At 44.0% G+C, this 127,602-nt stretch overlaps 1 protein-coding gene across 1 annotated transcript; it reads right to left on the reverse strand.

Moving 5' to 3' along the window:
- Positions 1-40,419: 40,419 nt before the first annotated feature.
- On the reverse strand, positions 40,420-120,867 carry LOC141257118 (pantetheinase-like). The gene is made up of 7 exons (XM_073671262.1): positions 120,558-120,867; positions 92,517-92,647; positions 86,050-86,242; positions 84,698-84,989; positions 81,780-82,150; positions 73,290-73,460; positions 40,420-40,698 (listed from the first exon to the last, which is right to left on the reverse strand). Exons 1-7 carry the CDS (start codon positions 120,759-120,761, stop codon positions 40,591-40,593), a joined length of 1,470 nt encoding a protein of 489 aa, XP_073527363.1. The 5' UTR covers positions 120,762-120,867; the 3' UTR covers positions 40,420-40,590.
- Between the last annotated feature and the right edge of the window lie 6,735 nt (positions 120,868-127,602).

Raw genomic sequence — 127,602 nt, forward strand, 5'->3', positions numbered from 1 at the left:
CTCCAATAAAAAATATGTTGCCCTCCTCATTAAATTTCCCTCACAATTTTCCTCCCCTATATGGTTGTTTTATGTATATTGTTTGTATTATGTTTGTTTTTCCCTATAAAATTAAAAAATTTCAATAAAAATATTAAAACACAAACACTGATGTAAACTACTGACCAAATTCTGAACGTGTGAATGTGGCCAAAGGATAACTGATAATTTATTGATTGGTGGGGGTTAGTGATGAGCGAGCACTAAAATGCTTGGGTCGAGCAAATTAGAATACTCGGGTACTCGACCCGAGCAATGAGCCCAATGTAAGTCTATGGGAAACTTGAGCATTTTTCAGGCGGCTCCCCCCGGCGGTCTGCAGAGGGCCTAAAAATTGCCCAAATCGATGGGAACAGTGCTCAAATAACATGGAAACAGCATGGGGAAGACCCCTGGAAGCATTTCTGACTCCAGGGTCACTGCTGTCATCAACGATGTCAGAGTATTATGCAACTTTTACGGACTCACAATAAAACATACATAAACAAAACCAAAATGGATTTTCCTGGGAAATATATTAAGGAATATTCTTTCCAGGGTAATGACTTGTATATAAGGCAAAATAAATAACTAAAACCAAAAATACTCCTCCACACCTTGGGCTATGTTCACACGTAGTGTTTTTGATGCGTTTTTGCCCTTTTGCATTGCTTTCAACCGTGACAAATGATTCACTGGGAAATGTAATTTTAACATTTTACAACCTTATCTGGCCATGTGGTGTGTGACACATCATCAGACACATTCATACAGTGCTGAAAACACATGGAAACAGCATGGGGAAGACCAAGCATTTCTGACTCCCTGGTCACTGCCTAAAAGTGTGCCCATCATAAGTGATCCTTGGTGCATGCGAAGATGCCTTCTGCCATGCAGTCATTGCAGACTTGCAACAATCACCGTCCACGTTCTTGTCCCAGTACAGTGTTCAGTTATCCCTACCCCATTCCTTGGAATGCAAGCGCAAGTATGCAGCCAGCCACCCACCCACACACAGGCTGCAATACTATACTGCCAAATTTTTGACAGCTGCTTGCACTTGAAATGTGGCCTTTTAGGCTCGTGGAGGCAGAAGCTTTTCATAACCTCATGCCGGAGGCAGCCGGGTGTCCATACTCGGTCCCCAGCCGCCACTGTTTCTCCCGTTGTCTTCTCCGCCTTCCACAAGTACGGGTCCCACAACATTACCCGTGCCCTCCCCAGTGCACTTACTGGGAAGGACCACCTAACCACAAATACGTGGACAGGTGAATGTGGCCAGGGACGGTACGAAGCCAGTCCCCAGCTTTTTTTGCTGAGTTGTATTTCACTACAGCCATATTCTTTAGCTTGGTGAAAGGACTTGGGAAACCATATCTACTCAGCTGTCATTTCTCCCAGGAAGTCCTCTAAAGCGGCTTTCACTTGAAATGTGGCCTTTTAGGCTCGTGGAGGCGGAAGCTTTTCATAACCTCATGCCGGAGGCGGCCGGGTGTCCATACTTGATCCCCAGCCACCACTATTTCTCCTGGTATCGTCTCCGCCTTCCACAAGCACGGGTCCCACAACATTACCCGTGCCCTCCCCAGTGCATCTACTGGGAAGGACCGCCTAACCACAAACACGTGGACAGGTGAATGTGGCCCGGGACGGTACAGAGCCAGTCCACAGCTTTTTTTGATGAGAGTTGTATTTAGCTCGGTGAAAGGACTGGCATAGAGGGAAACCGTATCTACTCTGGGTGTCATTTCTCCGTCACCAGGTTCCGCCCATTGTCACACCCGACCATGCCTGGCTGTATGTTCAGCTGTGAGAGCCACAGATCAGGCTGCTGTGCTACAGCTTTCAACAACTCTGCAGCGCTGGGCGGTTTGTCAATTAAGCAATAAGCATGTTATCTTCAGCACAGCCTGTTGCCGCTTGGCCAAGGCAGTGCTGCAGTGCTGTTAGCTTGTGACTGATGTGGTCATTTCGGAGATGGAGGAGGAGGTGCAGGAGCTAAACAATGTGATTACATTGAAGTTAAATTGGTGACGCTGTTTTTTATACTAAAGAAAGATCCTATTGGTTTGTTTTTTTTACGTTATTATTTAAGACAAATGCATTCAGCGGGAAATGTCATTTTAACATTTTACAACGTTATCTGGCAATGTGGTGTGTGACACATCATCAGACACATCTTGTTTTATTTATGATGGAGGGACTCTGAAAGTCATAAAGCCTATTTTAATATGACCATCAGATGGCCCTTACTATTCTTAAAAGTCCAGCGGTCGGCTCTCGCTATTGTTAGAGAGCCATCAGCTGGCTATGCTTTGTTGTTCCCATTATTAACAAATGGGTCTCCTATACTGTTATTGCATATCCAGTGAATGCAAGGGCTGCCAAAAATTTGGACGCAACCCAATACCCCTTTGAAGAGACATAGAGGAGGGTCTCAGTAAAAAAATGCTCCTATTATAAAGGAGCGGGTCTCCTATAGTGGTAATGCCCATGCTGTGACTGCAAGGGCTGCCAAAATTTGGGAAAAACCCCACTAAGAATTTAAAGACACATAGAGTAGGGCCACAGTAATGACAAATTCCCATTAGAAAGGAGAGAGTCTGCTATACAGTTAAAGGGTATGCAGTGAATCCAATGGCTGACAAATTTTAGGAAAAACCCCACTAAGAATTTAAAGACACATAGAGCAGGGCCACAGTAATGACAAATTCTCATTAGAAAGGAGAGAGTCTGCTATACAGTTATAGGGTATGCAGTGAGTCCAATGGCTGACCAATTTTAGGAAAAACCCCACTAAGAATTTAAAGACACATAGAGCAGGGCCACAGTAACGACAAATTCCCATAAGAAAGGAGAGAGTCTGCTATACAGTTATAGGGTATGCAGTGAGTCCAAAGGCTGACAAATTTTAGGAAAAACCCCACTAAGAATTTAAAGACACACAGAGCAGGGCCACAGTAACAAGTACGACATGTTCCCATTAGAAAGGAGAGGGTCTGCTATACAGCTATAGGGTATGCAGTGAGTCCAACGGCTGACCAATTTTAGGAAAAACCACACTAAGAATTTAAAGACACATAGAGCAGGGCCACAGTAATGACAAATTCCGATTAGAAAGTAGAGAGTCTCCCATAGTGTTGGCCTATGCAGTGAATGCAAGGGCTGCCTAAAATTTTTAGGCACTTCAATGCCTCTTAGAAGAGACGTGGAAGAGGGCCTCATAAAAAATGTTCCCATGAGAAAGGAGAGGGCCTCCTATACTTGTAATGCCCATGCACTAAGTGTATGGGCTGACAAACATTTACCCCTGGGGGGTATACATGAACATACTGTATAAAAAAATTTTTTTACGGGTATCATAAACACCCATCTATAAAAAATTATGTGGGTGTTGCATCACGGACCATGGTCACCCTGGTGATATGGTGGTGGAGGATGAGGAGATGGAGGAGGAAAAGAGCAAATTTCCAAAATGAGGAAGCGTACACCTCCCAAGAAAAGACACTGGATTTGAGATTATGTTACGCAGCTATCATTCGGTGGTGTTGAGAAGTCTGGCCCAATCCAGCCCTTGTTCATTTTTATAAGAGTCAGCCTGTCAGCATTTTCAGTTGACAGGCGGATGCGCTTATCAGTTATAATTCCACCAGCGGCACTAAAAACCCGCCCTGATAAAACGCTGGCGGCAGGGCAGGCCAGAACCTCCAAGGCATAGGGAGCCAGTTCATTCCACGTATCCAGCTTGGATACCCAATAATTATAAGTCACAGAGGAATCACGGAGGACGTTGGTACGGTCGGCAAGGTACTCCATCAGCATGTTCCAAAACTTTGCACTCCTTGTGAGAGTACCCCGCGCCTCAGGGCCTGTGCGATGGGAGGGTCTGAGAAAACTCTCCCAGAAGTTTGACAGTGTTCCCCTGCCTCTGCTGGACTGGAGTTGTGTCTCTCTCGCCTGTACTCCTTGGTCATCCAACGAAGTATGCCCTCTGCCGCCAGCGTTTTCAGATGGGAATTTTTTTAATAGTTCCGCAACAAGGGCCTTCTGTTACAGCCCCATTTTTGTAGACCTGTCCGCCTCAGGAATAACAGATATAAAGTTCTCCTTGTAGAGTGGGTCTAGAAGTGTCACCAACCAGTAATGACTGTCACCGAAAATTTTGAGAATTCGAGGGTCATGGGAAAGGCAGCGTAACATAAACTCAGCCATGTTTGCCAGACTACTAATAGGCAAGACTTTCGTGTTCTCACCAAGAGGATGACTGACCATGCTCTCCTCCTCCTCTCTGTTCTCTGGCCATCCACGCTGAACAGACGGTACCGTCTATAGTGCATGAAACTAACTCCTGTCCTTCCTCCTCCTCCTCTTCCTCATTGTCACCAAATCCACATTGGGATGAGATGAGGCTTGGCTGTGTGTGATCACCCTGTGTGGTTCCTTGCTCCATCTCATTGTGCTATGCCTGCAATGCATCCTCTTTGATTGTAAGCAGAGAGCATTTCAGAAGACAGAGAAGCGGGATGGTGACGCTAATTATGGCGTCATCGCCGCTCACCATCTTGGTGGAGTCCTCAAAGTTTTGCAGGATGGTACATATGTCTAACATCCATGTCCACTCCTGAGGTCTTATGTGTGGAGTGGTACTCAACGACTGCCCTCCTCTGCTCACAAATCCTTCCCAACATCTGCAGTGTAGAGTTCCAACGTGTGGGGACATCACACACCAGTCTGTGAGCCGGAAGCTGCAAACGCTGTTGAAACACGGCAAGGGCGGCGGAAGCTGTTGCTGACTTTCTAAAATGGGCACACAGGCGGCATACTTTAATAAGCAGATCCGGCAGCTCCAGGTAGGATTTTGAGAAACCGCTGAACCACGAGTTTAAGCACATGGGCCAGGCATGGTATGTGTGTGAGCTCGCCTCGCCTCAGATCCGCCACCAGGTTCCGGCCATTGTCACACATGACCATGCCTGGCTGTAGGTTCAGCGGTGTGAGCCACAAATCTGCCTGCTCTTTCAGAGCTGTCCATAACTCTTCAGCATTGTTCGGTTTGTCACCTAAGCATATTAGCTTCAGCACAGCCTGTTGCCACTTGGCTGAGGCAGTGTTGCAGTGCTTCCAGCTTGTGACTGATGTGGTCATTTCGGAGATGGAGGCTTAAGAGGAGGAGGAGGCTGAGGAGGATGAGGTGCAGGAGCTGTAGACCGTGGGAGCAACCCTGATTGACCTAGGGCCCGCAATTCTTGGCATCGGGAAGATGTGTTCCGTCCCAAGGTCCGACTGGGTCCCAGCTTCCACTATGTTAACCCAGTGTGCAGTCAGCGAGATGTACCGTCCCTGCCCACAAGCACTTTTCCACGTGTCCGTGGTTAGGTGCACTTTCCCGGTAACTGCATTGTTGAGGGCACGGCTAATGTTTTGGGACACGTGCCTGTGTAATGTAGGGATGGCACACCGGGAGAAATAGTGGCGGCATTGGACCGAGTACCGAGGGACGGCCGCCATCAGGTTGCGGAATGCTTCTGTCTCCACGAGCCTAAAAGGCAACATTTCGAGCGCAAGCAGTCGTGAAATGTGAGTATTTAGTAGTGTAGCCTGTGGGGCGTTGGTTGCATATTTGCGCTTGCGTTCCAAGGACTGGGGTATGGACAACTGAACGCTGCGCTGGGACAAGGATATGGACGTGCATCCTGATGCTGCTACTTGAGAGTGCACAACGACAGGTGCAGGGCAGGAGGCATTCTCGCATGCACCATGGACAGGGGATTGGTTTGCATGCACAACAGCGGAAGAAGCAATGTTGCCACCTGCAGACGCTATTCCTGGACCCTGGGGTTCGGCCCACAAAGTCGGGTGCTTTGCTGTCATGTGCCTGATCATGCTGGTGATGGTCAGGCTGGTCATTTTGTCACCCCTGCTGATGCTGGCCTGGCAGATAACCCCAAAAAGGCCATTTGCACTATCGGCAGAGTCCAGACTCGGGAAGACCTAACAGTTGTACTGGCAACTTCCTTTGCGTTGGTGTTACGGGGAACGGTTGCCTGCCTTCTGTCTGCGGCCACCACACTGCTTCTTCCTGCCTGTTGGGGTGCTCTGCTTTCCCCCCCGTGTGTGCTGCTGTCCTCGATCTGCATGTCCTCCTGCCAGGTTGGGTCAGTTAATATATCTTCCACCACCTCGTCTTCCACTTCCTCACCCTGGTCCTCCTCCTGACTTTCTGGCAATTGTGTCTCATCATCGTCCACCTCTTGTGACACTTTCCCACCGTCGCCTTCGTGTGACCGTGGCTGCTCAAATATTTGGGCATTGCTACACGCGATCTCCTCTTGCCCTGCTTCAAGTGGACAGGTGAGAGGCCCTAATCTATAAATGGAAAAGTGAACAGCTCTTCTGAGTATCCAAGTGTGGGATTAGTTGTCTCTGGGCACTCGACATGGTGGGAGGAAAGAGGATGAGGGTGAGGAATATGCGGTCCAGACTCATGGCTACTGAGACTTGATCATGTGGAAGACAGGGTGGTGGTGGTGGCTAAGTGACTGGAAGCATTATCCGCTCTCCAACTAACAACCTTTTGACACTGCTCTGGGTTCAATAGTGGTGTGCTGCGGTCCCCTAGACAGGAAGGTCGGGCGAGAAGATGTGGGTGTTTGTTGTGGCACAATTTTAGCTTGAGGGGTGAGGGGTGACGGGTGCCATGCATACCAGGACAGGGATGATGGGTGCCATGCATACCAGTATAGGGATGATAGTGAAGCGGTGCAGGCGCGCATGTGCGAGATCTGAGAGGCAGAGAAGGAGGTAATACAAGGGCGGGCCAGACGAGTGAAAGAGGTGTGTTTTTCTGTGCACAGCATCGCTCTTTCTCTTTTTTCCATACCCTGGGCGTCCTGGATTCCTGAAGCTTGCTTCACTTACACCTTCCCGGTGAGGCACCCCCTCACAGCAGTCCTCAGGAGCGAGATCAGAGAGGCAGAGAAGGAGGTACCGGTAGTAGTATACAAGGGCGGGCCAGAGGGATGCGCTACCGCTCTGATAGTCTTGGAGACAAGGAGAGCTGGGCAGGCAGGGAGAGCTGATCAATCCAAGCAGGATTTGTATACAACAACCAGCCAATCGCAGGTAAGGTTCATCACTTTAAAATTACCATATTGAAATAAATTTTTTTTTTTAATTTTTACCGTATGTGCGTTAGAAGAGGGGTAGTCTTATAGGCGAGTATATCCCAAACTCTATATTTTAACTGGAAAAATTGTGGGTCATCTTATACACCCAGTCGTCTTACACTCCGGAAAATACGGTGGTTCTACTGTGGACCACCAAAGTTAATTCTTCCTGTGGGCCACAGATACCCCAATCCAACCCTGTGGAAAATTATCTTCACAGAGCAAAATGTATAACATCTAGCCATGCGTACATTCAATTCTTAATTTTAGTTCACCTACTCAACCTGCCTTGTTAGAACTTTAATGGACCCTGGTCTGTTTACTGACTAATCTTCGGTCTTCAGATTTTGTACATTGTCTGCTTTCCTGATTCTGATCCAACTACCTCACCACTCCTGCCAGCTTGTACTACCAGCCAGCAGCCTACTCCAAGGCCACAACCCAGGGACCCTTGTGTAAGTCTTAATCCCTATAAATGGGTTTAAGGGTGAAGGCCTTGGATCTATCAAATGGAGTGGATAGTGCTAAGCCAGTGTGTGATTTCCATTTTAGAGCTGCCAGGTGACCACTGACAGAGCCCCATTACAGGGGAACAAAGTCTAGTAAAATCACTCCTTGCTGCCTGCCGCTGAACCGGCCCATCCAAACTGTAATGTTAAAATGTCAATCAAACCTGAGCGGAACACAAAAAAGCAGGGCATGACTGTTTATACAAGTCATTTTTTTTTGTTTTACTAATACTGAAAGTTTTAAGTGATAAGTAAAGGAATGTAGCATTTCAGTATTTACCAGTGTATGTAACTGATATAAATAATGCTTAAAACTGATAATGTTATCTAAAGACATACAGCGTTTAGTTGGCATCCAACTCAACAAATGAATTTCATGTTTTAATTAATGTATTACTGCCCTTAAAACAACATTATTATCCAAGTAGAGAAGTCAGCTCTGTTTGTTGCTTTCTTGATCTGAACAATATTAGCAGATGGCCTCTGCTTATCTTGGCAAGAAATTACAATTACAAAATAAAAAGCACAAGTGGGACTGAATACTTCTTTCTTTCCTTGGTTATTGTCCAATATGGCCATATGGAACTCCTTCATGATTGCTCAAAGGTAAACATGTTAACAGCAATATTTCACATCATATATCATCCAAAAAATAAATACATCAGTGGTATGACTAAAATATGATTTATGTTACCTAGATAATGATAGGATCTTTTTTCTCTCCTCAGTCATGAGGTGGTTTGGGTTTTTTGATGTTTTCTTTTTCTTTATCGTTCCTAATTCTTAAAACTATCTTTTTGTACTACCAAAAATGCCAAATGCTTTTTTTTCTGAAATAAAAAAATAATAATCCCTACCAAGTTGTGCAGAAAAATAGATTAGTTTTAAAATTGAACATGCCGATTCCAAATATGAACTCCGAATTTGCCGAACACGTCTAGATGTTAAGTTATACATGCCTAGCCTATTCACTTAAAGTATTAATGCATTATATATTGGAAATATTTTAAAAGATGTGCCCGGACCCATTCTGACGCGCTCAGACAGGTCTATCGGCTGAAGTCAGCAGTAAGTATATAAGGCAAACTGGACAGAGTTCAATTAAGTGATCTGTTATAGTGCTATCAATTTTGAACCTTAAGCTGGATAGACGCAAATGTATTAACAATCCGAACAATTTCTGCTACATATGTGGCAAATACATTACTTATGATCAGCGCAAGAATCTGACAAAGCGAGTGCATATTGCTTACAAGTATTACTTTGACTGTCAAATTGGAGATCAAGATAAAAGCTGGGTACCTTATATTTGTTGCACTGTGTGTTACTCTGGGCTAACTAAATGGTTGAATGGTAAAAGGAAAGGAATGGCTTTTGCAGTGTCCATGGTTTGGTGTGAGCTTAAAAATCATGACACGGTTATTTTTGTATGATAAAAAATTGCCGGTTATTCAAAGAGAAACCAGTCATTTACTCGATACCTGACTGTGAGTCTGCTCTTAAACCAGTACCACATGATGTAGAGAATCCAGTGCCTGTCCCTTCCACAGCAGTTATGGGAATTGAAATTGATGGTTCTGATCCTGATGAGGAAGAAGATGTTGATTGGCATGATGTTTTTCCTGATCCAGTACAACTGGAGGGTCAGCCGCTTTTGCTGAGCCAATCAGATTTTGATGATCTGTTAAGAGATCGGTCATTATCTAAAAATAAGTCAGAACTGCTAGCTTCTAGACTTCGGGAATGGAGTTTGCTACAACTAGATGCCACAACTGGTCTTATGATGGAGTTAGATGGTACACATGGTCCCAATGAATTGAGGCTATTCATAAACTCTAGCAAAACGAGTTTGAAAGCTGTCCGGTTGCACAATGGTAATGAAAAACCAACTTTTCGATTGGCTCATGCAGTTGGAATGAAAGAAGCCCATGCTTCTAAGGAGTTAATTTTGAAAATGGTCAAATACTCCAAACATAAGTGGAAAATTTGTGCTGACCTGAAAACGGTAGCACTGCTGCTTGGCCTATGTAACGGGCAGGGTGGTGGAACCACTCTGCTGTGGCCCAAGGAGAGCCAGGAGGGGCATTACTAGGGACCTCACAAAGTCCAACCTCAGATGTACGGCGGCTTGATTACTCCATGATCCGAGGAGAGACAAGGGAAGTGGGGCCAGGTGCTACTCCAGGACTGACCTCAGGTGGATTGGAGCTGACCCCCAAGGGATAGGAGGCATGCATGGCCAATAACGGTATATAAGCTGACACTGCTGGTATAGTGACAGGTACGCCAGACACACGAGCAGGCAGGTACAGGTGGGCACGACTGGAGAATAGGCAGGTTGATGCAAGTGGACTGGCAGACTGGCTCGGCTGATAGACAGGCAAACAGGCACGGCTGATAGACAGGCAGGTATACAAGCACTGTGACCTGAGAACTAACAAGAGTGTTATGAACAAACTTACAACATTGTACAGGCACCTCCATTTTGGAGGAGGTGCCTTAAATACTAAGTGTCCTCCAGCAATTGGCTGGGGACACTTTAGGGCGGAGCACACGGCTCCTTTAAGAGATGGGGAGCGCACGCATTCCCTAAGCACAGTGCCCTTGGATCTGCGAACTGTGAACATATCCTGGGCAGCATCCAAGCAGGAAGAGGGAGAAGGAGAGGGACACTTCGACCAGGGGGCCGCAGCCATGAGAGAGCCGGCGTCTCTGCCGGGTGAGAGAGACAGAAGGCAGAGACGCTGGTGTTACAGCCTACTTTTAGGGTACATGAAGCATATTTGTTTCTTGTGCCTATAGAACAGGCATGATGACAGCAATTATTACAAAATGAGACAGTGGCCTCTCAGAGTCGAGCACATAGTTGGTACGTACAATGTACAACACAAATCACTGGTCTATCCCCTTCAAGTTTATCTTCCATCACTTCACATTAAACTTGGTTTACTAAAAAATTTAGTAGTTGCAATGATCGTGATGGAAATGGTTTCCAGTATTTGATGGAGAAGTTTAGCACACTGAAAACTGAGGCTAAAATAGGGGCTGGAATTTCTATTGGCCCTGAAATCAACAAACTAATGCATGATGACACATTCGGGACAAAACGCAACCCTCTTTTTTCTTGTAGCCTGGGATGCATTTGTGCTAGTAGTAGAAAACTTTCTTGAGAACAGACAAGCTTAAAACTTTGCTGAACTAGCAGACAACATGCTTAAAGCATATGAACAACTTGGCTGCCGAATGTCATGGAGAATGCATTTCTTACATTTCCATCTTGACTTTTTTCCACCCAATTTGGGACACGTAAGTAAAGAACATAGAGAGAGGTTCCATAAAGATATTTCTACAATGAAGAACAGATATCAAGGCCGCGGTAATCCCAACATGATGGGGGACTACTTCTGTTTTTTTTCAACAGGCACATATGATCTCTCTCAAGCGCAAAAGCAGGTGCCTGAAGCACTTTTAACAGTACTGGACCTTAAGTTAGACATTTCAAATGGAATATGAGATGTTTTGAAATTTTGTTTTTCAATTACATTTTTAAATACTGTTTACTATGAAAACTTTGAAGAAGATCTGGTAATTTTTAGAGTAAAACTTGTTCTGTACAAAATTATTCAATGCTTTCCAAGTGCTTAATTTATTTTAGCAAACTTATGCATAACAAAATTCCTGACATGTTACAACAATTCTGACTTTAGCTTTGGGAATATGCAGACTCGATTTAGTATAGGATACACGTTTTTTGCCAAGTAGAGGACGAAAAAAGTTTTTTGGTTGTGCAGTGCAATAGTCAACCTTTCCTTGCTTTTTAACTTTTTTTTTCATACCTGCAATTTTAAGAGTGCTAATTTTTTTTTGTTCAGATATCCAAATAATTTTTGCCTCTTTTTTTTTAAGATAGGTGGGGTATAATTTTTAAGTAATTTTTATATTTTTTTTCACACAACATCAGGGGAAAATATATAGAAAAAAAGGCAAGATGTCTGTTTTTCACTTTCTTTTATTTTTCTTTATAGCGAAAAAAACCACTAAAATATATTTTAAAATATTTTTCACTTTCCTTAACAATTATTTTTATATCCGACATTTTTTTCCAACTGGGGTGGACTATTTTTTTTCCAGTTTTCTTTTTTTTGTTATTTTCTCATTTTTTCACATTTTATGCTTACCATAGGTTATAAAGAACCTTAGAGGAGTTGATTTTAACATTTTCATTATTTTTTATATATATGTTATTTTTCTGTAACTTTGGCAGGTGTATGTTATGCTGCATTGCAGAACTGATCTGAGTCTGCTAGGAATCCTGTTCCCTTCCGGCATCCGGTTATATGATCCCTGGGTACGGAAGTGGAAGTGCTTTCCATACTTCCTAATCTGTATACATAGTGCTCTTTCAGCACTGTGTATATGCAAATTGTCTCTTCAGAGATGAAGAGGACTAGAACTCTAGTGCCACCTACTGGAAATAGAAATCCTTAAAGTAAGTATCGACTCTTTAAGGAGCCTTGCCACATGACTTAGGATTAAAGCCAAACCAAAATCACAATTTTCAGACACGGTGTTTCGGGGTATTGCCCCTTGTGCAAAGTATGAGAACTGATTTGGCTAGGTGAGAGGCTTGAGACTGGGATATAAGGGATAAAGTTTTTCCTTGTGGAGAGTGACAAGCCAGGCCTGGCATGTCAGAGTAAGGAGACTTATATACTCCATGCATGCTCCTCTGGGAAATTCACCTAGCCAATTCAGATCTCAGAAAAAAAGAGCATATACCATACAGCAAGTAAAACGCTAAATAGTAATAGTACATGTAAATAACATAGGGTACTTAGTTAACACTATTTGGATCAAGAAAACATAAAAGCCATCCCACCAACATCAAGGTGTACCCATCAGGACGGTCCTAACCTGTCTCTAGCATTAAAACTTTACCATATGTCAAACAGTCAAAATAGGGTTAAATAAGTACCGTATGTTATTTACATGTACTGTCACCATTTACTTGCTGTAGGGTATATGCTCATTTTTCTTTTGCTTTGTTTTGTTTTGTTTTCTAGGGTTTTGTCTTATTTATAACAGTGTATTTATTCATGTATTCATTTTCTTAATTTCCCAGGGAACCCCTTTAAAAAAATAGGCATGGATCACAGCAGAGAGGAAAACATCATAACACAGGAAGGAAACATTGCATGAAATCAATAATGCATGCTATTACTAACAAACTGTGGTAATTCAACTGTCAACTTAGTATGAAAATAAAATGTAGTAATAAAGTAAGATGTTCAATTTGTAATGTAAAATTTTATTTAAAAAATTAATAGCACAAGCATTTTAGGAAACTCTAGTGGACAAAATTGCTACTTTTTATCTCCACAATGTATGTTAGATAGGCTGGTACTAACAGTAATCAGTTTTCCAGTATCTAACAATAGATGTAAATGTCAGTATTCATTAACAGGAGTTGGGCAGTTTTCCACCTATGTCAATACACATAACAAACAATCCCACACAGAGTAAACAGTATCACACATTGGCCTTTCACATGTTCCAGCTGAACTATGTTGTGAAATGGTAAAGCTAATGAAATACAATGCAGGGAACTAAACTTGGCTAGTAATGGAGCATGCTTTATGTGCATTTATATCAGGGGGGTCCAACTCATAGCCCCCAAGCTGCATGCAGCCCAAGACAGATTTCCAGGCATACTGGGCAACCGGTCCAGTTTTTCCAGCAGCTGCACACAGGAGATTTGGTTAAGGCTGTGTGCCCACGTAGCGTTTTTCAAGCGTTTATGCTGCGGAATTTCTGCAGCGGAAACGCTTGTAAAACGCTAGGTAATCCGCACCCCATGGTCCCCAAGGGGATTCCGCATGTACTATGCACATGCTGCGGATTTTTCCGCAGCGTTTATGCTGCGTACAAAAATCCGCAGCATGTCATTTAATTTTGCGGAAGTGCAGCGGAACTCCCGCCATTGACTTGCATTGAGACGCACAGAAACCGCGACTGTACATATTTACAAGCGGCTTCTATGCGTCTCTATGTGCGGATGGTACCCAGTTCTGGAGGAGAGGAGACTCTCCTCCAGACCTGGGTACCATTGTACCTGTAAAAAAAGAATAAAATAACAAATAAAGTTTATACTCACCTGTCCGGCGTCTTCTCTCTGAATGCCAGCAGCGCTGAAGGACCTTCGGTGACGTCACAGTCATGTGACCGCAGGCCCTTCACCTCTCTGTCTCGCGATATGCCGGCAGCCGGGAACCAGCCAGGAAGCAGCGCTGCAGCCACGCCGGGGCCTCGGGGGTGAGTATAGCTTTATTGGTTTTAATTTTTACGGTTCACACTGTATAAATCCATGCTGTTTGCATGGATTTATACAGTGTGACCTAGTTGTCAAGCACTTTCCAAGTGATGCTATCGCCTGGAAAGTGCTTGTCAATCTGCATGCGGAAACGCATGTGAACCCGCATGTGGATCCGCATGTATTCTGCAGGAAAAACGCATGCACAATCTGCATGCGTTTTTTTCTGCCAGGGAGATGCAGAAATGCTGCAGAAATTTTCTGCTTCATTTCTGCATCGTGGGCACATAGCCTTAGTCCGACAGTGGCTAGCACCAGCATCAAGCTATTCTCGCAGTGACCTCTGTGACCTTGTCGAGGCTGGAAGACTTGGCCTAAAGTGAACAGACAAGGATATATGGGTCACAATGGTGGATTAAGAGGCAGTTCTGAGGACCACACTGCATGCAGCGGAGGGGCCGCACATTTGAGCAGTCATATGATTATAAGTTTGTGCTTATTTAAATTTTTGGCGGCTGTCTACGGTTTAGCAAAATAGCATTCAGCCAGCTGCCATTTTGCAGAATACGCACATAACAAATGTACAAACATCTTTATTCTCAAAAATGTGAATTTTTTGTATATTCTACTGGAATTCAGTTCCACTTAATAAATTTGCTTATCTTAACTTTCAAACCTTTAAGAATGACCATCGTTTTAATTTTTATTAAATACATCATTAGTACACATGAAAATAAGCAACTTTGTTTATAATCAGGGAAATCTGCATCTTTCTCATCCTGGACTGATCATTTATTCATGGGTAAAATTAGTAACATGTTGATTTAATCAAGACAGATTTTCACATTACTAAGATGTCATGTAGTGACAAGCGACTATGGGCACCTACCCGATCTCTCGAACTAGGGGTGCCCTAGGCTATCCCTGTCCCCTGTATTACCCAGGGTGGTAGAGATGCCATGGTCTCTTACCTTGCTATGCTCCTATCTTACCTTTATCTGTTCCCTCCCTCACCCAGGGAGGTGTGAGGCTGAAGTGTATAGGCAAACACTAACCAGACAGACATGGATAAAAGAAAACAACAATCATACAAATACACTCACAAAACAACAGAGTGGGAAAAAGGGAAAGAATAGGAAGGAAGAAACCAAATGGGAGAGCATAAGGATTAACATGCAAACCAACTCTATGCAGCAATCTCTTGAAAAACTCTCCAACCGCCTACTCCAAACACTGAACTCTCTCCTTCAGCTCCAAACCAGGTAGTGGTAACTATCACTGGTAAGGTCAGAAGCAAGGAGGAGGGTTCTTATACCTGCTGGGAGTAACAAACTCAGAACAGCTAATACAACTCAAGAACTCCAGGAGTCCAATTGTAGCACCAAAAAAAGCCAGAACTGCTAATATGATGGTGAAGCCATTCTAAGTACCACAGGTATTATGTGTCACCAGATGCTGCAATTGTCTGACCCCACTCTGTCACGGTATCCCCATGACAGTATGCCCCCCTTCTTAAGAGGGGACTCCGGACCCTCAGGACCCAGTTTATCAGGATGAGAAGTGTGAAAGGCCCTAACCAATCTGGTCACATGAACATCGGATGCTGGTACCCACATTCTTTCCTCTGGACCGTAATCCTTCCAATGCACTAAATATTGAAGAGACCAGCGAACCAAGCGAGAATCAACAATTTTATCTATCTGTAATTCCAGACTTCCATTAACCATGACAGGGGAAGGTGGTGGTAGGGACGGTATGGAAGAGGCCACATATTTAATATTCTTTGAGGGTAGCCACATAAAATCACCCACACACAGTTCCGGACTGAGCAAGCGTTTCCGATTAGTCATACTCTTGTATCTCGACCCCATTCTCCTTAGGTTATTAGGAACACCTTGCCATACCGATGTAATAGATGAGGAAAAACGTTCCTCCTCAGGTACCCCTGAACAATGATTACTATTGAAAGCGCAAAACTGAGGATGAAACCCATATGCCCCGAAAAACGGGGACTTGCCAGTAGTGTTGAGCCACCCCCGTAGTGTTCGAGTTCGGTTCGGTTCGTCGAACACCCGTGTGTTCGCCGAACTGTTCGTCGAACTGTTCGTCGAACACCTTCGAACACCGTTAAAACCAATGGCAGGCAAATAAAAACACATAGAAACACATAGAAAACACCTTCAAAGGTGTCCAAAAGCTGACAAACTGCTCAGAAGACATAACTAACACATGGAAAAGTGACAAGTACATATAGTCATGCGAAAATAAAAGAGGTGGAGGAGTAAAAGGAGGGGGAGACACAGATATAGGCATGTCATGCCCTTCTAAAATCCAAAAAGTGAGAAGCCGACACGGCCAGTCCGCTCCTGCCCGTGCCACCTCCGTGTCGCCGGGTTTGTGCCAGAGCCGCGGTGAACCCTGACGGCCAGCCCCCCTCTCCCAATACTGGTGCCTGTCCGCTGGTGGGTCGAGCGAGCCCCCCTGTGGTGGAGGCAGCTCTAAGCTTTTTAATTTAAATTGTCTCTCTAATTTGAATGAATACACTTTAAATCCATTTACAAGGATCTATTGGAGGGCAAGTCTCATGCCAGCAGCCGCGGTAATTCCAGCTCCAGTAGCGTCCACTAAAGCTGCTGCAGTTAAAAAGCTTTTATAAGGATCGAGCTCGGCTGTCCACCGCAAGGCATCCTACTGCCAGTCCCAGCCCCTATGCCTTGGGGTGCCTCCTGATGCTCTTCACTAAGTATCCCATGGTCCCGAAGCATTTCCTTTGAAAAAATTAAGTGTCTAAACTACAGGTGGTGCAGCTTGCTTAACAGCTGGGATAATCCGCTGACTAGCAGACACTGCTACTAGGCACAAAGTATTTCCTGGGCTAGATGCAGTTAAACATTTGTAATTAGATACTCTCGTTGGATGCTGAGAAAGCATTCCATAGAGTCTCCTGGCACGCCATATATGATTTTCTTAAAAAGCTTGGGGTAGGGGTCTAGGGGACCCTTTTATAGCCAAAATCACGGCCCTGTATCGCAATACGTCACCTAGGCTGAAGATAAATGGAACTGTAGCACCCTGAGGGCTCGGTTGCTACAGACGTATTGCACCTCACCCAGAGGTGTGATATCTCACTCTCAGGTAAGGATGGAGTGTGGATCAGGACCCGACACCTGCATGCATTACACCACATTGCCGTGGGGCAGGGCGACCAATATGCCCCTGAGATGGGCACGACAGTCCCTGTCCCTGGCTGGAGTGGGGGGAGGGAACACTGAGGAAGGGGAACCCTGTAGTGCAGGAGCAGGGAGGAAGCAGTTCCTGGGTGCATTGAGAAGGGAGTATAAAAGGTGGGCACCATCTTAGTTCAGTGCAGAGAAGTCTGAGCAGAAGTGGCAGGGAGCAGGGGCTCTGCATGAGCTCTGCTCCGGAGGCGGGCCTAGTAACAGAGGCCCAGGCCTGGAAGAGGGAGAAGGAAGGAAGAGGAGCGGAGAAGGCTCCAGGAACGAGGAATGAAGGGATCCCAGGGGTGCGGACGGGCGAGTCGCCACCGCACGCCCGAATCCACCTGCGTGGAGGGGTCAGGCCAAAGGGGGAGACCGGTCCCCGAACTAGTGGAGGCAGGAAACGACCCTCAGCTAGAAACCGGAGGCTCTGACATTTTATGTGGCGCAGCCCCTCGCTACACCCGCTAGGAAGGCACCACATAGGTTCAGGGAAACTGGCGCCAAGTTTACCAAGAGGAGGCCCGAGGCAGCCGGACAGAAGTGTTGGTAAGAAAGGCCAGACAAAGGACACACAAAGGGGGTCCTGTGAAGTGCTCCAAAGTTATCTGGGAGTTGTCTGAGCCCCTCACCTGGTGAGCACAGTATGACGTGGGCAGCCGTTACCTGCAGACGTGGTCTGGATAATAAGAACTGTGAGTAAAGGCCCTGAACTGCATCACTGACTCCGTGTCGTTACTGCTGCTGCCCTGCACCATCACCCCCATCCTCCGCATACACTGCCCTGAGGCTATACTCCTCCCGTGGGGAGTTATGCTACGCTCTGCTGCACCCACAACACCAGCCTCAGCGGTCTGCCCTGTAGCGGCGGTTCACTCTGACCGCAATCCACGGGTGGCGTAGTCGGACATTTAAACATCAAAACCACATAAATAATTCCGCCACTGGTTTGACCGCCCTGAGCCACGGAACCGGGTCGCCGCCACGAAGACTACAACCACCAGCATCCACCAAAAAGGGTCCGGCTCCGGGTGTCCCAAGGCCCAGGGGGTGCGTCAGAACATTTTCATCACCTTTCACAATCACCAATGGGACAAGGCAGTGATGTCCTCTGTCCCCTCTCTTATACATCCTAGTGACGGAGCACCTGCTCTCATCAATTCGCCATAACCCCAATATTAGGTGGATTGAGGTGGGAGGCACCGAGTACAAGTGCTCTCTATTTGCTGATGATGTCCTAGTATATATCACTCAATCACATATATCCATCCATGCTGTTATGGCTGAAATAGATCACTTTGTTACATGGTAAAATTTTAAAATCAATGCAGCGAAGTCTGAGGCCCTCGATGTCTCCCTCCCCAAATCCATATAGGATTCCATCCAGTCCAACTTTCCCTTTGCCTGGCCCTCACAGGGTATCAAATACTTAGGAATTCCTATTCATAGAGACCTCTCCCATCTATGTTATCTTAATTTTGGGCCCTTTATTGAACAACTCCATACAGACCACGGTTGGCAAGTTAGAACTGTAAGATTCACTACGTGAACCACTGGTGTTTTGTGGAAAAGCACATGTACACTGCGTTCCAAATTATTATGCAAAAAGTGTTTAGGAGTGATAAGGGAAGAATTTGTTTGTTTGTCAGTTAAACTCATTGATGGTGATGTGTGTCAGGGCTCTTTATATCACTGTAAGCAACTGCAGACACCTGTGCTAATTAGTTTGGCAGGTGTGTCCAATGAAAGGCAAGACTACTTAAGAAGGTTCTCTCACATTATTAAGCAGCCTACATTTTCTGCCAAAATGGGAAAGAAAAAGGATGTGTCGGCTGCTGAGAAGCAACAAATTGTGGAGTGTTTAGGTCAAGGCATGACTACAATCAACATTGTGCGATGATCAGGATGAAGTGTCTTGGCAATCAAGAAGTATGTAGCTGATTCAAAGTACACACGTGTGCGTGCTGATAAGGGCAAATTGAGGACTCTTTCCTACAGGCAATTACGTCAGGTTGAAAGAGCAGCGGCAAAAAAGCCTTGTCATAGCAGCAGACAAGTTTTTGAAGCTGCTTGTGCCTCCAACGTCCCCCGAACAACAAGATGCAGGGTCCTTCAGAGGTTTGCAGCTGTGCATGCGCCATCCTGTCGACCTCCTCTATCCACTTCACACAAGCAGAAACGGCTCCAGTGGGCCAAACATTACATGAAGACTGATTTCAAAACTGTTTTGTTCACGGATGAGTGCCGTGCAGCGCTCGATGGTCCAGATGGATGGAGTGGAGGATGGCTGGTTGATGGACACCCCACGCAAACATGGCTACAGCGCCAACAAGCAGGAGGTGGAGTAATGTTTTGGGCTGGAATCATGGGGAGAGAGATTGTCGGCCCCTTTAGGATCCCTGAAGGCGCTAAAGATGAACTCCATAATGTATGTGGATTTTCTCAAACAGCACTTCCTGCCATGGTTCAAGAAGAAGAACCGTGTATTTCACAGCAAGATCATTTTTCTGCATGATAATGCACCATCTCATGCTGCACATAAAACATCTGCATCTCTGGCTGATATGGGCATAAAAGGGGACAAACTTATGGTGTGACCCCCATGCTCCCCTGACCTCTACCCCATTCAGAACCTTTGGAGCATCATTAAAAGGAGTGTCTATGATGGCGGGAGGCAGTTCACATCTAAGCAACAGCTCTGGGAGGGTATTCTGTCCTCATGCAAAACAATTGAAGCAGAAACCATCCAAAACCTGACAAATTCAATGGACGAGAGAGTTCAGAAGCTCCTTTCGAACAAGGGGTCCTATGTGAAAATGTAACATTACCTAGAATAAAGTTTTGAGTTGAAAACTGTTTGATTTCAGTTTCTAACAACCTGCTAATGCTTATAATTTCAAAAATGACCATTTTTTGGTCTTTATTAAAATGAAAAGGTTGATCGAAAAGTTTGGGGGATCTAAGAGTGTGGCAACCCAGTAGTCATGATTACTTCGAATTCTGACAATATGAGGGTCATGCTGCAGGTAGTGCAGCAAGAAGGCACTTATGTGCCTTGCGCATCTCGGAGCCCCAAAATTATTTTCCGGGCTAGATGCAGCTAAAAATTATTTTTAATTTTAAATCTGGTGAAGCTTTAGTATAGATGACAAAGCCCAAATTATTTTCCAGTCAAGATACAGATAAACATGATTAGTAATTTGAAAGCTTAAAATGGTTGGTAGGGTGATTTTAACCAATCATCAAGCTTTTACTCTCCCCAGGATGACACAGGGGTAGAAAAGTCATTTCGGATCCATGATTTGTTCATCTTTATGAACGTGAGTCTGTCTACATTATCAGTGGAGAGCCGCGTGCGCTTATCTGTCAGCACACCACCAGCAGCGCTGAACACACGTTCAGACAGAACGCTGGCTGCGGGGCATGACAAGATCTCCAAGGCGTAAGTGGCTAGCTCCGGCCATTTATCCAGATTGGAAGCCCAAAAAGAGCAAGGGTCCAGTGACACAGTCGTGGCTTCAATGTTTACTTGGAGATACTCCTGTACCATCGTCTCTAGGCGTTGACTATGTGTCAGACTTCTTGTCTCCTGTGGCCTTGCAAAGGATGGGCTAAAAAAGTGGTGAAATGATTCCGCAAAATTGATGTTACCAGCAGATACTGTGGTTCTGTTACGGTTTGAGTGCTGAACACTTGACGGTCCCACGGTTGGCAAGTTGGAACTGTGAGATTCACTACGTGCACCACTGGTATTTTGTGGAAAAGCACATGTAAGATTCTGCAACAGTCTCTGCTGATACTCCTGCATGCGTGCATCCCTTTCTATGGCAGGAATAATTTCTGCAAATTTACTTTTGTACCGGGGATCTAACATTGTGGCAACCCAGTAGTCAGGATTATTTCTAATTCTCACAATTCGAGGGTCATGTTGCAGGTAGTGCAGCAAGAAGGCACTCATGTGTGTTGCGCATCCAGGAGCACCAAGTCCCTGTTGTGTTGGTGGCGAGGTAACAATCATGCTTCCTTCCTCTGTCCTCTCCCCCCAACCTCGCACAACAGAAATGTGATCAAGGTCTCCCTCATCTGATGAGTCTTCCATCAGTTCGTCCTCCACTTCTTCCTGGGCTCCTGCACCTTCCTCACTAGTTTGGCTGCTACCATGCGCCCTGGTAAAACCATCTCCCCCACCCTCACATGCCTGCCGCCTTGGTGCTGCCGACCGTCTGGACCTTGCAGATGTTAGCCCTTCCGCATACAACTCCTCCTCCTCCTCTTGTGCCACCACCTGACTCCGAATTCTGTTTAACATGTGCTCCAGCATGTAAATCACCGGAATAGTCATGCTGATAATGGCATCGTCAGCACTAAACATCTTCGTCGCCATTTCAAAACTGTGCAGAAGGGTGCATAGGTCCCTGATCTGAGACCACTCCTCCAGCGTGATTTGCCCCACCTCTGAATCTCGTTGGCCCAGGCTATACGTCAGAACGTATTGCACCAGGGCTTGTCGGTGCTGCCACAGTCGCTGCAACATGTGCAGAGTTGAATTCCACCGGGTAGGCACATCGCATTTTAGCCGGTGAAGTGGCAGGCCCAACGACTTCTGTAGAGATGTAAGTCGCTGAGCTGCGGGATGCGAACGGCGGAAGTGAGCACACAGCGACCATGCCCTCTGCAGAAGGCCATCTAGTCTGGGATAGTGGGCTAAAAATTGCTGGACAACCAGGTTCAACACGTGAGCCATACAAGGCACGTGTGTGACATTGCCCCGGCGAAGGGCCGCACCCAGGTTTGCAGCATTGTCGCACACGGCCTTCCCTGGTTTCAGGTCCAGTGGAAACAACCATTCATGAAATTGGTTCTCCAGAGCTGACCACAACTCCTCAGCTGTGTGACTCACATTTCAAAGACATTTCAATGTAAAAACCGCCTGATGACGTTGAGCCCTACTGCCAGCATAGTAAGGAGGTGTGCAGGATCCCTTCTGCGCAGTTAGAAAGCTTGTGGCATGACCAGACAGGCTTTGGGTGCAGGTGGAAGACCGAGAGGAGGTTGAGGAGGCAGAAGCAGTGGAGGAACTTTGACATAAAGAGGATTGACGCACAACTCGTGGGGACGGCAAGACTTGGACAGCAGCCCCTTGTCCTGCTGTCACCATAGTTACCCAGTGCCCAGTCAGCGATATGTAACGCCCCTGTCCATGCCTACTCGTCCAAGTGTCTGTGGTGAAATGCACCCTGTCACACACAGAGTTTCTCAAAGAAGCGGTGATGTTATGTGCGACATGCTGGTGGAGCGCAGGCACACCTTTCTTTGAGAAGTAGTGCCGACTGGGCATCTGGTACTGGGGCACTGCTACGGACATAAGGTCTCGAAAATCCTCTGTGTCCACCAGGCGGAAAGGCAGCATTTCTGTAGCCAAGAGCTTGCAGATGGTGAAATTCAACCTCTTAGCTTTCTCATGGCTAGGAGGAAATGGTCTTTTACTTGTCCACATCTGAGGGACCGAGGGCTGGCTATTGTGCTTAGACGGGGTTGATAAGGGTGTCCCCGGCAAACTGCCGGTCTGTGAGGAAGATGCAGGCGGACATGTTAGGTTGCCTTGATCCAAAGGTGGTGCTATCGATGTCGGACAGCGCTCAACACCAGCTGGTGTTACCACCTCCAAAGAAAATGATGACCTGCCAATCACGCTGGCTGTTGCGGGTAAAGAGGTGGCAGGTCTGCGCCCCAAAACAGGTGTGACTGCTGTCCCCCCAGTCACAGAGGATGAAGAGGCCACGGATGCACAAGATATGGCAGACGGTGGTTGGCCCGGCCGGCTAGGCCGCATTGTAGCACACTGAGCTTCCCACTGCAACTTATGCTTCATGTCCATGTGCCGGTTCATGCATGAAGTACTCAAACTATGTATTTTTTGGCCTCTACTTAGCTTTTGCTGACAAATGTTACAGATAACACGAGTTGGGTCATCTTTATCGATCTGAAAAAATGCCCAGGCTATGCAAGGCTTAGCACCCATGCGACCTGAAGAGCCACCACGACTTGTGGTGAGAGGCAGAGTTGTGTTTGAGGATGCAGTTGTTGACGTGCTTCCAGTACTACGTCTCTGTCCAGGAAGGCGCAACCTGACCTCGTCGTCACTAGCATCTTCCTCCACCTCCTCTGCTGACCTCATCTCTTGGCTGACTGTGGGTTGACAGTAAGTGGGATCTCCGACCTCATCATCATCACCCTGTGCGTTATCACACCCGTCGTCCTCAGAGCCAACCTGTTCCTGCCCTGACAAAAAACTAAAGTTGTCGCTCCAATCAGGTATTTGAGTCTTATCATCGTCTTCCTCATTGTCTCCACCAACAGGAGTTACAGTTTGGGAATGAGGGTCTACATTATGGTCAGAACCTTCTGCGTCTGGTCCTGGATCCGACTCATAAAGATTCTGGGCATCAGTGCAGATCATTTCCTCGTCTGGATTCACAGAAGCGCTGGAGTCGACCTCTGATTCCCAGGCTATAGTATGAGTAAACAGCTCTGCAGACTCAACCATCTGTTCTACCTCATACTCAGACGGGCAGCTGGAGATTTGGGAGCTGTGAGGAAGCAAGTGCGATTTGGGTGACACCTTTGAGGACTGGAGTATTTGTGATGTTGAAGTTGATGTGGAGGAGAGCCCACTTAAAGGAGCACTTGATATCCGTTGAAGCACCTGCTGTTTTTGTGCCTCATCTGGAATTTGTAGCGATTGGCGTGGCCGTAAGAAAGGGATCTTATCACATTGTCCGCTAAAAGAAGTAGACATTTTAGTTTGGCTGGAAGATGGTCTTTCTTCTGCAGATGTTACTGTTGCTTTAACACCTACCCCACGGACACAACCTTTTTTCCCCTTCCCAACACGCCTATTCCCCTTTCCACCAGCAGCAGGCCTTTTTCCACTCATTTTGGTGGTTAACTAATTCACAACCCTGGAGTTGTTTGCACAAAAAAACAATGGATGGTAACTGAGCAGAGCTGAGTGGCCAAACTGTGGTATTAGGCCAAAACTATTGGCTGGGTTAGATGCAGAAAAAAATTATTTTGAATTTGCAACCTGATGGAGGTCAGTATAGATGGAATAATAGAACAAGTCCCACACACAGCTAGAAGCCCAATATTTTTTCAGAGGTAGATGCAGAAAAAAATATATTCAGTTTGCAACCTGATGGAGGTCAGTATAGATGGACTAATACAACAAGTCCCACACACAGCTAGAAGCCCAATATTTTTTCAGAGGTAGATGCAGAAAAAAATATATTCAGTTTGCAACCTGATGGAGGTCAGTATAGATGGACTAATACAACAAGTCCCACACACAGCTAGAAGCCCAAATATTTTTTCAGAGGTACTGTAGGTGCAGATAAAAATTAGTTTTAATTTGCAACCTGATGGAGGTCAGTATAGATGGACTAATAGAGAAAGTCCGACACACTACTAGAAGGCCAAATATTTTTTCAGAGCTAGATGCAGAAAAAAATTATATTCAGTTTGCAACCTGATGGAGGTCAGTATAGATGAATTAATAGAACAAGACCCACACACAGCTAGAAGCCCAATATTTTTTCAGAGGTAGATGCAGAAAAAAATATATTCAGTTTGCAACCTGATGGAGGTCAGTATAGATGGACTAATACAACAAGTCCCACACACAGCTAGAAGCCCAATATTTTTTCAGAGGTAGATGCAGAAAAAAATATATTCAGTTTGCAACCTGATGGAAGTCAGTATAGATGGACTAATACAACAAATCCCACACACAGCTAGAAGCCCAAATATTTTTTCAGAGGTACTGTAGATGCAGATAAAAATTAGTTTTAATTTGCAACCTGATGGAGGTCAGTATAGATGGACTAATAGAGAAAGTCCGACACACTACTAGAAGGCCAAATATTTTTTCAGAGCTAGATGCAGAAAAAAATTATATTCAGTTTGCAACCTGATGGAGGTCAGTATAGATGGACTTACAGAGAAAGTCCGACACACTACTAGAAGGCCAAATATTTTTTCAGAGCTAGATGCAGAAAAAAATTATATTCAGTTTGCAACCTGATGGAGGTCAGTATAGATGATTAATAGAACAAGACCCACACACAGCTAGAAGCCCAATATTTTTTCAGAGGTAGATGCAGAAAAAAATATATTCAGTTTGCAACCTGATGGAGGTCAGTATAGATGGACTAATACAACAAGTCCCACACACAGCTAGAAGCCCAATATTTTTTCAGAGGTAGATGCAGAAAAAAATATATTCAGTTTGCAACCTGATGGAGGTCAGTATAGATGGACTAATACAACAAGTCCCACACACAGCTAGAAGCCCAAATATTTTTTCAGAGGTACTGTAGATGCAGATAAAAATTAGTTTTAATTTGCAACCTGATGGAGGTCAGTATAGATGGACTAATAGAGAAAGTCCGACACACTACTAGAAGGCCAAATATTTTTTCAGAGCTAGATGCAGAAAAAAATTATATTCAGTTTGCAACCTGATGAAGGTCAGTATAGATGGATTAATAGAACAAGACCCACACACAGCTAGAAGCCCAATATTTTTTCAGAGGTAGATGCAGAAAAAAATATATTCAGTTTGCAACCTGATGGAGGTCAGTATAGATGGACTAATACAACAAGTCCCACACACAGCTAGAAGCCCAATATTTTTTCAGAGGTAGATGCAGAAAAAAATATATTCAGTTTGCAACCTGATGGAGGTCAGTATAGATGGACTAATTCAACAAGTCCCACACACAGCTAGAAGCCCAAATATTTTTTCAGAGGTACTGTAGATGCAGATAAAAATTAGTTTTAATTTGCAACCTGATGGAGGTCAGTATAGATGGACTAATAGAGAAAGTCCGACACACTACTAGAAGGCCAAATATTTTTTCAGAGCTAGATGCAGAAAAAAATTATATTCAGTTTGCAACCTGATGGAGGTCAGTATAGATGGACTAATTCAACAAGTCCCACACACAGGTAGAAGCCCAAATATTTTTTCAGAGGTACTGTAGATGCAGATAAAAATTAGTTTTAATTTGCAACCTGATGGAGGTCAGTATAGATGGACTAATAGAATGATGCTATGCCCAAAAGATTTTACTTCACTAGGTGCAGTAAAAAAATTGGTATTCTATACACAGGTGGTATATCTTGCAACACAGATAGGCTACTCCACTGACTAACACACTCTGCAATAGGCCAAAAAGGATTAGCTTTGCTAGATTCAGCCAAATGCTGTGAAAAAAACTTGCACAGCACTGGCACAGACCTGCCTGGCAAAAACTGATAGGAACTGATGTAACCTAGTCCTGAAAAGGACTCCAATTACAATTAGTCTTTACACCCACAACCTATCTATTTAAGAGCACAGACCTCCCTGATAAAAGTCGTAGGAAATGCTGTAACCTAGTCCTTAAAAGGACTGCAATCACAAGTATTCCCTACTCCCAAGCTATCTGTAGATTTGTGCGAAAATTGGCTTGAAATTAACAAGTTATAGCGCACACAGCAACAGCGGTGCCGTCTAACACGCAGCTGCAGCAGTGAGAAAATGGTGACGACGGGGAAAATGGCTTGGTCTTATAGGGCAAGGACATGTGACATACACTGCCAATGACACATGCCCTTGCTTGTGTGAAAAAAAGCACTTCGCTCCGTGTGTGCGCTGCTGATAGGCTGACAGATTGCACCTCCCCACTGCAAATGCGGGAAAGAGAAAAAAAAATGGAGATCTTCATTGTTCCTGCAGAGATCCATCCCCTGCCCCTCCCCCCACCCCGCTGTACACTCAAACTGCGTATTAACATTAATTTTCATCATTACTGAGAAAAAATCCAGTTATGATTTTGGTGCACGAACAGTTATCGAACATAACCTCGAACAGCCGAATTTTTCTCAAATTGTTCGTGTTCGCCGAACGGCTCGAACATCGCCCAAAACAGCTCGAATTTGAGATTGGCGAACAGTTCGAGTAGAACAACGCTCATCTCTACTTGCCAGTTTATTCATGACAATGATTATTTAAAGAGAACTCTGCAAAGGGTAAATACGAAACCCACTCCTCCTGATTCTTGGACACAAAGCACCTAAGGTATGTCTCAAGATTTTGGTTCACTCACTCAGTTTGCCGATTAGATTGTGGATGAAAGGAGGATGAAAATGAAAAATGAATCCCTAAAAGAGAACAAAATGCTTTTCCAAATTTAGATATACAGTTATATGAAAAAGTTTGGGCACCCCTATTAATCTTAAGCTTATTGTTTTATAAAAATTGGTGTTTTTGCAACAGCTATTTCAGCTTGATATATGTAATAACTGTTGGACACAGTAATGTTTCTGCCTTGAAATGAGGTTTATTGTACTAACAGAAAATGTGCAATCTGCATTCAAACAAAATTTGACAGGTGCATAAGTATGGGCACCTCACCAGAAAAGTGACAATAATTAGTAGATCCTCCTTTTGCAAAAATAACAGCCTCTAGTCGCTTCCTGTAGCTTTTAATGAGTTCCTAGATCCTGGATGAAGGTATTTTTGACCATTCTTCTTTACAAAACAATTCCAGTTCAGTTAAGTTTGATGGTCGCCGAGCATGGACAGCCCTCTTCAAATGATCCCACAGATGTTTAATGATATTCAGGTCTGGGGACTGGGATGGCCATTCCAGAACATTGTAATTGTTCCTCTGCATGAATGCCTGAGTAGATTTGGAGCGGTGTTTTGGATCATTGTCTTGCTGAAAGATCCATCCCCTGCTTAACTTCAACTTTATCACTGATTCTTGAACATTATTGTCAAGAATCTGCTGATACTGAGTGGAATCCATGCGTCCCTCAACTTTAACAAGATTCCCGGTGCCGGCATTGGCCACACAGCCCCAAAGCATGATGGAACCTCCACCAAATTTTACTGTGGGTAGCAAGTGTTTTTCTTGGAATGCTGTGTTTTTTTGCCACCATGCATAACGCCTTTTTGTATGACCAAACAACTCAATCTTGGTTTCATCAGTCCACAGGACCTTCTTCCAAAAAGAAATTGGCTTCTCCAAATGTGCTTTTGCATACCTCAGCCGACTCTGTTTGTGGCGTGCTTGCAGAAACGGCTTCTTTCGCATCACTCTCCCATACAGCTTCTCCTTGTGCAAAGTGCGTTGTATAGTTGACCGATGCACAGTGACACCATCTGCAGCAAGTTGATGCTGCAGCTCTCTGGAGGTGGTCTGAGGATTGTCCTTGACTGATCTCACCATTCTTCTTCTCTGCCTTTCTGATGTTTTTCTTGGCCTGCCACTTCTGGCCTTAACAAGAACTGTCCCTGTGTTCTTCCATTTCCTTACTATGTTCCTCACAGTGGAAACTGACAGGTTAAATCTCTGAGACAGCTTTTTGTATCCTTCCCCTGAACAACTATGTTGAATAATCTTTGTTTTCAGATCATTTGACAGTTGTTTTGAGGAGCCCATGATGCCACTCTTCAGAGGAGATTCAAACAGGAGAACAACTTGCAAGTGGCCACTTTAAGTAGCTTTTCTCATGATTGCATACACCTGGCTATGAAGTTCAAAGCTCAATGAGGTTACAAAACCAAAAAAAGTGCTTTAGTAAGTCAGTAAAAAGAGGTAGGAGTATTTAAAACAAGAAAATGATAAGGGTTCCCATACGTATGCACCTGTCAAATTTTGTTTGAATGCAGATTGCACATTTTCTGTTAGTACAATAAACCTCATTTCAAGGCAGAAACATTACTGTGTCCAACAGTTATTACATATATCAAACTGAAATAGCTGTTGCAAAAAAAACAATTTTTATAAAACATTAAGCTTAAGATTAATAGGGGTGCCCAAACTTTTTCATATAACTGTAAATTGAGCCCCTTAGTCAGAAACAATATCAGAGGGAATCCCATGCAATTTCATGATCTCCTTAATTAAAATTTATGCCAAAGTCTTGGCATTCGGTAATGCAGGTAACGCAACGAAATGAGCCATCTTACTGAATCTATCCACCACCACTAATATTACTGTGTTACCTGCTGACACGGATAGATCAATGATGAAATCTACAGACAAATGAGTCCATTGTCTACAGTTAATCGCTAAAGGTTGAACAGCCCTGGACAGACGAGTATGTGGGGTCTTAGAACGCGCACAAGTATTGCAGGCAGCTACATAATCCCAAACATCCAAAAACAACAGGTAAGAAGATCTGAGGTGGCTTTACTACCAGGATGTCCAGCCAAGACCGAATTGTGATGTTCACTCTCAATTGCAAGATGGAGGTTCGCAGGGACAAACAGATTACCTGAAGGAAAGGCAGCAGGGCAACCCCCTGAGCCTCTACGACCTCCTTCTCCAGATCAGAACATATTGCAGCAATAACTACTCCTTTCTGTAATATGGGAACAAGCTCACGATTACGACCTCCCCCCTTGAAAACAATGAGACAATGCATCCGCCTTAATGTTCTTATCCCCCAGCCTATAAGTCACAAAAAAGTTGAATCTGGTAAAAAACAATAACAACCTTGCCGGTCTAGGTGTCAGATGTTTAGCTGATTCCAGATACAATAGATTTTTGCCATCAGTGATGACCATGACCGGATGAACTGCCCCTCCAAACAATGATGCCATTCCTTGAAGGTTAACTTTATTGCCAAGAGCTCCCTATTACCAATGTCATAATTCTTTTCGGCAGACGACATTTTTTTGAGAAAATATGCACATAGACGCCATTTTCTTGGAGACGAACCCTGTGACAATACAGCCCCAACCCCTACCTCCGACTCATCTACCTCCACAATGAACATCAGGCTGTATAAGTATCAAAGCAAAATGATTTTTCAAGGTAGCAAACTCTTCACAGGCCAGTTTAGACCATTTTGAAAAGTCCTTTCCTGGTCATATCCGTAAGCGGTTTGGCCACTACCAAAAAGTCCTTGATGAACTTGCGGTAAGAGTTGGTGAAAGCCAGAAACTGCTGCAAAGCTTTTACATTTTCAGGATGATCCAGTACTGCTCGGACTTTCGCAGGATCCATGCAAAAGCGAGTGGAAGATAATAGATATCCCAGAAAAGGAATCTCCTGAACAGTAAACATACATTTTTCAGACTTGACATAAAGTTTATTTTCCCTGAGTATTTGTAGGACCTACCTGACATGTACCTGATGTGACTCAAGGTCCAGTGAATAAATTAATATGTCATTCAGATAGACTGCCACAAATCTACCTGCCAGTTGATGGAAAATATCTTTATAAGGTACTGAAAAATGGCGGGAGCATTGTTCAATCCAAATGGCATGACTAGGTTTTCGCAGTGTCCCTCTGGTGCATTAAAAGCAGTCTTCCACTCATCCCCTCCTTATATGGATGAGATTATAGGCTTCTCCTAAGGTCCAGTTTGGAAAACCACTTTGCCCCGATATTCCGATTAAAGAGATCCACAATGAGAAGAATGAGAGGGTGAGGGTATGGATCCCAAACAGTGATACGGTTTATTTGCCGTAATCCAAGCAGGGACTCAGCCCCCCATTATTTTTCTTAACAAAGAAAAATCCAGCTCCCTCTGGAGATGAGGAGGGTCTCATATGTCCCTTAGGACAAGGTTCTCTGTAATATAATCTTACATGGTCTGCCTCTCAGGACCTAAAATATTATATAGCCTTTTCTTAGGCTACTTAGCCCCTGGAATCAAATTGACTGAGCAATCACAAGGGCGATGAGGTGGTAGTTCTTGACACCCTTGTTCCAAAAACACATCCTCATAATCAGACTAATATGCCAGTAGAGACCTGGTAGTTACCATGGATAAACGAGTGCTCATGTATTTGTTTTGACAGTAATTGCTCCATCTCACTCTCTCCCATGCCTGCCAGTCCACTACAGGATTGTGTTATGTCAGCCAAGAACTACTGTGGAAGGCAAGCTCTTCAACACATAACATTTTATGGACTCAGTGTGCATGGCCTCTACCTGAAGACGTCAATCCTGAACGACCTGATTGAAATGCCCCCGACTCAAGGGTGCAAAATCTATTGCAATTAGTGGAATAGGTTTTGACAATTCATGAGGAACAAGGCCCTGGATCTGGACAAAAAGGGTGTCAACCAGATTAAACCCTGCCCCACTGTCCAAAAAGGCAGAAATATACACTTTTCTTCTCCCCAACAGGACTTTGGAGGGTAGAAAGAATTGCGCCCTACCAATGGAGGAAATATGTACACCAAGGTTGCTAACCTCCATGCAACCTGGGCTTCTTAGTGTTCTGGTGGCTGTTTGCAATTACATATGGATGGGCAAGTGCCCACAAAATAACCCACCCCCCCACAAAAAAACACACACTCCCCTTCTGTGCCGAACCACTGAAGGATCAGTAAAACAAGTCATATCCCCCAACTGCATGGGTTTCTCTGAAAATTGAGGTGTCACCTTTTGCCTGTCTCTGAGATGGTGGTCTACACGGATAGTTGGAGACATGGCCGCCTCTAGGGAAACTGGAGTCTCATACAGAGCAAAGGCATCCTTTACCCTCTCAGAAAGCCCCTGACAAAACTGACTACGGAGTGTGAGGTCATTCCACCTTGTATCCGCAGACCACATACGGAACTCGTAGCAATACTCCTCCACTGGCCAGTCTCCCTGCTGAAGCTGACATAGTTTAGGAGAGAAAATGTCCAGGCTTGAGGGTCACCCTGGAGAAAAGATATTAAGATCCTCACCCATTGCTCCTTGGTACCTGAGGAGTAAGGATATAATCTATAACGAAGTTTGCAGGCCTCCTTAAAACCACAAACTTATCCCGACCCCCAGAGAACCTATTCAGCAAAGCAATCTTGGGCTCCACCAGAGGTTGCCCGGGAGCTGCGAGCCCTAAGCCTGGAGTCAATGGGTGCTGCAAAACAATTGAGCACAAGTCTGCCACCTCAAGGCTGAGTTGTTGTAGCTGCCCTGCCAGAGCAGCCACAGGATCAATAATGGATCCAAAAAGGTACATACAGTGATAATGTCATGTAGTGACAAGGGATTGTAGACACCTACCCAATCCCAGGATGGTGAAGATGCCGGGATCTCGTATCTTGCTATGCTCCTATCTTACCCTTATCTGTTCCCTCCCCCAACCAGGGAGGTGTGAGGCCAAAGTGTATAGGCAAACACTAAGTGGGAAAACAGAAGGAATAGGAAGGAAGAAATCAAATGGGAGAGGGTAAGGGTTAACATGCAAACCAACTCTAAGCAGCAATCTCTGGAAATCTCTCTTAACCGCCTACTCCAAACACTGAACTCTCTCCTTCAACTCCAAACCAGGTAGTGGTAACTATCACTGGCAAAGTTAGAAGCGAGGAGGGTTCTTATACTTGCTGGGAGTAACGAACTCAGAACAGCTGATACAACCCAAGACAGAGAACTCCAGGAGTCCAACTAAGCAGTTTCACCCTTGCAGCACCAGAGCAAAGAAAGCCAGAACTGCTAATAGGATGGTGAAGCTGTTCTAACTACCGCAGGTGTATGTGTCAGCAGACACTGTGATTGTCTGACCCCACTCTGTCTCAGTATCCCCATGACAGATAGATGATAGTTGGTGCTTTTAAAATTCTATGAAGAGTGGAGGAGCTAGAGGTAGAAACAGACATTCTACTGCAATCTCATCTGAAATAACAGTCACAGTTCTCCATTGAACGTTATGTGAACCAACTACTATATCTTATAACATCAATTTCAAAGTCTGTATTCAATGAAGACAGATTTTAATCGTGAGTTGAGAATTTTGAGAATAAATGGTCAACTGAAGAGGAAAAAGTTGCAGATTTCTCTAATATAATACAGCACAAAATTTCTTATTTTCAAATGTATTATTGATTTGTGAAAAAAATGATTGTTACTATTTAATTTAAAAATAAATAATTAAACATGGTTTGACAGTTCACTATACCTATCTTTTGGATCTCAATCCAAGACTGTCTCCATCTTTTTGTTGCATTAGTTTGGAGATTAATATTATGTGTCCATAAAAATAGACATGATAAAGAAATAATAGAATCTTCATATCAGATATTGTAATTTGTGAATTAAACAAAGCATGACATAAAACACTTCTGGTACACCTAGTGCTATCCTGAAAACACATAAAGATTACAAAATAGCATGAATTTGGTAAACAGTAACATGTGGCAGTTTTTGTATTAGGACAGAGTAGGTACTTCCTCAATTAGTCTGTTTGTTGACACACCTTGGGGCTTTCTGTACTTCTACATTAACTCTAGAAAAACATACGTCTACCAGTAGGGACAAATGAAGCTAAACACCTTATTAATCACACCTCAGGCTCTGCAAATTACAGTACTATTCTTCATTTATAACAGGACATTGCTTCTATGGACGTGAAATAATGCACAAATCACTCATGGTTAAGGGAAAATACAAATGATAAGGCGTCTTTCCATGATAACACACAAAACAATTATGTATTCACAATTCACTTTTATATTTATGGTAATATTTTGAAGAGCACTTAATCATATTGCTAACTGGTTATATTAGGCAAATCTGAATTGTAAAGTAAGATATAAATCCAATTTAGAATAATAATTTTCACCATATAAGTTACATAGTTACATAGGTTGAATAAAGACTTAGGTCCATCAAGTTCCCCCAATTGTACACTTTGTCACTAATTTAACTATAACCCACAATGTTATGTTTATCGAGGAAATCATCCAGCCCTTTTTTTAAAAGCGGTTATAGTGTTTGTCATTACTACCTCTTGTGGTAGGGAATTCTACATTCTGACTGCTCTAACTCTAAAGAACCCTTTCTTATTTAGCTGCCGGAATCGCCTTTCTTCAATAAATATTATCCTTTATGGGTGAAAGATCAAATTCACTTTTCAATTAAATGGTTGTACTCATTCTTGAACTGAGACAATTACGTTAGAGTTTTTTTCCACCACCAAACAGCATATGGCTTACTATGTGCATAGTACAGGACATGAGCATGGGAGATAGCATGAAAAACGTAGCAGCTTTGTTGGCCTGTGGCTGCTAAATAGTAAAAAAAAGTAAAAACATTTAAAAAAAAATAGTAAAAAATGAAAAGAACATATATAATAAGGATATTTGCTGTCATGCCCTTAAAACTCAGGTCTTTCAAAATATAAAATTATTTAACCAATGCATAAATACCATGAAGAAGAAAAATCAAAATGCTAGTTTTTTTAAGTGGGAAAACTTGCACAATTGGTGGTTGACTAAATAATTTTTTTACCCACTGTAAGTGGATTGATCAGTGGAGGATAGAATTCAGGTTGAATTTACTTAAATCTGCGGTTCCATGCTAATTCAAACAATATGAGATTCGATTTGCGAGGATCAGCAAAAAAGAAATAAGTAAATAAATTCCCGTCGCAATTTCACACATGCTGCACACTCAGTTATCAGACAAATGGCATCAGGTACAGCAGTGCGAGCTTACTCATAATGCCCTTCAGCAATACAATCATAATATGTAGCACAGCCAATCAGGAAGGCCATAACAGGCAGTATAAAACTCAGGGGCCAGCCAAGGAATGCCATTTTATGCCTGTATTGTGTTATTATAGGAGCTTAGAGCATATAAGATAGGGATAAAAAAAAGACCTAGGCTCTGATTCATCAAGGCAATTTCACCAGAATTCTAGAGTACATTTTTTTGAAAAGTTATGCAAAATTGTGGTGCAACTACGAGTTACACAAAAATCTTGTGACTTTTGGCATTTTCAAGCCAGTCTCTCTCAACTCTGCCAAAATGGTCAGAGCTTGGGTGGGACAGGGGGAAAGTGGGGATGTGACTCCACAGCTCGTATATTTCATGATGACCATTGGCATTCCCTACAACAGAAATCTTACTCCAGTCAGGAACCGGAGTAAGATTTCTGGTATAGCAAATGGAGGTGCATTACTTTTCATGCATCAGGAGCATCTGACTCCACCATGCCCACTCATCATGACCGGTGCGAATATAGACAGTGTTGATGAATCTGGACTCTTTTGTGATTTTGGTGTACTACTTCAGAGCTGATGTACCAAATTAAAAAAGAGAGTGATACTCTCAGTCTGTGAATATAGACTGGCTTTTTTATTACACCTTTAATCTAAAAGGTCTTTTTTTTATTTTTGGAATACCTGCTTTAATTGTCTAGTCTAGAAAACATATACCCTACGATCATATTGCTGTTGCTGCCAGCATGTTTGTTTCCAGTGGTGAATTTAAGTGTACCTTTTTTTTGTTAAGGGGCAGGAAATTTTAAACCAAAAAGTGTAGTAAGTGTTTGTTCACAAATTTATAAGCAAATTAAACAATATATATTTGTCCAAAATTTATGTTAAACCCAAACATGGCACAGGTGATATACGTGGCAGGGTGATAGAAAAAAATAAACAAATATCAAGGGTAAGAATATGATTGCAACTATTAGCAGATCTAACACCACTGATAGTGCAGGCTGCAAATGTTTTGGCAATAGGCATTTAGCTTTCTTTATCCCTGGCAAGCTCATTTGCAAAGATGAAGTGGAGGTCATAATGTAGTATATGTCCCATTCCTCATCAATCACAGTAGGATAATGTAGCCTCTGAAAGTGACACCATCAGCTAGAGTCAGTTCACCACCCCTGTCACTTTAACAGTTAATGTTGTATGTAGCGGAATTTCCAATCCATCAATGACGCCTGTTTATATTCTGCCCCAAGTTCCACCAACCCATTGCACTCTCGTGGGTGCAGGAGAATGTAGGTCTTCTTCTGGACTTCTCTTTGAGCTCCAAAGTGCAATGCATTATAGATACTTACATCAGCAACAATGGCCAGGGACAATACATGAATTTCACTGCTCACTAGGTGAATGTTTTCAGTGCCAGTGATGCAGCATTGAATCTTGGACAGGTGGCAAGGCCTTTGTGACTACAGTCATGGCCAAAAGTATTGAGAATGAGACAAATAGTAATTTTTCCAAAGTTTACTGCTTCATTTTTTGTAATGGCAATTTGCATATACTCCTGAATGTCAAAGAGTGATCAGCTTAACAGCAATTACTGTACTTGCAAAGTCAATATTTGCCCAGAAAATGAACTTTAACCCCCAAAACACATTTCAACATCATTGCAGTCCTGCCTTAAAAGGAGCAGCTAACATCGTTTTAGTGATTGATCCATTAACACAGGTGTGGGTGTTGATGAGGACAGGGCTGGCTATCAATCAGTCATGATTAAGTAAGAATGACATCACTGGACACTTTAAAAGGAGGCTGGTTCTTGGTATCATTCTTTCTCTTCAGTTAACCATGGTTATCTCTAAAGAAACACGTGCAGCCATCATTGCACTGCACAAAAATGGCCTAACAGGGAAGAGTATCGCAGCTACAAAGATTGCACCTCAGTCAACAATCTATCGCATCATCAAGAACTTCAAGGAGAGAGCTTCGATTGTTGTCAAAAAGGCTCCAGGGCGCCCAAGAAAGACCAGCAAGCGCCAGGACCGTATCTTAAAACTGTTTCAGCTGCGGGATCGGACTACCAGCAATGCCGAGCTTGCTCAGGAATGGCAGCAGGCTGGTGTGAGTGCTTCTGCATGCACTGAGGGGGAGACTCTTTGAGCAAGGGCTGGTTTCAAGGAGGGCAGCAAAGAAGCCACTTCTCTCCAGAAAAAACATCAGGGACCGACTGATATTCTGCAAAAGGTACAGGGAGTGGACTGCGGAGGACTGGGGCAAAGTCATTTTCTCTGATGAATCCCCTTTTCGATTGTTTGGGACATCTGGAAAACAGCTTATTCGGAGAAGAAGAGGTGAGCGCTACCACCAGTCTTGTCTCATGCCAACTGTGAAGCATCCTGAAACCATTCATGTATGGGGTTGCTTCTCAGCCAAGGGAATCGGCTAACTCACAGTCTTGCCTAAAAACACAGCCATGAATAAAGAATGGTACCAGAATGTCCTCCAAGAGCAACTTCTCCCAACCGTCCAAGAGCAGTTTGGCGCCCAACAATGCCTTTTCCAGCATGATGGAGCACCTTGCCATAAAGCAAAGGTGATAACTAAATGGCTCATGGAACAAAATATAGAGATTTTGGGTCCATGGCCTGGAAACTCCCCAGATCTTAATCCCATTGAGAACTTGTGGTCAATCATCAAGAGACGGGTGGACAAACAAAAACCAACAAATTCTGGCAAAATGCAAGCATTGATTATGCAAGAATGGACTGCTATCAGTCAGGATTTGGTCCAAAAGTTGATTGAGAGCATGCCAGGGAGAATTACAGAGGTCTTGAAGAAGAAGGGGCAACACTGCAAATATTGACTTGCTGCATTAACTCATTCTAACTGTCAATTTAACCTATTGGTACTCATAATATGATTGCAATTATATTTCTGTATGTGATATAAACATCAGACAAACACGAATAAAAACCAGAGGCCAGCAGATCATGTGAAAATATAATTTTGGTGTCATTCTCAAAACTTTTGGCCACGACTGTAGGAGCCATGTATTTTTTCCACCGCCAGATTCCATTATTCTGTCACCTCTTACACCTCCTCCGGATGCTGCTCAATGGACATGATCTCATCCCCAACAAGAAAAGGGCACACTGTAGATTCTACACAGTACCCTCATTCTATTCACTCATGCAAAGCTCTGACAAACAGTTAAACATATTGAAAGCCTGGGGGGAAAAGCCATACTGAGGAAGAGTTATTACTATGTCAGAGAGGGAATACAGTGCCGCCGGTGCTTTTGTCACATCATTGCAAAGCAGGTTATCTGTGGAAAACCTAACATTTGTCAAAATGGATTAGACAAGGTTTAGTGTAGACTTTCATGCACCGACGACTGATGCCAATGATTAAATTGGTCATTCCGTCTGTCTGTCTAACTGAATGTCCATTGATTGTTGTCTACACCGTTCTTCTGCTTAAAGTGCCAAAGGACCACACTCTCCCAGGTATCTACTCCCTATCCATCATAAGACCAACAGTACTCTGCTGAGAACACACTCATGTTTTTGTACCCACAAGAAATAGCTTAGCAAAAAAAAGAAATAATGTCTTCACATGCACATTCAAAACAGTACTCATATTTTGTTTCCAGAAAAAAGTGGATAATTGATAGAAGGCTTGATAAAAGCTTTTGTAAATGTCTAATCATTTTGTGATTAGCAAACTAGTTGCAAACCCCAAAATATAAATATTTTTCACTTCAGGTTGAGAAGCCACAACTTTTTCCACTTTCTAAACAGTACAATTGTTTGACTCCAGAAAAAAGGGATAATTTTTGGATGGTTTGGTAAAAAGCCTTTGTAATTGTTGCCTATTGATTTTGTGATTAGCACACCAATTGCATACCACAAAAAAAGGATTTTTTTTCACTTCTAATTGAGAGATACTTTAACTCCGAAACTGCTTGAAGGTAATTTAGGAGTTGGACATAGGAGGGCAGAGTGCCCCACTGTTATCAAGAGATGCAGCCTATTAACAATCTGCCCATCAGTCCAGGACTGATGTGTTGGAAACAGTGGTGCCTGCAGCTTCTGCCTGACAGCAGACAGTCATGTAAGGGAGGCACATGTTCAACAACAGATGTTCCCTTTAAAAACAGATAAGGCATTGCGGTCATGGCTCCTTTAGAAAGAGAAGCCATGACTCTTGTGTGAATCTTATGTATTGTCAGATATAATTTAGCAGGACATTATAGTTGTGGTCTTAAAACACATATACTGTATTTTTGGACTATAAAACACACTTTTTAAGAAAAACTCTTTCTAAAAAGAGGGTACGTATTATAATCTAGAGGTAGCTTCCTGTGATGGAAGAGAGTACTAATACTGCGTCATTCACGATCACTGCTCTCTCTCCTCTTGCCCCACACTGATCTATGTGATCGTTGCAGAATAGGAGAGGAAGCCACTGTGACCTGCACATCAGTTCATCACCTGAAAAGTCCTGAGTTAAACAGATGGAAGTTCCTTTCAGCTCCTCAGCTCGTGCAGCCTCCGAACTGTAAGATGTGGTAATGTATAGTGTATGTGTGATGTGTGTCACGACACAGCTGTCGGGTGACCAGGGATAAGGGGCTTCTACCCTGACTAACACTAGGGGGTGCCCTTTCTCGCCCTATTCTCCAGGATACCTCTGAAGTTGAGGATGCTGAGGCCTCCGCCCTCGCCCTAACTCTTGAGTTAGCCCTCCGCTTGTTCTCCTCCCCCACCCTGGGAAGAGGGGCGCTACTGTGCACTGAAGTACACCCACCCAACAAACAAGGCAACACAGACAGGGATAAACAGAAAACTGTTAATATTCTCTCACCTATAACAGAGGGAAGCACCAGTGTGTGTAAATAGGGGGAATAAATCAAAATGGAGAAGGATAAGGAATAACCACGCATACAAACCAGGCAACAGTCAGAAGTTATTCCTCTCAAACTCCTTCTCATAGATCTTCTCACTCTCCTTAGCCATGCAGCAAATGCTAGCTCTGGGAAGGACTTATTGTCAGAGCCCAGGTTATAGAGGGAAAGGGAATGGCTAACCGAGCTCAGCTGTGAGCACAGGGAAATCCAACACGGCCGCTTAACCCCTGTTCTGCTAGAAGAAATAAATATATTTAAAATGACGGAGAAGAGCTTCTTGTGGGAGTTGGAGCAGGAGCCATCTGGTGCTGAGGTCTCCTGGCTCCAACCTGTCGCGATAACCCCGTGAAAGTGTGTGTCTAATTGTGCATGTAGAAGTGCTGTGTGTGTCTATGTGTGCATGTAATATGTTGTAGCAAAGATGTGTGTCTACAAGTGCATGTAGCAGTGCTGTGTGAGTCTGCATGTGCATATGTAGCAGAGCTGTATGTCTATATATGCATACGCATGTGGCAGAGCTGTGTGTATATTACTCACTGCAAAGAGACACTAACAATAGATTTATTACCTAATTATTCTACCCTAGTGCATTAAAATTAGTGATAATGATGACCACTCCACTTTACACCACCAAGGAAGTTTTAATTAATAAGAAAAATGTTTTCCTATTTGTTGCTATCAAAACCTGGGGTGCGTCTTATGGTAAGGTGCGTCTTAAAGTGTAAAAAATAAGGTATGTGATGTGAAAAAAGATATGCAAATGACAGTAACAGTAATTGAAACACGTCTGAAATTACATCTTATAGACAGTGTAATGAAGTTTATTGATCATAAATTCTGAAGATATTTATTATTTTGTGGTAGCAAAAATAATTTATTGATGTAAAATTGGCAAAAATAACAAAAAATATGGAATAATACAAAAAAATATGCCACCAAACATTTTTCCCAGCATCAGATGAATATATACATCAGTTTGAAGTTGGGTCTTTTTGATACCATCTTCCAAACAGAGTTGCACTTAACAATGGATGTGAAGAAATTGCAGATTTACTTATAAGCCGTCCATCTTTTAGCACCTGGAAAAAACACAATCATAATGAAAAGTTGACTTAAGCACTGTAAGCATAAGATGATAGGGCTAAAAGAAAAAATGATTCACAGAAACCTAGTCCAGCAGCCATGTTATTAATCTGTGACCACCAGTCCAGAGCTCTTCAAGCCTCTTCCTACCTGCCGTCATTCCCGACATCTCATCTTAGAGGGGGGTAACATCTAAGTTAGTACTGAGTATAAATATTTTTATCTTTTGCAGTTTTATTCAACTACATGGCTCAGCAACTTCCTCTCAATTGTTGCAGAAAGAGGAACCAGCTAAATTCTCTCATTTGTTCTCATCCATAAAACTATCTTGGCTATCTAACAGTCATTGCAGAGTTTTATGTGTGGGAGGTGCTTTTCATCTATTTTTGTTCTTTAGGACACTTTGAGCTACAGGCTGAGCTTTGTGGTTCATGCCTAGTCCTGTTCTATAAACCATGCATTCCACTGGCAGACACAGACAGGAAAGGGAACATGTGCAAGAACATTATATGTGCCCTTTGCAGTTCAATAGCCCATTATAATGCAAAATTCTAACTGCAATGAATGTGTAAGTTCACCCCCTTACTTCTTGGGTGCAACTGAACTGGTTGCGCCAATGATATGCCCACCCTGATGCATCTCCCCAAAATATATATGGCTTGTTGTGGCTCTACTGCCAGTGCCCCTGCATGGTGTCCCCTTTTCCCTCCATGCAGGGATGCCAGCTTACTCACTGCCCCGGTCCTCAGAGTGCTCCTGCCTCCTGCTTCCTGCTGTGCATGCCGCACTGTGTCCCGGCGGCGTGCCAAGTACACGCGCACGTGCGCTCCCCTGATCTTAAAGGGGTTAGCATACACACATGGTAAATGCCCTCAGCTAACAGCTGGGTAGCATTTAGTAATGTGCAAGGTGTCTCCCAAGCCAATAGCTGGAAGGTATCTTTTATAAAAGGCACCCTCCCCAATTGGGAGGTGCCTGAGCAGCCAATATAGTTCAGTGTTTGGTGGATGGTGTGTACAACTGTATGTTGCCAAGTCCCTGTCCCTAGTTTGTTAATGTTTTCCCGCATCCTGTGTCCTGTTAGTCCAGTATAGTTAGTCCGTCTTCCTGTGACTGCTTCGTTGGTGTCTATATCCTGAAACCACATCGGCGGTACCTGTCTGCTACCCTAGGGGCTGAATGCCCAGGCCTGAATTCTGAACCTGTTCCCGTGACCGTCCTGTCTGCACAATTTGAACTTGTCCCAAGTGGCCGTCCTGCCCTGTTTAAGAATCTGAATAAACGTTATTGACCTCTGGGGTCAGCTGCTACTGCTGGAAGCCGCCCTGGGGTGGCACCTGGCAGCTACCTGCCGCACAAGCCTGACCTCACCACTAGAGGCTCCATTGAACACCAAGGCAGCTGCTTAGTCATGCCCCTCCAGGGTAAGTTCAGTTCGTGGCACAGTGGGTCCACGAACCACATGCGCCACCTATAAGCGTAAGATTTTTAAATAGCAATGAAGCAAGAAGAGTCTCATGCTTAAGACACAGTAACATCGCTCTGCAAAACCCCATAATGTTGGTCATGCTCATGCATTCTAAATCCAGAAGGCCTAATAGTACACTCTAGCGCTGACTCTCCGGTCACTGTTTTTGATTGCAGAGTTGACATCACAAATACAGCGTGCATTGTCGCTGCAGCAAATCACTGAGCTTAGCAGCTCGTGATGTTTGTATCTGAAGAGCTGCTGAGCTTACTGCAGTAGTGACATGTACTATAGTCATCACATCACTGCCACAGCTGAAATATGAAGACCAGAGCTGAAGAAGGGGGACAGTGCTGGAGCAGAGGAGATTGAGTACTATCTAGCTTTAATACTTTACATGACAGCATATGTTTGGGGACCACTTTTCTAAATGTGAAAAATCCCTTTAATGGTGAAAATGCCCATGCTCTCCAGTAGTCTGCACTTTGCATTCAGATAGGATCCCTGTTCACTTCATTTAAAAGGGTTGTACAGCTTGAAAAAATGTCTTCTGTTTCTACAGTTTCGAATTATGCCTGTTTGTTAGCTGTGTCTGACATTGCAGCTCATCCTAATGTGTCACCCTGGCCTGGATGCCACAAGTGTAATTAAAGCTGTGTCTAAGAGCAAGGGGGAGGTTCTCTAGTCAGGGGAACATTAGCATGCAGTACCTCCTGTCTCAGGCCAGTAGGGGGAGCAGGCTGCCCCTATAAAAGCTGGAGCTGGGGGCAGGGTTAGAGAGAACTTGATGGCCTGTCTCAGCACGGAGACTTGTCCCAGAGCAGAGCAGGGACAGACAGTTGCACTGCACCTAAGAGGAAGTGTGGCAGGAGGAGAGCCACAAGCCAGAGACAAGAGGCGAAGCAAGCCTGTCTTGGCAGATAAGAGACTGACTTTACCAGACTTTGGTGTCTGAGGCTGAGAGGATTCTACATCCTCCAGCAGATAACCAGTCCGCAAGGGACTGTATATTCCTTGGCCTAAGAAGCCTGGAGGCCCTGCCACAACCGAAGGGACCAGTAAAGCCGTACAAGGCTGGGAGCAGAAAGGAACCCACGTCGCAGGCCATACAGGCGAGAATACACGGAAAGCTCGGAAGCGTGGGCTGTTACCCTATAACGAGGAGATAGCCAGAAGGAGCGCAGAAAGCACGGTAGGCCTACATCCTCACCCTGACCAGGGTCAATTTCCCCGTTGCTCTCAGACATCCAGGTCCCCTCCTAGCTGGGACTGTTTATGGGTCAGTTTACCAATTTTAGCAAAGACCCTGGACTGCAACTTGTCTGTGTGCTCCTTGCTCCTCCAGCACTATCGGCACCGGGACTCTCACTACCATCACTTCCACCATCCACCACACTGCCCTGGGGCCGCACTCTTCCCGTGGGGAGTCACACCATCCCAGCTGCATATATCATCAGCCCCAGCGGTCTGCCCTGCAGCGGCGGTTCCTAATGACCGCAAATCCACGGTTGGCGTAGTCGGACATAATCAATAGCACTTAACGGACTACCACTGGCCAGACCACCCTGAGCCTCGGAACCGGGTTGCCACTACTACTCCCACCGTTTCCCTATTGCCCGGATCCGAGTGCCCCACGGCCCAGGGGGCGAGTCACTAACTCAAAATTTTAAGTGGTAGCTGTGCTTTTATGTAACTTTTCAGAATTAGGTGTCTTTGGGTACACAAGAAATAAGCAATTTCTGGATATCATATGACTTGTAGCCTGCATATTCTGCAGGCTCTATCTGTAATTTGCAATTCACTGTTTGCTGTGGAGAGGAGACGAGCTGCAGTGATTTCTCCTATAGACCGCACAGCACAGAGAGGGGAATGTCTGCTCCTCATTCACTTTTTCTCTCTCAGAGAAAATCTGAAGATATATGTTAGTCTATTATACAACAGAGCTGAGATTTTTCATCTGCTTCAAGCTCTGATGTGAGTTAAAGTACTTGTTACATAGCTCTGCACCATGTTTTTTCTGTCTGCCTTTGTCAGTTCCCTTCCCTGCTGCTTGCTCCTCCCTCCTCCACCCTCCATAGAGGAAAATGGTCTGTGAGACATAACACTTGCAGTCCGTCTCCTTTGGGTGGACGTGAGCAGTTTATTCACTATAGATGGGGAGATGAGAAGGTAGGGGGATGAGAAGAATTGTAAAAGTGTCTGATAAGTCAGAAAGGATGCTGATTTCTTTGTTAAGATACATTAAAAAGTTTCTTATAATTGTCTATACTATTGATTTATGTAAAGTTTGTTGGACGGACAGTTCCATTTTAAATCACAAATGGTACCTTCCTAAAAGGAAATGTGCCATCAGAATATGTTGAAATCATGTTTATTGTTTAAGGTTTTCGTTTTAAATGTAATTTTAAAAATTGTTGTCAATATTTTTTAATACTAAAAATTAGAAATTTTGGAAATTTTCCCACTGGCCACTAAAGCTTTTTTAGAATTAAGCTCCAGTGTGAAGTTTCCACAATCAGTGATGGTTTGGGGAACCATGTCATCTGCTGGTGTAGGTCCACTGTGTTTTATCAAGATCAAAGTCTGCGCAGCCGTCTAACCAGGAAATTTTAGAGCACTTCATGCTTCCCTCTGCCGACAAGCTTTTTGGAGATGGAAATTTCATTCTCCAGCAGGACTTGACACCTGTCCACACTGCCAAAAGTACCAATACCTGGTTTAAAAACAACAGTATCACTGTGCTTGATTGGCCAGCAAACTCACCTGACCTTAACGCCATAGAGAATCTATGGGGTATTGTCAAGAGGAAGATGAGAGACACCAGACCCAACAATGCAGACGAGCTGAAGGCTGCTATCAAAGCAACCTGGGCTTCCACAACACCTCAGCAGTGCCACAGGCTAATCACCTCCATGCCACACAACATTGATGCAGTAATTGATGCAAAAGGAGGCACGACCAAGTATTGAGTACATTTACTGAACATGCATTTCAGTAGGCCAACATTTCAGATTTTAAAATCAAGCTGGTGTTATAAAGTATTCTAATTTACTGAGATAATGACTTTTGTGTTTTCATTGGCTGTAAGCCATAATCATCAACATTAACCGCTTCCCGACCGCCCACTGTAGATAAACGTCCGCGCTGCCTGGGCTCTGTGCAGCGCGGACGTTTAAAAACGGTGGGTGGTCTCGCAGTGCTCAGGACCCCCTGGGTCCTGCAAGCGCTGTGAGAGCGGTGCAGAGCGTTAGCTCTGACAGGGAACATCATCGGGACCTGATTAGATCAGGTCCCAGTGATGTTAACCCTTTGCTGTCTTCTATATGCTGTGATCTATAGTGATCGCGGCATATAGGAGACAGCAGGAGGAGAGGGGGTCGTCCACTTACCTCTCTGACGACCCCTTGATTGCTTTCAGGACCTGGCGTTGCTATGGCAGCTGGAGGTCACATGACCGCCTCCAGCTCTGCCATATATGGTGTCCTTCCTGTCTGACTTCAGCCTGTATGTAGCTGATGCCAGACAGGAAACTGACTGAAAGAGTCAGTGAAGATCTCATGTAATGTAATATATGTCTATTACATTACATGAGATCAGGGATCAGAAAAATAAAAATTAATGTCCCATACAGGGACTAAGTAAAAATGTAAAAAAAGTAAAAAAAAATGTTTTGAAACTGTTAAAAAAAAAAATACAAAATAAATAAAAATAAATAAATAAAATATTAAACCGATAAATCCATATAGTTATGCAAAAATAAAAAAAGTACACATATTTGGTATTGCCGCGTTCGAAACAACCCGAGCTATAAAACTGTCACACTAATTAACTCCTTATGTGTACACCGTAATAAAAATAAATAAAAAACGGAGCAAAAAACTATGCTTTTTCCTCATATTGCCAAACAAAAAGTGGAAAAGAATGCGATCAAAAAGCAAAATGGAAATAGAAATGGTACCGCTGAAAACGTCATCTTGTTCTGCAAAAATCAAGCCACTATACAGCTCCATCAGCCAAAAAATAAAAAAGTTATACCTCTCAGAATAAAGCAATGCAAAAAAAATATTTTTTCTTTAAAATTGTTTTATTGTGTAAAAGCGCCAAAACATAAAAAAATGTACAGTAAGTGTAGTATCGCTGTAAATGTACTGACCCGAAGAATAACGCTGCCTGATCACTTTTACCACACGCAGAACGGCATAAAAAAAAACCTCAAAAAACAATTCCTGAATTGTTGGTTTTTGTTAATTTTACCTCCCAAAAAAACGGAATAGAAAGCGATCAAAAAATGTCACGTACCCACTAATGGTACCAATAAAAATGTCAACTCGTCCCGCAAAAAACAAGCCATCACACGACTCTGTCGGCCGAAATATGGAAAAATTATAGCTCTCAAAATATGGCGATGCAAAAACTAGATTTTGCAAAAAAAAAGCGTCTCTTAGTGTGTGACAGCTGTCAGTCATAAAAACCCGATATAAATCTGGTATCTCTGTAATCGCACCGACCCGAAGAATAAAGTAATCTAATCAGTTATATCACACTAGGAACGGCGTAAAAAAATAAATAAAACCAATTCTTCACCTGCTACTGATTTGTTTATTATGTCTCCCAAAGATCGCAGTATGGCTCGGCACACATTTATCCTGCGCTCTGCGCTGAGCACTTACGCCAGAGTTTCCATGTAAATCTCTGAAATATGTGATTCAGCCGGAACCCATGACGGAAGATTCCCTGTAATGAGGCAGATATAGGCCTCTGTGGATGCCGTCTGGCCTGTGATCCCACGGTGTCATTTGTTTTAGGCGTGCATAAAAGTGCGGTTGGCCACAGTTTTGTGCACTTCTGAAAAAAAGGACACCGCTAAACAGAGGCCAGACGGAGTCCAGAGTAACTCTGCTGCCTCATTACAGTGAATGGATCCCGCAGGGGTTTCATCTGAATTACATCACTTGGAAATTTAGATGGAAACCCCGATGTAAGTGCTCAGCCTAGAGCGCCGGATAAATGTTACGTAAAATGTTCCCAATAAAAGCTTCAACTCAGTCCTCAAAAAAAGCTAGTCCCCACTCAGGTCCGTCATCTGTTAAAAATATAAGAGACTTCCAAGTTACTGGTAGCAGAAAGGCTCTGGAAAAGCGAAATGGCCCTTGCCCCCCAAAAGAAATTCAAAAAATGTTGTGCTCCCAAATCCAAATGCCTATTCTACAATAATTTGTTCTCCAATTGTCAAATAGCACTCCGTCCCCCCCAGATCTCGCCATATGGCTGAGCGGTACGATACAGCCACATATGGGGTATTGGCACTTTTAGAAGAAATTGTGTGACACATTTCGGCACCATTTTTACCCATTGCCCTGTGTGAAAATGTAAAATCTGAGGGTAAAACATTTTTTTGTGGTAAAAATATAATTATGCTTTTTTCACTGCCCAATGGTATAAATTTAAAAATTAAAAAATACTCACTACTTCCCTAGATGAATTCCTTAAGAGGTGTAGTTTACAAAATGGGGTCACTTGTGGGGGTTTCTGCTGTTTCTGCATGTCAGCGACTCTTCAAATGTGACATGGTGTCTGCTGCCTTTCCCAGCCAACATAGCGCTCCTTTCTCTTCCGAACCCTGCCGTACACCAAAGCAGTGGTTTTCCCCCACATATGGGGTATCGGCGTGTTCAGGAGAAATTGCACAACAAATTTCATGGTGCAATTTATCCTATTACCCTTATGATAATGCAAAATTAAGGGATGAAAAACGTTTTTGCGGGAAAAATGTGAAAATTTTATTTTTACAGCTGATTATTATAAACTTCTGTGAAGCACCTTGGGGTTCAAGGTGCTCACCACACATCTAGATAAGTTCCCTAAGGGGTCTAGTTTCCAAAATGGTGTCACTTGTGGGGGGTTTCCACTGTTTAGGCACATCAGGGGCTCCCCAAATGCAACATGGCGTCCGCTAATTATTCAAACAAATTTTGCATTCAAAAAGTCAAATGGCGCTCCTTTCCTTCCGAGCCCTGCCGTGCACCCAAACAGTGGTTTGCCTCCACATATGGGGTATCGGCGTGTTCAGGAGAAATTGCACAACAAATTTCATGGTGCAATTTATCCTATTACCCTTATGATAATGCAAAATTAAGGGATGAAAACGTTTTTGCGGGAAAAATGTGAAAATTTTATTTTTACAGCTGATTATTATAAACTTCTGTGAAGCACGTTGGGGTTCAAGGTGCTCACCACACATCTAGATAAGTTCCCTAAGGGGTCTAGTTTCCAAAATGGTGTCACTTGTGGGGGGTTTCCACTGTTTAGGAACATCAGGGGCTCTCCAAACGCAACATGGCGTCTGCTAATTATTCAGACAAATTTTACATTCAGAAAGTCAAATGGCGCTCCTTCCCTTCCAAACCCTGCCGTGCGCCCAAACAGTGGTTTTCCCCCACATATGGGGTATCGGCGTGTTCAGGAGAAATTGCACAACAAATTTAATGGTGCAATTTATCCTATTACCATTATGATAATGGAAAATTAAGGGATGAAAAACGTTTTTGTGGGAAAAATGTGAAAATTTTATTTTTACAGCTCAATATTATAAACTTCTGTGAAGCACCTTGGGGTTCAAGGTGCTCACCACACATCTAGATATGTTCCCTAAGGGGTCTAGTTTCCAAAATGGTGTCACTTGTGGGGGGTTTCCACTGTTTAGTCACATCAGGAGCTCTCCAAACGCAACATGGTGTCTGCTAATTATTCAGACAAATTTTACATTCAAAAAGTCTAATGGCGCTCCTTCCTTTCCGAGCCCTGCCGTGCGCCCAAACAGTGGTTTTCCCTCACATATGGGGTATCAGCACGCTCAAGAGAAATTGCACAAAAAATTTTGGGGTCCATTTTTTCCTGTTACCCCTGTGAAAATAAAAAAAATTGGGTCTAAAGTAACATTTTTGTGAAAAAAGTTAAATGTTAATTTTTTTCTTCCACATTCCAAAAATTTCTGTGAAGCACCTGAAGGGTTAATAAAGTTCTTGAATGTGGTTTTGAGCACCTTGAGGGGTGCAGTTTTTAGAAGGGTGTCACTTTTGGGTATTTTCTGTCATAAAGACCCCTCAAAGTGACTTCAAATATGATGTGGTCCCTAAAAAAATGTTTTTGTAAATTTTGTTGGAAAAATGAGAAATCGCTGGTCAACTTTTAACCCTTATAGCTCCCTAACAAAAAAAAATTTTGGTTCCAAAATTGTGCTGATGTAAAGTAGACATGTGGGAAATGTTATTTATTAAGTATTTTGTGTGAGATATTTCTCTGATTTAAGGGCTTAAAAATTCAAAGTTTGAAAATTGCAAAATTTTCAAAATTTTCGCCAAATTTCCGATTTTTTCACAAATAAACGCATGTGATATCAAAGAAATTTTACAACTATCATGAAGTACAATATGTCACGAAAAAACAATCTCAGAATCAGGGGGATCCGTTGAAGCGTTCCAGAGTAATTGCTTCATAAAGTGACAGTGGTCAGAATTGAAAAAATTGGCCCGGTCACGAAGGCAAAAACAGGCTCTGGTGCGAAGTGGTTAACAGAAATAAACACTTGAAATAGATCACTCTGTAATGACTCTATATAATATAGGAGTTTCACTTTTTGTATTGAAGAACTGAAATTAACTTTTTGATGATATTCTAATTTTGTGAGAAGCACCTGTATGAAAAAAAAATTGATAACATTTTTTAAAAAATAAATGTAATATAAAAAATTGATTTAAACAATAAGATATTTTCGGATTACACACTTCCTTTAAATTATTTCTCCTAACAACTTTAATTGTTGATTGATTCTAATACTAAATGTTAGGCTTCTCTGGAAATTCTATTAGGCACTATACCAGTAACTAAACACTAGTATAATATGTAGGTTCTGTCATTCCTTGTCAGGTCTAAAGATGTGCCTGGGACAACTCAAAATTCCTTGGATTGCTTTACCACCTATACACTGATGACACTCAGATCTACCTCTCTGACGTCCAGAATCCCAGCTGATAGACCCATCAACCATAATGTCCTTCTTTTTCTCTCGCTTCCTAAAACTCAATGTGGACAAAACTGAATTCATCATTAGTGTTGAGCCACCCCCGTAGTGTTCGGGTTCGGTTCGGTTCGTCGAACACCGGGATGTTCGAGGAACTGTTCGTCGAACTGTTCGTCGAACACCTTAGAACACCGTCGAACACCGTTAAAACCAATGGCAGGCAAACAAAAACACATAGAAACACATAGAAAACACCTGCAAAGGTGTCCAAAAGCTGACAAACTGCTCAGAAGACACTCTCTTTAAAAAAGCCGGCCGGCAAATTCAGCAGCGGCATACACCGGTACCCGACAATTTAGACAAGAAGGAATAGAGCATCACACATAGATTAGATAGATAGAAACATGTCAGTCACACATATAAGAAGCACAGTGACAGTGTTGGTTACTGCACTTGTCATTTAGTGTAAAGGATTTATTAAAAAAAATATTAGTGTTTTCATGCACCGTCTCTTTAAAAAAGCCGGCCGGCAATTCAGCATCTGTACCCGACAATTTAGAACAGAAAGAATAGAGCTTCACACATAGATTAGATAGATAGAAACATGTCAGTCACATATATAATAAGTACAGTGATAGTGTTGCTTACTTTACTTGTCATTTAGTGTAAAGGATTTATTTAAAAAAATAATAGTGTTTTCATGCACTGTCTCTTTAAAAAAGCCGGCCGGCAATTCAGCAGCGGTACCCGACAATTTAGAACAGAAAGATAGAGCATCACACATAGATTAGATAGATAGAAACATGTCAGTCACATATATATGAAGTACAGTGATAGTGTTGGTTACTGTACTTGTCATTTAGTATTAAAATAAAGGATTTATTATTAAAAAAATTGGCGTGGGGTTCCCCTTAATTTTAGGCTCTAGCGGAGGTTAAGCAGACGGCTGGGGCAGATGTTTGAAGCCTGGGAAGGGGGTAATACCCACGGAGCTTCCCAGGCTACTAATATCAGCCCCCAGCTGAATACATAGCCTTTACTAGCTATTAAAATGGGGGACCCCCCAAAAAAAATGACGTGGGGTCCCCCTAATTTAATAGCTAGCAAAGGCTAGGCAGACAGCTGGGGGCTGATATTAATAGCCCAGGAAGGGAGCCATGAATATTGGCCCCCTCCCAGGCTAGAAACACCAGCCGTCAGCCGCCCCAGAAATGGCGCATTCATAGGATGCGCCAATTCTGGCACTTAGCCTCGCTCTTCCACGCTGCCCTGGTGCGGTGGCAGGGGGTAATAGGGTTGGGGTTGATGTCAGCTTATAATGCCAGCTGACATCAAGCCCAGGTTAGTAATGGAGAGGCGTCTATAAGACACCCCCATTACTAACCCCATAGTCAAAGTTAAAAAAAACACAAACACCCAGAATAAAGTCCTTTAATTGAAATAAAGACACAATCCTTTATTGTTCTAAATTAAACCATACTTACCATCACGCCCATTCCAGCTGAAGCCAACGATCTCCTGCATTAAAAGAAAAATAATAAAGCAACCTCATCCTTACCTTTCCATGGTTCCCACGACAGCTTCAGCTCTGCTACATCGAGATGACAGGCTGGACCGCAGCAGAACGCTGCCATCCAGCCTGTCATCCCGCAGACACTGAGAAGCGCAGGCTTGCTTGCGCTGCTCAGCGTCTCTCTGTGACGACATCCAGATGAGCCGAGTTCATGTCCAATGAACTCGGCTCACCTCATGCACGTCACTGACAGCGTGGGAAAATTCTCACGCTGAAGCGCTGATTGCAGGAGAATTTTCCCACGCTGTCAGTGACGTGCAGGAGGTGAGCTGGGTTCATTGGGCATGAGCTCACCTCATGCACATCACTGACAGCGTGGGAGAATTCTCCTGCACTCAGCACTTCAGCGTGAGAATTTTCCCACGCTGTCAGTGACGTGCATGAGGTGAGCCGAGTTCATTGGACATGACCTCGGCTCATCTGGATGCCGTCACAGCGAGACAGTGAGGAGCGCAAGCATGCCTGCGCTTCTCAGTGTCTGCGGGATGACAGACTGGATGGCAGCGTTCTGCTGCGGTCCAGCCAGTCATCTCGATGTAGCAGAGCTGAAGCTGTCGTGGGAACCATGGAAAGGTAAGGATGAGGTTGGTTTTTTATTTTTCTTTTATTGCAGGAGATCGTTGGCTTCAGCTGGAATGGGTGTGATGGTAAGTATGGTTTAATTTAGAACAATAAAGAATTGTGTCTTTATTTCAATTAAAGGACTTTATTCTGGGTGTTGTGTTTTTTTTAAATACTTTACTAGAAATTCATGGCGGTCATGTCTAATACTGGCGTGACCCCATGAATTTTGGGCTTGGGGCCAGCTGATAATACCAAGCTGGCCCTAACCCCTTTATTACCCAGTGAGCCACCGCACCAGGGCCCTGGATGAGTTGGGTACAGCGCCAGAAGATGGCGCTTCTATGAACGCGCCATTTTCCGGGGTGGCTGCGGACTGCAATTTGTAGCGGGGGGGGGCCCAGAAAGCTTGGGCCTCCCTGCGCTGCAGATTCCAGCCCCCAGCTGCCTAGTTGTACCTGGCTGGACACAAAAATAGGGCGAAGCCCCACGTACTTTTTTTTTAATTATTTCATGAAATTCATGAAATAATTAAGAAAAAAAGGCCTTCCCTATATTGTTGTGTCCGGCCAGGTACAAATAGGCAGCTGGTGGTTGGGGGCAGCCCGTTCCTGCCTGCTGTACCTGGCTGGACACAAATATAGTGCGAAGCCCCACTTCAGTTTTTTTTAATTATTTCATGAAATTCATGAAATAATTAAGAAAAAAAGGGTTTCCCTATATTGTTGTGTCCGGCCAGGTACAAATAGGCAGCTGGTGGATGGGGGCAGCCCGTTCCTGCCTGCTGTACCTGGCTGGACACAAATATAGTGCGAAGCCCCACTTCAATTTTTTTTAATTATTTCATGAAATTCATGAAATAATTAAGAAAAAAAGGGCTTCCCTATATTGTTGTGTCCGGCCAGGTACAAATAGGCAGCTGGTGGATGGGGGCAGCCCGTTCCTGCCTGCTGTACCTGGCTGGACACAAATATAGTGCGAAGCCCCACTTCAATTTTTTTAAATTATTTCAGGAAATTCATGAAATAATTTAAAAAAAATTGACGTGGGGCTTCGCACTATATTTGTGTCCAGAAAGGTACAGCAGGCAGGAACGGGCTGCCCCCAACCACCAGCTGCCTATTTGTACCTGGCCGGACACAACAATATAGGGAAGCCCTTTTTTTCTTAATTATTTCATGAAATAATTTAAAGAAAATTGACGTGGGGCTTCGCCCTGTTTTTGTGTCCAGCCAGGTACAACTAGGCAGCTGGGGGCTGGAATCCGCAGCGCAGGGAGGCCCAAGCTCTCTGGGCCACCCCCGCTGCAAATTGCAGTCCGCAGCCACCCCGGAAAATGGCGCGTTCATAGAAGCGCCATCTTCTGGCGCTGTACCCAACTCATCCAGGGCCCTGATGCGGTGGCTCACTGGGTAATAAAGGGGTTAGGGCCAGCTTGGCATTATCAGCTGGCCCTAAGCCCGAAATTCATGGGGTCACGCCAATATTAGACATGACCACCATGAATTTCTAGTAAAGTATTTAAAAAAAACACAACACCCAGAATAAAGTCCTTTAATTGAAATAAACACACAATTCTTTATTGTTCTAAATTACCATACTTACCATCACGCCCATTCCAGCTGAAGCCAACGATCTCCTGAAATAAAAGAAAAATAATAAAGCAACATCATCCTTACCTTTCCATGGTTCCCATGACAGCTTCAGCTCTGCTACATCGAGATGACAGGCTGGACCGCAGCAGAACGCTGCCATCCAGCCTGTCATCCCGCAGACACTGAGAAGCGCAGGCTTGCTTGCGCTCCACAGTGTCTCTCTGTGAGGGCATCCAGATGAGCCGAGTTAATGTCCAATGAACTCGGCTCACCTCATGCACGTCACTGACAGCGTGGGAAAATTCTCCTGCACTCAGCGCTTCAGCGTGGGAGAATTCTCACACTGAAGCGCTGAGTGCAGTAGAATTCTCCCACGCTGTCAGTGACGTGCAGGAGGTGAGCTGAGTTCATTGGACATGAGCTCACCTTATGCACGTCACTGACAGCGTGGGAAAATTCTCCTGCACTCAGCGCTTCAGCGTGGGAGAATTCTCACGCTGAAGCGCTGAGTGCAGGAGAATTCTCCCACGCTGTCAGTGACGTGCAGGAGGTGAGCTGAGTTCATTGGACATGAGCTCACCTTATGCACGTCACTGACAGCGTGGGAGAATTCTCCTCCACTCACCGCTTCAGCGTGAGAATTTTCCCACGTTGTCAGTGACGTGCATGAGGTGAGCCGAGTTCATTGGACATGAACTCGGCTCATCTGGATGTCGTCACAGAGAGACGCTGAGCAGCGCAAGCAAGCCTGCGCTTCTCAGTGTCTGCGGGATGAGAGGCTGGATGGCAGCGTTCTGCTGCGGTCCAGCCTGTCATCTCGATGTAGCAGAGCTGAAGCTGTCGTGGGAACCATGGAAAGGTAAGGATGAGGTTGCTTTATTAGTTTTCTTTTATTGCAGGAGATCGTTGGCTTCAGCTGGAATGGGCGTGACGGTAAGTATGGTTTAATTTAGAACAATAAAGGATTGTGTCTTTATTTCAATTAAAGGACTTTATTCTGGGTGTTTGTGTTTTTTTTAACTTTGACTATGGGGTTAGTAATGGGGGTGTCTTATAGACGCCTCTCCATTACTAACCTGGGCTTGATGTCAGCTGGCATTATAAGCTGACATCAACCCCAACCCTATTACCCCCTGCCACCGCACCAGGGCAGCGTGGAAGAGCGAGGCTAAGTGCCAGAATTGGCGCATCCTATGAATGCGCCATTTCTGGGGCGGCTGACGGCTGGTGTTTCTAGCCTGGGAGGGGGCCAATATTCATGGCTCCCTTCCTGGGCTATTAATATCAGCCCCCAGCTGTCTGCCTAGCCTTTGCTAGCTATTAAATTAGGGGGGACCCCACGTCATTTTTTGGGGGGGGTCCCCCATTTTAATAGCTAGTAAAGGCTATGTATTCAGCTGGGGGCTGATATTAGTAGCCTGGGAAGCTCTGTGGGTATTACCCCCTTCCCAGGCTTCAAACATCTGCCCCAGCCGTCTGCTTAACCTCCGCTAGAGCCTAAAATTAAGGGGAACCCCACGCCAATTTTTTTAATAATAAATCCTTTATTTTAATACTAAATGACAAGTACAGTAACCAACACTATCACTGTACTTCATATATATGTGACTGACATGTTTCTATCTATCTAATCTATGTGTGAAGCTCTATTCTGTCTGTTATAAATTGTCGGGTACCGCTGCTGAATTGCCGGCCGGCTTTTTTTAAAGAGACGGTGCATGAAAACACTATTATTTTTTTTGATAAATCCTTTACGCTAAATGACAAGTACAGTAAGCAGCACTTTCACTGTACTTCGTATATATGTGGCTGACATGTATATATCTATCTAATCTATGTGTGAAGCTCTATTCTTTCGGTTCTAAATTGTCGGGTACAGGTGTATGCCGCTGCTGAATTGCCGGCTTTTCATGTTTCACTGTTGGCACTGTTCCCATCGATTTCGGCAATCACTGTAATGCCACAACCACCATGGCTGTGGCATTACAGTGAGTGGCAGACAATCCCTGCATGATTGGTGCTCTAAATAGCGCCAGACATGCAGGACACGCTTTTGGTGCACGAACAGTTATCGAACATAACCTCGAACAGCCAAATTTTTTGCAAATCGTTCGGGTTCGTCGAACAACTCGAACACCGCCCAAAACAGCTCGAATTTGAGATTGGCGAACAGTTCTAGTCGAACACCGCTCATCTCTATTCATCATCTTTCCTTCATCTGACCTAACCCCCCTAACCGATTTATCTATCATAATTAACAACATCATGCTTTCCGCAGTACCGGAAGTCCGCTGCCTCGGAGTAACCATCGACTCTGCCCTGTCCTTTAAACCACACATTCAAGGTGTTGCCCCCTCCTGCCGCCTCCATCTCAAAAATATTTACAGAATCTGTCCTTTCCTCAACCCTGAATCTACTAAAATGTTCCCTCATCATTTCCCAACTCAAGTAATGCAATATCCTCCTCTGTTGCCTCCCTGCTAACTCTCTCGCACCCCTCCAGCCCGTCATTAACTCTGCTGTCTGACTAATCCACCTCTCTCCATGCTACTACTCTGCTTCTCTTCTTTGCAACTCCTTTCATTGGCTCCCACTTTCTCAACGTATCTAGTTCATACTACTAATGCTGACCTTCAAAGCCATCCATAACCTGTCTCCCCCATATATCCCCGAACTAATCTCCCGATATCTTCCAACACGCAACCTCCAGTCCTCCCCAAAACCTCCTTTCTCCTCCTCCACATACATTCCTCACCAATCACCTCTACGACTTCTCTTGAGTTTCCCCCATCCTCTGGAATTCTGTGCCTCAACATGTCCGACTATCCACCACACTCAGAACTTTCAAATGAAACTTGAAAACCTATCTCTTCAAGAAAGCTTACATCCTGCATTGACCCCCTGCCATCTCACCACCACCACCTGAGCTGCGACAACCGCCTATCATACTGTCTCCTTTCCCATTATCTTGCACAACCCCTGGCAAAAATTATGGAATCACCGGGCTCGGAGGATGTTCATTCAGTTGTTTAATGTTGTTGAAAAAAAGCAGATCACCGACATGGCACAAAACTAAAGTCATTTCAAATGGCAACTTTAGGGCTTTAAGAAACACTAAAAGAAATCAAGATTAAAAATGTGGTACTCAGTAAGGGTAATTTTTTTCAGACCGAGCAGAGGGAAAAAATTATGGAATTACTCAATTCTGAAAAAAAAAATTATGGAATCATGAAAAACAAACACACAAAAGAACACTCTAATACATCACTAGTATTTTGTTGCACCACCTCTGGCTTTAATAACAGCTTGCAGTCTCTGAGGCAAGGACTTAATGAGTGACAAACAGTACTCTTCATCAATCTGGCTCCAACTTTCTCTGATTGCTGTTGCCAGATCAGCTTTGCAGGTTGGACCCTTGTCATGGACCATTTTCTTCAACTTCCACCAAAGATTTTCAATTGGATTGAGATCCGAACTATTTGCAGGCCATGACATTGACCTTATGTGTCTTCTTTCAAGGAATGTTTTCACAGTTTTTGCTCTATGGTAGGATGCATTATCATCTTGAAAAATGATGTCATCATCCCCAAACATCCTTTCAATTGATGGGATAAGAAAACTGTCCAAAATATTAATGTAAACTTGGGCATTTATTGAAGATGTAATGACAGCCATCTCTCCAGTGCCTTTACCTAACATGCAGCCCCATATCATCAATGACTGTGGAAATTTGCATTTTCTCTTCATGCAGTCATCTTTATAAATCTCATTGGAACGACACCAAACAAAAGTTCTAGCATCATCACCTTGCCCAATGCAGATTCGCGATTCATCACTGAATATGACTTTCATCCAGTCATCCACAGTCCCCGATTGCTTTTCCTTGGCCCATTGTAACCTTGTTTTTTTCTGTTTAGGTGTTAATGATTAGTGTTGAGCCAACCCCGTAGTGTTCGAGTTCGGTTCGGTTCGTCGAACACCCGTGTGTTCGCCGAACTGTTCGTCGAACTGTTCGTCGAACACCTTCGAACACCGTTAAAACCAATGGCAGGCAAACAAAAACACATAGAAACACATAGAAAACACCTTCAAAGGTGTCCAAAAGCTGACAAACTGCTCAGAAGACACAACTAACACATGGAAAAGTGACAAGTACATATAGTCATGCGAAAAGAAAAGAGGTGGAGGAGTAAAAGGAGGGGGAGACACAGATATAGGCATGTCATGCCCTTCTAAAATCCAAAAAGTGAGAAGCCGACACGTTCAGTCCGCTCCTGCCCGTGCCACCTCCGCGTCGCCGGGTTTGTGCCAGAGCCGTGGTGAACCCTGACGGCCAGCCCCCCTCTCCCAATACTGGTGCCTGTCCGCTGGTGGGTCGAGCGAGCCCCCCGTGGTGGAGGCAGCTCTAAGCTTTTTAATTTAAATTGTCTCTCTAATTTGAATGAATACACTTTAAATCCATTTACAAGGATCTATTGGAGGGCAAGTCTCATGCCAGCAGCCGCATAATTCCAGCTCCAGTAGCGTCCACTAAAGCTGCTGCAGTTAAAAAGCTTTTATAAGGATCGAGCTCGGCTGTCCACCGCAAGGCATCCTACTGCCAGTCCCAGCCCCTATGCCTTGGGGTGCCTCCTGATGCTCTTCACTGAGTATCCCGTGGTCCCGAAGCATTTCCTTTGAAAAAATTAAGTGTCCAAACTACAGGTGGTGTAGCTTGCTTAACAGCCGGGATAATCCGCTGACTAGCAGACACTGCTACTAGGCACAAAGTATTTCCTGGGCTAGATGCAGTTAAAAATTTGTAATTAGATACTCTCGTTGGATGCTGAGAAAGCATTCCATAGAGTCTCCTGGCACGCCATATATGATTCTCTTAAAAAGCTTGGGGTAGGGGTCTAGGGGACCCTTTTATAGCCAAAATCACGGCCCTGTATCGCAATACGTCACCTAGGCTGAAGATAAATGGAACTGTAGCACCCTGAGGGCTCGGTTGCTACAGAGGTATTGCACCTCACCCAGAGGTGTGATATCTCACTCTCAGGTAAGGATGTAGTGTGGATCAGGACCCGACACCTGCATGCATTACACCACATTGCCGTGGGGCAGGGCGACCAAAATGCCCCTGAGATGGGCACGACAGTCCCTGTCCCTGGCTGGAGTGGGGGGAGGGAACACTGAGGAAGGGGAACCCTGTAGTGCAGGAGCAGGGAGGAAGCAGTTCCTGGGTGCATTGAGAAGGGAGTATAAAAGGTGGGCACCATCTTGGTTCAGTGCAGAGAAGTCTGAGCAGAAGTGGCAGGGAGCAGGGGCTCTGCATGAGCTCTGCTCCGGAGGCGGGCCTAGTAACAGAGGCCCAGGCCTGGAAGAGGGAGAAGGAAGGAAGAGGAGCAGAGAAGGCTCCAGGAACGAGGAACGAAGGGAACCCAGGGGTGCGGACGGGCGAGTCGCCACCGCACGCCCGAATCCACCTGCGTGGAGGGGTCAGGCCAAAGGGGGAGACCGGTCCCCGAAACTAGTGGAGGCAGGAAACGACCCTCAGCTAGAAACAGGAGGCTGTGACATTTTATGTGGCGCAGCCCCTCGCTACACCCGCTAGGAAGGCACCACATAGGGTCAGGGAAACTGGCGCCAAGTTTACCAAGAGGAGGCCCGAGGCAGCCGGACAGAAGGGTTGGTAAGAAAGGCCAGACAAAGGACACACAAAGGGGGTCCTGTGAAGCGCTCCAAAGTTATCTGGGAGTTGTCTGAGCCCCTCACCTGGTGAGCACAGAACGACGTGGGCAGCCGTTACCTGCAGACGTGGTCTGGATAATAAGAACTGTGAGTAAAGGCCCTGGACTGCATCACTGACTCCGTGTCATTACTGCTGCTGCCCTGCACCATCACCCCCATCCTCCGCATACACTGCCCTGAGGCTATACTCCTCCCGTGGGGAGTTATGCTACGCTCTGCTGCACCCACAACACCAGCCTCAGCGGTCTGCCCTGGAGCGGCGGTTCACTCTGACCGCAATCCACGAGTGGCGTAGTCGGACATTTAAACATCAAAACCACATAAATAGTTCCGCCAGTGGTTTGACTGCCCTGAGCCACGGAACCGGGTCGCCGCCACGGAGACTACAACCACCAGCATCCACCAAAAAGGGTCCGGTTCCGGGTGTCCCAAGGCCCAGGGGGCGCGTCAGAACATTTTCATCACCTTTCACAATCACCAATGGGACAAGGCAGGGATGTTCTCTGTCCCCTCTCTTATACATCCTAGTGACGGAGCACCTGCTCTCATCAATTCGCCATAACCCCAATATTAGGTGGATTGAGGTGGGAGGCACCGAGTACAAGTGCTCTCTATTTGCTGATGATGTCCTAGTATATATCACTCAATCACATATATCCATCCATGCTGTTATGGCTGAAATAGATCACTTTGTTACATGGTCAAATTTTAAAATCAATGCAGCGAAGTCTGAGGCCCTCGATGTCTCCCTCCCCAAATCCATATAGGATTCCATCCAGTCCAACTTTCCCTTTGCCTGGCCCTCACAGGGTATCAAATACTTAGGAATTCCTATTCATAGAGACCTCTCCCATCTATGTTATCTTAATTTTGGGCCCTTTATTGAACAACTCCATACAGACCACGGTTGGCAAGTTAGAACTGTAAGATTCACTGCGTGAACCACTGGTGTTTTGTGGAAAAGCACATGTACACTGTGTTCCAAATTATTATGCAAAAAGTGTTTAGGAGTGATAAGGGAAGAATTTGTTTGTTTGTCAGTTAAACTCATTGATGGTGATGTGTGTCAGGGCTCTTTATATCACTGTAAGCAATTGCAGACACCTGTGCTAATTAGTTTGGCAGGTGTGTCCAATGAAAGGCAAGACTACTTAAGAAGGCTGTCTCACATTATTAAGCAGCCTACATTTTCTGCCAAAATGGGAAAGAAAAAGGATGTGTCGGCTGCTGAGAAGCAACAAATTGTGGAGTGTTTAGGTCAAGGCATGACTACAATCAACATTGTGCGATGATCAGGATGAAGTGTCTTGGCAATCAAGAAGTATGTAGCTGATTCACAGTACACACGTGTGTGTGCTGATAAGGGCAAATTGAGGACTCTTTCCTACAGGCAATTACGTCAGGTTGAAAGAGCAGCGGCAAAAAGCCTTGTCATAGCAGCAGACAAGTTTTTGAAGCTGCTGGTGCCTCCAACGTCCCGCGAACAACAAGATGCAGGGTCCTTCAGAGGTTTGCAGCTGTGCATACGCCATCCTGTCGACCTCCTCTATCCACTTCACACAAGCAGAAATGGCTCCAGTGGGCCAAACATTACATGAAGACTGATTTCAAAACTGTTTTGTTCACGGATGAGTGCCGTGCAGCGCTCGATGGTCCAGATGGATGGAGTGGAGGATGGCTGGTTGATGGACACCCCACGCAAACACGGCTACAGCACCAACAAGGAGGAGGTGGAGTAATGTTTTGGGCTGGAATCATGGGGAGAGAGATTGTCGGCCCCTTTAGGATCCCTGAAGGCGCTAAAGATGAACTCCATAACGTATGTGAATTTTCTCAAACAGCACTTCCTGCCATGGTTCAAGAAGAAGAACCGTGTATTTCACAGCAAGATCATTTTTTTGCATGATAATGCACCATCTCATGCTGCACATAAAACATCTGCATCTCTGGCTGATATGGGCATAAAAGGGGACAAACTTATGGTGTGACCCCCATGCTCCCCTGACCTCTACCCCATTCAGAACCTTTGGAGCATCATTAAAAGGAGTGTCTATGATGGCGGGAGGCAGTTCACATCTAAGCAACAGCTCTGGGAGGGTATTCTGTCCTCATGCAAAACAATTGAAGCAGAAACCATCCAAAACCTGACAAATTCAATGGACGAGAGAGTTCAGAAGCTCCTTTCGAACAAGGGGTCCTATGTGAAAATGTAACATCACCTAGAATAAAGTTTTGAGTTGAAAACTGTTTGATTTCAGTTTCTAACAACCTGCTAATGCTTATAATTTCAAAAATGACCATTTTTTTGGTCTTTATTAAAATGAAAAGGTTGATCGAAAAGTTTGGGGGATCTAAGAGTGTGGCAACCCAGTAGTCATGATTACTTCGAATTCTGACAATATGAGGGTCATGCTGCAGGTAGTGCAGCAAGAAGGCACTTATGTGTCTTGCGCATCTCGGAGCCCCAAAATTATTTTCCGGGCTAGATGCAGCTAAAAATTATTATTAATTTTAAATCTGGTGAAGCTTTAGTATAGATGGCCTAATAGGATCAGTGCTGCACACTGCTACAAAGCCCAAATTATTTTCCAGTCAAGATACAGATAAACATGATTAGTAATTTTAAATCTGGTGGAGATTATTATAGATGGCCTAATAGAATCAGTGCTGCACACTGCTACAAAGCCCAAATTATTTTCCAGCCAAGATACAGATAAACATGATTAGTAATTTGAAAGCTTAAAACGATTGGTAGGGTGATTTTAACCAATCATCAAGCTTTTACTCTCCCCAGGATGACACAGGGGTAGAAAAGTCGTTTCGGATCCATGATTTGTTCATCTTTATTAACGTGAGTCTGTCTACATTATCAGTGGAGAGCCGCGTGCGCTTATTTGTCAGCACACCACCAGCAGCGCTGAACACACGTTCAGACAGAACGCTGGCTGCGGGGCATGACAAGATCTCCAAGGCGTAAGTGGCTAGCTCCGGCCATTTATCCATATTGGAAGCCCAAAAAGAGCAAGGGTCCAGTGACACAGTCATGGCTTCAATGTTTACTTGGAGATACTCCTGTACCATCGTCTCTAGGCGTTGACTATGTGTCAGACTTCTTGTCTCCTGTGGCCTTGCAAAGGATGGGCTAAAAAAGTGGTGAAATGATTCCGCAAAATTGATGTTACCAGCAGATACTGTGGTTCTGTTACGGTTTGAGTGCTGAACACTTGACGGTCCCACGGTTGGCAAGTTGGAACTGTGAGATTCACTACGTGCACCACTGGTATTTTGTGGAAAAGCACATGTAAGATTCTGCAACAGTCTCTGCTGATACTCCTGCATGCGTGCATCCCTTTCTATGGCAGGAATAATTTCTGCAAATTTACTTTTGTACCGGGGATCTAACAGTGTGGCAACCCAGTAGTCAGGATTATTTCTAATTCTCACAATTCGAGGTTCATGTTGCAGGTAGTGCAGCAAGAAGGCACTCATGTGTGTTGCGCATCCAGGAGCACCAAGTCCCTGTTGTGTTGGTGGCGAGGTAACAATCATGCTTCCTTCCTCTGTTCTCTCCCCCCAACCTCGCACAACAGAAATGTGATCAAGGTCTCCCTCATCTGATGAGTCTTCCATCAGTTCGTCCTCCACTTCTTCCGGGGCTCCTGCACCTTCCTCACTAGTTTGGCTGCTACCATGCGCCCTGGTAAAACCATCTCCCCCACCCTCACATGCCTGCCGCCTTGGTGCTGCCGACCGTCTGGACCTTGCAGATGTTAGTCCTTCCGCATACAACTCCTCCTCCTCTACTTCCTCCACCTCCTCTTGTGCCACCACCTGACTCCGAATTCTGTTTAACATGTGCTCCAGCATGTAAATCACCGGAATAGTCATGCTGATAATGGCATCGTCAGCACTAAACATCTTCGTCGCCATTTCAAAACTGTGCAGAAGGGTGCATAGGTCCCTGATCTGAGACCACTCCTCCAGCGTGATTTGCCCCACCTCTGGATCTCGTTGGCCCAGGCTATACGTCAGAACGTATTGCACCAGGGCTTGTCGGTGCTGCCACAGTTGCAGCAACATGTGCAGAGTTGAATTCCACCGGGTAGGCACATCGCATTTTAGCCGGTGAAGTGGCAAGCCCAATGACTTCTGTAGAGATGTAAGTCGCTGAGCTGCGGGATGCGAACGGCGGAAGTGAGCACACAGCGACCGTGCCCTCTGCAGAAGGCCATCTAGTCTGGGATAGTGGGCTAAAAATTGCTGGACAACCAGGTTCAACACGTGAGCCATACAAGGCACGTGTGTGACATTGCCCCGGCGAAGGGCCGCACCCAGGTTTGCAGCATTGTCGCACACGGCCTTCCCTGGTTTCAGGTCCAGTGGAGACAACCATTCATGAAATTGGTTCTCCAGAGCTGACCACAACTCCTCAGCTGTGTGACTCACATTTCCCAGACATTTCAATGTAAAAACCGCCTGATGACGTTGAGCCCTACTGCCAGCATAGTAAGGAGGTGTGCAGGATCCCTTCTGCGCAGTTAGAAAGCTTGTGGCATGACCAGACAGGCTTTGGGTGCAGGTGGAAGACCGAGAGGAGGTTGAGGAGGCAGAAGCAGTGGAGGAACTTTGACATAAAGAGGATTGACGCAAAACTCGTGGGGACGGCAAGACTTGGACAGCAGCCCCTTGTCCTGCTGTCACCATAGTTACCCAGTGCCCAGTCAGCGACATGTAACGCCCCTGTCCATGCCTACTCGTCCAAGTGTCTGTGGTGAAATGCACCCTGTCACACACAGAGTTTCTCAAAGACGCGGTGATGTTGTGTGCGACATGCTGGTGGAACGCAGGCACACCTTTCTTTGAGAAGTAGTGCCGACTGGGCATCTGGTACTGGGGCACTGCGACGGACATAAGGTCTCGAAAATCCTCTGTGTCCACCAGGCGGAAAGGCAGCATTTCTGTAGCCAAGAGCTTGCAGATGGTGAAATTCAACCTCTTAGCTTTCTCATGGCTAGGAGGAAATGGTCTTTTACTTGTCCACATCTGAGGGACCGAGGGCTGGCTATTGTGCTTAGACGGGGTTGATAAGGGTGTCCCCGGCAAACTGCCGGTCTGTGAGGAAGATGCAGGCGGACATGTTAGGTTGCCTTGATCCAAAGGTGGTGCTATCGATGTCGGACAGCGCTCAACACCAGCTGGTGTTACCACCTCCAAAGAAAATGATGACCTGCCAATCACGCTGGCTGTTGCGGGTAAAGAGGTGGCATGTCTGCGCCCCAAAACAGGTGTGACTGCTGTCCCCCCAGTCACAGAGGATGAAGAGGCCGCGGATGCACAAGATATGGCAGACGGTGGTTGGCCCGGCCGGCTAGGCCGCATTGTAGCACACTGAGCTTTCCACTGCAACTTATGCTTCATGTCCATGTGCCGGTTCATGCATGAAGTACTCAAACTATGTATTTTTTGGCCTCTACTTAGCTTTTGCTGATAAATGTTACAGATAACACGAGTTGGGTCATCTTTATCGATCTGAAAAAATGCCCAGGCTATGCAAGGCTTAGCACCCATGCGACCTGAAGAGCCACCACGACTTGTGGTGAGAGGCAGAGTTGTGTTTGAGGATGCAGTTGTTGACGTGCTTCCAGTACTACGTCTCTGTCCAGGAAGGCGCAACCTGACCTCGTCGTCACTAGCATCTTCCTCCACCTCCTCTGCTGACCTCATCTCTTGGCTGACTGTGGTTTGACAGTAAGTGGGATCTCCAACCTCATCATCATCACCCTGTGCGTTATCACACCCGTCGTCCTCAGAGCCAACCTGTTCCTGCCCTGACAAAAAACTAAAGTTGTCGCTCCAATCAGGTTTTTGAGTCTCATCATCGTCTTCCTCATTGTCTCCACCAACAGGAGTTACAGTTTGGGAATGAGGGTCTACATTATGGTCAGAACCTTCTGCGTCTGGTCCTGGATCCGACTCATAAAGATTCTGGGCATCAGTGCAGATCATTTCCTCGTCTGGATCACAGAAGCGCTGGAGTCGACCTCTGATTCCCAGGCTATAGTATGAGTAAACAGCTCTGCAGACTCAACCATCTGTTCTACCTCATACTCAGACGGGCAGCTGGAGATTTGGGAGCTGTGAGGAAGCAAGTGCGATTGGGGTGACACCTTTGAGAACTGGAGTATTTGTGATGTTGAAGTTGATGTGGAGGAGAGCCCACTTAAAGGAGCACTTGATATCCGTTGAAGCACCTGCTGTTTTTGTGCCTCATCTGGAATTTGTAGCGATTGGCGTGGCCGCAAGAAAGGGATCTTATCACATTGTCCGCTAAAAGAAGTAGACATTTTAGTTTGGCTGGAAGATGGTCTTTCTTCTGCAGATGTTACTGTTGCTTTAACACCTACCCCACGGACACAACCTTTTTTCCCCTTCCCAACACGCCTATTCCCCTTTCCACCAGCAGCAGGCCTTTTTCCACTCATTTTGGTGGTTAACTAATTCACAACTCTGGAGTTGTTTGCACAAAAAAACAATGGATGGGAACCGAGCAGAGCTGAGTGGCCAAACTGTGGTATTAGGCCAAAACTATTGGCTGGGTTAGATGCAGAAAAAAATTATATTCAATTTGCAACCTGATGGAGGTCAGTATAGATGGAGTAATAGAACAAGTCCCACACACAGCTAGAAGCCCAAATATTTTTTCAGAGGTAGATGCAGAAAAAAATTTTATTCAGTTTGCAACCTGATGGAGGTCTGTATAGATGGACTAATAGAGAAAGTCCCACACACTGCTAGAAGGCCAAATATTTTTTCAGAGCTAGATGCAGACAAAAAATTATTTTGAATTTGCAACCTGATGGAGGTCAGTATAGGTGGACTAATAGAAGAAGTCCCACACACTGCTAGAAGGCCAAATATTTTTTTAGAGCTAGATGCAGAAAAAAATTATATTCAGTTTGCAACCTGATGGAGGTCTGTATAGATGGATTAATACAACAAGTCCCACACACAGCTAGAAGCCCAAATATTTTTTCAGAGGTAGATGCAGATAAAAATTATTTTTAATTTGCAACCTGATGGAGGTCAGTATAGATGGACTAATAGAGAAAGTCCCACACACTGCTAGAAGGCCAAATATTTTTTCAGAGCTAGATGCAGATAAAAATTATTTTTAATTTGCAACCTGATGGAGGTCAGTATAGATGGACTAATAGAGAAAGTCCCACACACTGCTAGAAGGCCAAATATTTTTTCAGAGCTAGATGCAGATAAAAATTATATTCAATTTGCAACCTGATGGAGGTCAGTATAGATGGACTAATAGAACAAGTCCCACACACAGCTAGAAGCCCAAATATTTTTTCAGAGGTACTGTAGATGCAGATAAAAATTATTTTTAATTTGCAACCTGATGGAGGTCAGTATAGATGGACTAATAGAGAAAGTCCCACACACTGCTAGAAGGCCAAATATTTTTTCAGAGCTAGATGCAGATAAAAATTATTTTTAATTTGCAACCTGATGGAGGTCAGTATAGATGGACTAATAGAGAAAGTCCCACACACTGCTAGAAGGCCAAATATTTTTTCAGAGCTAGATGCAGATAAAAATTATATTCAATTTGCAACCTGATGGAGGTCAGTATAGATGGACTAATAGAACAAGTCCCACACACAGCTAGAAGCCCAAATATTTTTTCAGAGGTACTGTAGATGCAGATAAAAATTATTTGTAATTTGCAACCTGATGGAGGTCAGTATAGATGGATTAATACAACAAGTCCCACACACAGCTAGAAGCCCAATTTTTTTTCAGAGGTAGATGCAGAAAAAAATATATTCAGTTTGCAACCTGATGGAGGTCTGTATAGATGGATTAATAGAACAAGTCCCACACACAGCTAAAAGCCCAATATTTTTTCAGAGGTAGATGCAGAAAAAAATATATTCAGTTTGCAACCTGATGGAGGTCAGTATAGATGGACTAGTACAACAAGTCCCACACAAAGCTAGAAGCCCAATATTTTTTCAGAGGTAGATGCAGAAAAAAATATATTCAGTTTGCAACCTGATGGAGGTCTGTATAGATGGATTAATAGAACAAGTCCCACACACAGCTAGAAGCCCAATATTTTTTCAGAGGTAGATGCAGAAAAAAATATATTCAGTTTGCAACCTGATGGAGGTCAGTATAGATGGACTAATACAACAAGTCCCACACACAGCTAGAAGCCCAATATTTTTTCAGAGGTAGATGCAGAAAAAAGTATATTCAGTTTGCAACCTGATGGAGGTCTGTATAGATGGATTAATAGAACAAGTCCCACACACAGCTAGAAGCCCAATATTTTTTCAGAGGTAGATGCAGAAAAAAATATATTCAGTTTGAAACCTGATGGAGGTCAGTATAGATGGACTAATACAACAAGTCCCACACACTGCTAGAAGCCCAATATTTTTTCAGAGCTAGATGCAGAAAAAAATTATATTCAATTTGCAACCTGATGGAGGTCAGTATAGATGGACTAATAGAATGATGCTATGCCCAAAAGATTTTACTTCACTAGGTGCAGTAAAAAAATTGGTATTCTACACACAGGTGGTATATCTTGCAACACAGATAGGCTACTCCACTGACTAACACACTCTGCAATAGGCCAAAAAGGATTAGCTTTGCTAGATTCAGCCAAATGCTGTGAAAAAAACTTGCACAGCACTGGCACAGACCTGCCTGGCAAAAACTGATAGGAACTGATGTAACCTAGTCCTGAAAAGGACTCCAATTACAATTAGTCTTTACTCCCACAATCTATCTATTTAAGAGCACAGACCTGCCTGATAAAAGTCATAGGAAATGCTGTAACCTAGTCCTTAAAATGACTGCAATCACAACTATTCCCTACTCCCAAGCTATCTGTAGATTTGTGCGAAAATTGGCTTGAAATTAACAAGGTATAGCGCACACAGCAACAGCGGTGCCGTCTAACACGCAGCTGCAGCAGTGAGAAAATGGTGGCGACGGGGAAAATGGCTTGGTCTTATAGGGCAAGGACATGTGACATACACTGCCAATGACACATGCCCTTGCTTGTGTGAAAAAAAGCACTTCGCTCCGTGTGTGCGCTGCTGATAGGCTGACAGATTGCACCTCCCCACTGTAAATGCGGGAAAGAGAAAAAAAAAATGGAGATCTTCATTGTTCCTGCAGAGATCCATCCCCTGCCCCTCCCCCCACCCCGCTGTACACTCAAACTGCGTATTAACATTAATTTTCATCATTACTGAGAAAAAATCCAGTTATGATTTTGGTGCACGAACAGTTATCGAACATAACCTCGAACAGCCGAATTTTTCTCAAATTGTTCGTGTTCGCCGAACGGCTCGAACACCGCCCAAAACAGCTCGAATTTGAGATTGGCGAACAGTTCGAGTAGAACAACGCTCATCTCTATTAATGATGACTTATGTTTAGCTTTTCTGTATGTAAATCCCATTTCCTTTAGGCAGTTTCTTACAGTTCAGTCACAGACATTGACTCCAGTTTCCTCCCATTCGTCTCTCATTTGTTTTGTTGTGCATTTCCTGGTTTGGAGACATATTGCTTTAAGTTTCCGGTCGTGACGCTTTGATGTCTTACTTGGTCTACCAGTATGTTTGCCTTTAACAACCTTCCCATGTTGTTTGTATTTGCTCCAGATTTTAGATACAGCTGACTGTGAACAACCAACATCTTTTGCAAATTGTGTGATGATTTACCTTCTTTTAAGAGTTTGATAATCCTCACCTTAGCTTCAATTGACATCTCTCGTGTTGGAGCCATGTTTTATGTCAGTCCACTTGGTGCAACAGCTCTCCAAGGTGTGATCACTCCTTTTTAGATGCAGACTAACGAGCAGATCTAATTTGATGCAGGTGTTAGTTTTGGAAATGAAAATTTACAGGTTGATTCCATAATTTTTTCCTCAGAATTGAGTGATTCCATAATTTTTTACCTCTGCTTGGTCTGAAAAAAATTACCTTTACTGAGTACCACATTTTTAATCTTGATTTCTTTTAGTGTTTCTTAAAGCCCTAAAGTTTCCATTTGAAATGGCTTTCGTTTTGTGCCATGTCTGTGATCTGCTTTTTTTCAACAACATTAAACAACTGAATGAACATCCTCCGAGCCCGATGATTCCATAATTTTTGCCAGGGGTTTTAGACTGCAAGCCCGCAAGAGCAAGTAACTCTCCTTTCTAAGCCAGTCTGTCATTGTTAGTTTGTTAAGTAAACAATGGTGCAGCGGTCTCAGGGAGCGCCAAAGGAATACTGGACAATTTAGTAGATGTCAACCGACTTTTATTCTTCCTCCAATACCACTGCCACAACGCGTTTCAACGGTCTAAGCCGTCTTCATCAGGTGGGGTAACGGGGAATGTTACAATGACAGCTTTATAAAGGGGTGGTATTTTACAAAATTTAGACCACGTGTTGTAATCAATTAACCCTTTCATTGAAAAACTCCATATAATACATTCTTAACCAATTAACCTCTTATTTCCCCTGGAAACAGCATTGTGCACTAAAAAATCCCTACATGGATTCTTAAAATCACAATTCTTAGTAAAAACTTCCTATTTGTAAAAAAATAAATAAGTTTTTTTTTTTTTTTTTTTTTTTAAATATATTTATTACCAACTATTAAAAATTATTAAAATCATCCTGGGGACCTTCTTGGGGTGTCTTGACAGTGTTATACTGCAGTTTCCAGCCCCCAATTCAAAAGTTGAATTTCTTAAAGAGACAGTGCACTTTCATATAAAATGGCCGAAAATAACCCTGTACAATTACCCACTACGATTATAAACCCCATAAATATTTAAAAACACCCTGGGAACCTTACCAGAGTGTCCTGACAATGCTATACTGCAGTTTCCAGCCCCCAATTCAAAAGTTGGATTTCTTAAAGAGACAGTACACTTTCATATAAAATGGCCGAAAATAACCTTGTACCCTTGCCCACTGCGATTATAAACCCCATAAATGTTTAAAAACACCCTGGGAACCTTACCAGAGTGTCCTGACAATGCTATACTACGATTGTCAACCCCCAATTCTAAAGTTAAGTTTCTTAAAGAGACAGTACACTTTCATATAAAATAGCCGAAAATAACCTTGTACAATTGCCCACTGCTATAATAAAACTCATAAAACCCAATGCTATCCATTATCATGATCGGAACCTATGCTTCCAGTAAACTAAGTAACTGACGACAACATGAAAAAAGAACTAAATACCAGCCCGAAAGGGCAAGCAAATCTCCTGCTATACTACGTCATACCATACCTTTAATCCTGTGCAGGTAGCCCCGCAAGCCATCATTAAACGGCTGATGACAACCCGAGAAAGATATGAGAGGGACAACATTAAACCTTCTCAGATTTAATGGTTTGATGTGTTTTCAATCGTAAGGTTCAAACCCTCAGGGTACAAAGTGCCCATTTTGTATATCCAAAAACTTTCTTTCTTTATAAGTGTACTCAATCGTTCTGGTCCATTATCCACAATGTGGTCAATAATGGTTATTTTCATCTTACTCGGTGATGAAAATAACCATTATTGACCACATTGTGGATAATGGACCAGAACGATTGAGTACACTTATAAAGAAAGAAAGTTTTTGGATATACAAAATGGGCACTTTGTACCCTGAGGGTTTGAACCTTACGATTGAAAACACATCAAACCATTAAATCTGAGAAGGTTTAATGTTGTCCCTCTCATATCTTTCTCGGGTTGTCATCAGCCGTTTAATGATGGCTTGCGGGGCTACCTGCACAGGATTAAAGGTATGGTATGACGTAGCATAGCAGGAGATTTGCTTGCCCTTTCGGGCTGGTATTTAGTTCTTTTTTCATGTTGTCGTCAGTTACTTAGTTTACTGGAAGCATAGGTTCCGATCATGATAATGGATAGCATTGGGTTTTATGAGTTTTATTATAGCAGTGGGCAATTGTACAAGGTTATTTTCGGCTATTTTATATGAAAGTGTACTGTCTCTTTAAGAAATCCAACTTTTGAATTGGGGGCTGGAAACTGCAGTATAGCATTGTCAGGACACTCTGGTAAGGTTCCCAGGGTGTTTTTAAATATTTATGGGGTTTATAATCGTAGTGGGTAATTGTACAGGGTTATTTTCGGCCATTTTATATGAAAGTGCACTGTCTCTTTAAGAAATTCAACTTTTGAATTGGGGGCTGGAAACTGCAGTATAACACTGTCAAGACACCCCAAGAAGGTCCCCAGGATGATTTTAATAATTTTTAATAGTTGGTAATAAATATATTTAAAAAAAAAAAAAAAAAAAAAAAACTTATTTATTTTTTTTACAAATAGGAAGTTTTTACTAAGAATTGTGATTTTAAGAATCCATGTAGGGATTTTTTAGTGCACAATGCTGTTTCCAGGGGAAATAAGAGGTTAATTGGTTAAGAATGTATTATATGGAGTTTTTCAATGAAAGGGTTAATTGATTACAACACGTGGTCTAAATTTTGTAAAATACCACCCCTTTATAAAGCTGTCATTGTAACATTCCCCGTTACCCCACCTGATGAAGACGGCTTAGACCGTTGAAACGCGTTGTGGCAGTGGTATTGGAGGAAGAATAAAAGTCGGTTGACATCTACTAAATTGTCCAGTATTCCTTTGGCGCTCCCTGAGACCGCTGCACCATTGTTTACTTGTGAGATATCTCCATGCGGAGCTAAAGCGGCAGGAGCGGCCTGGTCTATTTGGATGTTTGAGGACCTGCGGTATCCAACCACCGGGTTAAACTACTGAGGACCTGCGGTGACGTGGTATCTGGTCCAGCAGGATCGTGTGACCACTTGAGGAGCACGGAGTTGCGAGGCAAACACCGACAGGACGGTACTACAAATAGAGGTGACCCGGAGCCTCATTAATTACACGCTTAATCTTGGTTGTGTAGACGTACACAACCTTCACAGGTGAGTGTACTGGCACTTTTTAAATTCAGCAAATAGCCCTGTGAGTCTACACATGCGCCCTTTCTTTTCTTTTCACATTGTTAGTTTGTTCACCTTATTTTATATTTGTATCTTGTACCGCGTACAGCACCATGGAATTAATGGTCCTCTAAAAATAAATAATAATAATAATGTGCTTTGTTATGTATTTCTTCTTGAGTCCTGTGATGCCTCATGACATTATGTTGCCCAATATCCTAACTGGACTTTGCACATCCTGACCTGCAATTTCAAGCAACCATTAGATTATCTTCTCGTTCTGTAACTTCATTTGTGTTATCTGTCAGCTGTTGGTTTTAGAGATTATTTTGGGATGATGACGAAGGGATTCGCTAATGTTAGGCCAGCTTTACATATCCACATTTCATGGTCTGCATACAAACTGAAATTTCTCCACCAACTACGTGTCACATGACCCAAACAAACAGGCGTGTAAGCAAAAAGCAAGGCTGTTAGTTTGGATCTGAAGATCCATGGCCGGTACCAAAATAGCATTCTGTTCACGGACTATGAAGAAATAGGGTCCTTCAGGTTAACAATACTTAGTTTTATCCCCTACTATGTGACTGTATCTACGAATTTATAATATAAATTAAAAGTGTTACTTACCTGGAACATATCAGGTGCCAAATGAATATTAGTCAGCAAAACTTCTGGAAATACAAAGGTAGTTGAAAAATTCCCACTTATCGAAAATGAGTCAAATTTGGTTGAGGCTGTCTCTACAGATTCTCCACACGACTTAAAATCCAAACTTTGACATTTCAGCATTGTGCATACCTGGAAAAGACGGAACCAGCACTGAAATCATTTTTTTGTTTGTTTTTAATTTTTCTCTGTCATTTTTAGAACTAGTGGGGTGGTTCACGAGATGAGTATAAAGTTATTTGGTTACATTATCGCATACTCTGCTTTGAGCATTATTTAACTCCTTCACCCCGGAGTCTGTTTTCACCTTCCTGACTCACCAATTTTTTCCATTCTGACCAGCGTCAAGTGAGGTAATAACTCATGAACCCTTTAACGTATCCTGATTCTGAGATTGTTTTTTCATGACATGTTGTACTTCATATTAGTGGCAAATTTAGGTCAATATGATTTGCATTCATTTATGAAAATTTGACAAAAAAAAATGAAAATTTCACAATTTTCAAACTTTGGCATTTAATTCCCTTAAACAAAATAGTTATAATGCACAAAATATTTAATAAATAACATGTCTACTTTACATTAGAATAATTTTTTTTAATTTTTTTTTGCAAAGTTAGAAGGGTTAAAGGGTTTTACAAAGTTAGAAGGGGTAAAAGTTTATCAGCAATTTCTCGTTTTTCCCAAAAAATGTAGAGAATTAATTATTTTAGTGACTTTGAGGGGCCTATGTGACAGAAAATACCCCAAATTGTCACCATTTTAAAAACTGAACCCCTCAAAGCGCTCAAAACCACATTAAAGAAGTTTATTAACCCTTCACAAGAATGAAAGAAATGTGGAAGGAAAAAATTAAAATTAAGATTTTTCCCACAAAAATGTTGCTTTAACCCCAAATTTTTCTTTTTCACAAGGGTAACATGGACCCCAGAATTTGTTGCACAATTTTGCTGAGTATGCTGTTACCCCATTTGTGGTGGAAAACTACTTTTTGGGCACATGGCAGGGCAGAAGGAAAGGAACACCATTTGACTTTTGGAGAGCAAAATTGGCTGGAATACATAGCGGACACCATGTTGCTTTGCAGATCCCCTGATGTGCCTAAACAGTAAAACCCCCCACAAGGGAACCATATTTTGAAAAATACATTCCTCAAGAAATATATCTAGATTTGTGGTGAGCTCCTTAAACCCACAGGTGCTTTACAGAATTTGATAATGTTGAGCCGAGAAAATTAAAATTAAGATTTTTCCCACAAAAATGCTGCTTTAGCCCCAAATTTTTCATTTTCACAATAACAACAGAATAAAATGGACTCCAAATTCTGTTATAAAACTTCTTCTGAGTACGCCAGACACCCAATGTGTGGTGGGAAACTACTATTTAGGTACACTGCCGAGCTCTGAAAAAAAGGAGCAACATTATTGAGCACACATTTTGATGCCCCTGATGTGCCTAAATAGTGGAATCCCAGCACAAGTTACCACATTTCGGAAACTAAACCCCTCAAGGAATTATCTAGAGGCATAGCTAGAATGATAATAATAATGCTTTGGTTATACAGGTGCACAAATTAATAATGGGGTGGTATGTTTAAGTACATCAGACTATAAAAGGGTGTTTGTTAACAGGGTAAAACCAAATATCATCAATTCGTGGACGTGTTGTACGCTTTGAAGCAATCCTTAATCCAAAGGCCAGTTTTTTCATGGCAGATTTCACAATGGTAAATTGTGTCCTATCGTATTTCCCCCTTGGAGCATATTCTACACCTTTTCTGTGTTCTTCCCTTCCTCACAATTTAGGGAACTTCACCAGGAAAATGTTGTCCTATTACAATATGGGCACCATCAGTTTCAGAAGTACTGTACTGGGACCCTCAGCTTCCCGACTGCAAAACATTAGGACCATGACAACTAATTCCTGAAACTGAAGGAAGGTCACCATATTGCCTACATATCGAAACAGCAGAAAAGCAATGCATAGTGCCATCTTTTCAATGTGAACAGCCAGTTTTTTGTACCATACTTGCTTTTCGCATGGCACTGTATGGTTTGAGGACCTGATCTGAGAGATTCATACCTCCCATGAACTTATTGTAATCCAGGATACAATCTGCCATCGGGACTTCTGTTGTGCTACCTCGGACAATGACAGGGGAGCTGTTGTCACAGTACATTGTCGACATCCCTCTTGTCCTTATAATTAACCACCAGCATGTTGTCACTACATTGGGCTTTGCTGTCGCCCTTTCTTGGCAGTTGCCCAATTAGCAGTGAGGGGCTTAAAGCATAGGATGCTGGTATAGAAGTTATCTACATAGAGATGATAACCCTTATCTAGCAGTGGGTGCACCAATTGACACAATGTTCCCACTCACTCTCAGGACAGGGAGGCATTCAGGGTGGTCAATCCGGGTGTCCCTCTCTTTGTAGACCTAAAATCTGTGGGTGTATCCTGAAATACTCTCGCATAGCTTGTACAGTTTAATTCCGTATCTTGCCCTCTTACTGGGCAAATATTTTTGGAATTTTAGCCTCCCTTTGAAATAAACCAGAGATTCATCTATAGAGATGTCCCTTTGGAGGATGTACACAGGCTTGGACTGGCCCACAGGAGAACAAGAGAATCCTCTGGTGGGCCCCTGTACTAGAGTGGGCCACCACCCTCTTATATGAGTAGTACTTGGCACAATATACTTGAATCACTATGTACAGACAAAGGCAGCATCTTATTCATTTAAAGATCTACCCAGTTCATTGTTAAATAAATTTGTGATTGAGGATACTGTCACATTTGCATGCAGCTGAAAATTGGGGTCCTGGAGTTGGTAAATGGTGGGCCCTTGGCACCCCAGTCCGACACTGGATGTACGCCTCAACAAATTTTCTGCTGAAGTGTTCAACCACTTGCTGAATTTTGTATAGATGACCAAAGTTGTTTTCATCTTGGGGAGGACACTGTGCATTATCATTATAATGCAAAAGTTTTTGAATTGCTTCAAATTGAGTTGTCATGGATACAGGATACTGGTGTGCTGTAAAGCATATCAGTACTCCAGTATTGCCAAAGTTCTGCTTTTTTACTATGCCCATATTCAGCACAATGCCCCAAAATGTCATAATTTCTGTTGCATTTAAAGGGATCTGTCTGGCAAGTGATGACGTGGGATTTTGGGTGAAAAATTAGTGGCCATATAAATTTGTCTGGACCACCATAAGATCTATTATATCCTCACTGAAGAATTTGAAAATGTCAATTTCTTGAGGCCTGTAACGTGAAATTGGATTCGTGAACTGTCTGGAAAATCTGGGAAAACAGGCTAATTTTCGGAGGGTGGAGTCCATAAGGGATCAATTGCTGAAGGGGTCCTTCCTCACTAGATGAAGATGAAGAAAACATGAGGAATATGAGATCTCCCTCATTGCCTGAATCTGTATCGGAGGCAAGGAGAGAGTATGCCTCTTCTGCTGAATAGTGTCTTCTTGACGAAAGGGCCATTTTTAACCCCTTACTTACCGGGGACGTATTAGTACGCATATTTGCGTACCCTCCGTTCAGTGAGGGCTGCTGCGCTGAGCCCTCACTGAACGGAGCACATGTCAGCTGATTCTTACAGCTGACATGTGCCCGCAACAGCCGCGGGTGGAATCGCGATCCACCCGCGGCTGTTAACATGTTAAATGCCGCTGTCAATCTCCGACAGCAGCATTTAACGCGCGCTTCCGGGTAGCGCGTCATAAGCCCCGCCCACCGGCGACCCCGTCACATGATCGCGGGTCGCCGATGGGCGTCCATGACAACCCAGGGTCTGCAGCAGACGCCTGCGGTTGTCATGATCTTGTCGCTATGAGCGCCACCTAGTGGTCGGCGCTCATAGCACAAGACCATTTCTGCTGCATGCAGGGGACCTGCTCGTCCCCTGTATGTAGCAGAGGCAATCGGATAGTTGCTGCTTCTAGTCTCCTATGGAGACTATAGAAGCATGCAAAAAGTAAAACAAAAAAGTTTTTAAAAATATAAAAAAAAATAAAAAAATATAAAAAGTTTAAATCACCCACCTTTCGCCCCATTCAAAATAAAATATATAAAAAAAAAAACCCACATACACATATTTGGTATCACCGCGTTCAGAATCGCCCGATCTATCAATAAAAAAAAAAATTAATCCGATCGGTAAATGGCGTAACGAGAAAAAAATTCTAAACACCAGAATTACGTTTTTTAGTCGCCGCAAAATTGCAATAAAATGCAATAACGGGCGATCAAAACATCGGATCTACCCCAAATGTTATCAATAAAAACATTTGCCCGTTGCGCAAAAAATAAGCCATCAACCAGCCCCAGATCACGAAAAATGGAGACGCTACGGGTCTTAGAAAATGGCGCTATTTTTTTATTTTTTTTTTTACCAAATTTTGGAATTTTTTTTCACCACTTAAATATAAAAGAACCTATACATGTTTGGTGTCTATGAACTCGTAATGACCTGTAGAATAAGAAGGGCAGGTCAGTTTTAGCATTCAGTGAACGTGGTAAAAAAAATAAATAAAAAACAACTGTGGTATTGCACTTTTTTTGCAATTTTACCGCACTTGGAATTTTTTTCCCGTTTTCCCGTACAGGATATCGTAAAACTAGTAATGGCGTTGAAAAGTACAACTCGTCCCGCAAAAAATAAGCCCTCACATGGCCATATTGACCAAAAACTAAAAACGCTATGGCTCTGGGAACAAGGGGAGCAAAAACGAAAATGCAAAAACGGAAAATGCTCCGGGGCTTATTCTTCTAAACAGTGGGGATTTGTGTGTAAGTGGTGCTTTTACCCGTGTATTGTGTGGAAAGTGTATAAAGGGTACTATTTATTATTACATTTACTATAAAAAATAAAGAGAAAAAAAGTAAAGAAAAAAATAGAGAAAAAAAATGTAGAAAGGAAAATTTTAGAAGAAACACTTAGAAAAAAATTAGAATAAAATTGGAAAAAAAAATATTAGTAGAAGTAAAGAAAACTTTGTACAAAAAAATTACAGTGATGTTCACGACACTAATGCCCTACCAATAAAGTTGCTAGGTACAAATGATTTTTTTGCAATTGGGAGTGGGGACATGTAGGTTGTAGGATGGAGGGAGCTGAAACAGGGACCCGGAATTGCTGCTGCTGTGATCACTGATCAGTCACATAAAGCAGAGCATAGCAGACAGCACAGCACAGGAAGAAAGAATAGAAGATCGGATACCCCGGATCGGTAGAGGATTGCAGCCACTGGCCACCAACTATCTCTCTCGCAGGTACGTAGAGGAGCTATACAACCATTCTGTACACCAGAACTGAGGGAAATATGGTATGCAGAGTGGTATTATTAAATTAACCCTTGGCACCAATTGGTCAGTAACTAATGATCAACCAATCGGTGCCAAAAGGGTTGATAAACAGAGATTACTCTGTGACCATCCCATCGCTTTTCCCTGCTGCTATGATTGGTGCTGTCTCAGACTTGCCATATATGATTTTTTCCTACTTTATTGCTAGCAAGCTGTGATTGGCCAGACAAATTCTGACCAACCAATCACAGTGATCGCCGATGCAGAGGGGTAATACAGCCCCCCATGGTAATGTGCAGGGATAGTCTGCTGTCAGAAACAGCTGCCATTTTCACTCAGCCACCGAGCCATACAACCTGGTGACCGGAACTTGCAGCGCCGTACATGTACTGTGGTTTGTGGGAGCGCACTTCCCACAGCACCATACATGTACGGTGCATGTTGTGAAGGGGTTAAAGAAATCCTGGACAACCCCTTTAACTCTATGACTATGTAAAAGACTTACAGTGCTGGCCAAAAGTATTGGCACCCCTGCCATTCTGTCAGATAATACTCAGTTTCTTCCTGAAAATGATTGCAATCACAAATTCTTTGGTATTATTATCTTCATTTAATTTGCTTGCAAGGAAAAAACACAAAAGAGAATGAAGCAAAAATCAAATCATTGATCATTTCACACAAAACTCCAAAAAAGTGCCGGACAAAAGTATTGACACCCTCAGCCTAATACTTGGTTGCACAACCTTTAGCCAAAATAACTGCGAACAACCGCTTCCGGTAACCATCAATGAGTTTCTTACAATGCTCTGCTGGAATTGTAGACGATTCTTCTTTGGCAAACTGCTCCAGGTCCCTGATATTTGAAGGGTGCCTTCTCCAAACTGCCATTTTGAGATCTCTCCACAGGTGTTCTATGGGATTTAGGTCTGGACTCATTGCTGGCCACCTTAGAAGTCTCCAGTGCTTTCTCTAAAACCATTTTATAGTGCTTTTGGAAGTGTGTTTTGGGTCATTGTCCTGCTGGAAGACCCATGACCTCTGAGGGAGACCCAGCTTTCTCACACTGGGCCCTACCTTATGCTGCAAAATTTGTTGGTAGTCTTCAGACTTCATAATGCCATGCACACGGTCAAGCAGTCCAGTGCCAGAGGCAGCAAAGCAACCCCAAAACATTAGGGAACCTCCGCCATGTTTGACTGTAGGGACCGTGTTCTTTTCTTTGAATGCCTCTTTTTTTCCCCTGTACACTCTATGTTGATGCTTTTTCCCAAAAAGCTCTACTTTTGTCTCATCTGACCCGAGAACATTCTTCCAAAATGTTTTAGGCTTTCTCAGGTAAGTTTTGGCAAACTCCCGCCTGGCTTTTTTATGTCTTGGGGTAAGAAGTGGGGTCTTCCTGGGTATCCTACCATACAGTCCCTTTTCATTCAGACGTCGACGGATAGTACGGGTTGACACTGTTGTACCCTCGGACTGCAGGGCAGCTTGAACTTGTTTGGATGTTAGTCGAGGTTCTTTATCCACCATCCGCACAATCTTGCGTTGAAATTTCTCATAAATTTTTCTTTTCCGTCCACATCTAGGGAGGTTAGCCACAGTGCCATGGGCTTTAAACTTCTTGATGACACCGCACGGAAGACACAGGAACATTCAGGTCTTTGGAGATGGACTTGTAGCCTTGAGATTGCTCATGCTTCCTCACAATTTGGTTTCTCAAGTCCTCAGACAGTTCTTTGGTCTTCTTTCTTTTCTCCATGCTCAATGTGGTACACACAAGGACACAGGACAGAGGTTGAGTCAACTTTAACCCATGTTAACTGGCTGCAAGTGTGATTTAGTTATTGCCAACACCTGTTAGGTGCCACAGGTAAGTTACAGGTGCTGTTAATTACACGAATTAGAGAAGCATCACATGATTTTTCAAAGGGTGCCAATACTTTTGTCCACCCCCTTTTTTAGGTTTGGTGTGGAATTATATCGAATTTGGCTTTAGGACAATTCTTTTTGTGTTTTTTTCATTGAAGACAAATTAAATGAAGAGAATAATACCAAAGAATTTGTGATTGCAATCATTTTCAGGAAGAAACTGAGTATTATCTGACAGAATTGCAGGGGTGCCAATACTTTTGGCCAGCACTGTAGACCCTGATTCATCAAAGTGTTTATGTAAGAAATCTGGCTTAATACATTTTGAAAAGTCACTATTTTTTTTCTTGTATGATGCGAGGTTGCACAAAAAAATTGCAACTTTTGACATGTTCATGCCAGTTTTGATGCATACCACTTTTAAGATGCATCTGATTCATTAAGAAGCATGTGGGCTCTAATGTATCAGGTGCCTTCAAAATACAGCAATTTTATTACAGCTATATTGTACAATGCAGGGTCTTTGTGGCCTTTTATTTTTTTTTGTGCGAGAGCTTCTATTCTGACAATTTATTGCCTTTGAATTGTGTAGGTTTGGTCCAGCTCCTGTTCAGACAAGACTGAGTTGTATGGCAGAGGATAATTCCATTTATGTGGTTGCAAATATTGGTGATAAAAAATTGTGTACCATCTCTGATGTTGAATGTCCAGATGATGGCCAATATAACTATAACACTGCTGTAGTATATGACTCTAATGGGCAGTTAGTGGCACGTTATCACAAGGTATGTCTTTATGGTTTCGATTTGGCCACTAATGTATCAGGTGCCTCTCACTCCAGCAGGCCCCCTAATCAAGACTAGTGTGAACAACACCGGTCTTGATGAATCTGGACCTTTGAGTTCTGCCGTAGGATAAAACAGAGAACCTAGAAATAACATAGCGTTATCTATAACCTATCTTTGCATTTTACCATTTCATAATTTAAAAGGAATGTGTCATCAGAAGCTATGCAATAAAAAAGAAATTGGAAACATTTAAAAAAAAATATATATAATACTAAAACATGATTTAAACAATATGTCATTTTCTAAGGACTCATTTGCTTTAAATTAGTTCTCTCACCCATGTAAAGGATTTTCCTTCAGTGACATGCAAAACTTGCTACTTGGATTGTCTGCACTGTTAATCTACTGTATATCATCTTGCAGCCATAACTGTATGATTTTTAACTGGTTTCAAAGAAAAACGGTTAAATACCTGTAGATAGTATTCTCCTTCAACGATGTGCAGACCATTGAAAACGCCAAATACATATACTTCATCACTGTACTTCTCAGCCATTGTGTAATTTAGGTGACAACAAAAGTCATTTTGACATATGGAATACTCTCCATGTAGCTCTTCAAGTTCAGTAAAAGTGTATTCATCAGCAAAAAGGTACCCATGAAATACATTTCTTCCTGAAGGAGACATCTTAACTTGAGAAGCATATAGGTTCCAAGTAATAGGATAGTATGATGAGGAATTCCGGGGATGGGAATTGAGCTCTGAGATCAGGAGGTGTCCGGACTCGTTCATCATGTTATAGTAATACGGTAAAACTTTATTTGGGGAAAAGATTCCACTGCCTATTAGTAGAAAAACAGTCCAAAATGATTGTTTTAAATGTAATAATAATAATAATTAAATTTAAATATTTCAGAAGTTGAAGCTTACTTGCACATTTCATTTTATCCTTATAATAACCCACAACTTTCACATTTGTTTACTAACTCATTAAAGAGGTTTACCAGAATAAGAAAAAACATACAGTAGATGCTATCTTCTAAATACACTGCTCAAAAAAATAAAGGGAACACTTAAATAACAGAATATAACTCCAAATAAATCAAACTTCTGTGAAATCAAACTGTCCACTTAGGAAGCAACACTGATTGACAATCAATTTCACATGCTATTGTGCAAATGGAATAGACAATAGATGGAAATTATTGGCAATTATCAAGACCCACTCAATAAAGGAGTGGTTCTGCAGGTGGGGACCACAGACCACATCTCAGTACCAATGCTTACTGGCTGATGTTTTGGTCACTTTTGAATGTTCATTGTGCTTTCGCACTCGTGGTAGCATGAGACGGACTCTACAACCCACAGAAGTTGCTCAGGTAGTGCAGCTCATCCAGGATGGCACTTCAATGCGAGCTGTGTCAAGAAGGTTTGCTGTGTCTGTCAGCGTAGTGTCCAGAGGCTGGAGGTGCTACCAGGAGACAGGCCAGTACACCAGGAGATGTGGAGGGGGCCGTAGGAGGGTAACAACCCAGCAGCAGGACCGCTACCTCTGCCTTTGTGCAAGGAGGAACAGGAGGAGCACTGCCAGAGCCCTGCAAAATGACCTCCAGCAGGCCACAAATGTGCATGTGTCTGCACAAACGGTTAGAAACCGACTCCATGAGGGTGGTATGAGAGCCCGACGTCCACAGATGGGGGTTGTGCTCACAGCCCAACACCGTGCAGGACGCTTGGCTTTTGCCACAGAACACCAGGATTGGCAAAGTCACCACTGGCGCCCTGTGCTCTTCACAGATGAAAGCAGGGTCACACTGAGCACATGTGACAGACGTGACAGACGTGACAGAGTCTGGAGACGCTGTGGAGAGCGATCTGCTGCTTGCAACATCTTTCAGCATGACCGGTTTGGCAGTGGGTCAGTAATGGTGTGGGGTGGCATTTATTTTGAGGGCCGCACAGCCCTCCATGTGCTCGCCAGAGGTAGCCTGACTGCCATTAGGTACCAAGATGAGATCCTCAGACCCCTTGTGAGACCATATGCTGGTGCGGTTGGCCCTGGGTTCCTCCTAATGCAGAACAATGCCAGACCTCATGTGTCAGCAGTTCCTGCAAGATGAAGGCATTGAAGCTATGGACTGGCCTGCCCATTCCCCAGACCTGAATCCGATTGAGCACATCTGGGACATCATGTCTCGCTCTATCCACCAACATCACGTTGCACCACAAACTGTCCAGGAGTTGGCGGATGCTTTAGTCCTAGTCTGGGAGGAGATCCCACAGGAGACCATCCGTAACCTTATCAGGAGCATGCCCAGGCAATGTAGGGAGGTCATACAGGCACGTGGAGGCCACACACAATACGGAGCCTCATTTTGACTTGTTTTAAGGACATTACATCAAAGTTGGATCAGCCTGTAGTGTGTTTTTCCACTTTAATTTTTGGGGTGACTCCAAATCCAGGCCTCCATTGGTTAATAAATTTGATTTCCATTGATGATTTTTGTGTGATTTTGTTGTCAGCACATTCAACTTTGTACAGAACAAAGTATTCAATGAGAATATTTCATTCATTCAGATCTAGGATGTGTTATTTGAGTGTTCCCTTTATTTTTTTTGAGCAGTGTACAATGCCACACCTATCCGTGGATTGAGCCTGGTACTGCAAACCATTCACTTCAACAGAATTAATCTGCAATACTAGACACATTCTATAGACTGGAGAGGTTTCTGGAGAAAGCAATGTTTTTCTGATTTTGTCTATCCTTATACTTGGCCATGTTATATTGCATGCAACAAGCAAAGCAAGCAGTACGAAAACAGAGTTGTGCTTATCACTACAACTTTAACAATATGGACACCTTCCTTTGACATGTGAAAAAAGATTTTTTAGATAAGTTAGTAGATATCTACAGTTTAAAATGTTGCACTAAGTTTCAGTCTTTATTCATTTTCATACCCCTGACCTGCAGTGTGCAATATGCTCCAAGTTTCATACTTTTTTAATTATACTGCAGTTAATCAGCTTCCGCTAACAAGCTGCAGCTATTCGGTAAGAGAAAAAGTGTACTCTGAATAGAAAAGGATCAGATGCAGAGGTACCGTCATGTCAACAGTGCACAAAACCACTGCAGCAAATCACTTAGCACTGCAGCTCTGCTGATCTAGACAGCTGAAGTGGTGATGTGCATTGTCGACGTGACGGCACTGTTGCAACCAAAACAGAGATAACATCAGCAGTGGAAAGCCGGCACTTGACATGTGGACGATAAGTACTATCGGTGTTTGTATTTTTACTAGGGATCAGATCATTTAGGGAGGGACCACTTCTCTAAAAGTGAAAAAAAAAACTTAAAACTATATATCTCAGAGATTGCATTTAGAATTACCTGTCATCCTATTGTTCGTATTATGGGTGTTGGCTGAAAGCAAATTTACACCCATTCCCATTGCCCATGCTGAGTGGAATTCTATAGCAGTCAGATGAGGGAGAAGATTCATCCATGCAGTAGGAAAAATAATAGTGTCCACATTGTGCTCTACTACCAGTGCAACAGCTGGGTCATAAAAAAGGATGTCAAAGCAAATAAAAATTCCAAATTTTCCAAATGGAGTGTCAAAGGTCACAATCTCAGGTTGTTTGGGTACATTAAATTGGACCTCTCCAAGAAACAAGTTATACTGTAAGACAGATGTAACATTAGACAAAACATGCAATTATGTAGATACACAGTAAGTTGTATAACTCTCCGTTAACAGAAATTAAGAAAATGGAAATATTGCAATACATGTTATAATATAGATATTACAACTAGAAAAAAGAGAGAACAACAAAATGATCTTAAAAAAAATAATAGTTATTAATCATACAGAAATCTAGAAATGGATAGGCCGCCTCATAACAGAAAGATGTTGAATCTATCCACTTTAGAATCAATTTGATCCCATTTAGAACTGGCATGAAAAAGCTTCTCCTTTGATAAATATAGATTAGCTAATTAAGCACATAAGGAGAGGCCTAACAATTAAGATGAACCAGGGAGGCAATACCAGAAGGGAGCCGCACGTTTGTCCCCTACACCAGGAACCGATTCATCAAGAACGGAAATTGTTCACACCGGTCTTGATGAGGAGACGCTCCTGACTCATAAAGAGGCACACACCTCTCCACAAATCTTATGTCAGTCCTTGCTGATGTAAGATTTATGGAACAGCAAATGTCACCGCTTATTATGAATTTGATGAGCGGTGGTCACCACAACCTCATCCCACCCGAGCTCCACCCACTTTGTCTGAGCTGGTAAAAATGGCGTGAGAACAGCAAAAGTTGAAAAAATTTCAGCAGTCATTTTTGCAGAAGCTTTGTCACCGGCATCTTTCTTTTAATAAAAAGCCACCTGACGAATTGTCAGGTCACTTCTTTTACCTGCTTCACATCTTTGGAAAGATGAACCAGTTAAAAGAAGTTAAAATGACCGAACATATGGAATAGCAAATACCGTAGTTTTTATAGTACAGTCCATATGTTCAACCTTTCTACATTTATTGAGTGCTTTTTTAGGCGGGTTACGCAGTGTACCCTCCTGAAAATGACGTCATGTGCACATACCCTAAAACATAGCATTGCGAGGGATATTGTCATGATACCATACAACCCATAGTTTTGGCAGCAAAATCTGAGAACAAGTTCTTTTTAAGAAAATACTTGCATGACATACAAATCGAAACCATAAAGACATACCTTGTGATAACGTGCCACTAACTGCCCATTAGAGTCATATACTACAGCAGTGTTATAGTTATATTGGCCATCATCTGGACATTCAACATCAGAGATGGTACACAATTTTTTATCACCAATATTTGCAACCACATAAATGGAATTATCCTTTGCCATACAACTCAGTCTTGTCTGAACAGGAGCTGGACCAAACCTGCACAATTCAAAGCCAATAAATTGTCAGAATAGAAGCTCTCTCACAAAAAAATAAAAAAACAAAAAGGCCACAAAGACCCTGCATTGTACAATATAGCTGTAATAAAATTGCTGTATTTTGAAGCCATTTTAGATATATTTTGATTCATAGGCTTAAAATAAATATAACCATTCATTTCTTGGATGATATTTGTAAGATTGTGTCTCCATACCCATATGTTTTAAATGTTGCGATATGTTAATAATAAAATTATATGTTTCTAAACTATTTATGGTATGCATGGTTTTTCTTTTTAGGTTTAGAAATCATAATTGTGAAAGAGGTTATCCAAATACCCTCAGTAGGAACAATTCCTCTCCATCACGTTAATGACCAGGCTAATTTTTACAATTCTGACCACTGTCACATCATGAGGTAATTACTCTGGAATGCTTCAACGGATCCCCCTGATTCTGAGAGTGTTTTTTTGTGACAAATTGTATTTCATGTTTGTGGTAAAATTTCTTCGATATCACTTGCATTTATTTGTGAAAAAAATGGAAATTTGGTGAAAATTTTGCAATTTTCTAAATTTGAATTTTTATGCCCTTAAATCAGAGAGATATGTCACACAAAATAGTTAATAAATATCATTTCCCACATGTCTACTTTACATCAGCACAATTTTGGGACCAACATTTTTTTTTTTATTAGGGAGCTATAAGGGTTAAAAATTGACCAGCGATTTCTCATTTTTCCAACAAAATTTTCAAAATCATTTTTTTAAGGACCACATCACATTTGAAGTCACTTTGAGGGGTCTTTATGACAGAAAATACCCATAAGTGACACCATTCTCAAGGTGCTGAAAACCACATTCAAGAACTTTATTAACCATTCAGGTGCTTCACAGGAATTTTTGGAATGTGGAAGAAAAAAATTAACATTTAACTTTTTTCACAAAAATGTTATTTTAGACCCAATTTTTTTTATTTTCGCAGGGGTAACAGGAAAAAAATGGACTCCAAAACTTGTTGTGCAATTTCCCCTGGGCACACAGATACCCCATATGTGGCGAAAAAACACTGTTTGGGCACAGGGCAGGGTTCGGAAATGAAGGAGCTCCATTTGACTTTTTGAATGTAAAATTTGCTTGAATAATTAGCGGACGCCATGTTGCGTTTGGGGAGCCCCTGATGTGCCTAAACAGTGGAAACCCCCCACAAGTGACAACATCTTGGAAACTAGACCCATCAGGGAACTTATCTAGATGTGTGGTGAGCACCCTGAACCCCCAAATGTTTTACAGAAGTTTATAACATTGAGCCGTGAAAATAAAAAAAAATCTAACCTTTTCCACAAAAATTATGTTTTAGCCCCTTTTTTTAATTTTCACAAAGGTAAGAGGAGAAAATGGACCCCAAAAACTTTTGTGCAATTTCTCCTGAGTACGCCAATACCCCATATGTGGGGAAAATACAGTGTTTGGGCACACGGCAGAGTTCAGAAGGGAAGGACCACTGTGTGACTTTCTGAACGCAAAATTGGCTGGAATCGATAGCGGACGCCATGTCGCGCTTGGAGAGCCACTGATGTGCCTAAATAGTGGAAACCCCCCACAAGTGACCCCAATTTGGAAACTACACCCCTCAAGGATTTTATCAAGGGGTACAGTGAACATTTTGAACCCAGAGGTACGACACAGAATTTGATAACATTAGGTCATCATATTGAATAAGTTGTCATTAGTCTTGAGCGCAAGTGCTCGCTACTTGAGTTTGCATCGGGTACTCAGATATGCACCATTTATCGTGGGTGCTCGAGTGACATGCTCGAGTCCCCGCCCGCATGGTTTACGGTTACTTGACACCCAAAAAAAAACATGTGGGGGATCGCTCCTGCATGGCAGGCAATCCCCGCGAGTTTTTTTTGGCCGCGAAGCATATGGGGTGGAGACTCGAGCATGTCACTCGAGCACCCGCGATACTCAGTGCATACCCGAGCACCCGATGCAAACTCAAGTAGCGAGCACTTGCGCTCAACACTAGTCGCCATATTGCCATTTTTTTTTTTTTTTACTTTTGAAAAAAATCCCACCCTACCCCTACCCTAACCCCAACCCTAGCCCAACCATAAACCCAACCCCAACCTTAACCCAACCCTAGCCCAACACTAACCCCAACTCTAACCCTAACCCCAACACTAACCATAGCCCAACCCTAACCAAACCCTAACCCTAACCTGAGAGTTTATTATTTACGCCGCTCCTCATGCGGTATAAGTGATTAGATGACTTTATTCTTCGGGTCGGTGCAATTACAGCGATACCAGAATCATATCGGGTTTTTATGATTGACAGCTGTCACACACTAAAAGACGCATTTTTTTGGAAAATCTAGTTTTTGCATCGCCATATTTTGAGAGCTATAATTTTTCCATATTTTGGCCGACAGAGTCATGTGACGGCTTGTTTTTTTGCGGGATGAGTTGACGTTTTTATTGGTGCCATTTTCAGACATTTTTTGATCGCTTTCTATTCCGATTTTTGGGAGGCAGAATAAACAAAAACCAACAATTCAGGAATTGTTTTTTTTGTTTGTTTTTTTTATGCTGTTCCGCGTTTGGTAAAATTTATAAGGTTGCTTTATTTTTTGGGTCAGTACATTTACAGCGGTACCACATGTATATCGTTTTTCTATGTTTTGGCGCTTTTACACAATAAAAGCTATTTTATAGAAAAAAATATTTTTTTGCATCGCTTTATTCTGAGAGCTATAACTTTTTTACTTTTTGGCCGATGGAGCTGTATAGCGGCTTGTTTTTTGCAGGACAAGATGATGCTTCCTGTGGTACCATTTTTATTTATATTTGCTTTTTTGATCGCGTGTTATTCCATTTTTTGTTTGGCATTATGATGATAAAGCATTGTTTTTTGCTTCGTTTTTTATTTATTTTTTTTACCATGTTCACTAAAGGGGTTAACTAGTGGGACAGTTTTATAGGTCATGCCGCTTCGGATGCGGCGATACCAAATATGTGTACTTTTATTTTTTTTTTATTATTATAATATTTATTGATGGGTACATTATATTTTTATTTTTGGTGAATTATTATTTTTTTTTAGATTTTTACAATTTTTTTTTTCACTTTGCGACACTTTTTTAACTTTTATTCTTTGTCCCACTATGGGACTTTCACTTTTTTTTATTCTAATCGCCTGTATAGCACAGGGATGGAGCACCATCCCTGTGCTATACAGGCTGTCAGCGCTGCTGATGCAGAAGATATTTTGGTCATGCACTGCGCATGACCAAAATATCTTCCTGCTGTCTGGTGACCTGGATGTTTTCATGACGACATCGGGTCGTCATGGCAACATCCAGAAAGCCGCGGCAGACAGCGATGAAGGCCGTCAGGAGAGGTGAATATCCCGATCACCTCCCCTTGCCACCGCAATGCTGTGATCGACTTCGATAGCAGCATTGCGGGGGTTAATGTGCCGGGAGCTGTGCGGGACCGCTCCCAGCACATAGCACCGGGTGTCAGCTGTGACAATCAGCTGCCACCCGGCGGCGATCGCGCCCGCACAGCCGCACAGCCATTAATACATATCAGGCTCTTAAAGCCCAGGGCGCAGATACCTATTAATACGTCTTGGGCTTTAAAGGGGTTAAAAATGGCTCCTTTATTATGTACAAAGTAAGCATTAGAGTAGGTGGTATTGTTACAATGTACAAATATATGAAGAGACAGGACAGAGATCTTCTTAATTATCTTTTTACACATATTCCTATGACGATAATAAGGAGGCATCCTCTATGTTTAGAGGAACAAGGTTTAATCATAATCACAGCAGCAGATTTTTTACTGTTAGAGCAGTGAGACTATGGAACCTCTGCCACATGATGTTGTAATGGTTAATTCACGACAAAAGGTAATGGAAGACCTGGATGACTTTCTTGAAAAAAATAATATTACAGTTTAGGTGTACAAGATTCTGTAATGAGACGTTGATCCAGGGAACTAATCTGATTGCCGTATGTTGAGTTGGGAAGGAATTTTTCCCCTAATATGTGACAACTAACTTCTGCCTCATGGGGTTTTTCCTTTACTTTGGATAAATATATTAGAGTTTAGGTTGAAATCGATGGATTTGTGTCTTCTTTCAACTATAAAACTATGAAACTATGAATAAGTCTTGAAGAGGCTTAGAGCATTACAAAAACATGATTGCTTTCTTCCAGAAACAGCACCAATCCTGTGCAAGAGCTTTGGATGGTTTTGAAGCTCAGCTTTGATACAATGAATGCTTCTTCACTACAAAACAACAGAAAATGTGGAATGGTATCAATAGGGCTGCCACCAGTAATTTCAGGGCCCCATACTAGCAACATTTTCCGGCCCCCTTGAAACTCCACTCAGGCTCCACTGGTCGAACCTTCCACAGTTCCACTGCCCAATCTTAGAAAAACTCCATTTCTGCACAACGTCCTCACCAATTACACACTAACAGTTCTCATTGAACACCATATCACATACATAGCCATCAGCTTTTGTTTTGGCCAAAATATTTTTTAAGCCTGCCACCTTGACAAGGTAGACTTTTTTGGCAGGGCCCTACTTTACTCTAACCTTTTAAAATTTTCTTAAAATATACAATATTCTTTTTAGGTATATTTTTATTTATCTTTGTTTAAGGGAATGTGTCACATGCATTTTTTAAAATGACCAATAATACCACAAACAAAGGACAAATACCGTCACACCATGGCAGGACCACATATTATCACCACATAGTGATGAATAATAACACATAAAAGGGACAAATACCACCACACCATAACCAGATCATATATTACCACCACGTAGTGACCGAATAATACCACATAAAAGGCACAATACCCCCACACCATGACCAGGTCACATATTACCCCCACATAGTGACCCAATACTACAATACTGATCATTAATAAATAACCTTCATACTAATATTTCCATAAGTGCCAGAATACACAGGAGCTCTGTACATAGTACACATTGTATAGTGTCAGCGTACAGGAAATACAGTGATCACCAGTAACATTACACACAGGTGCTCTGTATATAGTGTCAGTGTACAGGTAATACAGTAATTACCAGTTACAATATACACAGGAGCTCTGTATATACCATATAGTTTATATTATAAGTGTACAGGTAACACACTGACTCACCAGTGACGTCTGTAGTTGAAGATATTAATCTTCGCTTTTCTTCTTCATCCAGTGCAGACCACCATCATTTTTTTTAGCCAGGACATGTCTCTGCTGAAAATAACACACAGTTATCTAGTCCACCGCTTCCAGAGCACATTCCCCAATTTTTCCCCCAAGTTCTACACTACGCCAGATGAAGAAAAAAAGCAACATAGTGTCACCCTGCACAGTAACAGGACCCCCCCCACTGAAAATAGTATCCTCAAAAATAAGCTGACAGCAGAAATAATATCCCTTAATTAGCCCCCAACAGTAATAATGTCACACATCCTGTCTACTTCCTGTAATACCGTCCCCCATCCTGGTCCCATATGTACTCCATTCTGGACCCCACAAGTCTTATTCCTGGCCCCATATGTCTCCATACTGCTCCAATATGTTCTCCCATCCTGGCCCCAATATGTTCTCCCATCCTGGTCCCATATGTCTCCATGCCGCCCCCATATGTTCTCCTATCCTGGACCCATATGTCTCATTCCTGCCTCAATGTTATCCCATCCTGGTCCCACATGTTCTCCCATCCTGACCCCAACTGTCTCCATCCTGGCTCCATATGATCTTCCATCCTGGCCCATATGATCTCCCATCCTAGCCCCATGTGTCTCCATCCTGTCCCCATGTGCTCCATCCCTGTCTTCATATTGCGGCTTTCAGTAAAAAAAACAACTTTCTCCTTACCTGGCCCCGGGGTCCAGCTGCGTTCTCTTCCTCATCCATTTGAGGCACAAATGTGCCGATGCATGGCAGTGACGTCATACGCCGGTGACGTGCAAGCCAATCAGAGGCCGGCAGCTGGCTTCCTGCAGGGCAATAAATTTCAACTTAATGTGCCCCCCTCCCTGCTTTTGCTCATTAGGCCCCATACACCAGTAAGGGCAGTAATGCCCTGATGGTGGCCTTGGGTATCAAACTGGTCTGTAAGGAAGCAACCATTTTTTTTCAAATTCAGTTCTACTTTTTCAACTCTAAAAAGACATTTGCTAACAAATTTGTTTTTATGTTTGGAAAGAACATGTTTAGATAGACTATTAGCGTACCTTTCAGGGTGAGAACATGGTATCCAGTTGACACTGGGATCAGGAATATCTTCCAGGAAAGGGTAAATTGTTTGTCTTGTAAATCTCCAACCATATATACCATCTTCTGGGGTAACAATTAAATGAGCACCCTAGAAAAAAACATTTCAGTGTAAAGTGTTTATGTGAAATTGAAGTCTAGAGCAGAGTATCCAAAGAAAACTATATAAATAATATAAAATAAAACTAAAATGAAAAACAGAAAAAAAGACAAAGCAAAAATATGTACAAATATTTGTTTATAGTCACAGATTATCCCCTTCCTGCTTCAGTCAATTTTCGCTGGTGATTTCATTTTTCCTCCCCTTACTCCAAGAGCCATTCTCTTTTTAGCTTTCTGTATGCATAATCATATAGGGCTTGTTTTCTTGTGGAAAAGTTGTAGTTTTGAAGACACTTTTTTTTTAACCATACTATCTATGTACTGGAGAACCAGAACAAAATACCAAATGTATTTAAATTGTAAAATTAACTGCAATTCTGCTATTGTTTTGGAGATTTTGTTTTTACAGCATTCATTCTGTGGTAAAAACAAAACCTGGCTGCATGATTCTCCGGGTCAGTGCGATTACAGTAATACCAAATACAGGTGCATCTCACTAAATTAGAATATCATCAAAAAGTTAATTTATTTCAGTTCTTCAATCCAAAAAGTGAAACTCATATATTATATAGTCATTACAAATAGAGTGTTTATTTCTGTTAATGTTGATGATTATGTCTTACAGCCAATGAAAACACAAAAGTCGTTATCTCAGTAAATTAAAATAATTAACAAAAAACACCTGCAAAGGCTTCCTAAGCGTTTAAAAAGGCCCTTTAGTCTGTTTCAGTAGGCTCCACAATCATGGGGAAGACTGCTGACTTGACAGATGCCCAGAAGGCAGTCATTGACACACTCCACAAGGTCCCAGAGTTCCAATTTACATTTGGAAATCAAGGTCCCAGAGTCTGGAGGAAGAGTGGAGAGGCACATAATCCAAGCTGCTTGAGGTCTAGTGTGAAGTTTCCACAATCAGTGATGGTTTGGGGAACCATGTCATCTGCTGGTGTAGGTCCAATGTGTTTTATCAAGACCAAAGTCAGCGCAGCCGTCTACCAGGAAATTTTAGAGCACTTCATGCTTCCCTCTGCCGACAAGCTTTTTGGAGATGGAAATTTCATTCTCCAGCAGGACTTGGCACCTGTCCACACTGCCAAAAGTACCAATACCTGGTTTAAAAATAACAGTATCACTGTGCTTGATTGGCCAGAAAACTCGCCTGACCTGGTATTGTCAAGAGGAAGATGAGAGACACCAGACCCAACAATGCAGATGAGCTGAAGGCTGCTATCAAAGCAACCTGGGCTTCCATAACATCTCAGCAGGGCCACAGGCTGATCACCTCCATGCCATGCCGCATTGATCTGGTAATTGATGCCAAAGGAGCCCCAGCCAAGTATTGAGTGCATTTAGTGAACATACATTTCAGTAGGCCAACATTTCGGATTTTAAAAACATTTTTCAAGCTGGTGTTATAAAGTATTCTAATTTACTGAGATAATGACTTTTGTGCTTTCATTGGCTGTAAGCCATAATCATCAACATTAACAGAAATAAACACTTGAAATAGATCACTCTGTTTGTAATGACTCTATATGATATATGATTTTCACTTTTTGTATTGAAGAAATGTAAAATTAATTTTTGATGATATTCTAATTTAGTGAGACGCACCTGTATATATGAGGAACAATCTTTTTATTTCAGAAATGTATTTAGAAAAATTGGTTTATGTCACCATTTTCTGAAACCCTTTTTACTTTTCTTTCAAGAAGGTTTTCTGCATGGTGAGCTGATATTTTTATTCATACCTTTAAGGCCACATTTACACATTCAGTATTTTACATCAGTATTTGTACATATACTCAAAAAAGGTCCAAAAATACAAAGTCAGACACTTCAGAACAATATATACCAATTAATCTGTACGTATCTTTATGATTTTAATATCTGTCAGAATCCCTTCTTATCTGGCGGTTTATATGCCGCATACAGATTAATTGGTATATATATCAGTATTTTGTAAGCCAAAACTCGGAGTGGGTAAAAAATACAGACGTGGTGACGAGTTTCTATGATACTTTTCCTCTGATCGTTCCACTCCTGATTTTGGCTTATAGATACTGATGTAAAATACTGACCAAATACTGAACGTGTGAACACAGACTTAGAGATAAATATAAGTCTATTATAATAACCCGGCACTCAAAACTTAGATTAAATTTCTTGATTTGATTTTAATGAGGTTTAATACAGTGTACAAACGTTTCGGTCGACCGAAACGTTTGTACACTGTATTAAACTTCATTAAAATCAAATCAAGAAATTTAATCTAAGTTTTGAGTGCCGGGTTATTATAATAGACTTATATTTGATTTGGTAACATACCCGGGCACAAACCTATATCAGGAGTGCAATAGTTTTCCTATTATCTATTAGTTCCTATATATTAGCACCCTGATAGGTCATGACTAGTGTTGAGCGAGCACTAAAATGCTCGGGTGCTCGAAGTTCGGGCCGAGCTCGCCGTGAAACTCGGGTGCTCGACCCGAGCAACGAGCCCAATGTTAGTCTATGGGAGACTCGAGCATTTTTGCGGTGGCACCCCCGGCAGTCTTTTAAAAGCCTAACAAGTGCCCAAAACGATAGGGACAGTGCTCAAATGACATGGGGACAGCATGGGGATCGCCCCTGGAAGCATTTCTGACCCCCAGGTCACTGCTGTCAACAACATGGTCAGAGGTATTAAGCCACTTTTACAGGCTCACAATAAAACGTTCAAAAACGAAAGTGAAACTTTTTTCCTGTGAAATATATTAAGGAAGTTCCTTTCCAGGGAAAAGACTTGTGTATAAGTTAAAATAAATCACCAAAAACAAAAATACTCCCCCACACCTTTGGCTATGTTCACAAGTAGCATTTTTTATGCATTTTTGCACTTTTGTATTGCTTTCAACTATGACAAATGCATTCACCGGGAAATGTCATTTTAACATTTCACAACCTTATCTGGCCATGTGCTGTGTGACACATGCATAAAGTGCTGAAAAGACATGGGAACAGCATGGGGAAGACCCCTGGAAGCATCTCTGACGCCCAGGTCACTGTCTAAAAGTGTACCCATCATAAGTGATCCTTGCCACATCAGAAGATGCAGACTTGCAACTATCCCCATGCAAGTTCTAGTCCCAGGGCAGTGTTCAATTGTACCTCCCCCATTCCTTGCAACACAAGCGCAAGTATGCAGCCTGCCACCCACCCACCCCCAGGCTGCAATACCATACTGCTTGCTAGCTTGAACTTGAAATTGGGCCTTTTAGGCATGTGGAGGCGGAATCTGGCCACTACGTCAAGGCTGTGTTGGCGGCCTGGAATCCATACTCGGTCCCCAGCCGCCATGCGGCCGGGTGTCCATACTCGGTCCCCAGCCGCCCCGCGGCCGGGTGTCCACACACTGTCCCCAGCCGCCTGGTGGTAGCCGGGTGTCCATAAACGGTCCCCAGCTGCCCCTATTTCTCCTCTGAACATCCCCCACACACTTTTCTTAGCCCGGCCTGCTTTAGGCAGCATTGGACGAGCCCACCAGAGAACCAGACTCCTCCGGTGGGCCCTGACTTCTCCATCGGTGGAGTTGAGAGTGCCAAGGTGAGGAGCATGATGATGATGACAGAAGTTAGCATCTGCTATGTTTTCTTTTAATGCAAGTGTAAGTGTCCAGCCTGCCACCCACCCACCCCCAGACTGCAATTCCATACTGCTAGCTTGCACTTGAAATGGGGCCTTTTAGTTTGGAGGAGGCCGAAGCTGGCCACTACCTCATGGCTGCTTCGGCAGCGAGGTATCCATACTCAGTCCCCAGCCGCCCCTATTTGTCCTGGTGTGCCTTATACATAAGATTAAGTGCGTATACCAAAACATTACCTGTGCACTCCCCAGTGCATTTAGTGGGAAGGAGAGCCTATTCCGCTGTAGTGTGTGCATGCCAAACCCCTGTTCATGGTACATGCGAAGATGCCTCCCACCTTGCACCTGTCATTGCAGACTTGCAACTATCCCCATTCAAGTCCTTGTCCCAGGGCAGTGTTCAATTGTACTTCTCCCATTCCTTGCAATGCAAGCGCAAGTATGCAGCCTGCCACCCACCCACCCCCAGGCTGCAATACCATACTGTTTGTTTGCTTGCACTTTAAATTGGGCCTTTTAGGCATGTGGAGGTGGAATCTGGCCACCACGCCATGGCTGTGTAGGCGGCCTGGTATCCATACTCAGTCCCCAGCTGCCTGGTGGCCGGGTGTCCCCGCTTGCTCCCCAGCCTCCAGGGGGTGGTCGGGTGTCCATACTTGGTCCCCAGCCACCCCTATTTGTCCCGGTAACCTTTCCCACACTTTTCTTAGCCTGGCCAGCTTTAGGGCAGCATTGGCCGAGCCCACCGGACTATCAGAATCCTCCAGTGGGCCCTGGCTTCTCCATCAGTGGAGTTGAGAGTGCCAAGGTGAGGAGCATGATGAGGATGATAGAAGTTAGCATCTGCTTTGTTTTGTTATAATGCAAGCGCATGTATGTAGTAGCTAGGCCTGAGGTGGTCAGCGTTTTGGCGCTAATCCTACCTCCTCCGAGGATTGCTGGATGTTTTCCTGCTACTATCCAAGTTCTATGACTCCCGTTAAAACAAAGCTTCAGGTGATAAATGATGGATGAGGTAGTGGCAAAGGAGAAAGAGCAGGAGGAACAGGGACCATTCACATCAATATCAGGCCAGTCAACCAGATATGTCTTGTAGGATATGTTTCTGCAACAAAAGGAGTAGTTCGGCTACACAGTTATAGGGCATACAGTGAGTGCAATGCCTACCAAAAATTTCGAGGCACTCCAATGCCCCTTGGAAATGACATGGAGGTCAGAGGGCATTAACTAAACCTTTTGTTCCATTTATAGCAACTGGGTCTCCTGTGCACTGTTGGCCTAAGCAGTGAATGGAAGGCTTTCCAAAAATTATGAGGAACTGCAATGCCCCTTACAAGAGCCATGTGTGGCTCCCCAGGGGTCTGGTCACCACAGTAATAGAGATATTACGTCGGAGAGCAAGTGGGAGGTTTCCTGGTCAGGATCCCTTAAACATGCAACATCCTCCTGCCCCAGTCCTGGGAGGGGAGAATTCTGCCCTTATAAACTGGATCTGGGGCGGGGTTGAGTGAGTCAGAGAACAGAGAACAGTCAGAGTCAGAGTGAGAGCAAGGGAAAGTAACAGCAAGGAGCTCTGTAGGAGCTAGGAGCTAAAGACCAGGGGCTGGAAGCTGAGCAGAGCTCGCCCTGGCAGAAGACAATAGGAACCGGACACAGGAGTCCGAGACTGAGGACTTATATATCCAGCAGCAGAAACCAGCCTGCAGGGGATTTCAGGTCCTCTGGCCATAGAAGCCCGGAGGCTCAGTCACAAGCAAGGGACCAGCACCGCCGTCGTGGAGCGGAGGCTAACAGAAGGCCCCAAGTCACCAGCCATACGGGTGAGCAATACACGGTACACTCAGGGACGTGGGCTACTTCTACCCGCTTACAGCAAGGTAGCCAGGAAGAGTGCAGACAGACGGGGAGGCCTACAACTCCACCTGGCCAGGGGAACTCCTGCTTGCTCACAGACTGACCAGGCCTCTTATGCTAGCCAGTACTCCCAGGAGGGTCTACCTTATAATCATCAGTAAAGACCCTGAACTGCACTGCAAAGACTCTGAGTCATTCCTGCTGCGCTCGTGCACAATCACCCCCATCATCCACACTCACTGCCCTGAGGCTATACTCCTCCCGTGGGGAGTTATCCCATTCTCTGCTGCGCACACAACACCATCCTCAGCGGTCTGCCTCGCAGCAGTGGTACTCCCTGACCACAATCCACGGGTGGCGCAGTCGGACAATTAACCTCAAAACCTAAGAAAGACTGCCACTGGTTTGACCAGCCTGAGCCACGGGACCGGGTCACCGCCACGGAGACTACAGACCCCAGAGACCCGGCACCGGGTATCCCACACACGTGTATACATGGCCCAGGGGGCGGGTCACATGCAGTACAGCATATTACAAACATAAGTCCCATTATTGGGGAGTGGGTCTCCCATAGTATTTGCTTATGCCTTGCAAGCAAAAGCTGCCAAAAATTAGGACGGAGCAACTTGCAATGCCCCTTACAAGAGCCATGCAGTACAGCATATTACAAACATAAGTCCCATTATTGGGGAGTGGGTCTCCCATAGTATTTGCTTATGCCTTGCAAGCAAAAGCAGCCAAAAATAAGGACGGAGCAACTTGCAATGCCCCTTACAAGAGCCATGCAGTACAGCATATTACAAACATAAGTCCCATTATTGGGGAGTGGGTGTCCCATAGTATTTGCTTATGCCTTGCAAGCAAAAGCTGCCAAAAATAAGGACGGAGGAACTTGTAATGCTGGTACCCTGGTGGTATAGTGGTGGTGGAGGCTGAGGATAAGGAGAAGAAGATAAAACAGCCGAAACGAGGAAGCGTATACCCATGTGTGGGTGTGAAGCGGTGCATGTGAATACACTTCCCGAAATAACACAGTGGATTTGACTTTATGTTATTCTGCTGTCATTTGGTGGTGATGAGAAGTCTGGCACAATCCAGCCCTTGTTCATTTTGATAAGGGTCAGCTTGTCTGCATTATCAGTTGACAGGCTAGTGCGCTTATCAGTTATAATTCCACCAGCGGCACTAAAAACACGCTCCGATAACACGCTAGCGGCAGGGCAGGCCAGGACCTCCAAGGCGTACAGAGCGAGTTCATTCCAAGTGTCCAGCTTGGATACCCAATAATTAAAAGGCACAGAGGAATCACGGAGGACGCTGGTACGGTCAGCAAGGTACTCCCTCACCATCTTTTGAAACTTTCCACTCCTTGTGAGAGTACCCCGCGCCTCAGGTCCTGTAAGCTGGGCGGGTGTCAGAAAACTGTACCAGAACGTTGACAGTGTTCCCCTGCCTCTGCTGGATTGGAGTTGCATCTCTCTCGTCTGTACGCCTTGGTTGGGCAACGAACTGTGACCTCTGCCGCTAGCGTGTTCAGATGGGAATTTTTTTAAGAGTTCTGCAGCAAGGGCCTTCTGGTACTACCCCATTTTTGTAGACCTCTCCACCTCAGGAATAAGAGAGTGAAAGTTCTCCTTGTAGCGGGGGTCTACAAGTGTCACCAACCAGAAATGACTGTCACCCAACATTTTGACAACGCGAGGGTCACGGTTAAGGCAGCGTAACATAAAGTCAGACATGCGTGCCAGACTGGTAACGGGCAAGATTTCCGTGTCCTCACCAAGATGACGACTGACCATGCTCTCCTCCTCCTCCTCCTCCTCTTCCTCCTCCCCCCTGTCCTCAGGCCACCCACGCTGAACCGACGGTATGACACTTGTACAGGTACTACCGTCTACAACGCATGATAGCAGCTCCTGTTCTTCCTCCTCCTCCTCCTCCTCCTCTCCCTCATTGTCCCCCAATGCACGTTGGGATGAGATGAAGCTGGGCTGTGTGTAATCGCCCGCTATGGCTTCTTGATCCATTTCATCATACTCTGGCTGCAATGCCTCCTCTTTAATTCTCTACAGAGAGCGTTGCAAAAGATAGACAAGTGGGATGCTGACACTAATGATGGCGTCATCGCCACTCACCATCTTGGTGGCCTCCTCAAAGTTTGTCAGGATGGTACATATGTCAGACATCCAAGTCCACTCCTGAGGTCTTATGTGTGGAGTCTGACCTGAATATCGACGGCCTTGTTGCAGCTGGTACTCCACAACTGCTCTCTTCTGCTCACAAATCCTTTGCAACATGTGGAGGGTAGAGTTCAAACGTGTGGGGACATCACACACCAGTCGGTGTGCCGGAAGCTGCAAACGCTGCTGCAACACAGCAAGGGCGGCGGAAGCTGTAGCCGACTTGCGAAAATGAGCTGACAGGCGGCGTACTTTCACAAGCAGATCTGGCAACTCAGGGTACGATTTAAGAAACCGCTGAACCACAAGGTTAAGCACATGAGCCAGGCATGGTACGTGTGTGATCTCACCTCGCCTCAGAGCCGCCACCAGGTTACGGCCATTGTCACACACGACCATGCCGGGATGTAGGTTCAGCTGTCTCAGCCACAGATCTGCCTGCTCTTTCACAGCTGTCCACAACTCACAAGCAGTGTGAGGTTTATCACCTAAGCTTATGAGTTTCAGCACAGCCTGTTGCCGCTTGGCGGAGGCAGTACTGCAATGCTTCCAGCTTGTAACTGATGTGGTGATATCTGAGATGGAGGCTGAACATGAGGAGGAGGATGCGCAGGAGCTGTACACTGTGGGGGCAACTCTGACTGATATAGGGCCCGCAATCCTCGGTGTGGGGAGGATGTGTTGCATCCCAAGGTTCGACTGGGTCCCGGCTTCCACTATGTTTACCCAGTGTGCCGTCAGAGAGATGTACCGTCACTGGCCACAAGAACTTGTCCACGTGTCCGTTGTCAGGTGGACTCTCCCTGTAACTGCGTTGTTGAGGGCACGGCAGATGCTTTGGGACACGTGCTTGTGTAGTGCGGGGATGGCACACCGGGCAAAATAGTGTCGACTGGGGACCGAGTACCGAGGGACGGCTACCGCCATGAGATTGCGGAAGGATTCCGTCTCCACAAGCCTAAAAGGCAGCATTTCCAACGCAAGCAGTTGTGAAATGTGCGAATTTAGGACTGTGGCCTGTGGGGCGTTAGCTGCGAATTTCCGCTTTCGTTCAAAGGTCTGGGATATGGACAATTGAACGCTGCGGTGGGACGTGGACGTGGACGTTGATGCTGTTTCTTGAGAAACTGCCATAACAAGTGAAGACTGAGAGGAGGGGGCATCTTTACATGCAGTATGGACAGGGGATTGCCTTGCACACACAACAGGGGGTTCTATTGCACGCACAACAGTGGAAGAAGCAGTGGTGACACCCGCTGACACTGGTCGTGGACCCTGGGTTTCGCCCCACAAAGTCAGGTGCTTTGCTGCCATGTGCCTGATCATGCTGGTGGTGGTCAGGCTGGTAGTTTTGTCACCCCTGCTGATGCTGGTATGGTAGGTGGAACATATGGCCTTTTTGGGGTTATCAGCAGAGTCTTTAAAAAAATTCCAGACTCTGGAAGACCTACCACTTGTACTGGCAACGTCCCTCGTGTTGGTGTTACGGGGAACGGTTGCCTGCCTTCTGTCTGCGGCCACCACACTACTTCTTCCTGCCTGTTGCAGTACTCTGCCTCCCTCCCCCTGTGTGCTGCTGGCCTCACTCTGCATGTCCTCCTTCCACATTGGGTCAGTTACTAGATCATCCACCACGATCCTCCTCCTCACTTCATGGCAATTGTGTCTCGTCATCGTCCACCTCTTGTGACAGATTGCCAACGTCGACTTCCTGTGGCCGTGGCTGTTCAAATATTTGGGCATCGCAACATGGGATCTCCTCTTCCACCACTTCAAGCGTATCAGGCGAGGGGCCCAAATATGGAAATGGACCAGTGAACAGCTCTTCAGAGTGTCCAAGTGTGGGATCACTTGCTGTCTGACGACACTCGGCATGGTGGGAGGAAGGAGCATCAGGGTGAGGAAGAGTATGCGGTCGAGACTCACGGCTACTAAGAGTTGACCGTGTGGAAGACAGACCGGAGGTGGTGGTGCCCAGGTAGCAGGAAGTATTATCTGCTATCCAATTAATAACCTGTTCACACTGATCAGTTCTCAATTCTGGTGTTGTTCTGTGCTTCCCTAGTAATTCGGTCAAGAAGTGGGAGCGAGGAGATGTGGCTGTTGGTTGTGGCACATTTTCACCTTGGCCACGGCCCCGTCCTCTGCACGAACCATCACCAGAACGTCCACTTCCACGTCCCTTGCCACGCGCCTTGCCCATAGTAAATGAAGTAAAATAGCTTACACTTGCACTATCAATGGAAAAAGGGTAATAAAGAGTAGATTAGAACCGTGGAAGAGGAAATCCACAGTTGTTGTTTACTGGGGTATACCACACTTTTTTAAATAGAGATATTTGCGGCTGAACAGTGAGCGACACACTCAAACTGCTTTTTTTTTTAGATACCAAAGGCCCAAAACTGAATAGTACAGCGATTTGACCCGTGGAACTGCGAAACCACACTGGGATGTCGGGCCTACACAAGACTATTTTCAACAGATATATTTTTGTGTCACAACAGTCAGGAGACACTACTGTTTTTCTTTACGGAAAATATACCAAAACCTGAATAATAGAGATTTTTTACCGTGGGATGGCAAAACCACAGTTATTGTTTACTGGGGTATACCACACTTTTTTAAATAGAGATATTTGCGGCTGAACAGTGAGCGACACACTCAAACTGCTTTTTTTTTTTTTTTAGATACAAATGGCCCAAAATGGATAATACAGAGGTTTGAACCGTGGAAGTGCAAAACAACACTTCTGTTTCTCTAGCCTACACCAGACTATTTTCAACAGTTATATTTGTGTCTGAAAAATCAGAGACATGCTTTTTTTTGGGGGGAGGTGGGGGGGGGGGGACACCAAAAGGTTAATAAGACGGGTATTTGTACAATGTGAAGGAGGAAAAAAAAAGGAGGATTTAGATGAAAAAAAAAGGATTTTTCCTGGCCCCCGACACCTGGTGCTAAGTCCAGCAATTTCAGCAACAGGAGCACACAGGACTGTAATGCAGCGTTTGCTGGTATAACCACTGTGTCTCCTATGCAGCCTGCCTGCCTGGTATCTGGGATGGATATTAGTCCTGAAAAGGACTGTTTGTTTGTTCTGGCAGCCATTACAGACCCTACACTAACTATTTCGCAGTTTATATCTCTCCCTAAATCAGCAGCGCTGTCCCTACACTGTCTAATCCGGAGCGACTGTGTCCAAGATGGCGGCGCCTGGTTTTAAATACTCAAGGTGACGCTGTGCGGCCAGCCAATCACTGTAATGCCCACAACCAACATGGCTGCAGCATTACAGTGACTGGCTGGCAATCCCTGCATGTTCATTGGCTCTGTAAAGAGCGCCAAACATGCAGGGCGGAGACCCGAGCTCCCGCCCGAGTAACCCGGAAATGCTCGGTGCTCACCGAACATCCCGAGTAGCGTGATGCTCAGGCGAGTACCGAGCAGTGTCGAGCATGTTCGCTCAACACTTGTCATGACGTCTTCCAACACATTCTTCTATAATGCTGAAGAAACTTCTCAAATTATTTTTCAATCTAACCTATCCTGCGATTTCCTCCAAGCTCCACCAAAGGAAACACGAGGAAGAGACAGGGAAAGGGAATTACGTCACTTAAATAATATCGAACTTCACTGTGCCACATTGACTGAATACGTATGCGTTCAGCGCATTCCACAAGGCTTGAGGGTACCACTTCGTTCTACCCTGTTCAGTGACCAAGGGGAATATTGTACAAAATTTTAACGTATTCTCAACAAATGTTCTTTTGATTTAATGACCCTTACCATTGAATTCCTGCAGAAAGCAATTTCTTCTTCCAAAGAACAGATTACCAACATTGAGACGCAGCTATCAACATTAATCCCGAGTGAGGAATTTGAAATCCTGAAGAAAAAAACCCAGGCCACCATCGAACAACATAGATGGGACACCGAGAGCAGGAAACGTACTAAGTTCACTAGAGATTCCGGAGATTACCAACAGAATCGTGTCTACAGATGGCGAGACAGACAGACTCCCAGACGAAATTTTACATGCTTCGGGCACTCCACTACAGATCAATCTACCTCGGGATCGGAGGCAGACAGACGCGACCTCACCACCTCTACTCATTTTTTAGGCAACCGCAAGAAGAATTTCAGAAGAAGAGGACAAGGAGAGGAGGCACCCAGAAAAGGCAACACGGACTTTGTTCGAGTGACCCGCTCCCAGGTATAGCCCACTTGTAGTGAACATTTCCTCACGCTCTCTGAGCATTGCTGAAATTGCTGTTCTTCAGAAAGGTCTCAATTTTTGTCCTTCTAACAGGTGTAATACTTTGACATTAGATATGGAATTACAAAGATTTTATCGCTCCATCAGACTCAAAGCACACTTTTCACAGGAATCCCCCCCCCCCCAACACTACCAATTCACCCCCCATAGGTTCACCCCACATTACTGCAGCTGGTCTGGGCCTTAAACCCAAAAGTACCTACCGACCACCACGTAACCAACATGCAGTAGAGACCTTCATTGAATTTATAGATAATTAGTTTCAAACACTACGATCCGACATGGATAGAGGACATATACACTACCATCATAATATGTCCAGTTTGGACAAACAAGCCCTTAAATCACTACAGGCTGACCAGTCAATCATAATTAAACCTGCAGACAAAGGCGGAGCTATAGTCGTAATGGACAAAACAACATACGTTACAGAGATCCAGCATCAATTCAATGACACCACTGTATATTTGAAATTATCAAATGACTAGTGTTGAGCATTCCGATACTGAAATATCGGGTATCGGCCGATATTCGCGGTATCGGAATTCCGATACTTAATTCCGATACTTTTGCAATATCGTATACCTGAATCGGAAGTTCCCATAATGCAATGAGACATTTTCATTTTATTCAGCCAATGAGGATCCTAAGAAGTGTGGGCACATCCTGTTAGGCATGTAGGCATCTTAACTAATGGCATGGCTGTGATTGGCTGCTGAAATGATGTCATGATGCACTATAAAAGCCACCGCCGCCATTTTGAGCTCACTCTGCTGTGAATTCAGTTAGGGATAGGACGCTGTTGTTCTGAGGGACAGTTTTAGCTACCTATTTGCTCTATACTGCTTTTCCCAAGCTACTTTCTAAATCACTGTGCCTTGCAGTGCTAGTGCACAGTTCCCTGTGCTGTTCACCGCTGTCTGCAAGGTCTGTGTGTGTGAGTGCAGCTCACCCTGTAGTGTGTGCTTCAGCCAAGTCTGGTTGTAGTGCACTCAGTGTGTGTCACTGCCTCATACATTGTCCTTTTTTGCCAATTCATAATTTTTCCTGATATCTCCTATTAGTGTGGTGGTTCCATCTGTATTCAGCTAAATTGGTTCCAAACACACTATATAGGAGTAGATAGAGACATTTTTTTCCGTCTTGCAGCACTAGTGCACAGTGCTCTGCATCTGTATTGTTCACCGCTGTCTGCAAGGTCTGGTGTGTGAGTGCAGCTCACCCTGTAGTGTGTGCTTCAACCCCGTCTGGTTGTAGTGCACTCGGTGTGTGTCACTGCCTCATACATTGTCCTTTTTTGCCAATTCATAATCTTTCCTGATATCTCCTATTAGTGTGGTGGTTCCATCCGTATTCAGCTAAATTGGTTCCAAACACACTATATAGGAGTAGATAGAGAAATTTTTTTGGTCTTGCAGCGCTAGTGCACAGTGCTCTGCATCTGTACTGTTCACCGCTGTCTGCAAGGTCTGATGTGTGAGTGCAGCTCACCCTGTAGTGTGTGCTTCAACCCCGTCTGGTTGTAGTGCACTCAGTGTGTGTCACTGCCTCATACATTGTCGTTTTTTGCCAATTCATAATTTTTCCTGATATCTCCTATTAGTGTGGTGGTTCCATCTGTATTCAGCTAAATTGGTTCCAAACACACTATATAGGAGTAGATAGAGAAATTTTTTTTAGTCTTGCAGCGCTAGTGCACAGTGCTCTGCATCTGTACTGTTCACCGCTGTCTGAAAGGTCTGGTGTGTGAGTGCAGCTCACCCTGTAGTGTGTGCTTCAACCCCGTCTGGTTGTAGTGCACTCAGTGTGTGTCACTGCCTCATACATTGTCCTTTATTGCCAATTCATAATTTTTCCTGATATCTCCTATTAGTGTGGTGGTTCCATCCGTATTCAGCTAAATTGATTCCAAACACACTATATAGGAGTAGATAGAGGAGCCTTTCTGCAGCCTTGGGCCCTGCAGCCCCAGCCAGATTAGTATTAGCCTATTTTTTGCAGCCTCATCTATTGCATTGTAGGTTACCTTCCTACATTGTAATAGCTACAAAAAGTTTGTGATACTATCGTTATTACATCTTTAGGCACATCCAGTGTCTTTTTGTGACAAAAAAAAAAATAAATAAAGTTCACCAAACACTCCACTTTACAGTTGTGTAGGCCACATTAGCTCATATTAAAGTCTAGTCCACACTTTATAAAATTAGTGTTTCTTATACCTGTTAGCAGCTGTTCAGGAATAAGCACACTAAGCCATTAGTACTTTTCTGCCTATCTTTATCAGTCTACCAAGATGAAGAAGGCAGGGAGTAAGGCATGTGGTCGTGGGCGTGGGCGTGGGCGTGGAGTTTCTGCAGGAAGAGGACGTGAGGATTCTGTGCCTGCAGGGAGAGGACGTGGGGATTCTGTGCCTGCTGCGGGCACCAGTGACTCAGCATCCCCCAGTTTTACCAGGGAACAGTCCTTTATGCGCAGCTTTGTAGGAGCTAGCCGTACCCCACTGCTGCGCGAGGACCAAATTGAAGCCGTTGTCGGATGGATGGCAGCTAACGCATCGACTTCAATTAGTTCCAGATCCTCTCAGGTCCTGAGCACTGAAGAGCACCCATCTGTCTCTTCACCACCTGCCAAATTGCCCAGGCAGTCAGAGAGCCCTGGACAGGAGCCATCTCTACTTCTGTTCTCTGAATCTCTTGGCTTGGAAAGAGGGGGCCAGCCAAGCAGAATTCGAGAATTTGAAGAAGAGGTAGTATGCAGTGATGCGCAACCGTTTTGTCTCTCTGAATCTGAAGAGGCGGGTGGGCCAGTGCCTATGGTCAGCAGCACACCTCAGTACGCATCTGATGATGAGACTCAGGTGCCACTTTCTGGTGCGTACTGTGCTGTCGAGACTACCCAGGAGAAGCAGTTGTTTGAAGAGGGTGGTGTAGATGATGAGGTCCTTGACCCATCATGGCGTGAGGGACAGGAAGGTGGTGGGAGCAGCTCTGAGGAAGAGATTCCCCGAACGGCCCAAAAAGGAGGGAGAGGGAGGGGGCAGACTTGGTTGCCTGTAGCCTCCACTTCGGCACCCATTAGGAGCATGGCTCTTCCAAAATCCAAAGCGGGCGCTCCCAAGACTTGCAGTGCCTGGTCCTTTTTTGACACAGTTGCAGATGACATTTGCTTTGTCAAATGCAAGCTGTGTAATCAGAAGGTGAAAAGAGGGAAAAGTGTCAGCAACCTCAATACCACAAATATGTGGAAACATGTGCGGACCAAGCACGTGGTGGAGTTACACAAACACACTGAAGACCTAGGCCAACCTACAGCGCCACCTACCACCTCTTCAGCTCGTGTTTAGCCTCTTCCTCCAGCTCACACACAGCTGGTTCGGCTTCCTCACAGGATCGCCATGGAAGAATCTCTGGCACTGTTGTACAGAGACACAGTGTAATTCCACCCACAGCACCACTTTCCCAGTCATCCTCACACTCCCAGGCCAGTCTACAGCCATCGTTAGCACAGGCATGGGAGAAAAGGCGCCCATACTCGGCAAACCACCCCCGAGCACAGGCTCTGAATGCTGGCATTGCTAAACTACTGGCCCTTGAAATGCTATCATTCAGGCTGGTGGAGACTGACACATTCCGTAACTTTATGGCATTGGCAGTCCCACAATACAACGTGCCCAGCCGCTTTTATTTCAGCAGGCAAGCCGTCCCTGCCCTGCAACATCATGTGGAGGGAAAAATTAAACATGTGCTACAAAACGCCGTCAGTAGCAAGGTCCACCTGACCACTGATGCGTGGACCAGTAAGCATGGACAGGGACGATACCTTTCCCTCACTGCCCATTGGGTAAATGTTGTGGAGCCGGGTACAGATCTTGAGAGTGGCGCTGTACGTGTTCTGCCAACTCCAAGGATTGCAGGAATCCAGTCTGTACACATTGACTCCTCCTCATACTCCAGTTCCTCTGAATCAGCGCTGCAGGAGCAGTCACGGTCTACCTCCACATCGACCCGTGAACGGTTACCTGTTATGATGACCGATATGAGCACAGCCGTGGCCAAACGTCAACAGGCCGTATTAAAATTAATTTCTTTGGGGAATCGAAGCCACACAGCGCAGGAGCTCTGGAATGCCATCAAGCAGCAGAGTGACGTGTGGTTTGTGCCAGCGAATCTCCAGCCAGGCATGGTAGTGTGTGACAATGGCCGAAATCTGGTGGCAGCTCTGGGCCTAGGCAACCTCACTCACATCCCATGTCTGGCACATGTGCTCAACTTGGTCGTGCAGAGTTTTTTGAGGGACTATCCGGATCTTGATGCACTGCTTCACAAGGTCCGCATAGAGTGCGCTCACTTGCGGCGTTCCAGCAATGCAAGATCACGCATTGCAGCTCTGCAGCGCCGATTATGTCTTCCGGAACATCGCATCATATGTGACCTACCCACCAGGTGGAATTCAACGTTACATATGTTGGAGAGGTTGTGTGAGCAGCAGGCAGCAGTAATGGAGTACCAGCTGCAGCAGGCGCAAACAAGTCGCAGTGCGCGCCGTTCACACTTCACCACCACTGAGTGGGCCTCTATGAAGGACATTTGCCACGTTTTGCGTGCCTTCGATTATTCCACGCGGATGGCGAGTGCAGATGATGCACTAGTCAGCATGACTATCCCCCTTATCTGCCTGCTTGAAAAAACACTGCAAGCACTAAGGGACGAGGTTTTGGAAGAGGTGGAGGATGAGGAGTCACAAATGCCATCTGCTTCTCTACAGTCTGCGCAACGTGGTTCCTCACAAAGGCCTAGGCAGGGGACACTTTGTGAGGAGGATGAGGAGGAGTCAATGGATGAGGAAGACATCTGTCCAGAGGAGGGAGGTACACAATGCTCTAGTAGTCAGTATCTAGAGCGAGGGTGGGGTGATGCAGAGCAGGCAGAGATCATGCCTCAAGCAGGGGACAGCGTTTCTTGGCCAGTTGGCAGTCTGCAGCACATGGTTGATTTCATGCTGCAGTGCCTGAGAAACGACCGCCGCATCGCCCACATTCTCAACACGGCTGATTATTGGGTGTCCACCCTCCTAGATCCTCGCTACCGGGACAACTTACAAAGCCTCATAACACCGTTGAACCGGGAGCGTAAAATGCGGGAGTACCAAGACGCACTGGTGCATTCCATCATGTTCTCCATTCCAACCGAGAGCAGTGCTGCTAGTGCTTTACAAAGCAGCTCAGTGCGTCGAGGCAGTGGAGGAAGCTCTGCACAAAGAGGGAGTAGAAGCAGCGCCTCAGCACAAGGCAAGACCAGTATGGCCGAAATGTGGCAAAGTTTTGTGTCCCCGCCGCCACAAATGTCTACACCATCACAGACGGCTCCAGTCAGCAGGAGGCAACGTTTCCGTCAGATGGTGACAGACTACATGTCTTGCCCTCTTAGTGTACTCCCAGACGGCTCTTCTCCCTTCAAGTTTTGGGTCTGTAAGCTGGATACATGGCCAGAGCTTAGTCAGTATGCACTGGAGGTGCTAGCTTGCCCTGCTGCTAGTGTATTATCGGAACGCGTCTTTAGTGCCGCAGGTGGTGTACTAACAGACCGTCGCATGCGACTATCCTCCGATAACGTTGACCGGCTTACTTTTCTCAAAATGAACAAGGCCTGGATCTCTCATGAATTTGCCAGTCCTCTTCCAGAATAAATAATTGGTTGGCAACAGTATCCAGGTCTCCTGTTCTGTTCATGTTTCTACCACCTGAACTGTAATCCCTGAGCTCCAACACCGCCAGTTGGCGCTCGGAAGTGCCGTCTGCACAGTCAACACTTGCTGCCATGTTATTGGGGTTCAGTAACGTCAGCTGTTCCCCTGCTGTGCGGACGGCAATTTCTCCTGCTCTGTCCACATCCACTGTACTACTGATTTAAAACCTCCTCCAAATACACCTCTGGCTCCTCTGTTTTCAGTATTATCCCTGAGCTCCAACACCGCCAGTTGGCGCTCGGAAGTGCCGTCTGCACAGTCAACACTTGCTACCATGTTATTGGGGTTCAGTAACGTCAGCTGTTCCCCTGCTGTGCGGATGGCAATTTCTCCTGCTCTGTCCACATTCTCACTACTACAGATTTTAAAGTTGCTCCAATTACACCTCTGGCTCCTCTGTTTTCAGTATTATCCCTGAGCTCCAACACCGCCAGTTGGCGCTCGGAAGTGCCGTCTGCACAGTCAACACTTGCTGCCGTGTTATTGGGGTTCAGTAACGTCAGCTGTTCCCCTGCTGTGCGGACGGCAATTTCTCCTGCTCTGTCCACATCCACTGTACTACTGATTTAAAACCTCCTCCAAATACACCTCTGGCTCCTCTGTTTTCAGTATTATCCCTGAGCTCCAACACCGCCAGTTGGCGCACGGAAGTGCCATCTGCACAGTCAACACTTGCTGCCGTGTTATTAGGGTTCAGTAACGTCAGCTGTTCCCCTGCTGTGCGGACGGCAATTTCTCCTGCTTTGTCCACATCCACTGTACTACACATTTTAAAGTTGCTCCAATTACACCTCTGGCTCCTCTGTTTTCATTCTTATCCCTGGGCTCCAACACCGCCAGTTGGCGCTCGGAAGTGCCGTCTGCACAGTCAACACTTGCTGCCGTGTTATTGGGTTTCGGTAACGTCAGCTGTTCCCCTGCTGTACGGACGGCAATTTCTCCTGCTCTGTCCACATCCACTGTACTACTGATTTAAAACCTCCTCCAAATACACCTCTGGCTCCTCTGTTTTCATTCTTATCCCTGGGCTCCAACACCGCCAGTTGGCGCACGGAAGTGCCATCTGCACAGTCAACACTTGCTGCCGTGTTATTGGGGTTCAGTAACGTCAGCTGTTCCCCTGCTGTGCGGACGGCAATTTCTCCTGCTTTGTCCACATCCACTGTACTACACATTTTAAAGTTGCTCCAATTACACCTCTGGCTCCTCTGTTTTCATTCTTATCCCTGGGCTCCAACACCGCCAGTTGGCGCTCGGAAGTGCCATCTGCACAGTCAACACTTGCTGCCGTGTTATTGGGGTTCGGTAACGTCAGCTGTTCCCCTGCTGTGTTCACGGCAATTTCTCCTGCTCTGTCCATATTCACTGTGCTACTTATTTAAAACTTGCTCCAATTACACCTCTGGCTCCTCTCTATTTTTATTCTTATCCCTGGGCTCCAGCACCGCCAGTTGGCGCTCGGAAGTGCTGTCTGCACAGTCAACACTTGCTGCCGTGTTATTGGGGTTCGGTAACGTCAGCTGTTCCCCTGCTGTACGGACGGCAATTTCTCCTGCTTTGTCCACATCCACTGTACTACACATTTTAAAGTTGCTCCAATTACACCTCTGGCTCCTCTGTTTTCATTCTTATCCCTGGGCTCCAGCACCGCCAGTTGGCGCTCGGAAGTGCCGTCTGCACAGTCAACACTTGCTGCGGTGTTATTGGGGTTCGGTAACGTCAGCTGTTCCCCTGCTGTGTTCACGGCAATTTCTCCTGCTCTGTCCATATTCACTGTGCTACTTATTTAAAACTTGCTCCAATTACACCTCTGGCTCCTCTCTATATTTATTCTTATCCCTGGGCTCCAGCACCGCCAGTTGGCGCTCGGAAGTGCCGTCTGCACAGTCAACACTTGCTGCGGTGTTATTGGGGTTCGGTAACGTCAGCTGTTCCCCTGCTGTGTTCACGGCAATTTCTCCTGCTCTGTCCATATTCACTGTGCTACTTATTTAAAACTTGCTCCAATTACACCTCTGGCTCCTCCATTTTTAGTATTTACCCTGGGCTCCAATACCGCTAGTTGCTGCTCAGAAGTGCCGTCTGCACAGTCAACGCTTGCTCCAGTGTTATTGGGGTTCAGTAACGTCAGCTGATCCCCAGCTGTGTGTCCGGCAAATTCTCCTGCTTTGTCCACATCCACTATACTACGGATTTAAAACCTCCTCCAAATACACCTCTGGCTCCTCTGTTTTTAGTATTTACCCTGGGCTCCAACACCGCCAGTTGGCGCACGGAAGTGCCATCTGCACAGTCAACACTTGCTGCCGTGTTATTGGGGTTCAGTAACGTCAGCTGTTCCCCTGCTGTGCGGACGGCAATTTCTCCTGCTTTGTCCACATCCACTGTACTACACATTTTAAAGTTGCTCCAATTACACCTCTGGCTCCTCTGTTTTCATTCTTATCCCTGGGCTCCAACACCGCCAGTTGGCGCTCGGAAGTGCCGTCTGCACAGTCAACACTTGCTGCGGTGTTATTGGGGTTCGGTAACGTCAGCTGTTCCCCTGCTGTGTTCACGGCAATTTCTCCTGCTCTGTCCATATTCACTGTGCTACTTATTTAAAACTTGCTCCAATTACACCTCTGGCTCCTCCGTTTTTAGTATTTACCCTGGGCTCCAATACCGCTAGTTGCTGCTCAGAAGTGCCGTCTGCACAGTCAACGCTTGCTCCAGTGTTATTGGGGTTCAGTAACGTCAGCTGATCCCCAGCTGTGTGTCCGGCAAATTCTCCTGCTTTGTCCACATCCACTGTACTACGGATTTAAAACCTCCTCCAAATACACCTCTGGCTCCTCTGTTTTTAGTATTTACCCTGGGCTCCAGCACCGCCAGCTGGTTCTCGGCAGTTCCATTGGCTCTTGTACCTTCTGCTACCCATCCGGGTTCCAGTACCGTCAGCTGGTCCTCGGTAGTTCCATTTGCTCTTCTATCTTCTGCTACCCATCCGGGTTCCAGTACCGTCAGCTGGTTCTCGGCAGTGTCTTTGGCACGGGTACTCCCTCCTGCCCAGCCTGGTTCCAGCACGCCAGCTGTTTCCGGGTAGTGTCAACGTCACTTTGCCTCCAATGCGTTGTCCTGTCGTGTTGCGGTCGGGTTAGCCGACTCTATGGTGCCTGCAGTTTAGGTGACTCCTATGTGGGCTGCGGGATCTGGCAATGAAGGCTGGTTCCATAGTGCCAATAGGACAAGCACCCCCTGTAGGACTGTGGGTTTTGGTAACTGCGGCCGGCTCGCGGCCTTGAACTTTTTTTTACATGGGTACCTTCTGCTACCCATCCGGGTTCCAGTACCGTCAGCTGGTTCTCGGCAGTGCCTTTGGATTAGGTGCCTCCTTCTCGGTATCCAAGTTCCACCAACGTCTGCTGGTCCTTGGTAGTGCTTTCTGGCACAGGTACCTCCTGCTTAGTAACCGAGTTCCAGTAACATCAGCTGGTCCTCGGTAGTTCCATTGGCTCTTGTACCTTCTGCTACCCATCCGGGTTCCAGTACCGTCAGCTGGTCCTCGGTAGTTCCATTTGCTCTTGTATCTTCTGCTACCCATCCGGGTTCCAGTACCGTCAGCTGGTTCTCGGCAGTGTCTTTGGCACGGGTACTCCCTCCTGCCCAGCCTGGTTCCAGCACGCCAGCTGTTTCCGGGTAGTGTCAACGTCACTTTGCCTCCAATGCGTTGTCCTGTCGTGTTGCGGTCGGGTTAGCCGACTCTATGGTGCCTGCAGTTTAGGTGACTCCTATGTGGGCTGCGGGATCTGGCAATGAAGGCTGGTTCCATAGTGCCAATAGGACAAGCACCCCCTGTAGGACTGTGGGTTTTGGTAACTGCGGCCGGCTCGCGGCCTTGAACTTTTTTTTACATGGGTACCTTCTGCTACCCATCCGGGTTCCAGTACCGTCAGCTAGTTCTCGGCAGTGCCTTTGGATTAGGTGCCTCCTTCTCGGTATCCAAGTTCCACCAACATCTGCTGGTCCTTGGTAGTGCTTTCTGGCACAGGTACCTCCTGCTTAGTAACCGAGTTCCAGTAACATCAGCTGGTCCTCGGTAGTTCCATTGGCTCTTGTACCTTCTGCTACCCATCCGGGTTCCAGTACCGTCAGCTGGTCCTCGGCAGTTCCTCAGCTTTCTTGTACCTTCTGCTACATTTCCAAGTTCAAGTTTTTTGAAATGGTTCTTGGTAATCACTCTGGATCTCCCTGACGAGGACCCTGAAGACGAGGACCCTGAAGACCAACCCTAAGAAGACGAGGACCCCGAAGACAATGACCCTGAAGACGAGGACCCTGAAGACCACCCCGAAGAAGACGAGGACCCTGAAGACCACCCCGAAGAAGACGAGGACCCTGAAGACCACCCCGAAGAAGACAAGGACCCCGAAGACGAGGACCCAGAAGACCAACCCGAAGAAGACGAGGACCCCGAAGACGAGGACCCCCGAAGACCACCCCGAAGAAGACCAAGAAGATGACCCTGAAGAAGTTGACCAAGAAGACAAAGAAGAGAAGACAAGCACCAAGATACAGAAGAACAAGAGACAGAAAACCAAGAAGCAGAAATACAAGAAGCTGCAGAACAAAAAGCGGAAGAACATTAAGCATAAGACTAAAAATCAGAGCAAAAGATAATATCTAAATTATAAGCAGAAGATGACTAAGCAGTGTATGGGGGTGAGTCCGTTCCTCCTCGTGGTGCCCCTGGAAAAGACCTGCTGCTGCAGGCCAAACTGAACGCGGACAAATCCTGTTGTAAATCTTTTGTGACGGGCAGAACGAAAGGTGTAATGTCCAACCTTTTATAGATAACAACTACAGGAATGCCTGTCACAAATAAGAATATGATGAAGAAGAAGAATATGAAGAAGATGAAGAAGTAGAATATGAAGAATGTAAAAAAAAGAATAATACGAAGAAGGTGAAGAAGAAGAAGGTGAAGAAGAAGTGGATGAAAAAGATGCTGAGGATGATGAAGCAGAAAGTGTGGGAGAAGTAAAAAAGAAGGTGAAGAGCATGGAAGTAGTGAAACATAAATATCTGACAAAATATAAAAATACTTAACATAGTTAATATTTCCGTAACTCAGAACATAATAAAAAAATAGTAATTCCTGCTATTCCATTTGACTGGGCTAAACCTCTATGCCTTTATTGTCTCCCCCACCTCCCCCAATACATTCTACATTATTCTTAGTTGTTTTCCTTCATGTAGAAATAACCTACAAGGAAAGAAAGGGTTTATTTTAATTCCGATATTTATGTCCCATTGACTTGCATTGGTTTCCGGTATCGGAATCGGCGATATCCGATACTTTTTCGGTATCGGTCCGATCCAATCCGATCCGATATTTCCCGATATCGGAAGGTATCGCTCAACACTACAAATGACCCTTCACACAACATTAGCACATCCATCACAGGGCTAATAGATCAACACCTGAGTAAGGGCACAATTGATCTCAAAACACGAGATTTTTTAATTAAGAAATTTCCCATAACCCCAGTATTTTATATACTTCCTAATATACATAAATGCCTAGAGAATCCACCAGGACGCCCAATAGTCGCCTCCACTGATTCTATATTGTCTACATTATCAATTTTTCTAGAAAAAATACTGACCCCTTTGATAAAAGAAAGCCCATTGTTTATACTTTATACAGGAACTTTCCTCAATATGATTCGAACAATTCACCAAATTCAACCAGGCACTCTCCTAGTGACTCTAGATGTTAGTAACCTCTATATATCCATTTCACACAAAAAAGGCATCCAATGTGTGGGGAACTTATTGGACAAATCTGACATATCTCCAGAAACTCGCGATCTTTGCATAGATCTTCTCACCCTAGTTTTGACAAAAAACTTCTTTCTGTTTATGGACACTTATTACATCCAAAAACAGGGGACCGTGATGGGCTCCAATGTAGCCCCTCCATACGCCAATTGCTACATGGCCACTTTTGAAGAAAATATTGTTTACCCCAATAACCTATACAAAACACATGCTATCTTATGGAAAAGATATGCAGACAATATATATTCTGCATATGGGGGGGGCTCGGTCGAGTGTCTTAAACGTTTCTTTAATACTATCAACTCAGCATGGGAGGGACTTAAATTCACGTTTTCCTCAGACCCTGATTCCATCAATTTCCTAGACACAAGGGTCATAAAGAACCAGGAGGGGATACTCTCTACTGATCTTTACGTTAAACCCACTGATCGAAACGGGCTACTCCGTTTCGACAGCTTACACCCCAAATCCACGGTTTCCTCAATCCCCAAATCACAATTCCACCGTGTGAAACGGATAGTTAGTGATCCGACTGTTTGTGACCTAAGACTCAAAGAAATGCAATGCAAATTTGAGGAACGTGGATATCCCCCCGATCTATTAAAGAAATCCTTGCAACCTAGGGCCGACCCACAACCTCTAACCGCATTCCTTCTGTCCATAAACCATCCAGCTGTACTCATCCTCCATAAAAAAAATCCGACAACATTGGAAAATACTACAAACAGCATATCCCTCTGTACCGGAATTTAACAACCCCTTCCTACCTTGCTTTAAGAGAGCCCCCAATATCAGAGATCAACTCATCCGAGCTGATTTTGGCACGACTAAAACTCTACCTAGACAGAGATTTCTATCAAATCAGAAAACCGGCACGTTTCCATGCCTACAATGTTACCAGAGGTAACATATTTTACCACCCACACTCAGGTAAACAGTACCAAATCAAGGACTATTACACTTGTAACTCAACCTTTGTGATCTATCTAATCAAATGCCCATGCGGGCTTATTTACGTTGGAGAAACAACACAATCCGTCAAAGACCGTATATCAAAACATAAATCCACTATAAGTTGTAAGAACTTACTATTACCATTACCCAACCACTTCACATCAGCCGGCCACACAGTTTCCCAACTAAAATTCCAGGTTATTGACCATGTACCATTACCACGCCGGGGGGGTGACCGTATACGTATGCTTAAGCACTATTGGATCCATGAGCTACAATCGCTTACACCTAAGGGACTCAACCGAGAATATGATCTTCTGTCCTTCACCTAAACAATATTCCTCCAATAAATAACACAACCTTGGCGTTAAACCCATACTAACTCAGTCCGTACACAAGATTTTCCAGCACATATTGCGTTATGTATGGGATCCTCTGGTTCTACGTTTATTTTGGTTCTATGTACAATACGTACCTCATTGAGGAGTATGATTACATAACCTATATATACTCGCCATTGTCTTCCATAAATAGCATTTATACTCTGGTATATGTATCATTGTATGTATTCTAATGTTTTTTCCTTATTTCCTAGAATCCTTCCTTGATCCCAGCCTTCTTCCCTGATCCTTCCTGATGTCCCTACTTTGGATTCCTCTTTCCATTCTTTGCATTCTCCCTGCAATAGCCAGCCATTCTCACCAGCTGCACAGTGGAACGCACAGCCCACGGAGTGGAACGCAAGCGACACGTCACTTACGCTCACATGACCGCTGCTCAGCTACAGGACCTGGTGACATGGCCGCCGCGTCACTTCCGGTCCGGCAGGTCCTTCCAGCAATGCGTGCATCCTCGGCGTCCCACTACCACCAACGTTCAATCGTCCACATTAGACCCACCCACAGCCTATTTAAGGCTTACCACATACTATCCACACCACCCATCACCTGAACAAGCGGTGGATACCGTGTTCTTACAGCTCCATACAGTCCATACATTAATGCAAGGTATGTGTCCACCACTGACTCCTCTCTGAACCTAACGGCTATTACTTTCTTTTCCTAATAATATCCTTTCTCTCCACAGCCTCCTTAGTGGCTTCTGTCCACCACATGAAACTAAACAAATACTGGTATGTTCTCTTTCTTTTCTTCCATTTCTGGGACATATACCTCATGCCTCCTTCCCCTCCTTCCCTGACCCTCCCAGTACAGGTAGTCCACAACTGCTACAACTACAAAGCTACATGTCGTATATTATTTTATATATATTGTTATATAATGACGTTTTTCTCAAACCTCTGTGACCATATATGGATTGTTATTTCTTTTTGTTTTGTTATTTTAGTACACTGATGAAGGTCCTAAGCGACCGAATCGTTTGTACACTGTATTAAACCTCATTAAAATCAAATCAAGAAATTTAATCTAAGTTTTGAGTGCCGGGTTATTATAATAGACTTATATTTGGTTTGGTACCATACCCAGGCACCAACCTATTTCAGGAGTGCGATAGTTTTCCTATTATCTATTTAGAGATAAATCTGATATTTTGACCACTGTTACTGCATTTTTTGCAAATATGCGGCTTAAAAAACAGGCATTTCTGGGATTTTGACCTTTTTTAGCTTTACTACGTTTACTATACAGTTTAAATATTTTTTATATTTTGATATGCTAGACTTTTACAGATGTGGCAATACTGAATATGTTTTTTTAGATTTTTAATAATTTTATTTTTAATGAGGGAAAACGGGTGATTCCCATTTTTTTTTCTTATATATTTTTTTATAACTCTTTTTTTTTACTTTTTACTTGAACCTGTGATCAGATGAAAGCGTTTTTTATATACTGTAATAAACCAGAATATGTTGTCATTTTCGGGTACCCATATATTTTTTCTTTTTACATCAATAGAGCTGTATGAGAGCTTGCTTTTTGTATGGTAAGATTTAGAGATCTAATTTTTGGGCTGCATATGCTTTAATTGCATTTCATTGAATTTTCTGCAGGAAATTCAGTGATCAAAAAAGGGCAATTATCGCATTTTAATTTTTTTTTGTTTTCAGCTCTGGTCGCTGCTGTTAGAGGCAGATGTAGACTATAAAACAGCCAACATCTGCCCCATATTAAGTAGGCTCAGCTCCTGAACAAACTCGATACACCCAGCACATGACCTGCGAGTAAAATATACATCACAAGTCGTTGAGGGATTATAGGTGTATTCTCCTGCTATTAAATTGCTTTAGTTAGTTAGATAGCAGGAAAATAAGCAAGTTTGCAATTTGCTTGCTTTTCTATCTGCTGTCATTCTTCTGTAATGAGAGCTTTCATCTAACATAGTGTACCATCTTGTTTCTTTGAAGCTTGGCCACTAGTGCCCAGCCTCTTGTGCATGCGTCACCACTCAGAGTTCCCCATTTTAATGGATCGTGGTTGGTTCAATTAAAAATATATGTGACTGACGGAAATAACCAGCTGTCTTTGTCTGTCACATAGACTTTATATCCATCTGCAGCCCGCATGATTGACTACTACGCCATTCAAATGTGGAAGTTGGTGGTAAATTGTGATTATGACAGACCCACTAAAGGTTTGTCCAGCTTTGGTGACAGTTGCTTTTTCATTGTGTAAATGCATGTATTTGGAGCTAAAACATCAATTTTGTAATTGGGTTTCATTCAATATTTAGCAGTTTGACTTTTCTAACCTCTGTGTTGCACTGTCTATTGTTGACTGCAGAATGGGTTAACGGAGAATATGTCAGTTAGCTCCTTCTGTTGCAATAAATGAGGAATATGGTGGTTCAGAGTCCGCGCTGCCCAATGGTTCACATATACGATCACACAGGAAGGTGAAGCATGAATGTGTTTAATTTTGTCAATGCGTTCAAGCTTTTCAAACCTCTTCATCAGGACAAAACCACAATGATCATTTATTGCAACATATCTCCTTGGTGGTCCCTCTGCAGCCTTTACATGCTCCTATATGGTTGTGACAGTCACAACTCCTATCAGGTAAGCGTACCTACAACATTTTATACCGCTTGGTTATCAGATAAGATCCTTCTGGCACTTTTTGTCTCACCAGTTTTTCCAGTTTGATTTAGTTAGCTCCTTCTGATAGTCCAAAAGGAACATTTCTAAATCTCTGATGACTACTGACCACATAAAAGTTGAATGTGCATAGAAACAAAGAGTCTGTAAAAGCCAAGAGGTGCAAAATTGAATGAAACCAAATTGCAAAAATAATTTTTAGTCCCAAAAACATGCATTTAAGTAAAGAAATGAAATGCCTTTATTGGAAGACAACCCTAAATAGGCTGTAGTCTTATAATTAGAGGATGATACAACTCGCAGTATCTAATACCTGTAGTCAGGCTTCCATTTCCAGGATTACTATAACTTCTATTTAAAACTTATTTCCTGTCAAATACAATCAGACTACCTGCTGTGCCGCTGTCTTCACTTCTTTTTCAAGAATGTCCATATTTTTATCCATTAAATCCAGTGCTTCTTGTGCTGAGATAGGTGTGGTTGACTCATCTGGGAGTATTACCGCATGTTCATAGATTGCACCAATGAATTTCTCCAAAGCTTGGCAGCTTGAAGCTGAGAGTAAGACAGAAAGAAGAAAGCATGCAGCCACCATGGTGGAAGAGTTAGTGTACCTGAAGCATATACAAGAAAACTTCAAGTGTTCACCATGCTAATCTTAGACCTCTGTTATCTGCATGGTAAATAAATTACAAACATCCATATTTAGAAAGCTTATTGCACAACATAATCTGTATTGCCCAATGAGCAAGTGACAAACTAGGTGAGAGGTTGTCACATAATCTCACGTCAGTGTTGGACAAGGCCATGTCAAAATCAATAATTCTAATGGTGAATTTAAAGAGGTAATTACCACTCACCCTTATATTACTTTTATTATGTACCACAGATACCTATTCCACCCATTTAATAAGAGTCTCTATCTCAAATTTATTTTCATCCTAAATCCCTATCTATCTAGTGCCATAATGTAAACTATTTTCTAATATACTTTAATTACAAATTCCCTATGCTTCCCTCACTTCACTATCTAACTGCTTTTCTTTTTTTCCATACATCCTTTTTGATGATGCTTCATTTGAGAATCCCAGTGCATGTGAGAGAGAGAGCAGGAGAGAAGTGGAATAGGTATCAGGAAATTTTTTGTGTAATAAAAATAATATAAGGGTGTGTCTTAATTAATATCTCAGGTATTGAAAATAAATATATTAGCACCTTAAAGGGAACCTGTAATCACCAAAATGCTATTTCCATGCAGATATAGTGGTAATCTGTAGATAAATAACATGTTAGTTGGCTTACTGGAGCAGAGTTTGCAGGGAGAAGATGTAGTTATATTCTCCCAGCAGCCTCTCGCTTCCAGACATTGAGGAAGTGAATGGAACTATTAAAGTAGCACTGACTATACAGCATGCTCGGCTGTCATCACTTCTCAGCACTCTGATTAACAGCCTGCTCAGGAGTGTATGCGTGCATTTTGTGACTTTGGTTTCAGACAGGAAAGGGGGCTACAGGAGCGAGATACATTTCCTACAACAAAAAATCTCACTCTGACTGGATTGAGGTTTCTGGCGTAGCGCATGTAGGCACTGTCACTCATCAGATGCTCCAAATTCATGAAGAGGCATGCACCTCTTTATGAATCAGCAGAGTCTGACTCCAGCATGCTACCTCATCAAGACCACTGTGTAGTGTAGCAAATGTCACAGCACACTGAACCACCCAAAAACTAGAGGCAAGTAGCTTCAGGGAGAATATAACTTTATTTTCTCCTCATAGCCCTGCTTCCAGTATGCCTGCCAGACATGATTTAAAGGGAACCTGATAGCTGATACATGCTGCCAAATCCAAGGGTTGCCTATGTCAGACTGACTGCATGATTACAGCTATATATGTTTAACTCTGAAATGCTGCGTTGTTTCAGAGAAAGACATAGTTTAATAGCCACCGGGACTGAACCGCATGGAATACTAATTGGACAGATGGGTCCTCGGCAGCTTTTGTCCTTCTAGTGGAGTGATAGGTCTCTCCCTGAATGCGTGTATGTTGTGGTAACGCGGCTTGCTTGGCTGTACACGGAGGTAGACATGGAACACTGTCTCTTTAAATTTTCGGGTTAGTTTATTAAGAATTATAAACCTCTCTGTACCTAATCTGCAGGAGAAACTTCCATGTTTCACATCACTGAAGCCAATAGTCTCAGTGAAACATATCTCCCCTCCAGTATTCTACCAGTGACTTTGTCACATATCCCCCCCCACCCAAAGCTGGGGGTTATGGCACCTTCACTTACTTAACATGGAAGTCTGGACAGGGCATAAGCGTTCCCATGTAGCTTCCTGGACCTATGCTCCAGCGAGAAACTAAAGTCCTGGAGTGCTAAAAACCACCTAGTCACCTGGGCATTCTTCCCCATCCTTTCCCTCATCCATCTCAGGGGTGCATGGTCTGACACTAACCTGAACCTCCAACCTAACAGGCAGTACCTCAGGGTGTCAACAATTGCCGCACGCGTGCCTCGCCCTGACTTTCCCTGGCGTATGGCAAAGGCTAGGGAAGAAAGAAGATGAGCACTAGTCGATCTTCACTAAACTCTATAGACAACAAGGTTAGACAAACAGGGGGGAATTGGTTACCTTTAGACAACTCCAAATAAATGCGCACACGGCCTCAAGCTCCAGAGAGGATGAAGTACTGCTCTTGCTAAGCCGCACAAATAGTTATGAATATCGCCGGCACCTCCCTCTCAGACACAGCAGGTATTTATACAACCAGGCCAGGGAGCTAATTAGCCAGAGGGAGGTAGCCGCTGGGTCCTAGAGACAGTCACCCTCTAGGAAGATGTTTGTAATGCCAAACGTAATACCAACTGCAGGGCGACTGTCTGTCACCTCTGACACACCTGTGACAAATGCCATCTCTGCCTCAGAAGACCTACTGGCCTTTGCCGTCTTTGTACCTTTCAGTAGGTCAGTCAGTGGTGCGGCTATGATGAAAAAAATTGGGATAAACTGCCGATAGTACCCCTAGAAACGCTCAAACCTGTTGTTTTTTTGGAGGCCGGTTGTGGGCAATTCTGGATTGCTTCCATCTTCATTACTTGCGACTTTATTTCGCCCCTTCCGACAATATAGTCCAAGTACTTTGCCTCTTCTTTCCCCGTAGCGAACTTCTTCGGGTTAATGGTAAAGCTGGCCTTCCTCAGCGCATCCAGAACCACCTGGACCTTCTGTAGGTGACTTTCCCAATCTGGACTGAAGATCAAGATGTCGTCTAGATAAGCAGCGGCGTACTTCCTGTGCAAGGCTAGGATCCAGTCCATGGCCCTCCGAAAGATAGCTGGGGCTCCCTGCAAACCGAACGGCATCTGGGTGTACTGAAAACACCTGTCGGGTGTAGATAAGGCAGTCTTCTCCTTGGCACTTGGAGACAGGAGGATTTGCCAGTAACATTTTTTTAGGACCAGGATGGTGATGTACCTGGCTGGCCCTAGCCTTTCAATAAGTTTGTCTACCCAGGTCATCAGGTACGCGTCAAATTCAGACACTTCATTTACCTTCTCTAATCATTACAGAACCGCCACTCTCCATCCGGCTTTGGCACAAGCACATTGGGGGCTGGACCAGCCGCTGTTTGACTCCTCAATGACGCCCAGGTTCAACCTGCATGCACCCTGGCAACTCCGAAAACAGGTCTCGGTTTCACTGAAGCAACTCTCGGCACTGTTGCTTGTGGGTCAGCGTCTCTGCTATTGTGACATCCTTGGCCTTGGCTTCAAGATGGGCCTCCAGGCACATAGGTTCCAATTAGAGATGAGCGTTGTTCTACTCGAACTGTTCGCCAATCTCAAATTCGAGCTGTTTTGGGCGGTGTTCGAGCCGTTCGGCGAACACGAACAATTTGATAAAAATTCGGCTGTTCGAGGTTATGTTCGATAACTGTTCGTGCACCAAAATCATAACTGGATTTTTTCTCAGTAATGATGAAAATTAATGTTAATACGCAGTTTGAGTGTACAGCGGGGTGGGGGGAGGGGCAGGGGATGGATCTCTGCAGGAACAATGAAGATCTCCATTTTTTTTTCTCTTTCCCGCATTTGCAGTGGGGAGGTGCAATCTGTCAGCCTATCAGCAGCGCACACACGGAGCGAAGTGCTTTTTTTCACACAAGCAAGGGCATGTGTCATTGGCAGTGTATGTCACATGTCCTTGCATTATAAGACCAAGCCATTTTCCCCGTCGCCACCATTTTCTCACTGCTGCAGCTGCGTGTTAGACGGCACCACTGTTGCTGTGTGCGCTATACCTTGTTAATTTCAAGCCAATTTTCGCACAAATATACAGATAGCTTGGGAGTAGGGAATAGTTGTGATTGCAGTCCTTTTAAGGACTAGGTTACAGCATTTCCTACGACTTTTATCAGGGAGGTCTGTGCTCTTAAATAGATAGGTTGTGGGAGTAAAGACTAATTGTAATTGGAGTCCTTTTCAGGACTAGGTTACATCAGTTCCTATCAGTTTTTGCCAGGCAGGTCTGTGCCAGTGCTGTGCAAGTTTTTTTCACAGCATTTGGCTGAATCTAGCAAAGCTAATCCTTTTTGGCCTATTGCAGAGTGTGTTAGTCAGTGGAGTAGCCTATCTGTGCTGCAAGATATACCACCTGTGTATAGAATACCAATTTTTTTACTGCACCTAGTGAAGTAAAATCTTTTGGGCATAGCATCATTCTATGACTCCATCTATACTGACCTCCATCAGGTTGCAAATTAAAAATAATTTTTATCTGCATCTACAGTACCTCTGAAAAAATATTTGGGCTTCTAGCTGTGTGTGGGACTTGTTGTATTAGTCCATCTATACTGACCTCCATCAGGTTGCAAACTGAATATATTTTTTTCTGCTTCTACCTCTGAAAAAATATTTGGGCTTCTAGCTGTGTGTGGGTCTTGTTCTATTAATCCATCTATACTGACCTCCATCAGGTTGCAAACTGAATATAATTTTTTTCTGCATCTAGCTCTGAAAAAATATTTGGCCTTCTAGCAGTGTGTCGGACTTTCTCTATTAGTCCATCTATACTGACCTCCATCAAGTTGCAAATTAAAAATAATTTGTATCTGCATCTACAGTACCTCTGAAAAAATATTTGGGCTTCTAGCTGTGTGTGGGACTTGTTGTATTAGTCCATCTATACTGACCTCCATCAGGTTGCAAATTAAAAATAATTTTTATCTGCATCTACAGTACCTCTGAAAAAATATTTGGGCTTCTAGCTGTGTGTGGGACTTGTTGTATTAGTCCATCTATACTGACCTCCATCAGGTTGCAAACTGAATATATTTTTTTCTGCATCTACCTCTGAAAAAATATTTGGGCTTCTAGCTGTGTGTGGGACTTGTTGTATTAGTCCATCTATACTGACCTCCATCAGGTTGCAAATTAAAAATAATTTGTATCTGCATCTACAGTACCTCTGAAAACATATTTGGGCTTCTAGCTGTGTGTGGGACTTGTTGTATTAGTCCATTTATACTGACCTCCATCAGGTTGCAAATTAAAACTAATTTTTATCTGCATCTACAGTACCTCTGAAAAAATATTTGGGCTTCTAGCTGTGTGTGGGACTTGTTGTATTAGTCCATCTATACTGACCTCCATCAGGTTGCAAACTGAATATATTTTTTTCTGCATCTACCTCTGAAAAAATATTGGGCTTCTAGCTGTGTGTGGGTCTTGTTCTATTAATCCATCTATACAGACCTCCATCAGGTTGCAAACTGAATATAATTTTTTTCTGCATCTACCTCTGAAAAAATATTTGGCCTTGTAGCAGTGTGTCGGACTTTCTCTATTAGTCCATCTATACTGACCTCCATCAGGTTGCAAACTGAATATATTTTTTTCTGCATCTAACCCAGCCAATAGTTTTGGCCTAATACCACAGTTTGGCCACTCAGCTCTGCTCGGTTACCATCCATTGTTTTTTTGTGCAAACAACTCCAGAGTTGTGAATTAGTTAACCACCAAAATGAGTGGAAAAAGGCCTGCTGCTGGTGGAAAGGGGAATAGGCATGTTGGGAAGGGGAAAAAAGGTTGTGTCCGTGGGGTAGGTGTTAAAGCAACAGTAACATCTGCAGAAGAAAGACCATCTTCCAGCCAAACTAAAATGTCTACTTCTTTTAGCGGACAATGTGATAAGATCCCTTTCTTACGGCCACGCCAATCGCTACAAATTCCAGATGAGGCACAAAAACAGCAGGTGCTTCAACGGATATCAAGTGCTCCTTTAAGTGGGCTCTCCTCCACATCAACTTCAACATCACAAATACTCCAGTCCTCAAAGGTGTCACCCAAATCGCACTTGCTTCCTCACAGCTCCCAAATCTCCAGCTGCCCATCTGAGTATGAGGTAGAACAGATGGTTGAGTCTGCAGAGCTGTTTACTCATACTATAGCCTGGGAATCAGAGGTCGACTCCAGCGCTTCTGTGAATCCAGACGAGGAAATGATCTGCACTGATGCCCAGAATCTTTATGAGTCGGATCCATTACCAGACGCAGAAGGTTCTGACCATAATGTAGACCCTCATTCCCAAACTGTAACTCCTGTTGGTGGAGACAATGAGGAAGACGATGATAAGACTCAAATACCTGATTGGAGCGATAACTTTAGTTTTTTGTCAGGGCAGGAACAGGTTGGCTCTGAGGACGACGGGTGTGATAACACACAGGGTGATGATGATGAGGTTGGAGATCCCACTTACTGTCAACCCACAGTCAGCCAAGAGATGAGGTCAGCAGAGGAGGTGGAGGAAGATGCTAGTGATGACGAGGTCAGGTTGCGCCTTCCTGGACAGAGACGTAGTACTGGAAGCACGTCAACAACTGCATCCTCAAACACAACTCTGCCTCTCACCACAAGTCGTGGTGGCTCTTCAGGTCGCATGGGTGCTAAGCCTTGCATAGCCTGGGCATTTTTTCAGATCGATAAAGATGACCCAACTCGTGTTATCTGTAACATTTGTCAGCAAAAGCTAAGTAGAGGCCAAAAAATACATAGTTTGAGTACTTCATGCATGAACCGGCACATGGACATGAAGCATAAGTTGCAGTGGGAAGCTCAGTGTGCTACAATGCGGCCTAGCCGGCCGGGCCAACCACCGTCTGCCATATCTTGTGCATCCGCGGCCTCTTCATCCTCTGTGACTGGGGGGACAGCAGTCACACCTGTTTTGGGGCGCAGACCTGCCACCTCTTTACCCGCAACAGCCAGCGTGATTGGCAGGTCATCATTTTCTTTGGAGGTGGTAACAGCAGCTGGTGTTGAGCGCTGTCCGACATCGATAGCACCACCTTTGGATCAAGGCAACTTAACATGTCCGCCTGCATCTTCCTCACAGACCGGCAGTTTGCCGGGGACACCCTTATCAACCCCGTCT

Source organism: Phyllobates terribilis, unplaced genomic scaffold (assembly GCF_046119375.1).
Source record: "Phyllobates terribilis strain yellow unplaced genomic scaffold, ASM4611937v1 Scaffold_3__8_contigs__length_932513732, whole genome shotgun sequence".
NCBI lineage: Eukaryota > Metazoa > Chordata > Amphibia > Anura > Dendrobatidae > Phyllobates > Phyllobates terribilis.

What these genes read in the sequence shown, in the direction of transcription:
- LOC141257118 (XM_073671262.1), bottom strand. Translation starts at nt 120,761, where the DNA reads ATGGTGGCTGCATGCTTTCTTCTTTCTGTCTTACTCTCAGCTTCAAGC. An exon ending in TACGAACAATAGGATGACAG is followed by an intron (nt 82,151 to 84,697) that starts GTAATTCTAAAT and finishes TTCTACTAATAG; the next exon opens with GCAGTGGAATCTTTTCCCCA. An exon ending in AAGGAGAATACTATCTACAG is followed by an intron (nt 73,461 to 81,779) that starts GTATTTAACCGT and finishes CGTCTTTTCCAG; the next exon opens with GTATGCACAATGCTGAAATG.